The sequence below is a fragment of the Panthera onca genome, chromosome B1 (genome assembly GCF_046562875.1).
Source record: "Panthera onca isolate mPanOnc1 chromosome B1, mPanOnc1 haplotype 2, whole genome shotgun sequence".
NCBI lineage: Eukaryota > Metazoa > Chordata > Mammalia > Carnivora > Felidae > Panthera > Panthera onca.
Window position 1 is genome coordinate 207500947 of NC_138342.1, and position 124282 is coordinate 207625228.

At 40.6% G+C, this 124282-nt stretch overlaps 2 protein-coding genes across 2 annotated transcripts in view; both read right to left on the reverse strand.

Moving 5' to 3' along the window:
- Nucleotides 1-8649, reverse strand: part of LOC144614960 (putative ankyrin repeat domain-containing protein 26-like protein) — a 12836-nt gene extending 4187 nt beyond the window's left edge. Inside the window, exons 1-3 of the mRNA XM_078441395.2 lie at nt 8219-8649; nt 2884-2998; nt 2548-2721 (exon numbers count right to left, since the gene is read on the reverse strand). Of these exons, the coding sequence (XP_078297521.1) occupies nt 2548-2721; nt 2884-2998; nt 8219-8469 (540 nt within the window). The 5' untranslated portion in view covers nt 8470-8649. The remainder of the gene's footprint in view (nt 1-2547; nt 2722-2883; nt 2999-8218) is intronic.
- Nucleotides 8650-31630: 22981 nt separating this feature from the next.
- LOC132676998 (ankyrin repeat domain-containing protein 26-like) lies at nt 31631-121623 on the reverse strand (the record flags this gene model as incomplete). The annotated part of the gene is made up of 25 exons (XM_081795447.1): nt 31631-31872; nt 33240-33284; nt 39320-39548; nt 40791-41008; nt 41527-41817; nt 55636-55729; nt 56075-56127; nt 60122-60215; nt 60560-60612; nt 64723-64816; nt 65147-65217; nt 69389-69482; nt 69813-69883; nt 73826-73948; nt 76092-76253; nt 76463-76640; nt 78462-78675; nt 88122-88257; nt 88836-88869; nt 91130-91300; nt 102530-102696; nt 109103-109164; nt 109473-109602; nt 116961-117033; nt 121587-121623. Coding segments are annotated over 24 exons (2876 nt in total), but the record flags the coding sequence as incomplete, so codon positions are not given.
- Between the last annotated feature and the right edge of the window lie 2659 nt (nt 121624-124282).

Genomic DNA, 124282 nt, shown 5'->3' on the forward strand with positions numbered 1-124282 from the left:
TGAGCGAGTGGGGGAGGGGCAGAGAGAGAGACTCTCATGTGTTTCTGCACCATCAGTGCAGAGCCCAATGTGGGACTCGAACTCACAAACCATGAGATCACAACCTGAGTGGAAGTCGGACACTTAATCAACTGAACAACCTGGGTACCCCTCCATTCAGTAGTTAGCTTTTTTAAATTTTTTTTAAATGTCCACTTTTTGTGGAAGAGAGAGAAAGAGCATGAGCAGGGGAGGGGCAAAAAGAGAGGGAGACTACAGAATATGAAGCAGTCTCCAGGCTCTGTCTAAGCTGTCAGCACAGAGCCCAACACGGGGCTAGAACTTGTGAACTGTGAGATGATGACCTGAGCCTGAAGTCAGACGCTTAACCGACTGAGCCACCCACACACCCCAATAGTTCTTAACCAAGAGTTGTAGCACAGTCTCAAAAAAAATATTTCTAAATATCCATGTCTATGTATACATGTTACTAGATTTACTCAAAATCTTCAGGGGAGAGTTTAGGCTTGTTAAAAAAAAATTGGAACTTCCCCAGGGCACGGGGATTCACCACCACAATTCTAGCTGAGAGCTGGTGCAGCAATCACATCAGTCTCATCTATGTGGCCAACTCCCTCTATCATTTGAAGACTTAGCCAAAAGAATGACTTATCAAAACTGCATTTAATTTCCCTGAGCAGAGGTAGAACAGGGACTAAATGTAAAGTCAAAATGCAACTTGATTTCATTACTTTTAAACTTCTTACTTCCCATCAAGATATTCTAGATTTCAGAGCAGAGTTTAGACTCTTACCTAAGTGGGTGTTTCTGCCAGAATAGGATTATATGACAGTTAATTATTTGTTCTTTCTTCTCCTTGCCCACTTAATCAACCACCTGTTCACTGCCAATCTGATTTCCTCTGAGTCCTCCTACACTTGGTCTCTAGGCAGGTTTGCAACTCACTCTTTCCCTAAGTAACAATTATTCCCCTCAAAAATTGAAGACTCCTTGACTAAACATATAAACTGAAGGGGGAAAAAAAAAAACAATAAAACAAACAGCCTCTTCTTGTTATTTTCTCTCACTTGTCAAATTTCCAAATTGGCCTACTTAGTTCTGACTGCTCCCTCCTTTCCCCTTTTTTCTCTTAAGCCTTGGCCAATAAAAGATAAATCCCATTTTTATAAATCACTTTTTAATCAAATAGGAACTTGTCAACAGCAGCAATGTTTTTTATTGTAAAATGCATTTGTTTTCTTTGAGTTTTAATACAAATCCTAGGGCAAATTTTGCTTTCCTGTGTTGTTTTTCACTAATAAAAAAAAATTGGATGGGAAAAATATTTGAAAACAAAATAAGTTTTACCTTTAACAAATATATTGTTTTCATAAATATTTGCCATAAATACATAAAACAAAGCAGTATTCTCTGTTTCTTTAGAAGTATCCTCATTTAAAATGAAATCTTAGGGGTGCCTAGGTGGCTCAGTTGGTAGAGCATCCAACTTCGGCTCAGGTCTTAATCTCATGGCTCATGAGTTCATGCCCTGCATTGGGCTCTGTGCTGACAGCTGGGAGCCTGCTTCAGATTCTGTGTCTTCCTCTCTCTGCCCCTCTCCCCCTCTTGTTCTGTCTCTGTCTCTGTATCTCTCTCTCAAAAATAAATAAAAAATAATAAGAAGGAAGGAAGGAAGGAAGGAAGGAAGGAAGGAAGGAAGGAAGGAAGAAAGAAGGAAGAAATCTTAGATAAATAAGTTATTGCCAAATATTTTCATTCAGGGAATCCTTGAACTTCCAAATACGTAAAATTGACCCTGCCCGTGTCAACCAAGGGTGTTCCTCTAGGGGCTTCAGCAGTGAGAGGTAATGCATGTCAAAGAAAAGGAAAGTGGGCCAGCAAGTGTGGCCATCATCTACTCCCCATGTATAGCTACAACCCTGCTGAGGAGCTACACAAGGTTGAGCAGGAGCTACTCTCTGAAGTGGGACACCCCAACATGGTACATGGGTGGCCGAGTGGCTACCAACACAAGTAGATGCCTTTGCTGGATGTCAAGACATGACCTGACCCCAATGCCCTCATCTTCAGAGCACCGGGGCCTACAGTGCCCAGCACCTACAACCTGCTGCTTTCTCCTTCCGCTTGCACACATCCAAGCTCTCCCTGCTGGGTCTGGGTCTCCTTTCCTCCTCCCACCTATCCCCAGCAGCACCCCTTGCCTAAGCCCCTGCATTGCACCCAGCCTCCATCATCACCTCACTCCCCTCTAGACCTTTAGTCCTTTATGGGCTCTGAGACTACCATCCACTTGTAGGCACTAATGGAAACATTTTCTTTCTGGGGTGGAAGAGTGGCTGAGAGATACAACTTTGCCCTTTCTGTGGGCACTACCTTTTTCTAGCCCTCCCTGACTTGGCATTGGAGTTATTTCCATGATGACAGGGCCTGATGTATAGAATTCAGTGAGTGAGTGAGTGTGTGTGTGTGTGTGAAATAAAACATTTTGAGGCTAACATATTCATGTATATATATAAAATTTCAAATATTGTATAAATTGTTATTTACCTTATTTCTTGCTTCAGTATTCACATTATATAGCAGCAGCTTCTCTATTATGGATATATTATCACCAAAGGCCGCATAGTGGAGAGCAGTGTTGCCACTCACATCCCTAATATTTGGATAGGCACCATTTTCCAATAGTATGTTTACACATTTCTCTTCCTGGCACTGTACGGCCTGTCAGTGATATGCCAAGAAACAGAGTGTAAATTCTGAGAATTTAAATTAAGCATGCCAAAAGGTTTCACCACCTCGTTTTGTTTCAAGGCAATAATTTCATTTGCATTCTAAGTAATGACATCAAATCTATCTCAGGCAGACATAGCTGGTACTACATACCTTCATGAGAGCTGTCCTGTTTTCATGATCACAGAGGTTAAGATGACATTTCCTCTCTACTAGGAGGGTCACCACTTCTGGATGGCCATTGGCACAGGCCAAATGGAGAGCAGTCCTAAAAAAGTGAGAGGACTTTTTAGGAAATGATAGTGCACTCTCTCAAAACTTGCAGTTAATTCAAGAATTTGTAAACATTAAGTAGCATGTTATTCCTATGCCTCCAAAACAAAGGTTCAGTTTTCCTATGGAGAAAGTACAATGTTTAGTAGTGATTACTCATCACACTAATAAAAAGCAGCCTGTTTGAAGAGACAGAGTATGACATCGGGATTCAGCTCCACTTGGGTTTGAATCCTAGTTTAACTCTGTCACTCACTAGTTATTGCTTAGACTTATCCTCAATGTCCTCAACAAAAGGGGATAAAAATAGTAGTTGTCTCGTGTCACCTGGCTAGCTCCGTCTGAAGAGCATGTAACTCTTGATCTCAGGGTCGTGAGTTTGAAGCCACACAGTAGGTGTAGAGATCATTAAAAAAATAAAATAAAATAAAATAAAATAATTAATAATAAAATGAAATGAAATGAAATGAAATGAAATGAAATGAAATGAAATAAAATAAAATACTGAGTAGTTATCTCACAAGACCTCGTTGTGATGCTTAAATGAGGATCTATGCAAGTATTTAGAACACTTCCTAGCACAAATAACATCTCAATAGTTGTTGGATAATATAATTTTTACCATTACTACTGCTTTACATAAACAACACTTCAATTAGGTACCTTGATACAATTACACCTACTTTGCAGACATGTTTTAAGGATTAGCAAGAATACTGCATTTCAATGATTCTAACATGCTCATTTTGTCACATTTTAATATCTCTGACATTGGAATGCAATTTATAACTCAAAATGTCTTACAACTGAAAATGGCAGGACTTTAAAAAGTAATTGGTATATAAAATAGTGGGACAGCATAGAATCTTGGTGCCTTCCATTATGTGAAATGATGGTATATACAATAGGTCTATTGCAGTTCTAGTCATATGATTGGCACTTAAATAAATTTTAGTTCTGAAAAGCATTATAGGAAAAGAGGACAAAATTAACAAAAGGAAAACATTTTTAAGAACTTCTTACTTTGCTTCTCAAGAAAGTTTAAGCCACAGGAAACTCAGGATTCCAATGACTAGGAACAGCTCATTTTATTAAATATTGAGGTCTGCAGATTGTACGAAAATCAAGTATTTCCAGTGATCAATATTAGTAGTTACTACTCTCATAAATTTCAGAAGGTAAGGTAAAGGTTATCTTTTACAATTTCCTATCTTCAGAAAATTTGAAAGGAAGGAGGAAAACTTCCCATTGAGATTAAGTCCTAATAGTTCAATATAAAATTTCTCATCTTAGGGGTGCCTTGCTGGCTCAGTCAGTAGAGCATAGGACCTTGATCTCAGGGTTGTAAATTTGAGCCCCACGATGGGTATAGAGATTACTTAAAAATAAAATCTGGTGCAGAGCCTGCTTTAGATGCTCTGTCCCTCCTCTCCCTTTCCCCTTCCCCCTGCTCATGCTTTCACCCTCAACAATAAATAACACTTAAAACATAAAGTAAACAAGATAAAAGCTGGGGCACCTGGGTGGCTCAGTCTGTTAAGCGTGCAGCTCTTGATCTGGGCTCAAGTCACGATCTCATGTTCACTGGCTCAAGCCCCGTGCTGGGACTCTTTGAAAAGTGTATTGCAAAAGTTCCTGCTTTCAGCACGGGGCGTGCTTGGGATTCTCTCTGTCCTTCCATTCCCCCCACCCCCACCCCCACCCCATCCCTCTCAAAAAATAAATGATTAAACTTAAAAAAAATCTTTAGAAAATAAATAAATAAAATTCCTCCTCTTGCTCATACTGTGCAAATTGAAGTCTTTGAGAACAAAAGGATCTTGGGTAGAGTATTTCCGCTATATAATATATGTGCAGGTTCTAGGTGATAAATAAATGGATGGAAAGAGTGGATAAATACATTTGGAGAGTTCAATATTTTTAAAGAAAAGGTATATAAAGGAAAGCATACTTCTGAAACAGTAAACTTATATCTGCTAGGTCTTATTTTTTTCACAAGGACACAACTAATATATTTTATTTTCATGATTAATATAAATCATTTACCTATTACACGTAATAAAGCTACCTATAACAGAAAACATATGTATATGCTTAATATATGCATAATAAAATCTACAAGTGCAAATAAAAATACTCCCTTTACTTTTGAAGAGGCCAAAAGTTGTCCAAATATGCCAATCCTCAAAAAACATTTTAATTAACTCACTTTTCTTATTTTACATCCAAAAATATTTTTTAACACAAAGTGAGAAATTATTTTTATGTATATAAGATCAATATTCTTGCTCTTCTCCAGGATTACTTCAACGACAATAAACCCTTTCTGTTGATAATAAACTTTTAATAGGACCTTTATACACCTTTTCCTGCAGAAAGCACAGATTTTCTTTGAAGGCAAAGAAAAATGCATGTAAATACAAAGGCTCAGAAATAACAAATGTCATCACATTTTGTGCATTTTTGGGCTTAACATAAAACTGCTTGTGTGTACCTATGATCACACTGATTTTTGTTCTCACTTAATGATCAACTAAAGCACAGCTCTGCATGTCTGTGTATATCTATTATCTATGCCACTTTCAATGATCACATATCCATCTTATGGATGTAATGACATTTACTTATAAAAGCCATTATACGAGTTCTTCTTAATACATTGCTATTTTAAATAGTGCTGAGAAAAGCAAAATGTATGCCATTTATCTCTAGTGATTTCCTAAAGATATTTTAGTAGAAATAAAATTGATGGATAAAAGGAATACATATTTTTAAATGTGGTACTTACACCAAATTGTCTATTGGAAAGTCGAAAACAACTTAAACTTTAAGCGGCAGTATAAGCACCATCACTCTATTTTCACAAAGGTTGTAGACGGAAAACCGTATTTCAGTCCCTTTTTCACTTAAATTTCTTTTTTCCCAGGGACACTATATTTCCCTATGTCCACTGGTCCCTTGTAGATATGCAAAGAAATACTTTGCACGATTTCAAATTACAGGTTTTTGTTCGTTTTGATTTCAAAGACTTCTCTGTAAAACGAAGTTAGATTCTGTTGTCGGATACAAATATGTTGTAAATATTTGCAAGTGCATTGTCTTTTATTTTAATAATATTATTTTCTGATAGATGCTTTTAGTTTTTTATGTTGCTAAATCAATCTCCAGAATTCTTGATTTAAAAAAACATTTTTTAATATTTATTTATTTTTGGGAGACAGAGACACAGTGTGCAAGCAAGGGAAGGGCAGAGAGAGAGGGAGACACAGAATCTGAGCTGTCAGCACAGAGCCTGAAGCGGGGCTCGAATCCACAAAGCATGGGATCATGACCTGGGCCAAAGTCAGACCGCTTAACCAACTGAGCCACCCAGGGGCCCCAATTTTTTTTTTTGAGAGATAGAAATAGAGAGAGAGAGAGAGAAAGAGAGAGAGAGAGAGAGAGAGAGAGAGAGAAAGAGAGAGACAGAGAAGCAACACAGAATCCCAAGCATACTCCACATTGACAGCAGGGAGCCCGTTGAAGGGCTTGAACCCATGAACACCTGAGATTATGACCTGAGCCGAAATCAAGAGTCAGAGGCTTAACTGACTGAGCCACCCAGGCACCCCCCAAAAGTCTTGCTTTTCAAGTCATTCTTAGGATGGGTAAATAGGCATTTGTGGGATTTTTTTCTGTCACTTTTCTTATTTTGCATATTACAATTTTTAAATTGATATCCCATCTGGAACTTATTTTAGGGAGATAAAATTCTAACAAGTTTTCTCCAAATCGGCTGTTTCTCCACTACTTATGAATAATTCACCTTTTCTTACTAATATGAAATGTCACCAGTATCAAATTCAAAAGTCTTATGTATATTTGAGCGTTGGTCATGTTCTACTCTGCACCACTCCTTTATCGGTCTTTTCAGCTGTTTGTAAATGAATAATTTGTGGAAATTTCAGGTACATTTTGATATCTGGAAGGGCAAATCTACCTCCTATACAAAAACATAAGTTCTTAGGTTAATTCCAGTTTGTTAACATACAGTGTTCTATCACTTTCAGATGTACAAGATAGTGAGTCCAAAAATTTCCTTAATGACATCACAAGAAGAGCATGTGTAGCTCAAAATTCTTAAAACCAGGATGCTTTCATTTGCTTTACCTAACACTGACAAATACAGGAAGGGTACACATTTTGAGAAAAAGGAGTCCTCCTATTCAGAGCCATCTTCCACTTGAAAATGTCCTTCCAAGGTCCCTCAGGAAATAGCATACATACCTAAGTGTACACAGACATAAACTGGATACTGGATTTTGTCCCAAGAATTTCTAGCCCAGAAGTTGATTACAGGAATTATTTCTCCCATTATGCGCTTTTCTATGACATTATGGTGTTGCATCCACGCGACTCCTGAAACAATGCTACGGGCACCAGTGACAGTTGCAACAAAGTTTATTACAATGAGAGGCAAGGCCGACCCATTGGGACCAACACTCTTGATAAGAGTGTGGCCCGAACAGCCAGTTTACAGAGTTTTTAAAGCCGATCACATCGTTTTATCATTATCTGGGAACAGAACAGATAAACAGTTCCCAGATGAGTTAGAAACAGTTGCCAGATGAGTCAGAGACAGTTATCAAATGCGGTAATTATTTTAGACTTTTTGCCGCTAAGTTGCAACCAGTGGATCTCCTTGACCTTGTCTCTGATGCTCTTTTTGAGGTTTTGTTCCCTTCATTGGTAAAGCCTGAGCCACAAGAGTATGAAGTATGATTTACAAGAATAAAAGCAAGGTTTTATCTTTTGACCTTCAGTGTCAGAACAAAGTTGTTACTTTCAAGCTAAGCGTTAGCCCTACAGTACAATTCAGCCCTTACAATGGTATGAAAATGAGTCCATTAAAAACAACATGTTGTCAACACTTAATTTCATGTGTATAACTATTGAAATTTGGGTAAATCACATCAAACTTGAGAGTCAAGTGGTCTATTCAGGAATTAACAAGTACGTGCCAGGGCAGCTGAAGACATTGTTTTTGCCGCTCATGCTGTCGGCCTGGTGTTAGACCACGTAGGGTTCCCACGACCGAGGGGCAGCGGGATCTCAGGAGGGAAGAGAACCCAGCACCCTGAGGGAGGGCTCGGATGCACAGATAGAGCTAGGCCAGGTGTGCTCTTCTCCCAGGTCCGTCCCGCCTCCTCCCTGCCAGCCTCCAAGCCCCTATTACCTGTTCATCTTGTCTCTATCATCCACGCCATTTTCCGCGAAGAACAGAATCTGCTGCACTTGCACTGCGTTGCCCACACAGGCAGCCTTGTGGATCTTTCTGAGATCTCTGTCTTGGACATGGTAACCCAGCAGCAAGTTGTCAATTCCATTGTTCTTCTGCCCAACGCCCCTGCCCTGCCTCTGCAAGCCAGAAGCGGAGCCCAAGGGCGACATGCCCTTCTCCCTCCCGAACCCCCAAATCCTCTTCATTGTGAAGCCTGCGGGCTCCACAGAGACTTCACCCCGCCCTCCCTTTCCACTACCTCCCGAGCTCAACACTAGCGCCGGAGACAGGCCAAACCCGCCTGGCCACAACACCCCAGCAGTGAGGATCCGCGTTTGGGTAGCTGCCACTTCTCAGTAACCGGCAACAAGCAATACCACCAAACACAAGCGCGCTTGCGCACTTCAGAAGAGGCAACCACTGCGCATGCCACAGAGGCCTAACTGTCAAGGGTACTCACAGCTCCGACGCCGGCCCAGCGCGGTGCAGAGAACAGAGGGGAGGGGGCTCCGGTGGGGGGTGGGGCGGGGTCCCTGGGTCCCAAGCCACAGAACCCAGCGGGAGCCAGCACCTCTGCTCACCACGCTCGGGTCTTGCCTTGGCACCCTTCTCGCCCCACGCGCGCCTCCCGAGGGGCCCCTCCCCCGCGCCGCGGCCCAGGGTGAAGCCAGGCTGCCGTGCCTGGACCGCGGGAGGGGGTGGAGGTGGGGGCGTGAGGCGGGGATAGGGGCCGGGCCCGGGGCCGCGACTCCCGAGAAGCCAGGAGCCCGCTGCAGCCGCCTCCGGATCCCGGGATGGGACTAGAGACTGTGGCGGAAGCCAGCATCTCCCAGCCTGGGGCAGCGGGGGCCGCGGAGCCAAAGCCGCCGCCACCGCTGCCGCCTCCGCTGCTGAGACCAGGCTGGAGATGCGTGAGTTGACACTGACGTCCCGGGGGACCCGCGCCACAGCCCCTCCATCCACGCACTCCTAGCCCTCCGCCTTGAACTCCGCCCTGCCGGCACAACCCTCCCCGCCCCACGTCTTCAGGGCTCCCACAGCCCCCTCCCTCCCTGAGCATGACCCTAGGGGCGGGAGCGGGAACCCCGGGCCGGGGGTTGGGGGCTTCGAGACAGGGAGGTGGGGGCCGGATGCCAGGGAGACTATTGGGCTCCCACTCCCACGCCCAGGCCCAGCGGGGCACTGTGAACGGAGGGGAGGGGGCTCCGGTGGGTGGTGGGGCGGGGTCCGGAGCTGCCGAGCCAGGCGGGAGCGGGCACCTCTGCTCGCCGCGTTCCGGCCTGCCTTTGGCACCCCTCTCGCCCCACACGCCCCTCCTGGGGGGGCCCCTTCCCCGCGCCGCGTCCCAGGGTGCAGACTGGCCGCCATGCCTAGACCGCGGGAAGGGGTGGAGGTGGGGCCGGGACACGGGGCTATGGGCCGGGCGCGGGGCCTCGATGCCCGCGATGCCGGGCGCATGCCTCAGCCTCCGCCGGAGCCTGAGATGGGGTCAGAGGCTGCAGCAGACGCCAGCATCTCCCCGCCGGGGCCTCGAGGACCGCGCAGCCATCGCCGCCGCCGCCGCCGCCGCCGCCACCGCCGTTGCCTGCGCTGCTGAGACCAGGCTGGAGATGGGTGAGTTGACCCTGGCATCCCAGGGAACCCGCTCCACAGCCCCTCTATCCACGCCCTCCTCCTGGCCCTCCGCCTCCATCTCCGCGCTCCTGGCACAACCACCCTCCCACGGCGTCAGGGCTCTCACAGCCTCCTCCCTCCCTGAGAGTGACCCTAGGGGCATGAGCGGGAGCCCCGGGTCAGGGGTTGGGGGCGTCGAGACAGGGAGGTGGGGGCTGGATGCCAGGGAGACTATTGGGCTCCGATGTCCCCTCCAGGCCCAGCTGGGCACTGCGAAAGGAGGGGAGGGGTCTCCGGTGGGGGGTGGGGCGGGGTCCGGAGCCTCCGTGCCAGGCGGGAGCTGGCACCTCTGCTTGCCGCGCTCAGGCCTCGCCTTCGCACCCCTCTCGTCCCACACGCCCCTTCCGGGGAGACCTGCCCCCACGCTGCGTCCCAGGGTGCAGCCTGGTGGCAGTGCCTGGACCGCAGGAAAGTGTGGAGGTGGGGGCGTGAGAGGGGGATGTGGGCCGGGCGCTGGGTCGGGATGCCTGCGATGCCCTGCGCTCGCCCCAGACTCTGCAGGAGCTCAAGATGGGGTGAGAGGCTGTAGCAGACCCCAGTATCTCCCCGCTGGGGCCTCGAGGGCCACGCAGCCATCACCGATGCTGCTGCTGTTGCCTCCGCTGCTGAGACCGGGCTGGAGATGGGTGAGTTGACCCTGGCGTCCAGGGTGACCTTAGCCGCAGCCCCTCCATCCCCGCACTCCTGGCCTTCCGCCTCCATCTCTGGGCTCCAGGCGCAACCCCCACCCCGCCAAGCCTTCAGGGCTCCCACAGCCCCCTCCCTCCCTGGGCGTCACCCTATGGGCTGGAGTGGGAGCCCCAGGACCAGGGGTTGGGGGCATAGAGACAAGGATGTGGGGGCGGGATTCCAGGGAGACTACTGGGCTCTGATGCCCCCTCCCCCAACAAGCTGGCCCCAGGACCTTTCCCAGGCCCTGGAGGGCAAAGCCTCATGCCTTAGATCCCCTCCCTAGGCCTGGGCAGGGGCCTCCCCTAGGCGCGGGGCTCAAAAGGCTCTTTGTGAGCTGTGTCCCCCACTCCCCAAGCCTCCAGCGGGGTCCTGGAACAGGGCGGGTGCGGAGGCTGGGACTGTGGCTGCTTGTGAGGCGGAGGGGCGTGGGGAGAGCACCCCTAGTCCTTTCCTTGGGTTTGAGGCGGGGGGGTGGGGGAGCGGCGAGGCTCAGGTGCTTTTCATTGCACTGCCCAGGGTGGGGAAGGGAACCTGGCTGGAAGAGGGCTCTATCAATATCTGCAAATATGAGTTCTGGAAGCTGGGTTGGGGAGGGGAGCCTGGATGTAAGTCAGAATGGTGGCACCTGAGCTGGAGTGCCATGAGAAGCAGAGGTGGGTCTCAGCCAGCCCTAGTAGCTGGAGGTCAGGTGACTCTCCTGGCTCTGGAAGACTCCCTAGAAGGCCTGTGGGCAGGAATACTACCCCAGAGAGACCCCTCCATGGCCCCCCAGAACTGGCACTGCCCCATCCCCATAGCACTCCTTGCCACTCCTGGGACACCAGTCCTGACCTGCCTTGATGGGGAGTTGTGGATACTGGCGGGTCACCTCCCCGGGCAGGGCAGGTACTGAAGATCCAGGCCTCCGGGTGCTGAGGAGATAGGCACAGGGTCTTGGGAAAGTTTTGAAGAGCTTCTGCCAGTCCAGGGAGGAGAGAGAAGTTGCTGGAAGAGTTGGCTTGCTCAGCACTAAAGGGAAGGGCATTCTAGGTAGAGGGAATGGCTGGGCAGAGGATGTGAGATGTGAGCGCCTGGTCGGGGTGGAGAGTTGTGGAAGGGGGGGGTGGTCAGGCACGGGAGTGACCCACGTGAACGAAGGGAAGGAGGGCCAGGTGGAAGTGAGGTGTCAAGCCATCCCAGCGAGCTGGCACAAGCAAGCTCCCAAGGACAGCGAGGAGCTGATGGTGGGGGCAGTGCTGCCATCTGGCTCAGCAGCCCCTCTGGAGTCTGCCCAGGGTCCCTGCTGTGGTCATGGCTACTTGGCCCACATCTGCCGGTGGCTGGACCACCCCAAGCAAGTCTGCTTTCTGAGTCTCAGTGTCCACATCTGTCAAACGGGAGACTCCTCCACAGGGTTGTGGGGAGGTCTTTATGAGGTGATGAGTGTAGGGAGCCCAGCACCTGAGAAGGCCTCGGGAAATCCTTGGCCACTGTGCCAGTACATTTACCTGGAAAACGGGGGCATTGATGTCAGCTGATGGGCCAGGCTCACTTTACCCTGTGGCGATGAGGATCCTGTGAGGGCTGGATGTGACCCAGGGAAGTCAGGGCTGGGGGCACTGCAAGTCCGTGCGCTCATGCTATTCTGGAAGAAGAGAGAAGCAGTGGGCGGTGGCCGGGGTGGGGTGGTCCTCCTTGTGCCCCTATGGGCACCTTAGCCATGGCATTCAACGGACCCTGCTGTGTTCCCCAAGGCCAAAGCCTCTTTGTTCTCTATGCTGCACGATGCACCCCTTCCTCCTAGTCAGCACTAGCCCTGCACATAGGGGACCAGGGCTCCCTTCCAGAAGGTTATTCAGACACTGAGACCAACAAACACAATATCTTCCTGTGAGGGGCACTGTCATGGGCAGCCGGGTGGAGAGGACACAGACCTTAGCCCCAGGAGAATGGAATCTAGTTGGGCAGCAAAACCAGTCGGGCCTCCATGGTCTTGCGTAGCACTGTGCTGGCTGCTTAGGGGTGTGTGTGGGGGGCCGGGGTTGGGGGGATGGGGGCCTGGGCGTTGTAATAATTGCACATGGGACAGTCAAGGGCAGAAGTGAAAAGCAAGGACTCCAGATCCAGTGGCCCAGGTTCAAATCTCAACTCTGCCACTTCTTACTGTGTGAACGTGGACTGGTGACTCTGCCTCTCTGTGCCTCTGTTTCCTTGCCTCTAAAATGGGAACGAGGCACACTAGTGCTATTTGAACAGCTTGGTTCAGTTTCTAGTGAGCATTTATGCCCCCTTTTCAAGAATGGGTCTCCCAGTTCACCCCTGCGTCCTGGAAAACTACACAGCCTGCTCCAGTAGGCTATGGTCTTCCTCTTGTGTGTGAGTCCCTACAGGTGGGGGCCTGCCTTTCTGTGTCCGTTACTTGGGCAGGGGGCAATGGTGTGCTGGCAACAGGCCCTCTGGGAGAAAAAGGTAGCTGATAAACAGCGTTGGCAGGTTTCCATGGTGTAAATATTCCAGCAAGGCCCATTTGAGGCTACCAACAGCTTAACCATCTCGCAGTGGGAGGTGGTCCATGCCAGCTTTAGCACCCAGGCATTCAGTAGGTGCTTAATAAATGATGGTTGAATAAGGAGAGAAGGCTCCAGAGACTTGGAGAGCTGTCAGGCCATACTATACTGAGAAAGGGAGGCATCTGACAGGCTGAGGCCAGGACAAGAGACCACTCTGAATAAGTAACCCGTGGTGAGATGGAGGGCAGAGGGGAAGGAGGACTGGTGTCCTCCCTTCCTGGGAACCTCTGCACCTCTGACCCTGCGTCACTTCTGCTCTGGATCCTCTTGACCTTGGCCTGGTTTCGGCTGTCTGCACAGAATGACCTAACTGGATCCCAAGCATTAACCTGACAGAGCTCTGAGAAATGGTCCAGACGGGTCTCAAACGTCAGATTCTATTCCCTTGCTTATGCTGTTCCCTCTGCCTGAATGTCTGTTCCACCCACTTCTTCCTATGTGCCCTGAAACTCTGTCACCCTTTAAAAGCCTCCTCCACCCCAAATCCCACCGACCCTCCTCCCCTTCTGCTGTTTCTCTGGCCTTGCAGCCCCTCTCGTGTGCACCCTGCCTGCCCATAAAAATATTAGTAGCTGACATTGCATCTGGACAGCAACCTATGATAGAGGTACCGTGATAATCCCTTTTGCAGATGGGGGAATGGAGGCTCTGTCTTGTTAATGACCACCCATCTTTTGCCTCTCGGCTTTAGCATCCGTTCGTTGTTCAGAGAGGCTCCTTGCTGTGGGCTAGGCAGAGCACCACTTCTCTTTCTTCAGTGTGTTTGCTGTGGCGTGTTCCACTAGGCCGTGAGTTCCCTATCATATAGGAGCTTAAATGAATGAATGGAATGAATGAGTGAATGACTTTCAGCCCCAGGGAGCATCCCTGTTCTTTTACCCATTCCTCCTCCCTTTCCATCCCTGTGGGAGGAGACTGACCCTCCAGAGGGCATCCTCACACCATGGAGGGATGGTCACAGGGACCCTGCTTAGCCACACCTGCCAGAAGGGAAGGGGAAGTGAGGCTTTGGGTGGGGCTGAAAGCAGGAATGGTATAAGGGTAGTGGACCACCCTCCTGTGGTCCAGAGTGGGGCTTACATGGGCCCACAGCACTGCCTGTAACCCAGGAAGTTAACGGGGTCCCAAAATACGTTTTCTTGCACTGCCCCAAATGGAAATTCCTCTGTTGGCCCACTTATTTTCATTTTATCTAGAAAAATAAAGTTGGAAATAATCATTCACACACCCTAATTACTCCGTTGCTTTATGAATTTAGAGCCTGTTTGGCTCTAGACTTTGGCTCCTGCTGAAGGAGGAATCCCCTGGGAGGGGCAGGATGAGGTGCCAAGGCAGGAGGCCAGAGCCTGCTCTGACGCTGGGGCCTCCTCGGGGTCTGCCCTCCAGTTGCCCTCTCCTAGCAGGCTGGGAACTTCCCAGAAGCAGCAGCCCAGATGGGGGTCTGAGCAAGGGAAGGTGGCCAGTGGCAGTCTCCAGGATTCTGGTTGACCGGGGCCCATAATGGATGACTTCCCAGGCTGTTCTACCCCACCTTGACCTCTGAGTCATAATAATTTGCTGCTATTTCTTGAGCACTTACTATGTGCTGGGCGCTGGGCCAAGCACTTTGTCGGCATCATCTCAGCTATGCCTGCTAACTTCCCTTGAAGCAGGTACTATTATTCTCCCCATTTGGCAGTTTGAGGGTGCCTGGGGCCCGGGGCTCAGGGCCGGGAAGTGGTGGGGCTGGGATTGTATCCAGCCTGTATGACCCCCATAGCCAGATGGGGCCCCTTGGATAGGCCCCTCAGTCACTCAAAATGGAACGGTCTCTGAAGCCTGGACGCCCGAGACAAACACGTCACTGGTGTCCTGCACTCCAGGCCACCCTCCTTATGGCCCTTATTGCCACTCCCTTCTTCCCCATAGTCCTGGGACTCTGTCTCTGGAAGCCCCGTGTAGCCTCACCCGGGCAGCTTGGGGAAAATACAGACTTCCCAGGCCCTGCCACACCCCGCTGAGTCAGAATCCCACTACGGGAGAGGGGGCTGGAAACCCAGATTTTCAAATGTTGTCCTGGGGATACAGAGGCCTGCAGACTCCCAGAACCGCTGCCCGGACCAGTGGAGTTCAGGCTGCTTTAAGAGACTCCCTTGCCCTTAACCCAGATCCCTATGACCCTGCCCCCACTTGTGTTCTCAGCCTCTGCCCCCTGCTACCCTAACCCAGCACTGCACACATCACACCATACTCACCCCCCACGCCCCAATTTGCCTTTATCCAGGAACCTGCTGCTGCTGTTTCCTTCTGGAAACAGGTCCCAGCTGACCACAGACCCCCACAGAGCTTGTGTAATACTCTGGACCAGTCGATCATGACCCCACTCTTGCTAACCCGGGCCTGGCACCCAGCCTGGGGGAATCATGGTGGGTGAGCGATGGTGGCCTGGGAAGGCAGAACAAGGGGGGGCTGCCCATGACAGGTGGGGCTTCTAGGCTGGGCGCACAGGCACTCTCTGGGGGCCGGCACGTTGCCTAACATGCAAAAGGCATTTGATGACTGTTTCTTAACTGCTTAATGAATGGTGCTGGGTCATGTTACAGGTGAGGGCCACTTCCGGAAGCAGTGCAGATTGGCCGGTTTAGGCAAAAGATGGAGAAGGTGTCTTCCGGGCCATCTCTGAGGACCGTGAATATTAATGGTCCGAACTCATTTATGGCTCGGATGGGAGTGAGGGGCTGGTGCTTTCTTGCTTTATTTCATTTCAGTATCTCAGGAGCCCTGGGAGGGGGTGCTGATGTAATCCTTATTTCGTTCAATGGAAACTGAGCCCTAGACAGGTGACTTAGTAAGGTCACACAGCTGGGAGGGGTCCTGCAGAACGGAGCCTTGCCCATTGTGCAAAAAAATAAATAAATAAATGAGTCTGCACTCTACAGTTTATGAAGCAGTAACACATTATCTCAGTTGGTTCTAGCTGTGGCTTGGAGGTGTGGCTCTACATTTTCACCTATGCCTACATCCCAGGGTCAGAAAACCTGCATCCAGGGGCCTTCTGTGTCTCTAAGGGGCGGTGATGGGAAGAGATCCTGCCCCTGGGCTGGCGGGAGAGAGAAACAAAGAGGCAGTGTTGGGGGCTCTGGCACATAGTAGGTGTTTGGGAACCCCTGTGGTCAGTTCAGGCAGAGCCAGCTCTGGTCCCATCTGGACCTTGGAATAGCCCAGATCAGTCTCCAGTCTTTGAGCCAAGGCCTACAGGGTGTGGGTGACGGGTCCAAGGTCATATCTGCCATTAGGACTAGAGCAGAGGGTGTGAGACTCCTCCACCATGGCGGAGAGGTCCAGGGAATGGGGCAGGGGCATTCTGTCTGTGCGGGATGACCTCTGTCAGAGCCATTAAACCACAGAGCCTGGCCCCAAAGGGCCCACAGGCAAACCCCTTCTCAGGGGTGTCCAGGACTGCTGTGGGGCCTGGTGTGTTATTGCTGTCACAGAAGTTTGGGGCCATACCTGAGTAGGGGCAGTGGTCCTGCAGCCACCAGTGGGGGATGTAACAGACTCTGTGGTATGCCTCCAGGCACTGGCATGTGGGGAGGGCAAAATGCACTAGCATCCCACCCAGACTAGAATCCAGGTGCTGGCTTCCCCCACACACACCTCCCCCACCCTTGCCCCGCCCCGCCGCTGGGCCTTTGCAGATGCTATCCCTCTGTCTGCAGTGGCCTTCCCCTCCTCTCCTGGCAGGTGCTGGCTCATCCTTTAAGACCTCCAGGAAGCCCTGCCTGACTCCCACCCCAAGGGCCAGGCTGAACCACCCTGCCAGGATTTCCATCTGGCTGCTCCACAAGATGCTGAGAACCTTGAGGGCCTGGTCTGAGATGCCAGTGGAGCGGACAGGGAAAGCAGCTGTAAGGTGAAGCCCAGTTCAGGCGACTGTCCCTGCAGCCCAGAGAGGAGACCAGGCTGGGGAACCTTGAGGCCAGATAGCTAGCCAAACATGCCCATTTCACAGAGGGACCGTTGAAGGCCCGAGGTGCTTGGGACTGACCCAGAGCACCCTGGGGAGTGGTTGGTAGCCCCTTTGTGGCTTGTAAGAGGAGAGCCCAGGGCTATGTGGCCGTACCCCTCCCCCACTCCGGTCCCCAGCTGGAGCATTTGTCTGCAGGATCCAGGTCAGGTCTGAGGGGGATGGGAAGAAGCCCAGGAGAGCAAAGTCCCCAGGGCTCAGGTCTGCACTCGGTCTTCCCATGTGGAGGACAAAGCTCCTTACAGAAAATGCTTGCTGTCCAAAAGCTGGCAGGAAATCCACATCGATAGCTCATTCCAGCAAGAAGGTGTACGGGAAAAAAAGCCTGTGAGAACTTAGGCCCAAATATTAGCCCCAGGGATGGTGGGTGATATTACCCTTCTTTCGCTGTGATTTTCACATTTCCTAGGTTGTAGGTGAAACCTTTATAACCAGAAAAATGAAGTTACCGTGTAAAGGAGAGAGGTCTAAGAAAAGGTGCCCTGAGAGCAGCCAGCTCCCTATTCATGAGACTCTGGGGTCACCAAGTATCAGTGGCTTCCAGAGGGACCCTGGCCCCGGGCCCATCCCCCAGAACAGGCGCACCTGGGGCAGACAGCTTAGCCTGTGTGTCTCTCTTTCTCGGAATTTGGTTCAGAGAGAGTCCAGACCTGGGACTACTGGGATGTAGCACACCCAGAATTCCATTCAAACCTCTGCTGTCCTTTCTGTCGTGTGGGTTAGACCTCAGGGCCCTCGCCTTCCCACCTCCACCTGGAAAGACACCCCACCCCACCCCACCCCAGGCTTCCCTCTGCCCCTCCCAGCCAGAGGTGGCCCTAGGGCTATTTGCTTCACCTCCATCCGGGTGCCCAGGTGGGTGCGTAGCACTGTTGACTGCCTTCCTTACTGACTCCGGCCCCGAAGTGCCTTTCCAGGGGGTCTTCCTACAATGTAGTCAAGTTCGACCTCGTGGAAATGGTCTTTGGAATCACAGCTGAGCCTTGATCCTGGGTGAGGATTCGATCTCCATCTCCCCCTTATACCTAGTACAGAGCACCCATTCATTCAATCAGCTGTTATTCAGCCAAGTGCCAGGGCCCAGGCTAGGTGCCAGGGGCACAGATCTGCTGACTTGAGGGTGTGATGTGTCTGTGTTTTTGAGCACGTGTTTTGTGCACATCACCTGCACGCACACACAGCGTGAGCATCTCTGTCATATGTGAACTCAGGTCTTTGAGGCTGTGACAGTGTGTAATCCTGCCGGGACTCCAGGCACACCTGGTTAATTCATTCTGCAAGTGTTTAACAGACACCCACTAAGGAAGTACCAGGCTCTGACACCAAAGAAAAATGACCCAAGGTCTCTGTCCTCGGCAAGTGCCACCTTGGGGGCTGTTGCCATGCGGACTGGTGGGGGCAGAAGCCAGCAGGGCTGGGGGTGGTCAGAAACGTGGTCCTGGAGACACAGGGAAGAGTGGGGAAGAGTGTTCCTGCCCAGCTGTGAGTATGATCTCCAGTATCCCCTTCAGCCCAGTGACCTGGGGCCTGGGACAGGCCTCCCCAGCTATTTTCATGCCCTAAAGCAGCCCTGAGGGCCGACGGAACTGGAGCTTCAGGTGGTGACCTGTGGGCCCCGACTGCTGGGGGCTGGGAGAGAATACAGGGAATGAAAATGAAGCATGTGGGCTGGAGAACCTGCCTGGGCTGCAGACCTTTCTGAGAGGCGAACTTGGGGACCAGGCACCAGAACACAGCACCTGGAAAGTAGAACCCCGTGATCCAGACCAGAGAAGCGGGATCACGGAACTCAGAGGAGGAAGATGGAGCAGCAGACCTAGAATGTGGGCCTTCTAGAACCTGGAACACTCAACTCAGCCAGAAGCTGGAAGATCCAGTCTGTGCCCCCGATGGTCAGTGGGGGAAACTGAGGTCTGGCAAGAACGGGGAGGTCTTGAGCATTGGTGAGCTGCAGTGGCACGCACGTGGTCTCTGCTGAGCCAGGACCTCTCCACAGCTCGCTGCTGCCTGACCTGGTGCGAGTCCTGTCCCCTCTGCAAACCTCAGTTTCCCCCTCTGTGAAATGGTCACGTGATGGTGAGACAAGATGGAGCACTTCACCTGGTGCTCAGGCTCTCCTGGCAAGCTTAGTGGCATTGCTAAGGCCTGGACCCTGGCCACTTGACTCCTGAATGACTCTGTCCCCTTGTGGTGATGGTCTAGTCACTGCTGTTCCTTTCCCTTCTTTCTCACACTCAGTGGGACATTTGGGCACTTGCGGCCCTTTTCCGGAATGCTCTCGGGATCTAGCAGAGGGAAAAGACTAGTCAGAGGAGCAAGAGCAGACTGGCGGCTCCATATGAAGGAGCAGACCCAGGTGCCTACAGCCCTGCATGGTGCCCTGTGCCATTTGGTGAGGGCTTCTTGAGTGTCCCCCGGTGGAGACGGTCAGGTCCTGAGCCGAGGGCGCCACGGCCCCTCGAAGGCAGGGCTGGGCAGAGGTGGATTGGGAAGGGAAAAGAGAAAGGGCTCATTGTTCCAGCTCCACGGAGGCTCCCAAGGCGCACCTGCTCCAGGCCACATCTCCTGAAGGAGGTGGAAGAACTTGCTCGGGCTCCCAGAGAGCCAGAGCTGTAGGATCTGGGCCAGGAGCAGCCTGGTCACTTCCCCAGATCCCCGTGAGGCGGCGTTACCAGCCCCCGCTTTTCTGCCTCCAAGAGAGTAGGATTCCAGAGTTGGGGGTGGGGGGCAGAGCCAGGGTCCCAGCCCATCCTTTGAGCCAGCAGCAGCCGGGCATGGTGCCAGGCACTGATGGGGTGAACCAGGGGTGAACTGAGCACCCAGGGGTGAACTGAGATCCCTTCCTGTTTCCCCTCCTTCCTTGCCGGTCTCCTCTGGACCATCAGCCGTCCTGCTCAGAGCGCTTTGAAGGCTGGAGCCCTTCCCCATGTCTCCGCTCTCCACCACTTCCCTCCCATTGTGGGGGACCTGTCGAGTTCCTGTACATGAGCCACCTCATCGGGGTGTGCCTTGCCCAGGCAGGACTAGACTTTTTACAACCCCCGACCAGTTGTGAGAGCCCAGCAGCACTGACTGCAGGTGCAGGTATGTGGATTTGGGGGTGGAGGGGGGGCTGTCGTCAGCACCTCCTTTGCATCAGGGTCTGTCCTGGGGCCCCAGGAGAGTTGGTCAGCACTGTACAGTTTAGGGTGAGGAGCCCTGATGTGCAGGCCAGGGGTGAGGGAGCTCAGTCCTTCCTCAGTCTGGGGGAATTTCAGTTCAGCTGAGCCTACCTGGGCAGGGAGTGAAAGATTACACAGAAACTTAGAGCCTCCTAGAGGATTTGGACTTTATCCTGGGAGCAGGTGTTCCAAGCTGAGAGGGACAACATCAGATGTGGCTTTTGCTTGGCTCCTGGGGCTGAAGCCAGGAGGCCCTTCCCTGGCAAGGCTGCTGCTGTTGTCCAGGTGAGCGGGGATGGTGGCGCAGGCAGCGTGGGACAGTGGCACAGGGGGCTGGGTGGGACGACAAGTACCTGGGCATCAAAGAGGTGTGCCTGGCGATGGGGAGCTTGAGGTCAGCGAGAAGCCAGATTCAGGATGACTGCCGGGCTCCTGGCCTGGGAGACTGGGTGGATGGTCACATCTCTGGTTATCAGCTCAGGTTTTGGGAAACAGTATTTGAGCGAGTTCTTTGTGCCTGGTTTTGCGGCGGAGGGTCCCAGGCAGGATGGGAGCCGACTCTGAGCCCAGGCCTCTGCCCTCCAGCTTGGCCCAGACCCCGCTGGGTCTGCTCCTCTCTCTCCCTTCACCCTACAGGCACTTTAGCCTCTTGAGTGCACGGCTGCACTTCACAACTGTGCCCTGTACACATGGGCGAGCGCCACTCCACTCCTGCTGCCTGGGTACACAGGGACTGTCCTCTGCCCCAGCACGCTGACCCTGTGCATTGATGTGTCTCATCCACTCGCTGTGCAAGGGCATCTCCCCCAGGCCGCAAGGCGCAGCTCCTGGAACAAAGCCTCTCCGCACTACAGCTTGAATCTGTCACCCTCCTGGCCCTGTGCTGGAGCAGGCTCCAAGAGGACAGAAGAGGGCTGGGGCCCACCCTCCCCTCCCCTCCCCTCCCCCACCTCAGGCCTGTGGGCTAGAGATGGAGCTGAAGCTCCATGCTGAAGTGGCCCTTTGTACATTGTCCCCCTGGAGGATGGGGGAGCCTGGTGGGAGGGGCTGGCACTGCCAGACACCCTGTGCTGATCTCAGCGGCAGTGCGGATCCAGATGGGGAGTGCGGGGAGTGGGGGGTGCGGGTTCTCTGGGGCTGGGATCAAGGGAGAACACCCTGCCATGTATGGGCTCGCACTGGCCGGGCCTGCCGCCCCACACTAGATGGTACTTGTCATCACTTCTCAGGCAAGCTGTGTCCTCAGACACCAGTTGTTTAGGGAGTGTCTGCTTGGGGCCAGGCTTTGTTCTAGGGGGTGGGGCTCCACTGTGACCGGTGACCGCTGACTGAGGCTGGCAGGCTTAAGATGACCCTGTTCTGTTGACATTCTGAGCGCCAGGGTGTGGGTGGAGGAGACAGACCATGAACAGGTAAACAAGGAGACTGCTAGCTTCCGCTGTGAGTGCTGGGGAGCAGAAGACCTGGGCAGGGGACAGCCGCTGTAGCTGGAGGGCCAGGAGGGCCCCTCTGAGCAGGCAGCCACATTCCAGGCCAAGGAGCAGCCAGTGGGAGGACACTGAGACGGAAAGGTGGAGACTGTGACTGGAGCCGAGTGGACGAGGGCGGCGAGGGCAGCAAAGATTTGAGGACCAGATTGGCGGGGTCTGTGGGCCCAGAGAGGAGGTTGGATTTCATTCTGAGGGAGACTAGTGTGCGGTGGGGTCGAGGGGAGGGTCTTGTGGGAGGAGGTTGGGTGGGGTGGGGGAGGGGGGACGTGCCCTGGTGGGAACTTTGCAGTGACGAATTTGTGGGGCCCAGTGCCAAATGAAAATGTAGGCCCTGAGGGGTGCCTGGGTGTCTCAGTGGTTTAAGCATACGACTCTTGATTTCTGCTCAGGTCAGGAGTCCAGGGTTATGGGATTGAGCCCTGCGTCTGGCTCCACATTGAGCCTGGAGCTTGCTTAAGATTCTCTCTCTCTCTCTCTCTCTCTCCCTTTGCCCCCCTCCACTCTTGTGTGCTCTCTCTCTCTCTCTCTTTCTCCCAAATAAAATAAACTAGAGGCACCTGGGTGGCTCACTTGGTTGGCCACTTCAGCTCAGGTCATGATATCGAAGTTCATGAGTTTGAGCTCTGCGTCAGGCTCTGTGCTGACAGCTCAGAGCCTGGAGCCTGCTTCAAATTCCGTGTTTCCCTCTCTCTCTGCCCCTCCCCTGCTCACACTCGGTCTCTCTCTCTCTCAAAAATAAACATAAAAAAATAAAATCATGAAAAGAAAAAAAATGAATGAAATCACAACTATATTCAGTTAATCTGAGAAATGCAAAGTTGGTTTAACATGAGCAAATAATGTAATTCCACACATTAACAAATACTTTCTTTTATTTTTTTATTTTTACTTTTTTAATTTATTTTTTTATTTTTCAGAATTTACATCCCAATTAGTCAGCATAGAGTGAAACAACGATTTCAGGAGTAGATTCCTTAGTGCCCTTGCCCATTTAGCCCATCCCCCCTCCCACTACCCCTCCAGCAACCCTCAGTTTGTTCTCCATATTTGTGAGTCTCTTCTGTTTTGTCCCCCTCCCTGTTTTTATATTATGTTTGTTTCCTTTCCCTTATGTTCATCTGTTTTGTCTCTTACAGTCCTCATACGAGTGAAGTCATATGATTTTTGTCATTCTATGACTGACTAATTTCACTTAGCATAATACCCTCCAGTTCCATCCATGTAATTGCAAATGGCAAGATTTCATTCTTTTTGATTGCCGAGTAATATTCCATTGTATCTAGATACCACATCTTCTTTATCCATTCATCGATGGATGGACATTTGGGCTCCTTAGCATACTTTGGCTATTGTTGATAGTGTTGCTATAGACATGGGGTGCATGTGTCCCGTAGAAACAGCACACCTGTATCTCGTGGATAAATGCTTAGTAGTGCAATTGCTGGGTCGTAGGGTAGTTCTATTTTTAGTTTTTTGAGGAAACTCCATACTGTTTTCCAGAGTGGCTGCACAAACTTGCATTGCCTCCAACAGTGCAAAAGAGATCCTCCTCCACATCCTCGCCAACATCTGTTGTTGCCTGAGTTGTTCATGTGAGCCATTCTGACAGGCATAAGGGGGTAGCTCAGTGTGGTTTTGATCTTTATTTCCCTGATGATGAGTGATGTGGAGCATTTTTTCATGTGTCAGTTGGCCATCTGGATGTCTTCTTTGGAGAAGTGTCTATTCATGTCTTTTGCCCATTTCTTCACTGGATTATTTGTTGTTTGGGTGGTTGAGTTTGACAAGTTCTTTGTAGATTTTGGATACTAACCCTTTATCTGATATGTCATTTACAAATACCTTCTCCCATTGTGTCAGTTGCCTTTTCGTTTTGCTGATTGTTTCCTTCGCTGTGCAGAAGCCTTTTTGTCTGATGAGGTCCCATTAGTTCATTTTTGCTTTTGTTTCCCTTGCCTCCAGAGACGTATTGAATAAGAATTTGCTGCGGCCAAGATCAAAGAGGTTTTTGCCTGCTTTCTCCTTGAGGATTTTGATGGCTTCCTGTCTTGCATTGAGGTCTTCCATCCATTTTGAGTTTATTTTTGTGTAAGAAAGGTGTAAGAAAGTGGTCCAGGTTCATTCTTCTGCATGTCGCTGTCCAGTTTCCCAGCACTACTTGCTCAAGAGACTGTCTTTATGCCACTAGATATTCTTCCCTGCTCTGTGAAAGATTAGTTGGCCATATGTTTGTGGGTCCATGTCTGGGTTCTCTATTCTGTTCCATTGTTCTGACTGTCTGTTCAAGTGCCGGTACCATATTGTCTTGATGATTACAGCTTTGTAGTATAGGTGGAAGTCTGGGATTGTGATGCCTCCTGCTTTAGTTTTCTTTTTCAAGATTTCTTTGGCTCTTCGAGGCCTTTTCTGGGTCCATACACATTTTAGGATTATATGTTCTAGCTCTGTGAAGAATGCTGGTGTTACTTTGATAGGGATTGCATTGAATATGTAGATGGCTTTGGGTGGTATCGACATTTTAACGATATTTGTTCTTCATATCCAGGAGCATGGAATCTTTTTTTTCCATTTTTTTTGTGTCTTCTTCAATTTATTTCATAAGCTTTCTATGGTTTTCAGTATATACATTTTCCACCTATTTGGTTAGATGTATTCCTAGGTATTTTGTGGCTTCGTGTGCAACTGTAAGTGGGACCGATTCCTTGATTTCTCTTTCTGCTGCTTCATTGTTGGTGTATAGGAATGCAACCGATTTCTGCGCATTGATTTCATATCCTGCAACTTTGCTGAATTCAGGAATCCATTCTAGCAGTTTTTTGGTGGCATCTTTGGGGTTTTCCATATAGAGTATCGTATCATCTGCGAAGAGGGAAAGTTTGACCTCCTCCCGGCTGTTTTGGATGCCTTTTATTTCTTTGTGTTGTCTGATTGCAGAGGCTAAGACTCCCAATACTATGTTGAGTAACAGTGGCGAGAGCGGACATCCCTCTCTTGTTCCGACCTTAGAGGGGAAACTCCCATTTTTCCCCACTGAGGATGATATTAGCATTGGGTTGTTAATATATGGCTTTTATGATCTCGAGGTATGCTCCTTCTCTCCCTCCTTTCTTGAGGGTTTTTATCAAGAAAGGATGCTGTATTTTTTCAAATGCTTTCTCTGCATCTATTGAGAGGGTCATATGGTTCTTGCCCTTTCTTTTGTTGATGTGATGAATCACATTAATTGTTTTGCAGATATGGAAACAGCCCCGCATCCCAGGTATAAATCCCGCTTGGTCGTGGTGAGTAATACTTTTCATGTATTGTTGGATCCAGTTAGCTAATATCTTGTTGAGAATTTTTGCATCCATGTTCCTCAGGGAACGTTGTCTATAGTTCTCCTTTGTAGTGGGGTCTCTGACTGGTTTTGGAATCAAGGTAGTGCTGGCTTCATAGAAAGAGTTTGCAAGTTTTCCTTCCATTTCTATGTTTTGGAACAGTTTCAAGAGAATAGGTGCTAACTCTTCCTTAAATGTTTGGTAGAATACCCCCCTGGAAAGCCATCTGGCCCTGGACTCTTGTTTTTTGGCAGATTTGTGATTACTAATTCAATTTCCTTACTGGTTATTGGTCTGTTCAAATTTTCTATTTCTTCCTGTTTCAGTGTTGGTAGTGTATATGTTTCTAGGAATTTGTCCATTTCTTCCAGATTGCCCATTTCATTGGCATATGATTGCTCATACTATTCTCTTGTTATTATTTCTGCTGTGTTGGTTGTGATCTCTCCTCTTTCATTCTTGATTTTATTTATTTCGGCCCTTTCCTTTTTTCTTTTTTGACCAGACTTGCTAGTGGTTTATCAATTTTGTTAATTCTTTCAAGGCACCAGATTCTGGCTTGATTGATCTGTTCGACTGGTATTTTTCTGTTGGTTTTTTTTTTTTCTGTTTTTTTGTTTGTTTTGATAGCATTAATTTCTGCTGTAATCTTTAGTATTTCCTGTCTTCTGCTGGTTTGGGGTTTTATTTGCTGTTCTTTTTCCCGCTCCTTAAGGCGTAAGGTTAGGTTGTGTATCTAAGATCTTTCTTCCTTCTTTAGGAAGGCCTGGATTGCTATATATTTTCCTCTTATAGCCACCTTTGTTGTGTCCCAGTGGCTTTGGGTTGTGGTGTTATCCTTTTCATTGACTTCCATATACTTTTCAATTTCCTCTTTAACTGCTTGGTTGGCTCATTCATTCTTTAGTAGGATGTTCTTCAGTCTCCAAGTATGTGTTACCTTTCCCAATATTTTCTTGTGGTTGATTTTGAGTTTCATAATGTTGTGGTCTGAAAATATGCACGATATGATCTCAATCTTTTTGTACTTACTTAGGACTGATTTATGTCCCAGTATATGGTCTATTCTGGAGAATGTTCCATGTGCACTGGAGAAGAAAGTATATTCTGCTTGTTTAGGATGAAATGTTCTGAATATATCTGTTAAGTCCATCTGGTCCAGTGTGTCATTCAAAGCCATTGTTCCCTTGTTGATTTTTTTTTTTTTTTTGATTAGATGACCTGTCCATTGCTGTGAGTGGGCTGTTGAAGTCTCCTACTATTATGGTATTACTATCGATGAGTTTTTTTATGTTTGTGATTAATGGATTTACACACTTGGGTGCTGTCACATTTGGCGCATAAATGTTTACAATTGTTAGGTCTTCTTGGTGGATAGACACCTTGATTATGACATAATGCCCTTCTGCATCTCTTGATAGAGTCTTTATTTTAAAGTCTAGATTGTCTGATATAAGTATGGCTACTCTAGCTTTCTTTGGTTGACCATTAGCATGATAAATGGTTCTTCATCCCCTTATTTTCAATCTGAAGGTGTCTTTAGGTCTAAACTAGGTCTCCTGTAAAGAGCATATAGATGGACCTTGTTTTCTTATCCATTCTGTTATCCCATGCCTTTTGATTGGAGCATTGAGTCCACTGACATTTAGAGTGAGTACTGAAAGATATGAATTTATTGCCATTATGATGCTTGTACACTTTGAGTTTCTGTGGTGTTCTCTGCTCCTTTCTAATCTTTGTTCCTTTTGGTATATATATATGCATATATATGTATGTATGTATGTATATATTTTTTCAACTTTTCTTCCCTCAGAAAGTCCCCCTTAAAATTTCTTGCAGGGCTGGTTTAGTGGTCACAAATTCCTTTAATTTTTGTTTGTCTGGGAAACTTTTTCTCTCTCCTATTTTGAGTGACAGCCTTGTTGGATAAAGAATTCTTGGCTGCATTTATTTTTTTATTTTATTTGTTTAATGTTTATTTTTGCAGAGAGAGAAAGACAGAGACAGAGACAGAGCATGAGCAGAGGAGGGGCAGAGAGAGAGGGAGACACAGAATCCGAAGCAGGCTCCAGGCTCTGAGCTGTCAGCACAGATCCCTTCGCGGGGCTCGGACTCACAGACCGCGAGATCATGACCAGAGCTGAAATCGGACGCCTAACCGACTGAGCCACCCAGGTGCCCCTGCATATTTTTCTGATTCAGCACCCTGAATATATCCCGCCACTGCTTTATGGCCTGCCAAGTTTCTGTGGATAGGTCTGCTGCCAACCTGATATGTCTTCCCTTTTAGGTCAGAGAACATTTTTTTTCCCTTGCTGCTTTCATGATTCTCACCTAGCCTGAGTATTTTGTGAATTTGACTATGATAAGCCTTGTTGATGGTCGGTTTTTGTTGAATCTAATGGGGGTCCTCTATGCTTCCTGGATTTTGATGTCTGTGTCTTTCCCCAGGTTTCGTAAATGTTTTCCGCTATGATTTGCTCACATAAACCTACTACCCCTATATCTCTCTCTTCCACTTCTGGGACCCCTATGATTCTGATGTTGTTCCTTTTTAATGAGTCACTGGTTTATCTGATTAAATTGTGCTCTTTTGCCTTAAGCTCCCTCTTTTTTTCTGCTTCGTCATTCTTTATAAGTTTGTCCTCTATATCGCGGATTCTCTGTTCTGCCTTGTCCATCCTTGCCGCCACTGAATCCATCCGTGATTGCAGCTCAGTTATAGTATTTTTAATTTCATTCTGGCTATTTTTTACTTCTTTTATCTCTGCAGAAAGGGATTCTAATCTATTTTCGACCCCAGCTAATATTCTTATTATCGTGAATTTAAATTCTGGTTCAGACATCTTGCTTGTACCTGTGTTGGTTAAATCCCTGGCTGTTGTTTATTCATGCTCTTTCTTTTGGGGTAAATTCCTACTGAATTCTGTGGTTTGGGTTGTGCAGACTGTTGTGTTAGTCCTCCAATCAGTGTTCTAGGTGTGTAGGATGGTTTCGTGTTGGCCTGGCTGTATTTCATGGATGGGAGACACACACAAAACTTCCATGCTGTTCCGCCATCTTGGCCTCTCCCCCCATTCACAAATATTTTAAAAACTTATCTCAGGGTGCCTGGGTAGCTCAGTCGGTTAAGCATCCAACTTAGGCTCAGGTCATGATCTCACAGTATGTGAGTTTAAGCCCCACGTGTTGTTCGCATTGGGTTCACCACTGTCAGTGCAGAGCTTGCTTCAGATCCTTTCTCCCTCTCTCTCTGCCCCTGCCCTGCTGGCTTCCTTGGTCTCTCTTAAAAATAAACAGTTAAAAATAATTATCTCAATAGATGTGAAATAAACATCTTTTAACATTCCATATTCATTCATGACGGAACTTAGAAAACTAGTATTATAAGGGAACTTGCTTAATATACTTGTAGCAGAAAGACCCTAAGTGACCCCATAATATCTGTCCTTTAGTGTTGTCACCTTTATAATTATTTTCTCTTAAGATCTGTGACTTGACTCTAGCTATTAGAATATGGCAAATGTAAAGGAATGTTGCAGACATAATTCAGTTAATTCAGAGTCAGTCAAAAGAGGATTATGCTAGGCAAACCTGATCTAATCACGTGAACACCCTCCAAGGAGGACTGCGCCTTCTCTGAAGTGACATTCTCCTTGCTGGCCTCCGAAACTAAGCGGCTATATTGAGGAAGTCTACGTGGCCAAGAACAAGGAACAGCCTTGCTCTAGGCTGAATATTTGTGTCCCCACTCACCTGAATACATGTGTTAACTCTTAATGTTCAACGTGATAGTATTTAGAAGTGGGGGATTTGGGAAATGATGAAGTCACGAAGGTGGAGCCCTCCTGAATGGGATTAGTGCCCTTATAAAGGAGGGCTGTGAGAGCTCCCTTGGCCCTGCGCCAAGCAGGAAGACCAGAGTCCATGAACCAGGAAGCAGGCCGTCGCTGTACACTGAATCTGCCAGTGCCTTAATTTTGTACTTCCCAGCCTCCAGAAGGGTGGAAATAAAACTTTCTTTTTCATAATCCTATGGCATTTTGTTAGAGCAGCCCAAAAGGACTAAGACAAGTGTCTGGGAACCCTTGGGACCTAAGCCTCCAACTAGCCTCCAACTAGCAAAGAGCTGTGGAAATGAGTCCAGTCATACAGTCACAAGGAAATTCTCTTAAAAACAAACTCAATGGGCTTGGAAGCAGATTCTTCCCCGTTGAAGCACCCAAATGGGGAAGCGCAGTCTAGCAGACACCTTGGCTACAGCCTTGTGAGAACCTGAACAAAGGACCCAGCTAAGCCATTGCTTAGCTTCTGGCCCATAAAAATGTGAGATAAATGTGTGTGGCTTTAAGGCGCTGTGTTGATGGTGATCTGTTGTAAATGGCAAGAGCAAACTAAGAGACTAATAAGACATAAACTTTTAAAAACCCCACTATCTACATAGTTATAGGAAACTACTTTTACATGTTGCAATTTCAAGAAGACATGAACACTCACTATCCTCACATTTACTCAACATCATTCTTATAGTAGGAAACAAAAAAAAAATGAAAGCTCTAGGAATTGGAAACAAAAATGCCACTATTTATAGATTATATGTCGCTGCATGTACCAAATGCAAAGGAATCTGCAGATAAAACACTCGAGTAAGAAACAATATATTGTGGGGAATAAGCTTAGACAATTAAAAGACTAGGTGTTTGGAAAAATCAGTATAAGAAATGTCTTTCCTTACAAACTGTTGACTGATTCGATGCAATTCCAATGAGAAACAGCTTTGGAGAGCTTGCCAAGTTGATTATAAAAGACCTGTGGAGCCCTTCCTTCCTTTCTTCTTTCTCATCCCCAACACTTTAGTTCCCAGTCCTAGAAACAGAGGCATGGAGTTGGGGTCCAGAGTGAGGTGTTGGAGCTTAGAATGGGGAAGGCATTACGTGCGGTAAGGTCACCCTGAACCGTGTTGGAGCTCAAGTGACAGCATCCCTGAAAAGTGAATGGTATAGAATAATGAAGTATCACAGACTCAACAGGGTAGGGAGGCATCTGCACAGGGGAAGAATAGCCCAGTGTGGGTTTTCAGAACGTGCAGGGGGCAAATCACCTGCAGAAGAGGTGTCCTGGCACAGGGTGTCTGAGAAAGGAGATATTTACATATCTCAAAGTACTTCCCCATAAAATACTAAATAATTGGAAAGTGGAAAGTTAACATTCCAGGCGAGAAACCTGGCAGATACTACCTCCGGTGGCCAACATTAACATCACCATTATGGGGACAAATCAAAATTGTAGGTCACATGATAGGATGCAAAGAGTAGGTTGTAGTGATACTCTTGCTAAACATGTATGGTCTGAATTTTACCGTAAGGAAACCTAAGAAAAATCCACGTTGAAAGACATTCCACATTACTGGAATTTACTCGTCAAAAGGTTAAAAGTCATGAAAGTCAAGGAAAGACAAAGGAACTGTTCTAGAGTGAAAGAGACTAAGACATACAACTGAATTCAATACATGGCTCTGAACAGGACCTTCCTTGGTATAACGTATACTAGAGATAAGTGACCAAACTTAAAAAGAATTATGAGGAATAAATGATAGAATTATACTTAACCCTTGAACAAAACAGTTTTAATGGGTGCACTGACTACACATGGATTTTTTTTTTTTTCAGTACTGGAAATGTATTTTCTTTTATAATTTTCTTCATGGTATTTTTTTCTGTAGCTTTATTTTAAGAATAGAGTATGATACATATACAAAAGATTATTGGTAGTAGTAGTAGTGGTTAAGTCTTTGGGGGTCAAAATTTGTTCATGGCTTTTTGACTGTGGAGGGTGGGGTCAGAGCCCTTAACCCCATTGTTCAAGCGTCCAGTGTATTACAGTTAATGTTCTGATTGTGAAGGTTGTATGGTAGTTATGTGGAATGTACTGACTTGTAGGATTTAAATGCTACAGGAATCAGGCATCCCATTAGCAATTTACTTGCAAATGGCTTTGGGGCGGGGGGGGAGTTCTTTTTTTTTTCTCTAATTTTTACTTTCTCTAACTTTGTTTCTAAAAAGCAAATCAAAAATAAATAAATAAATAACTAGAAAAGGTGAAAAGCCTTTGGCAAATCTTATTTCTCCATGTGGAAAGAGCTACGAATCAGTGTTTACAATTAAAATCATAGATAGGTTTTATGGCACTATAAAAAAAAAATGTAATATGACAAACATTGTCAATAGCCATAGCAGGAATACATCAAAATAATGTCTAAATCTTTAGGCCCACATATAGTCATAAAAATTGGAAAATACAAAAAGCCATCCATGAACACTACTGAAGTATTAATGACAACTTGGTTGTTTGGGTGCTGTTCAAACCGCTGGTAGTGGAGCAGTCTGATGTATGTAAAACCCTCTAGTGCTGGTTTCCATGTACAAAATGTGCTTAAAAGTTAATGAGATGCCAAGAAACATAGTTTAAAATATTATAAAGATTTTCATTACACACATATGAAACAAAAACATTTTCCTTTAATCAAGACTTTGCTGTATATTGTGTTCAATTGGGAAACAATTAAAATGTTTTGAAAGCATCCAGTAAATTTTTTCTATTTATTTTTCAAATCATATAATTTTTGTTCAAAATCTGTACATATTCTCGTGATGCTTTCCATACAGGATCTTGATTTATAATTGAATCATCAGTAGATACTAAAAGATTTCTACAGGATCCTCATTCAAATTCGGTAGCAGCTGAAAAGGAAAAGAAAGAATTATTTTCTTTCTCCAAAATAATTTTCAACTACAAGTGATTAAAAAAAAAAAAGAAGAAGAAAAGAAAAAAAAAGAAAAAGAAAAAAAGAAAGTTGGGGCCTTTATGATGTTAAGAAAAATGAAAAATACCTACGTACAACTGCAATATGAAACCCAAGATTAGTATTAAATATATTTTGCTCAGGGTTGCACACTGAATGCTATTGTGGATACATATCAGAGTTTCTGGTTTTTTCATTACAAGGTGAAATTACAAGATGAGGACACAGTCCACCCTGAACAATCATAAACTATAAACTGAAAAATCAAACAGGCATTTCCAAACAGAGCCAAGTAAACAGATGTAAGTGACAGGTATGAAACACAGCACTACTGGAACATACGGACGGGACATCCCAGTTTTGTGTCAATATTGTCTGCTCTTTGGTGAAGGTGGTATGTCAGCTGATACCTGAAGGACAAGGAAAAAGTATGCTAGGTAGAGGGAAGAAGCACATACAAAGAGCTAGAAGTGAGGAAGAACACTTGTGCAATTATGAGTAATTTAGTTTGACAAGGTGCTAGAGCAAAGCAGCAGAGTAGGGCAAATAGTGAGAGACAAGGCTGAATCATCTGGCAAGAAGCAAACTGATTTGGGTGTTTTCATTACATGCTAAGGAACTTGAAGTTTTACCCAAGGGCAAAAGCAATGACAAAGTCAATGAGTGAAGATTGAAACCCGTTACCTGTCAAGTGACAGCTATATGACCTCTAATTACTTAACCAAGCATTACTAAGACGACTTTGGATTTTTGGGTCTTCTATCACTAGCAGAAACAACAATTTGATAAAGCACACCTTTTCTGAGACTTGTGCAGGTTGACAGTTCCACAGGGATGGCACCAGTGAAGGAAGATTGTCGCCAGAAATAACAGATATATAGACTTAGGGAGATTGAAAAAACTTCTTTAACGTTTATTTTTGAGAGAGAGACAAACCACAAGCGGGCAGGGGCACAGAGAGAGGGAGACACAGAATCTGAAGCAGGCTCCAGGCTCCAAGCTTTCAGCACAGAGCCCTCTGTGGGGCCTGAACCCACCTGAGCTGAAATCAGTCGCCCAACCGACTGAGCCACCTGGGTGCCCCTAGACTTGTGGGAGATTTTAAAAGAGCTATGAAACATGAGGACTAAATGAGGAAGAAGTGTGTTCTTCATTATGCTCATGCTTTTACATTTTTTATTAGATATGTACAAAAAATGTGAATGTAGTATCTATTATCCAAACAATGGAAAGGGATGCCATTTACTATTTATAGTTTAGTTCAGAAATCAATGATATCTAACTTCATACATTTTGGCAACATACCTTCTTCTAGTGCTCTGGTTATTCTTTTTCCAACTCCCGCTGCATCTGAAATAAGCCAAATATTATTTAGAATGTGTAAGGTAAACAAGACATGGTAGGAATTATATATAGCTTACGACATGTGGTCTTGAAATAATACTTGTAGAGATTAAACCAAAGTTAGGGATTGCTTAAATAGAAAAACTATCACATGAATAAAATAAATTCCTACCTATTTTATTTTAGTTTTAGATAACGGAGAACAGATACATACACACACACACACACACACACACACACACGTGTATATGTATACACGTGTATATGTATGTATAATACATATATATTATATATATGTATACATATACACGTGTGTGTGTATACATATATATAATATGCGTATATTATATATATATAATACATTATGTGTATTATACTAATATATATAATATGTGCATATTATATATATATATATATATATATATATATATATATATATATATAATACTATTTAAGTGAATCTGATAAAAAGCACAATTAATATTGATCTATTGAATGTGTATAATCTCTGAAACGTGATGTTTGGTCTTACTGGTACAAAAAAGTTTAAACAAGAATCATATTGTATACTGAATTATTACTTGGAAATGATTAGAAAAACTGCCATTTATGAAAGTTTAATCAGTTTTTTACCTTAATGAATAGTTCCTTAAAATGGGCTTTCCATTTTTTCACTTTTAGAAAAACAAAATTTGAAGGAATGCTTTTTGCTATTAATTTTTCAGGACTGACTCTTAAATACATATAAAATGAAGAAAGTGGGACTGTCTTACTGTCATGTGGAAATTCTACTGGCAAAAAATTGAGTAAAAATATTTTGCTATCTGTATTATGACTAAAACACTTATTTATTTTCATATGCACACAAAGATTTCAGAAAATCTCTTTGAAGAAAGGAAAAATAGAGGGTTACAACAGTTTTCAAAGTTAGCTTCTGATGTATAACTTTCTCCATTAGAGATAAGGAAAACAATATACAATTTTCAATTGTAGCTTTGTTTCCTTTCTCCAAATTAGGACCAAGTTTTGAAACACTTGACTTATTAAAGTTATGGTTATCCACTTACTTATGAAATGTGTACGAATATTTAAAACTATAGGTGACCCTTGAATAACACAGGGGAGGGGTACAGTCAAAAACCTGTATATAATTTTTCATCCCCCAAAACTTAATTACTAATAGCCTACTGTTGACTGGAAGCATTACCGGTAACATAAACAGCCGGTTCATACATGTTTCGTACAGTAGAATAAGCTAGGGCAAAAAATGACATTGAGAAAAATGGTAGGAAGAGGAAATACACTTACAGTACTGTACAGTATCCAAAAATAATCCATGTGTAAGTAAAGTAGACCTGCACAGTGCAAAACCATGTTGGTCAAGGGTCAACTGTATATTACAACTGTTCCTGTCTAGAATGTTCTTATTTAGATCTTTCTTAGACAAGGTAGCCTCTCCCTGAATGCCCCAAACAGGCTCCAAAATAGTGTACAGGACATAATCAACACTGTGGTGATAAGGATTCCAATGTCTTTACAAATTTAGGTGTGAGGACAAATGTTTTGGCTGACATGTTTCCCAATATTTTCAAAGACTGTTTTCCCTAATACCTTTTTTATAATTGAAGTATAGTTGACATACAATGTTACACTAGTTTTTCAGTATACAAATTCAGATTGGACAATTGTATACACTATGCTAAGCTTGCTACCGTACGTGTAGTTACCCTCTGTCACCATACAACATTAATACAATATTATTGAGGATATTCCATATGCTGTATTCTTCATTCCTGTGACTTATTTACTTTATAACTGGAATTTGTACCTCTTACTCCCCTTCACCTATTTTGCCCATACCTCTCTATCCACCTCCCCTCTAGCAACCACCAATTTGTCCTCTGTAGTTATGATTCTGTTTGTTCACTTGTTTTGTTTTTTTTTTTTTGTACTCCACATGTAAGTGAAATAAGATAGTATTTATTTGTCTCTCTCCGAATTATTTCACCTAGCATAATACCCTCTAGGTCTATCAATGTTGTCACAAATGGCAAGATCTCATTCTTTTTGATAGCTGAGCTATATTTCATTGTATACATATTACACATTGTCTTTATCCATTCATCTGTCCATGGACACTTAGGTTGCTTCCCTATTTTGGTTATCGCAAACAATGTTTCCATAAACATAGGGATGCATACAACTTTTCAAATTAGTGTTTTCATTTTCTTTGGGTAAATACGCAGCAGTGGAATTAATGAATATCTATTTTTAAGTTTTTGAGGAACCATAACACTTTTTTGACAATAGCATTATATTCAGGCCTTATAAAATGAATGGGACAACATGACTACACCAGACTTATAAAATTAATAACTCAATACCAGATGATGGGAGAAGGCTTTATTCAAACAATTTTATATTACCATTAATAAATAAGATATAAAATATAAACCTCGTTTTCTATATGACATGACTTAAGGAGCTACCAAGGTAATGTTGCATCTTTTCCCCAAAAGCTCTTTTCCTAAATATTTACTTCTGTGACCTTTATATTTTTATCTAAGTAAAAACTGTGTTTCGATGGTGAAAATAGCTTTCAAGTCCATGAATAAGAACACATGTGTACTTTTATGTATACCTTTCCATTGATCAGAAATATAAGAGGGTGAGAAAATTATACACAGAAAAACTATATATCAGCAAATTTTAATTCAAAGAACATTTTTAAAGGATTTTTAATTAGAAGGATTTTCTCATTAACTGTTAATATTCAAATATGGCCCATAGAAATCTAAGGTTCGGTTGGGGACACTGCAGGATTGAGGGACAAGGAAGTCACAGCCGTAGTCTCCATCTCTTCTTTAGTTAGACAGCTCTACTTCTCTCTGTTTTACACAATACAGTTTAATGCAAAAAACAAAAAACAAAAACAACATTCTATTCTTTGAAAAAAATTATTTTGAAGGTATAAAAGTCACTAATTTAGTCAAAATCCCGAATTTTGCGTAATAGACAAAAAGGGCTCAGAGAGAGTGTACTTTGCCTGAGGTCATGAAACCAACTAGATGCAGACCAGGAATACACTTGTGGTCTTACCAAGCCTAGAGTTCTATGCCAGTTACTTCCTCATAGGAAAAATACGTGTATTTTAAGTATAACTCAGAGAAAATGAATACATAAAACTTTGTCATGTGGTTCAGTAATGCTTAGGTATGAGGTACACAATAGTAGCTCTCTAACTAAATTACAAATTTTAAAGTCATGACTGAAAATAAAGGAACAGAAATTATGTTAACTTCTTTTAGTAGCAGTCAATTTTTAAGCACAACTTTTTCTTTAATTTTTTTTTAATGTTTATTTACTTTTGAGACAGAGAGAGACAGAGCATGAATGGGGGAGGGTCAGAGAGAGGGAGACACAGAATCTGAAACAGGCTCCAGGCTCTGAGCTGTCAGCACAGGGCCCGATGCGGGGCTCGAACTCACAGACCGCGAGATCATGACCTGAGCTGAAGTTGGCCGCTTAACCGACTGAGCCACCCAGGCGCCCCAAGCACAACTTTTTTAAACCACAGGACAGAGAACTTGAAAGAGAAAATCTTTAGGTGAAGCAAGCAAGCTGAAACTGAGGAAATTCTTCCTGAAAGCATTATTTATTCCTTCCAAAGAAAATTTGGTTTACCAAAATCAATCAACCAATGAGTGAACCCATGGTGTGGTTATTTATAGCAAAATTTAAAACCCAACACAGATTTCTTTTTCCCATCTAGCATGCTTCTGCCTAGCCTCTCATCATTCGTTGGTATGTACAAAAGACACAATACACTTTATTTATAATTTAAATCCAGTCAGAAATTATAAGTGAATCTTCACTTCTCACATGTGGACTTATCTCTCTCTCCCTCCCGACGGGAAGGGAGACTTACCTAACGGGTGAATTTGGGAGAAGGAGCTAAGCAGTGCTTATGTGTTTCTGAATCTCCTATTTGAAAAGATGTGCCTGCCCACAGTAACATGAATTTGGGTCTGCTCTCAGCTCTGTGGTAAGCACCCTGCCCCCGGGGTGGGTGTCAAGCATTTGTTTCCTCAATTTACAACTGTGTGGGGAAGTGCCCAATTTGGGAGGAAGCCCAATGTGGCTAACATAACCTAAATCATATCCTCCAATTTGTTAGTGTGTATTAGTAATAAAGCTACTAAGTTTCTCTCCATATCCCTGTCTCCTGTGTTCTGAATTTAGAAAGAAAAGAACAGGGTTACTTGCCACCTACCCAGTGTCACCTGTCACAGCTCCACCGAGAAAAATGACTAGACAACACTTACAGAAACATTCTCTTCTTCCTTGACTTCATAACTAACGTACATTGTTCAAAAGCAACGCCCACTCGAAAGAGAGAAAAAGTTGATAGGAACCATTTTAGGAACAAACATGGAAAGTCAGACAAACTGAAGACACAGAGGAGTACATTCCAAATGAAAGAACATGAGAAAACCTAAGAAAACAACTAAGTGAAACAGAGATAAGTAATGTACCTCATAAAGAGTTCAAAGTAACGGTCATAAAGATGCTCAGTGAACTTGGGAGAAGAATGAATGGATCCAGTGATAACATCAACAAAGAGACAGAAAATATAAAAAAGAACCAATCAGAGCTGAAGAATACAATAACAGAAATAACAAATACACTAGAGGGGATCAACAGCAGATAAGAAGATGCAGAAGAACAGATCAACAATTTGCAAGACAGGGTAGTAGAAATCATCCAAGCCAAAAATAAAAAAAAAAAAAAAAATTTTTAAATGAGGCTAGGTTAAGGGACCTGTGTGACAACATCCAGTGTAATAATACTTGCATTCAAGGGTTTCCAGAAAAAGAAAAGAGAAAGGGGCAAAGAACTCATTTGAAGAAAAAAAGGTTTCATTTTAAAAATTCAAATATTTGCTTGATTTAGCTCTTTATAAAATGCTCTACAATCACTCATCAAGATATTTTATAAAAATAGAAACAAAGGTGGTATAAGTCAAAAAAAAGGAAAAAGGAAAAAGAGTGCCATAAATAAGAAAGCAATTAAAGATGTATTCTCATGTAAGAAAATAGCAAAATTTTAACTTAAAAGAGAAATTAATCTTTTTAGTGGTACAAGTTGATTTAATTCATAAAAAGGACTTACCATGGATTCTTTTTTTTTTTTTTAAAGTAGCCTCCATGCTTAGCGTAGAGCCCAATGCAGGACTTGAACTCATGACCCTGAGATCAAAACCTAAGCTGAGATCAAGAGTAAGACGCTCAACTAACTGAGCCACCCAGGCACCCCCATGGATTCTTTTAAATAGTAAACATTCATGTCGTTAAGTGTTTGGAGGACGATCATTCACTGACATACAGGGGTGCAAAAACTGGATTATAACAAAACTTTCAAATGTTTATGAACCACTGCCAACTGAAAATAAGTCCAAGCATCTAAGTGTACCTATGGTTAGCAGGCAATCACATTTACTTTCTAAAATCAAATTTAAATGAAAGCTTTTCAGGAAATTTTACATGGGTCAGTTTAGTTGTATTTACTGAATACAGTTAATACTAGGTGTCTCTTGTGGTGCATCTGTGTGGCTCAGTTGTTTTTAGTGTCCAAATCTTCATTTTGACTCAGGTCATGATCTCATGGTTTTGAGACAGAGCCCCACATTCAGCTCTGTGCTGAGCATGAAACCTGCTTGGGATTCTCTTTCTTCCTCTCCTTTTGCCCCTCCCCTGCATGCACTCACTCATTCTCTCGGTAAAATAAAATAAAAATAAGTATCTCTTAGAAATGAGAGATCAAGGGACTAATATTATATATATTATATATTATATTATAATATATATTATATACATTATATTATATATATATAATTTACCTCAGTTCTTTCTTAGCACATATAATTATGACTTTTACTTCGTATGTATTAGTTACTTAAACAACTCAGAATTTCACCAAATTAAAAGTAACAATTATATCAGACATCTGAAACCCAAAGTAAAACAGATAATATAACTAACCTTCCACAAGGAAGTCTCCCAGTAGTCATATGACGGCTGTGGGTTCAAGGTAGGAATCACTAAGTTTCCTCCTGGAGTAAAGTTTCCATTGAGCACTAAATTATTTTCAAAATGTCCACAATAAGGTGGTTCCAGGCCTGGGCTCATAGTAAGGGTCCTGAGTAAAGTTTGGTGCTGCTGTCTCTCCACAAGAAGTTTTGTATTGCTCTCTGACAGTCTCTCATTAGTCCTGTGAAGATTAAAAAACACAAATACATTTTCTTTTTCCCTAAATCGTTCCTAAATGACATACATTTTTTTAAGTTTCCATAATAGTAAATAGCATTTGCCATTGAACAGTGTTTTAGTACTGAACATGTGACAGAGCACACCTACTATCTAAAATTGTACTTTTAAAATTGTTCTAAAGAAATACTTTTGTTTCCAGGGGGATTCCTAACAATTCAAATTAGGGAAGGGAAAGAAGTGGCTATCAGTGATGTACATGGCTTAACAAATAATACTTGCTGTCTTCTGGGATGGCTGTACTGACAGGATGCTTCAGGATACCATTATATATACATACTTATATTTAGTAAACATGTTTACAGATATAAAACTAAACCATCCCTCAAAGACATTTTCAAGCGTTTGCTTTCACCACTCTTGTACATTTCACTTATTATCTCAAAGAAACTGAGCATTTGACACTGACGAATCATTGAGACCAACAATCTCTAGGGGAGATAGTAGATGGCAGAGGTGTGATCAGAAAGAACTAAAACAGCTACAGAGGCAATTAGCTTATAACAGTTACCAAGGCACTGGAGGCAGAATCTGCCCTTTCTGTCTTCAGTCTTCCACATATCTCCCTCCCACCACGGTGCTCTTTTTAGCCATTTTGGGAATTATACTACCCTTCAGCCCTGTGTGAATCTTTCTGTATTTCACCTGTATGCCTTTATGTAAAGTAGAAAAAGCATAAAGGATAGTTTTTCTCAAGGCCCACTCTAGTAATCATACCAAAGATCACAATCAGGAGAATAAATGTACCAAGCTGCCAGGATGAGTAGTAGTAGTAGTACTTGACCTTTTAGGTTAAAGATGTAATCTTCCAAAAAGAAACTCATCGACATTTCTAGTTAGGGTAATTCTGACAATCAATTTTATACTAATATGCTTCTAAATGAGAAAGCTTCAAACAATGCACTTAAAGACTAGCAGATCCGATCAATGGAAAATATACAGGGCGGGGGGTGTGGGAGGGGGTGGGGGAAGAGGTCCTGTAAAACCGAAAAAAAGAGGAGGGATTGAAACTGTCCTGGACTAACATTTCAAAGGTAAGTTCACTTAAAAACATCATTTCTCAAAATGACACGATCTAGTTGGCTTTCACTTCCTACTCATCTCATGATCTTGGCTCCACAGAAATTATGCTTTAGAAGCAAATTAATAAGCTAAATTTCTTGTCTATGATTCTGTTTTGACTTACGTGTTCAGCTTATTTCTCAAGGACTTTCTAACTTTTAATTCTTCTAGGTAGAGTTGCCTGTAGGTTTCCAACTCTGTTTTAGTCAAATCTTCTTGAGAAGTCTTCATTGTAGAGACCTGAGATTCCAGATCTCTAATTCTAAGTTCCATTTGACTTCTCGTTGAAGCATGAGCATTTTCTCTTAACTGGTCCAAGTCTTCTTGAGCTGCTGCTTGTGCCTAAAGCAAATTAACAGGATAGTTTTAAAATAGCTATAAACTGAATAATTATACCTGTTTCCTTTAGTTCAGAGCCAATGATTCAGAGAGCAATTTTAAATGAAAAAAAGCTCAAATGTAAAATATTTATCATCAATGTCAACTGAATATGATTTATAAAATTAAAGTTGAATCATTCTTGTATTAGTATTCACACAATCTGATAATTCAAATAGTAGAATCAATGACAAAATTTTAAAAGTCAACAATAAACTTAAGAATAATCCAAGTACAGTGCAATTTTTAAATCATTTTTCTTTTCCTCTTCATAGTGAGACTAGTTGTTTAAATCATCATTTTTTCTTATCCTCTCGATTTAGTAGGAATAATGATGAAAACTGAAATCTTTAAAGGGGGGAACAAATGCCTCCAGAAATCTACAAATTACCATAAAGCAAGTAGAGGAAACCCCTACAATACATCTATCCAAAATGTAATTTGCAGTGAAATGAATTAAAGCACATTACAGATCAACTAACCTGTAAAAACAGGTTGACTTCGTGTAATTTTTCTTCTATGTCCAGTCGTGCTCTTTCTTCAATCTCCCGTTTATACTGTTCCATTTGACTGCGTTCTACCATATTCATTTCCATAAATTGTTTCAATTTTACTACTTCTTGCTGTAACTTCTTGTTATTGCTCTCTAGTTTTTCACGTTCTTCTTCGAAAGATTTCATTGATAATAACTCTTGTTGAAGAACTTGATTTTTTGCATCCAGGTGTAGACATTTTGAAGATGTAGTTTCCAGTTCTGTTGTAAGGACATCAGCCTGCATGAATAAAACACTATAGTTTGGAAGGGAGTGAAAAGAGTCTAACTCAAAACTACTATGAAAAAAAATTTTTTTTTCAGATTTTAAGTAATCTCTATGCCCAGTGTGATGCTTGAACTCACAATCTCAAGATCAAGAGTAACTGAGCCAGCCAGGCACTCAAATTTTTAAATAAACTCATTTGCAATAAAATGTTACCTGTCTTAGAATGTGGAACCTTAAACAACTCAGAAAATCAAGAGCCAAGTTAAAGCCATCAGGTGTTACTGAAATAGATCTTTGCTATCATTCTCTTTACTACACAACATTTGCACTCGATTCTATACTTTTATTTTTCTATGATTTTTTCATATCTTTCTTTCATAAAATAAGTCCCCTCTTAGGAGAAAGTCTCTTGGCCCTTCCCCCATCTTAACACCCCATAACTTTTAAAGAAGTTTTAGCAATATCATATTGACTTATGTATGCCCAAGTCAAAAAATACGTCCCAAGATAAGACTCTGGAAATAAGACTCTAATTCATGAATCTATAAGTAATGATTCTAACACCACGGTCTGTTTCTGAACTGCAAATGTTTTATGCTAATTTGAAGTGCATTCCCAGGAGAAATGATTCTCCAGGATGTGTTAAGAAATCACATCTCCCAGTATAAAACATTAATTGGATGATCCACATATTTTCTTGAAGCACAAAAAAATTTAATTCAATACTGTTATCTTGTAATCCGTTGTTACTTTCCAGAAAATAAGAGATCATACTAAACAAAAACAACCACAACAACAAAACTGGCTGGAGTTTCAGTGATGCTGAGTTGGGAAGGACTTCCATCCATTCTATATGATTGGTAAGACAAGGTGAATGGATGTGGTGGTTTTATAAATTCGTTGATACTTCTGTGAAAATTCCTCCCCTTAAATATATGCTGGCTTCAGTAACTGGTTTCTAGTGAACAGAATATGCAGAACTGCTGTGATTTTTTTTTAATTTTTTTTAACATTTATTTATTTTTGGGACAGAGAGAGACAGAGCATGAACGGGGGAGGGGCAGAGAGAGAGGGAGACAGAGAATCGGAAGCAGGCTCCAGGCTCTGAGCCATCAGCCCAGAGCCCGACGCGGGGCTCGAACTCGTGGACCGCGAGATCGTGACCTGAGCTGATGTCGGACGCTTAACCGACTGAGCCACCCAGGTGCCCCAACTGCTGTGATTTTTAAGGCCAGCTTAGAAAATGTGATACAGCTTCCATCTGACTTTCTTTCTCTAGGGAAGCTCACCCTTAGAACCCAGCCACCACGTTGTGAGGAATCCCAGGCTACCTAGTGAGTCTTCGTGTAGATACTCCAGCTGAGACTAGCCAACGTCCTAGCCAAAGGCCAGCCTCAACAGCCAAACACGTGCGTGAACAAGCCTTTAGATGATTCTAGTCTCCGGCTTCCAGTTATGCCAGCTGATGCCAAATGAAGAAGAAATGAGGTGCCCTACTCTGCTTTGCCTAAACTAAAATTGGTGAACAAGATAAATGCTGTTTTGAACTACTAGGTTTTGAGGTGGCTTATTATGCAGCAGTAAATTACTACCACAGATACTGATACTAAAAATGGTGTGCTGCTATTCAAAAAACCCTAAAAGTAAACTTCCTTTGAACCAAGAGTAGGTGGAAGTGGAAAGATGTAGAAAAGCGTAAGGATGAGACCCAAAAATGGCCTCCACAAGACTCTTAGTGGAACCCTGAAGGCCTGTGAAGAGGCTGACAGCAAGGGTCTCTAAGAAAGTGAAGAAAATGACACCGGAGGAAAGGGAAGTCATGCTACAAAATACCTGAAAGTAAAACGGATAGGAAAGAGAAACTAAAGAAAGACTATGCAACTGAAAGGAACCAGGACTTACAGGGTTCAAGTATCTGTTTCTCCTTTACAGCCTCTCTACATGTTGAACTGTCAAATAATGCTAAAATAAAGAAATGGCTTTTGGGTTAAGAAAAAATCCAGGGTGCTACCAGGAAAACAGAAAGATTTAAGGTATGCCTCCAATTTCTTTAAGGATCTTAAGAGTATAAGATTTTTTTTTAAGTAGGTTCCACACCCGACATGGGTGTGGAATTAGCATAAACTCAGCACCCAGAGATCAAGTGTCACATGCTCTACCAACTGAGCCAGCCAGGAGCCCCAAGAGTAGACGAATTTTAAAGGCATTGTCCTATAAGAGCTTCACAGGAAACTGAAGCGAAAAGCTTATCTCAAAAGGACTTGGGAGGGTCGCTTTGCTAAAACACGGCATGAAATCCAGTAATATTTACAGAAAACTAAAAAAGGTAAGAGATTTATAGTAGCAAACATACTATTTGCTACCTTGGACTAAAAGGGGCCAAATAGTGCAAAATGAAAAGAGGCCTTTGGGTCTTAGAAGTCCCACAGGGAGGAAGCAGGATGAAAAAACAGCTGCAAATACAAGTCATTCCTTATGAAAAGGAAGGAACCAAGAGTTTAAAGAGTAAAGAAAGGGAAGAGACATGGAGAAAGTATTCCTGTGGTTAGGACTAAGTCCTAACTTAAGAACTGACAGCATGCATCAGGCTATATTTCAAAACTCTTATGGACTAGGGTGCTTCCCATCTTCTTTTTCTGAATGGGTGAGTCTTTAGCAGTTGACTAGAATGTTCCATTTGTGAGTGGTAAATAACTGTCTCTTTCGTTCTCAAGTCCTCATATTGAGAACCCTTGCAATCAAGGGGCTATACTTGAGATACCATAACCCAGGCAGCTTATCCCCACTGCACCTGATTAAGATGGTAAGATCTTGGACTCAATCCCTGAAGCTGATGCCATGATAACTGAGACTTGCAGGAGGTATTCGAGGGGGAGGGGAGTGAATGTATTTTTCAGGTGGGAAGAATACAAACATTTGTGGCCAGCGGGTAAATTATACTACTTTTTAAAGGTGTCCATAGGTTTTAAATATTAATTCCATTTAAAAAAAGGCCATGGAACAACCTTAGTGACTTGCTCCTAATGAACAGAATATGTGACTATAATCCTGTGTGTATTCCAAGCCTAGATGACAAAAGGCGATACAGCTTCTGCCTTGCTCTGTATCTCAGGCTGCTTACTTGGAATCTAGCTCCCCATCTAGTGAGGAATCCTAGGCCACAAAGAGGGTCTAGGTGTGTCAGTTTGTTTCTGCTGCCTCCTGAAGTCCCAGGCAACAGCCAGCATCAACCACCAGACGTTAGTGAACAAATCTTCAAATGGATCCAGCCCCAAACCTTTCAGTTGCCCCACCTGAAGCTGAGCAGGGCAGAGACTACCTGTCCTGGCCACACTTTTCCTAACAGATTTGTGAACAAAAGAAATCTAACCTTTGGGGAGTTCGTTAAGAAAAAAACAAAAATGATAAATTGAAAAGTGGATGAAAAAAAAGATATAAGACACATAAACTTGTATAGGAGAAATTGGTCTCCATTAAAGTAGGATGTAATAAATGTTAAGATTAATTTATTAACAACCAATGGTGCTCATGAGAAGCAGATAACTAGAAGCAAGATCTAAGAAGTTTTTCTCTCAGTTTTTCCCCAGTTAGGATCATATTAGCTGCTCATTTTCCATATATGGCCTTTATTATGTTGAGGTATGGTTCCTCTAAGCCTACTTTGTTGAGGTTTGTATCATGAATGGATGTTATAGTTTGTCAAATTCTTTTTCTGCATCTATTGCAATGATATGACTTTATGCTTTTTTGAAAATTAATATGAGGTATCACATTCATTGATTTGCAAATATTGAACCACCCCTGCAAACCAGGGATAAATCCCATTTGGTTATAGTGAGTGATTGAATGATTTTTTTAATGTTTATTTTTGAGAAGGAGCACAAACAGGGGAGGGACAGAGAGAGAGGGAAACACAGAATCTGAAATAGGCTCCAGGGTCCAAGCTGTCAACAGAGTCTGACACTGGGCTCAAACCGATGGACCATGAGATCATAACCTGAGCTGATGTTGGATGCTTACCTGACTAAGCCACCCAGCTGCTTCTGCCCCCGGTGAATGATTTTTTAATGTATTGTTGGATTCAGTTTGCTTATTTTGTTGAAGATTTTTGCATGTTCATCAGAGATGCTGGCCTGTAATTCTCTCTGTGGCGTCTTTATCTGGTTTTGGTATCAGGGTAAAGCTGGCATAGAATGAATTTGGAAGTTTCCCTTCCTTTTATGTTTTTCTGGAACAATTTGAAAAGGACAGGTTAAACTTTTTTTTTTTTTTTTTTTTTTTGTATTAGCTCTTCTTTACATGTTAAAATTTATGTCTGAAGGCATCTGGTCCTAGACTTGTGTTTGTTGAGAGTTTTTTGATTCCTGATTCAGTTTCCTTGCTGGTTATTGATTTTTTTCAAATTTTCTATTTCTTCTTGTTTTACTTTGGTAAGTTATATATTTCCAGGAATTTATTCATTTCTTCTAAGTTGTCCAACTTGTTGGCATACATTTTTTCACAATATTCTCTCATAAATGTTTGTATTTCTGTGGTGTTGGTTCTTATTTCTACTCTCACATTTGTGGTTTTATTTTGGTCTTTTCTATTTTCTTGTTGATTACTCTGGCTAACACCTTATCAGTTTTAATTTTTACAAAGAACCAGCTCTAGGTTTCATTGATCTGTTCTAGTATTTTCTGTTTTCTGTTTGTCTATCATTCATTTCTGCTTTAATCTCTTTTTTTTTAAATTTTATTTTGAGAGACACCACACATGAGTGGGGGATGGGCAGAGAAAGAGAGAGAGAGAGAGAGAGAGTGAAAGAGACAATCCCAGACAGGTTCCATGCTGCCATCAGAGAGCCTAACACTGGGCTCAATCTCACAACTGTGAGATCATGACCTGAGCCAAAATCGAGAGTCAGACACTTAACCAGATAAGCCACCCAAGGGCCCCTGTTCTGATCATTATTACTTGCTTTCTTCTGCTGGCTTCAGGCTTCATTTGTTGTTCTTTTTCTAGCTCCTTTAGGTATAAGGTTAGGTTGGTTGAAATTTTTCTTGCTTCTTGAAGTAGGCTTATATTGCTATGTACTTCCCTCTTAGGACCACGTTTGCAGCATGTCAAAGGTTTCAGACCATTGTTTTTTTTTTTTTATTTCCATTTGTATACACGTAATTTTTTAAGTTTCTTCTTGTATCTCTTGCTTAACCCATTCCAGTGTAGTAGCACGTTATTTAACCTGCATGTATTGTTTTTAATAATTAAGGCCTGTTTTTTGTTTGTGATCCATTCTTGAGAATATTCCATGTACACTTGAAAACAACGTGTATTCTGTTTCAAGATGGAACGTTCTGAAAAAATCTCTTAAGTCCAATCTGGGCCACTCTGTCATTCAAAGCCATTGTTTCTTTTTCTTTTTTTTTTTTTTTTATTAAATATATGAAATTTATTGTCAAATTGGTTTCCATACAACACCCAGTGCTCATCTCAACAGGTGCGTTCCTCAATACCCATCACCCGCCCTCCACTCCCTCCCACCCCCCATCAGCCCTCAATTTGTTCTCAGTTTTTAAGAGTGTCTTATCCTTTGGCTCTCTTCCACTCTAACCTCTTTTTTTTTTCCTTCCCCTCCCCCATGGATTCCTGTTAAGTTTCTCAGGATCCACATAAGAGTGAACACATATGATATCTGTCTTTCTCTGTATGGCTCAAAGCCATTGTTTCTTTGGTGATTTTCTGTTAAGATGTATTTTTTGGTGATTTTTTGTTAAGATCTGTTGATGTAAATGGGGTGTTAAAGTACCCTATTACTGTCTTATTATCAATTAGTTCCTTTATGTTGGTTATTGTTTTATGTACTTGAGTGCTCTCGTGGTGGGTGCATAAATATTTACATTTGTTAGATCTTCCTATAGGATTGTACCCTTTATTATGATATAGTAGCATTCTTTGGCTATTGCTACAGTCTTTGTTTTTGGTTGTTTATTTTGAGAGAGACAGAGTTGGGGAAGGACATAGAAAGGGGGAGAGAAAATTTCAAGCAGCCTCCATGCTGTCAGCCTGGAGCCCAACATGGGGCTCAAAGCCACCAGCCATAAGATCATTACCTGAGCCAAGACCTAGTCGGTCGCTCAAATGACTGAGGCACCCAGGTGCCCCACAGTCTTTGTTTTAAGGGCTCTTTTGTCTAACAAAAGTATCGCTATTTTTTTTTTCTTTTAACGTGATAAATTTTTCTTCATCCCCTCGCTTTCATTTTTTTTTAATAGAATTTATTGTCAACTTGGCTAACATACACTGTGTATAGTGTGCTCTTGGTTTTGGGAGTAGATTCCCGTGGTTCATCACTTATAGACAACACCCAGGGCTCATCCCAACAAGTGCCCTCCTCAATGCCCACCACCCACTTTCCCTTCTTACCCACCGCCCCCATCAACCCTCTCTTTGTTCTCTGCATTCAAGAGTCTCCTATGGTTTGCACCTCTCTTGCTCTGTTTGTAACTATTTTCCCCTTCCCTTCCCCCACGGTCTTCTGTTAAGTTTCTCAAGTTCCACATAAGAGCAAAAACATATGATATCTGTCTTTCTGTGACTTATTTCATGTAGCATAATACCTTCTAGTTCCATCCATATTGCAAGAGATAGCACGATTTCACTCTTTCTCCTTGCCAGGTAGTATTTCAGTGTATATATAAACCACATCTCTTTATCCATTTATCAGTTGATGGGCATTTAGGCTCTTTCCAGAATTTGGCTATTGTTGAAAGCACTGCTATAGACATTGGAGTACATGTGCCCCTATGAATCAGCATTCCTGTATCCTTTGCATAAACTCCCAGTAGTGCTATAGAGGGGTCGTAGGGTAGTTCGATTTTCAATTGTTTTGAGGAACCTACGCACTGTTTTCCAGAGCGGCTGCACCAGTTTGCATTACCACCAACAGTGCAAGCATCCCCTCACTTTCAATCTGCAGGTGTCTTTATGTCTAAAATGAGGTTTTTATAGGCAGCATACAGATGGGTCTTGTTTTTTAATCCATCCTGTCACCCTAGGTCTTTTGGTTGGGAGTGTTTATTCCATTTATATCCAAAGTAATTATTGACAGGTATGTATTTATTGTCATTTTACTACTTGTTTTGTGGTTGTTTCTGGAGATTTTCTCAAATCCTTTATTGTTTTTCTCCCTTTGATATCTTTCTAATTTGCTTTAATGATATATTTGGATTTCTTTCTCTTTATTCTTTGCATGGTTATTAGTGTGGGTTTTGGTATATGATAAGCATTAATTTGTATATCATCTCTTCTGCGTGTAGCAGTCTATATTAAGTTGATGGTCACTTAAGTTAGAGCTCACTTTTTTTCTCCTCCCCATGTTTTGATAAGCTATTATATTGTATATCCTTTTTGGGGGCATTCCTTGATGATATTTTTTTTACAGAAATATACATTTTTACTGCTTTTACATTTCCTGCCTTTATACTGTCACTTTTGATCTCTCCTTTCCACTCAGAGTCCCCGATAATATTTCTTACAGGCTGATTTAGTGGTCACAAACTCCTTCCATTTTTGTTTGAGAAATTCTTTATCTCTCCTTCCATTATGAATGATAGCCTTACTGGATAGAGTATATTTGGCTGCAGATTTTTCTCATTCAGCACTTTGAATATATCATGCCATTTCCTTCTGCCTTGCAAAGTTTCTGTTGAAAAATCTCCTGCTAGCCTTGTGGGTTTTCCCTTGGAAGTGAATGACTTGTTTTGCTGCTTTTAAGATTTGTAGCAGTGGGGCGCCTGCGTGGCTCAGTCGGTGAAGCATGACTTGATCTTAGCTCAAGTCGTGACCTCGCAGTTTGTGGCTTTAAGCCCTCCAGTGGGCTCTGCACTGACAGCACAGAGAGTGCTTGGGAATCTCTCTCTCTCTCTCTCTCTCTCTGCCCCTCCCCTGCTTGTGTCTGCATTCTGTCACGGAAATAAAAAATAAAAAAAAACAAAAAACAAAAAACAAAACACTAAAAAAAAAAAGATGTTAGCAGTATATTTTGCAAATTTCATTACAACATGTCTTGGGTATTGATTTTGATGGTAGTTCTCTGTGCCTCCTGGATCTGGATGTCTGTTTTCTTCTCCACATTAGGGAATTTTTCAGTTATTGTGTCTTCAAATCAATTATCTGTCCCCTTCTCTCTGTCTTCTTCTTCTGGGACTCCTATCATATGAATGTTTTTACATTTGACGGAGTCACTGAGTGCCTTAAGTCTATTCTTGCATTGGATAATTCGTCTTTGTTTCTTCAGCTTCACTACGTTCCATTACTTTGTCTTCTAGGTCATTAATTTGTTCCTCTGCTTCTTCCAGCTTGTTGTTCATTTTTACTTCACTCTTCATCTCTGATTCTTCAACTCTTTTTTGTCTGTGGTAAGGGTCTCTTGGATGTCTTCCATTCTTTCCTCAAGTCCAGTGAACATCCTTATGATCATGGTTTTTAAATTCTCCATTAGGTGTGTTATTTACATCTGTCCCATTTACGTCTCTGGCCATGGCCTTATCCTGTCCTTTCATTTGGGATAAATGCCTCTGTCTTTTCATTTTATCTAAGTATCTGCCAGCTTCTGTGTGTTAGAGAAGCCAGTTATGTCACATGCTCCCGAAAGTAATGGACTTAGGAAAAAGACGTCATGTAATGCCCAGGGTCTAGCACTTCAGGGAGTGTCACCAGTGTGTGCTGCATGTGTTCTGCTGTTGTGTTCTGGCTATGCTATCCTTCAGGCCAGTCGTCTGCAGAGGCTCTCCTTGCCTGGTCTGGTGAGTGTTTGGTCCCTGGCCTGAACATAGCGAGTTTTAACTAGGAGTGCTCTGGTCTGCTTATGAAATGAGACCTGTCACCACCTCTCCTGGAACTGAGGCCAAGGGAAACTCTCTGGTTGGGAGATGTGGTGTGGGCAGGCATTTGTCCTGGTCTTCTGGGGGAGGGGTAGCTGTGCTGGAACTCAAGAAAGAGTGATTGAGAAAGGTAGTTCCACCAGAGTGCAATGCGGTGGCGTTTGGTGTAAGCAAGTTAGGTACCCAGTGTTAGCAATGCACTGCTTCTTACCGGTGGCTTTATGTTTGTGGTGAGGGGCAGGAGAAGGAGATGGTGCCAGCCAGTGGCTTTGTTCCTACAGACAGGTCTCTCTGAACTTTGCCTCTGAGGGACGTGCTCTGAGAAGAGCAAATAATCTCGCCACTGTGTGCCCCAGGCACTCTTCAGACCACTCTACCCATGCTATATGCTCCCATGTTGTTAGCCTGCCCTCTGTCCATGAGCAGTGCAGTACCTCAGGGCTCTAAACCAGCTAAACCGGATTCCCTTTAAAACTCCAGACTTTATGCACTACTGGTTGCAAGAACTCACGAAATTTTTCCAAGCCAGTGGCTATGGGGAAATGTTCTCTTTGTGCATTCCCTTGTGCGTTCCTCTCTCTCACCCTTACCCACAACCTCAACTCCCTCCCCTCTGCAGAAGCCAGGATCTGTTTCTCTTCTAGACGACATTTCTGCATCAAGGACCTTCTTTGATGTGGCCTCTTCTCTCCCTTTTGTTGTGGAGTTTGTTCTGTCAGTCTTCAGGTCAATTTCTGGGGTATTTAGGGTGAGCTGATTGTTATCTAGTTGTATTCGTGGGATGAGGCAAGCCTAGAGTCCTCCTACTCCTCTGCCTTCTTCCTATCTCTAGATCTTTTTCTAAGATTCCCTTCAATTCCAACAATTCTTACAAGTAGGAAGGAATGCCTCTTTAGAATGTTCCCTCAAGTTAAGGTAGAAGCACAGAGACATACGATTTGAAGCACAATAGTTGAAAAACTAGTCAATTTGATAACCAAAATTGGGCCTTTGATCTGATTTCAATTAAAGGAAATAGGCAGTTTTGAGTATTTTTTAAACCATTGAATGCTCAATCTTCATTCTCCTTTCCTCAGTGAGGAAATAAAGAGAATGTTATGGAATCATTTTTAATCTTTTCAGTAGCAAAACAAATGCACTGTCCTTTAGCACTACTTAAATTAACTGCATATTCTCCTTTACCTTACTCCAACCTTCTTTGTGTGGGGAGGTAAGATCACTTCATCTTTGTGTTGTCCCACAATTCTTCTCCATATCATACAAGTTGGCTTCAAAAGTTTGTTGTCATTCAAATTACCAATCTACTATTTGTCTCTGATAAATCAACTTAATACTACCTCACTTTGTACAGCTGTATTATTTGAATGATGTAATGTTTATTCCATTAATTATACACTGAGCTAAAACATATAGCTATGCATATCTTTCTATTTAACTGAAAGAAGGGGAAACAGGCTACTGTGTTTTCCAAGAATGTAGGTTCTGTGCCAAGAACAGGATTAACACCAGTGTTACACACAAGAACCAGGTCAGAAGAGGATCTCATTGTGAATTGTAAAATGATGGGTTAGCAAGATTGCTTAACAGGAAAGAGGAATAGCCCAGAGTTAATCTTTTCCTTCCTAGATGGTGAAAACTATGGATGAGTCTATGCATTATAATGAGATAATAAAATATAATGAAGTAAACGGTAGTAGACTGAGTCAAGAGATCCTATGGCCAAGATTTGATGGAAATGAAAGTGGGCAGCACTGACTGAGACACTAAAAGTTTGCACAGGCGGGGAACCTGGGTGGCTCAGTCAGTTGAGCCTCAAACTCTCAGGTCATGATCCCAGGGTCATGGGATCAAGACCCCTGTCAGCCTCCACACTAAGTGTGAAGCCTGCTAAAAATTCTCTCTCCCCTCTTCTCTCTCTGTCTCTCTCTGTCTCTCTCTCTCTCTTTCCCTACACACCCCCTCGTCCTGCTTGTGCACGCTCTAAAAAATATATAAATATAAATAAATAAATAAATAAATAAATAAATAAATAAAAGTCTGAACACACTAAAGAAAGAGCATTTTATGTTTTTGAGCCTGACTTCACATCGAGTCATGGGGTCAGCAAGGCATAGGCTGACGAAAGGGTCCTTCAAGAAACAAAAATCTCTATAGGAGCAAAGTTAAGTTCTACTACATTGACTTTTTATTATTACATAAGTGACTGGTAATTTGCAAGATAACTAGGAAAAAGTTTTCATAAAATTTGATATGGTACTGGCATAAGGACAGACATATAGATCAATGTATTAACATTGAGAATCTAAACATAAACTCTCACATTATAGTGAACTGATTTTCCACAAGGGTGCCAGACAATTAAATGGAATAAGACTAGTCTTTGTAACAAACGGTACTGGGACAAATGGATATCCACATGCAAAGCAATAAAATCAGACCTCTACCCCATAGCATACATACAAAATTAACTTAAAATCTAAGAGCTAAAATGATAAAACTCTTAGAAAAAAGCTTACGTGTATGTGTTTGTGACTGGATTTGACAATGATTTCTTAGACATGACACCAAAAGACAAAAGCAGATTAAGTTTATTTCATCAAAATTAAAAACTACTATGCTTCAAATATCACCATCAAGAAAGTGAAAAGGCAAGTGACTAAATAGGAGAAAATACCTGAAAATCCCATATCTGCTAAGGGATTTGCATGTAGGATATTTAAATAACTCTTCCAATAATGAAAAGACAATCCAATATAAAAACGGGCAAAAGAATGGATTACTTCTTTAAAGACGATACAGAAATGGATAATAATCACGTTAAAAGGGAGATGTTCGGGGTGCCTGGGTGGCTCAGTCAGTTAAGCTTCTGACTTGGGCTCAGGTCACGATCTCACAGTTCATGGGTTCGAGCCCCGCATCGGGCTCTGTGCTGACAGCTGGGAGCCTGGAGCCTGTTTCAGATTCTGTGTCTCCCTCTCTCTGACCCTCCCCTGTTCACGCTCTGTCTCCCCTGTCTCAAAAATGAGTAAAACGTTAAAAAAATTTAAAAAAAAGAAGATGTGATCTATATCTATATCTATATCTATATCTATATCTATATCTATATATTCATTCCATGGAGTATTACTCGGCAATCAAAAAGAAGGAAATCTTGCCATTTACAACTACGTGGATGGAACTGGAGCGTATTATGCTAAGTGAAATTAGTCGGAGAAAGACAAAACTCATATGACTTCCCTAGTATGAGGACTTTAAGAGACAAAACAGATGAACAAAAGGGAAGGGAAACAAAAATAATATAAAAACAGGGAGGAGGATAAACACAGGAGACTCATAAATATGGAGAAAAAACTGAGGGTTGCTGGAGGGGTTGTGGGATGGGGGATGTGCTAAATGGGCAAGGGGCATTAAGGAATCCACTCCTGAAATCACTGCTTCACTAAATGCTTACTAATTGGGATGCAAATTAAAAAAAAATAAAACTAAAGATACAACAAAAGAGTAACGCCCCCCCCCCCCCCCCCACACACACAAAAAAAATTTTTCAACCCATGAAGCCTCTGGTTGGGGATTCAGGAGATAAGGACCTTCTAGAGAAGTCAGAGCTATGGACTGAGTTGGCTGAAAGCTATCTAAGTTTTTGTTTCACAGGGAAGACCTTAAAGTGGCAGACAATTTCATGCCATAACCTTAATTCCTTTCTAAAGGGATACACAGAAAATCCCTCGTTATTCTTTAATAAGCTTCACCAGTTTCGGATATTCTTACAAATTTTAGGTTTTGAGACTTTAAAGATTTCTTTAGGACACAGTAGCAGGACAATGCCTAGCACTCTCATTCATAGAAGACTGATCAACAGAGAGTCATGTTACTCGCATGAAAAGTTCCCTATTACTATGTGACTCATTTATAAGACGTCTGGAAAAGAAAATAATTTTCAATGCCTCTTCAGTCACAAAAAGGACCAGTCAACAGAATGTTCTAATTCCCCTGACGGGTATAGCTGTCTAATGAAACTTGCATGTATATTACATAGCTTTTGCGACTGACAGAAACGAGTTGGTCAGTGTATCTACCTCATTGCTCCCACTTAGGATTTACAATGAGAATCCTACAAAGGAGGGTGAGAGTGCGAGGACAATAACTGTTCTGCTTGGAAAACAGTTGGGGTTTCACTACATATCAATAAATGAGAATCCTGAATGGCACATTAGTCTTTTCTGAGATTGAATTGTGAAATCTGTGAAAGGCTGATTAACTCAAGTGAGTGGAAAAAGATAATGAGTTTCTGAACTTGCAATGGTAGGAGCACTATGTTACTAGGTAAGGCCCTGACAGAGCAGCCATTTCTCCTTTTTCACTGGCATTTCTTTTCCTTTACAAAATCCAACAAAGAGAAAAGTCCATTCCTTTGAGAAGGACGTTTGCATAACGACCTGCTAGTCATTGTTGATGAAGAGAATAAGTTGCAAACTTGTAATTACAAATTGCAACAAATCATCATTAAAATAACCCGTTCTCAAACTCTCACTGAAGGGTTGAGACTACAAGAGAAAGTCAGAATTCAAGATGACATGATCACTCAAAGCGTGCGGAAGTTTGAAACACGCTGAAAAATATTAGCAGGGACTCTCACACATCTGTATGCCAACGTTTACAGCCGCATTATTAACAGTAGCCAAAAGGTGGACTAAACCAAACGCTCACTGTGGTATATATAAAATGTTGCTTTTTTAGACTCTCACAATGTTTTTATGAAAATGTCACTATAAACATCATTACTTTATGAGTTCAATCAGCTTCATCTCTATAGAAAAATTCCATCGCTAATAGCAAGTAGGAACAATATCAACCTAATATTTTGATCAGTGAGATTTTTCCATATGATCTAAAACATTCTTATGTACTACACCTATTGAAATAAGGATTCCTTTTCAGTAGGACAGACATCAAGAGACTGACTTACTAAACTTGTCTTTAACAAGTTGCTCGGAAGATTGTGAATTGGGGCCGCTTGCTGTTTGATGGTTCCTTCTGGCCTGGCATGTTGCACTTCTAGTCTAAAATGCAGATCTTAAGGTAATTATTCTCACAAATAAATTTACAAAAATACCATATAATTTCTGACAAATGAGGGGATTACAGAAATTCTTAAAATTGTATCAAGAGGAAGATTTGGCAATTGAGCCATTTTTCTCGTTGTCTTTTGTGGATAAGGTGCAAAATTGAGATATAATGTGCCACAATTCTGCATTTCAAAATAACTAAAACCTGGAATTTGTATCCAGTTTAACAAGGATATACTGGCATAACGAATACATTTCTCATACTACATTGCTTATCTGTTTTATAAAAATCAAGCTATTTTCTTTGAGGATTAAATTATACTTTTCCATAGATCTTACATCTTCTCAGCATATCTTATGGCCTCTGCATGTTGATCCTTTGCTTCTTGCAACTAAAATAAAGAAAACAATATAATTTTAACTACTGACAATCTAGTAGAAACAATCATCTGTTTCTGTAACTAAATGTTTTTTTTTTTACTTGAGAGAGAGAGAGAGAGAGAGAGAGAACACACACAAGTGGGGAATAGAGGCAGAGGTAGAGACAGAGAAAATCGTAGGCAGGCTCCAAGCTCAGGGTGAAGCCTGATGTGGGGCTCGGTCTCATGACCGCTCTCATGATGTGGGGTTTAGGATCATGACCTGAGTGGAAATTAAGGGTCAGGACACTCAACCACCTAGCCGCCCAAGTGCGCCTGTAATTAAATCTTATTGGACCCAGCCACGCTCTGCGCTACATGCTGATTGATGGCTACTGTTAGATTGTAACAATAAAGTTGAGCTGCTGCAACAGAGACTATGGCCTACAAAGCTGAAAATGTTTCAATACTCTTCCAGAATAATGTACCAACCTTACTCTGCTACAAAATCAGAACGTTTTTAATTTTTTTTAATTATATATGAGCAGATAAATGTACAAATGTATCTACTGGTGAAATGGAGGAAATATAGGAATTAACCTTATGGTAAACATTTCTGTTTTCATATTACAAACACTGCATCAACTATGATTTTACATATTCACATAGGTGAATGACATTTCTATTCTTGTGATGATAAAACTGAACATGCTGTATTCAGTGACAACAAGATATTTCATTGAAGAGTTTGAGAAGCAGCATCCTAGTAGGAGTCAGAAAGCCTGGGTATGAATTCCCAATTCTGCTCGTTATGAGCTGTATGACCTTGAGCACACTACCTAAAACTTCCGTGTCTCAATCTCTGCATCTGTAAAATGAAGTTAATGACAGCACCTACTGGGGCACATGGGTGGCTCAGTCGGTTGAGCGTCTGGCTCTTGATTTCGGCTCAGGACATGATCTCAGGGTCATGTGATTGAGCCCCACATCAGGCTCTGTGTGGACAGCGAGGAGACTGCTTGGGATTCTCTCTCTCTCTCTCTCTCTCTCTCTCTCTGTCCCTCTCTCTCTCTCTCCCTATCTGCCCTTCCCACAATCTCGCTCTCTCTCTCAAAATAAAGAACCTTAAAAAAGTTATCTCAAAATAAATAATAATAGTATCTACCCCACTGGGATGTTGGGAAGCTTAAATTAGGAAATAACAGGTGAAAAACTTAGAAGGGTACGTGGCACATAGTCAGCTCTAAGTGTATGCATTTAGCAAGATTACTTTTGCTGTATTTTGCATTCCAATACAATGAGATAGTTAAGGCAGGTGGCATGCCAATACAAGTGGTCCCCTATAGAAATTATACTGAAGTCATTCTTCATACCACTGCAAGTGGCAGCAAATGGGGAGCATGAGGCCCAGAATCTCTCCTCAGTACTTCACACAACTTTCGCCAATGCCACTAGCAAACAGTACTTTTTTTTTTCCCCACTTATAAAACTTTTAACTAACTCCCTCTCTATACTACTCAGTGGACAATACTCACGGACTACAGTACAAATAGCACCTCTTAGATTGAGTAATAGATGATTTACATGACCATCAGAGGCAAGGGAAAGCCACTGACATGAATATAATGAAGGCTTGCTAAACCAAAGTTCCTCAATCATTTCATGCCCATACTGTTTATGTTAGGCTGCTTTAGTGGGTACTCTGATGAGGAGATTAAGGCTTTGTGGTAACAGCATAACAGAAAAGCTGGCCCCAGAGCTTTACAGTTGGTAAAGTGCTATAAATCTGTAAATCCTAGCACTGGGTGCATAAGGAAAAAAAGATTTCAATTTCTCCTTTTCTAGTAACCATTTGCTTAACTTTTGAAGCTCTGTCCATCTATCACGCTCCTTCTCCCCTTGCAGTGGACTCGAACATTCTTTAATGTATCATCTCATCCACAGAATCAACTTTTCTTCACTTATTTCCTTCTTTTACACTAAAATCTAACTTTCACTCCTATCATTCCACTAAGACATTTTGAGGGTCATCAAGAACCTCTTTTTAAAAAAAATTTTATTAAGGTCTCTATCCTGCTTCACTTTTCAGCAGCAGCTGAGAAAAATGACCATGCCCTCCCTCTGCTCTTTTAACCACACCTTTACCTAGGCCCCTTTACCTAGGCCATGTGTACTTTTCGCTCTTCCATGTAGGTGCTCATAGACAACATCCTCAACCGCACACTCAAAAATCATTACTTGACATGGAGTACCTTTGTAGACAGCTAATCGTGTACATTTTATTTGGACTCTTTTCGGTGTTACATTGAGTGTGCTTTTCTTATTGAGTCTTAGGGAGCACCCTTACCCTTAGGATACTGACCAGCATACTTTGTCTCACTTTTCTTTATAACACGACATTTATCACAAGGGCTGGATGATCACTGGTTTGCCTTTGTTTCCTTTTGAGTAATTTCTTAGTCCATAGAGATTTCAACTTATGGAAGTCGTCTGAAGTTCCTTTCAGACGCATACTTGACTATATTGTTAGGAAGGTTAAGTTGGCTAGAGCTACCTCTTCTTCCCAATCCAGATTCTTCACCTCAAAATTGTGTGCATCAAATGCCTTCACCCAGGTAGCCCCTGGTTTGGGGATTCAGGAGATAAGGACCTTCTGGAGAAGTCAGAGCTATGGACTGAGTTGGCTGAAAGATAACTAAGTTTTTGTTTCACAGGGAAGACCTTAAAGTGGCAGACAATTTCATGCCATAATCTTAATTCCTTTCTTTACGGATCTACACTAAATCCCTCGTTATTCTTTAATAAGCTTCATCAGTTTCAGATATCCTTACAAATTTTAGTTTTTGAGACCTTAATGATTTCTTCAGGACACAGTAGCAGGACAATGCCTTGCACTCTCATTCATAGAAGACTGAAAACAGAGTCTCATGTTACTCGCATGAAAAGTTCCCTATTACTATGTGACTCATTTATAAGACGTCTAGAAAAGAAAATAATTTTCAATGCCTCTTCAGTCACAAAAAGGACCAGTCAACAGAATGTTCTAATTCCCCTGACGGGTATAGCTGTCTAATGAAACTTGCATGTATATTACATAGCTTTTGCGACTGACAGAAACGAGTTGGTCAGTGTATCTACCTCATTGCTCCCACTTAGGATTTACAATGAGAATCCTACAAAGGAGGGTGTGTGTTCGAGGACATTAACTGTTCTGCTTGGAAAACAGTTGGGGTTTCACTACATATCAATAAATGAGAATCCTGAATGGCACATTAGTCTTTTCTGAGATTGAATTGTGAAATCTGTGAAAGGCTGATTAACTCAAGTGAGTGGAAAAAGATAATGAGTTTCTGAACTTGCAATGGTAGGAGCACTATGTTACTAGGTAAGGCCCTGACAGAGCAGCCATTTCTCCTTTTTCACTGGCATTTCTTTTCCTTTACAAAATCCAACAAAGAGAAAAGTCCATTCCTTTGAGAAGGACGTTTGCATAACGACCTGCTAGTCATTGTTGATGAAGAGAATAAGTTGCAAACTTGTAATTACAAATTGCAACAAATCATCATTAAAATAACCCGTTCTCAAACTCTCACTGAAGGGTTGAGACTACAAGAGAAAGTCAGAATTCAAGATGACATGATCACTCAAAGCGTGCGGAAGTTTGAAACACGCTGAAAAATATTAGCAGGGACTCTCACACATCTGTATGCCAACGTTTACAGCCGCATTATTAACAGTAGCCAAAAGGTGGACTAAACCAAACGCTCACTGTGGTATATATAAAATGTTGCTTTTTTAGACTCTCACAAAGTTTTTATGAAAATCTCACTATAAAGGTCATTACTTTATGAGTTCAATCAACTTCATCTCTATCGAAGAATTCCATCGCTAATAGCAAATAGCAACAATATCAACCAAATATTTGGATCAGTGAGCCTTTCCATGTGATCCAAAACATTCTTATGTACTACTGCTAGTGAAATACGGATTCCTTTTCAGTAGGACAGACATTAAGAGACCGACCTACCAAACTTGTCTTTAACAAGTTGCTCTGAAGATCTTGAATTTGGGCCGCTTGATGTTTGATGGTTTCTTCCTGTCTGGCATTTTGCACTTCTAGCCTAAAATGCAGATCTTAAGATAATTATTCTCACACATAAATGTAAAACAATACCATATAATATCTGAACAAATGAGGGTCTTACAGAAATTCTTTAAATTGTATCAAGAGGAAGATTTGGGAATTGTGCCATTTTTCTCATGTTTTGTGGATAAGGTGCAAAATTGAGATATAATATCCACAATTTTGCATTTCAAAATAGCTCAAAGCTGGAATTTGTATCCAGCTTAACAATAATATACTGGCATAACAAGTATATTTCTCGTACTACACTGCTTATCTGCTGTATAAATAATCAAGGTATTTTCTGTGAGGTTTAAATTATACTTTTGCATATGATCTTACGTCTTCTCTGCATATCTTATGGCCTCTGCCTCTCGATCCTTTGCTTCTTGCAACTAGAATAAAGAAAAAAAATAATTTTAACTACTGACAATCTAGTAAAACACCATCACCTGTTTTTGTAACCAAATGTAATTTTTTTTGACTTAGTGAGGCAGAGAGAGAGAGAGAGAGAACGCCCAAATGGGGAAGGGAGTCATAGGAAGAGACAGAGATACTAGTAAGCAGGCTCCAAGCTCAGGGTGAAGCCTGATGTGGGTCTCAGTCTCATGACCGCTCTCATGATGTGGCGTTTGGGATCATGACATCAGCAGAAATTAAGAGTCAGGACGCTCAACCAACAAAGCCACCCAAGTGCCCTTGTAACTGAAATCTTATTGGACCCAGCCACACTCTCCCCTACATGCTGATTGATGGCTACTTTTAGGTCATAACAGCAGGGTGGACCTGCTACAACACAGACTGTGGCCTACAAAGCTGAAGATGTTTCAATATTCTTCCAGAATAGTTTACCAAACTTACTCTCTTACAAAAACATAACGCTGTTAATATTTATAAATTATATATGATCAGATAAACATACAAATGTATGTACTGGTCAAATGGAGGAAATATAGAAAATTACCTTATGGTAAACATTTCTGTTTTCACATTACAAGCACTGCATCAACTATGATTTTAAATATTCACATAGGTGAATGACATTTGTATTCTCGTGATTGAAACTGAACATGCTATTTTCAGTGACAACGAGATATTTCATGGAAGAGTTTGACAAGCAGTATCCTAGTAGGAGCCAGAAAGCCTGGGTCTGAATTCCCAATTCTGCTGGTTATGAGCTGTATGACCTTGAGCACACTACCTAAAACTTCCATGTCTCAGTCTCTGCATCTGTAAAATGAAGGTAATGACAGCACCTACTGGGGCACCTGAGTGGCTCAGTCGGTTCAGCGTGTTGCTCTTGATTTCTGCTCAGAACATGATCTCAGGGTCACGTGATTAAGCCCCACATCGGGCTCTGCGTGGACAGCAAGGAGCCTGCTTGGAATTCTGTCTCTCTCTCTGCCTCTCTCCCTCTTTCTCACTCTCCCTACCTTCCCTTCCCCACAGTCTGTCTCTCTCTCACTCTCTCTCTCTCTCTCTCTCTCTCTCAAATTAAGGAACCTTAAAAAAAGTGATCTCAAAATAAATAATAATAGTATCTACCTAACTGGGATCTTGGTAATATAAATTTAGGAAATAATACAGGAACAACTTAGAAGGGTACGTGGCACATAGTCAGCTCTAAGTGTATGCATTTACCATGATTACTGTTGATGTGTTTTGCATTCCAATACAATGATATAGTTTAGGCAGGTGGCATGCCAATAAAAGTGGCCCCGTCTACAAATTATACTGAAGTTATTCTTCATATCACCGCAAGTGGCAGCAAATGGGGAGGATGAGGCCCAGAATCTCTCCTCAGTACTTCACACAACTTTCGCCAATGCCACTAGCCAACAGTACTTTTTTTTTCCTCTTATAATACTTTTAACTTACATCCTCTCTATACTACTCAGTGGACAATGCTCACAGAGTACAGTACAAATAACACCGCCTAGACTGAGTAGTAGATGCTTTATATGACCATCAGAGGCAAGGGAAAGCCACTGATATGGAAATAATGAAGTCTTGCTAAACTAAAGTTCCTCAATCATTTCATGCCCATACTGTTTACATTAGGCTGCTTTAGCAGGTACTCTGGTGAAGAGATTAGGGCTTTGTGGTAACAGCATATCAGAAAAGCTGTCCCCAGAGCTTTACAGTTGGTAAAGTGCTACAAATCTGTAAATCCCAGCACTGGCTGCATAAGGAAGAGAGATTTCAATTTCTCCTTTTCTATTAACCATTTGCTTAAGTTTGAAACTTTGTCCATCTATCACGCTGCTTCTCCCCTTGCAGTGGACTCGAACATTCTTTAATGTATCATCTCATCCACAGATTCAAGTTTTCTTCACTTATTTCCTTCTTTTACACTAAAATCTAACTTTCACTCCAATCATTCCACTAAGAAAATTTGAGGGTCATATAGGACCTTTTTAAAAAAAAAAATATTAAGGTATTTATCCTGCTTCCCTTCTCAGCAGCAGCTGAGAAAAATGACCATGCCCTCCCTCTGCGCTTCTAACCCCACCTTATTTATGAAGGAGGGCAACCCCTGACATTAAATCCTTGCCCCTTGCTCTCTGTGTTTTGAATTGCTCTTAAGGCTTCACAACCAGATTCTCTAATTCACATTTCCAGCTTTGGCCCTTTTACCTAGGCCATGTGTCCTTTTCGCTCTTCCATGTAGGTGCTCATAGACAACATCCTCAACCGCACACTCAAAAATCATTACTTGACATGGAGTACCTTTGTAGACAGCTAATCGTGTACATTTTATTTGGACTCTTTTCTGTGTTACTTTGAGTGTGTTTTTCTTATTGAGTCTTAGGGGGCACCCTTACCCTTAGGATGCTGACCAGCATACTTTGTCTCGCTTTTCTTTATAACACGACATTTATCACAAGGGCTGGATGATCACTGGTTTGCCTTTGTTTCCTTTTGAGTAATTTCTTAGTCCATAGAGATTTCAACTTATGGAAGTCTTCTGAAGTTCCTTTCAGACGCATACTTGACTATATTGTTAGGAAGGTTAAGTTGGCTAGAGCTACCTCTTCTTCCCAATCCAGATTCTTCACCTCAAAATTGTGTGCATCAAATGTCTTCACCCAGGTAGCCCCTGGTTTGGGGATTCAGGAGATAAGGACCTTCTAGAGAAGTCAGAGCTATGGACTGAGTTGGCCGAATGCAATCTTAAGTTTTTGATTCGCAGAGAAGACCTTAAAGTGGCAGGTAATTTCATGCCATAACCCTAATTCCTTTCTATAGAGATGTACAGAAAATCGCTCGTTATTCTTTAATAAGCTTCATCAATTTCGGATATCCTTACAAATTTTAGTTTTTGAGACCTTAATGATTTCTTTAGGACACAGCAGCAGGACAATGCCTAGCACTCTCATTCATAGAAGACTGATCAACAGAGTGTCATATTACTCGCATGAAAAGTTCCATATTACAGTGTGACTCATTAATAAGACGTATAGAAAAGAAAGTAATTTTCAATGTCCCTTCAGTCATAAAAAGGACCAGTCAACAGAATGTTCTAGTTCCCCTGACGTATATAGCTGTCAAATGAAACTTGCATGTATATTATATAGCTTTTGTGACTGACAGAAACGAGTTGGTCAGTGTATCTCCCTCATTGCTCCCACTTAGGATTTACAATGAGAATCCTACAAAGGATGGTGAGAGTGGGATGACATTAACTGTTCCACTTGGAAAACAGTTGGGGTTTCACTACATATCTATAAATTATAATCTTGAATGGCACATTAGTCTTTTCTGAAATTGAATTGTGAAATCTCTGAAAGGCTGATTAACTCAACTGAATGGAAAAAAAAATGAGTTTCTGAACTTGCAATGGTAGGAGCACTATGTTACTAGGTAAGGCCCTGCCTGAGCAGCCATTTCTCCTTTTTCACTGGCATTTCTTTTCCTTTACAAAATCCAACAAAGAGAAAAGTCCATTCCTTTGAGAAGGACGTTTGCATAATGACCTGCTAGTCATTGTTGATGAAGAGAATATGTGGCAAATTTGTAATTTTAAATTACAACATATCATCATTAAAAGAACTCTTTCTGAAACTCTCACTAAAGGGTTGGGTTTACAACAGAAAGATAGAATGCAAGATGAAATGATCACTCAAAGACTGGGGACGTTTGAAATACGCTGGAAAATATTAGCAGGGACTCACACATCTGTATGCCAATGTTCACAGCACCTTTATATACAATAGCCAAAAGGAGGACTAAACCAAATGCTCACTGTGGTATATATAAAATGTTGCTCTTCTTAGATTCTCACAATATTTTTATTTAAATCTCACTACAAACATCATTACTTTATGAATTCAATCAACTTCACCTATATAGAAGAATTACATCACTACTGGCAAGCAGGAACAATATCAACCAAATATTTTGATCAGTGAAATTTTCCATATGATCCAAAACATTCTTATGTACTTCTACTAGTGACATAAGGATTCCTTTTCAGTAGGACAGTCATTAAGAGATCGACTTACCAAACTTGCCTTTAGCAAGTTGCTCTGAAGATCTTGAATTTGGGCCGCTTGATGTTTGATGGTTTCTTCTTGCCTGGCATTTTTAACCTTTAGCCTAAAATGCAGATCTTAAGATAATTATTCTCACACATAATTTTAAAACTGTATCGTGTAATTTCTGAACAAGTGAGGGTATTACAGAAATTCTTAAAATTGTATCAAGAGGATGATTTGGCAATTGTGCCAATTTTCTAGTTGTGTTTTGTGGTAATGGTGCAAAATTGAGAGATAAGATGCCAAAATTTTGCATTTCAAAATAGCTCAAAGCTGGAATTTGTATCCAGCTTAACAATGATATACTCGCATAACTAATACATTTCTCATAGTACACTGCTTATCTGCTTTATAAATAAACAAGTTATTTTCTAAGAGGTTTAAATTATACTTTAGCATATGATCTTTAATCTTCTCAGCATATCTTACGGCCTCTGCATGTCGTTTCTGTGCTTCTTGTAACTAAAATAAAGAAAAAATAATAATTTTAAATACTGACAATCTAGTTGAACACCATCACCTGTTTCTGTAACTAAATGTTTTTGTTTCTTGTTTTTTTGTACTTGAAAGAGAGACAGAGAGGGAGAGAGCACACACAAGTGGGAAGGGAGTCAGAGGGAGAGACAGAGAAAAAGGTAAGCAGGCTGCAAGCTCAGGGCGAAGTCTGATGTGGGGCTCGGTCTCATGACCGGTCTCATGATGTGGGGTTTGGGATCATGACCTGAGTGGAAATTAAGAGTCAGGACGCTCAACCAACTAAGCAGCCTAAGCACTCCTGTAACTAAAATCTTATTGGACCCAGCCACACTTTCCTCTACATGCTGATTGATGGCTACTTTTAGATCATAACAAAAGAGCTCAGCGTCTACAACAGAGACTATGGCCTACAAAGCCGAAAACATTTCAATACTGGTACAGAATAGTTTACCAATCTTACTCTCCTACAAAAACATAACGTTGTTAATATTTTTAAATTATATATGATCAGATAAACATACAAATGTATAATGGTCAAATGGAGGAAATATAGGAAATTACCTTATAGTAAACATTTCAGTTTTCATATTCCAAGCACCATATCAACTATGATTTTCAATATTCACATAGGTGAATGACATTGCTGTTCTCGTGATTATGAAACTGAACATGCTGTTTTCAGTGACATTGAGATATTTCGTGGAAGAGTTTGCCAAGCAGTATCCTAGTAGGAGCCAGAAAGCCTGGGTCTGAATTCCCAATTCTGCTGGTTATGAGCTGTATGACCTTAAGTACACTAGCTAAAACTTCCGTGTCTCAGTCTCTGCATCTGTAAAATGAAAGTAATAACAGCACCTACTGGGGTACCTAGGTGACTCAGTCGGGTCAGCGTCTGGCTCTTGATTTCTGCTCAGGACATGATCTCAGGGTCACGTGATTGAGCCCCACATCCAGCTCTGGGTGGGTAGTGAGGAGCCTGCTTGGCATTCTCTCTCTCTCTCTCCCTCCCTCTCTCTCTCTCCCTACCTGCTCTTCCCACAATCTCTCTCTCTCTCTCCCTCCCTCTCTCTCTCTCCCTACCTGCTCTTCCCACAATCTCTCTCTCTCTCTCTCTCTCTCTCTCTCTCTCTCTCAAAATGAAGAATCTTATAAAAGTGATCTGAAACATAAATAATAATAGGATTTACCTCACTGGGATCTTGGGAATATAAAATTAGGAAATAATACATGAACATCTTAGAAGGGTACATGGTACATAGTCAGCTCTAAGTGTATGCATTTAGCATGATTACTGTTGCTGTATTTTGCGTTCCAATACAATGAGATAGTTAAGGCAGGTGGTATGCCAATACAAGTGGTCCCCTATACAAATTATACTGAAGTCATTCTTCATACCACCGCAAGTGGGAGCAAATGGGGAGCATGAGGCCCAGAATCTCTCCTCAGTACTTCACACAACTTTCACCAATGCCACTAGCAAACAGTACTTTTTTTCCCCCCACTTATAATACTTTTAACTAACTCCCTCTCTATACTACTCAGTGGACAATACTCACACCCCACGGTACAAAAAGCACGTCTTAGATTGAGTAAGAGATGCTTTACATCACCATCAGAGACAAGGGAAAACCACTGACATGGAAATAAACGAGTCTTGCTAAACCAAAGTTCCTCAATCATTTCATGTCCATACTGTTTACATTAGGCTGCTTTAGCAGGTACTCTGATGAAGAGATTAAGGCTTTGTGGTAACAATATATCAGAAATGCTGGCCCCAGAGCTTTGCAGTTAGTAAAGTGCTACAAATCTGTAAATTCCAGCACTGGCTGCATAAGGAAGAAAGATTTCAATTTCTCCGTTTCTAGTAACCATTTGCTTAACTTTTGAAGCTCTGTCCACCTATCACGCTGCTTCTCCCCTTGCAGTGGACTCGAGCATTCTTTAATGTATCGTATCATCCACAGAATCAACTTTTCTTTACTTATTTCCTTCTTTTACTCTAAAATTTAACTTTCACTCCCATCATTCCACTAAGACATTTTGAGGGTCATCAAGAACCTCTTTTTTTTTTTATTTTATTAACGTCTCTATCCTGCTTCACTTTTCAGCAGCAGCTGAGAAAAATGACCATGCCCTCCCTCTGCGCTTCTAACCCCACCTTATTTATGAAGGAGGGCAACCCCTGACATTAAATCCTTGCCCCTTGCTCTCTGTGTTTTGAATTGCTCTTAAGGCTTCACAACCAGATTCTCTAATTCACATTTCCAGCTTTGGCCCTTTTACCTAGGCCATGTGTCCTTTTCGCTCTTCCATGTAGGTGCTCATAGACAACATCCTCAACCGCACACTCAAAAATCATTACTTGACATGGAGTACCTTTGTAGACAGCTAATCGTGTACATTTTATTTGGACTCTTTTCTGTGTTACTTTGAGTGTGTTTTTCTTATTGAGTCTTAGGGGGCACCCTTACCCTTAGGATGCTGACCAGCATACTTTGTCTCGCTTTTCTTTATAACACGACATTTATCACAAGGGCTGGATGATCACTGGTTTGCCTTTGTTTCCTTTTGAGTAATTTCTTCGTCCATAGAGATTTCAACTTATGGAAGTCTTCTGAAGTTCCTTTCAGATGCAAACTTGACTATATTGTTAGGAAGGTTAAGTTGGCTAGAGCTACCTCTTCTTCCCAATCCAGATTCTTCACCTCAAAATTGTGTGCATCAAATGTCTTCACCCAGGTACCCCCTGGTTTGGGGATTCAGGAGATAAGGACCTTCTAGAGAAGTCAGAGCTATGGACTGAGTTGGCTGAAAGCTATCTAAGTTTTTTTTTTTTTCCCCCCACAGGGAACACCTTAAAGTGGCAGGTAATTTCATGCCATAACCCTAATTCTTTCCTATAGGTATCTACACTAAATCCCTCGTTATTCTTTAATAAGCTTCATCAGTTTAGGATATTCTTACAAATTTTAGTTTTTGAGACCTTAAAGATTTCTTCAGGACACAGTAGCAGGACAATGCCTAGCACTCTCATTCATAGAAGACTGATCAACTGAGTATCATGTTACTCGCATGAAAAGTTCCCTAATACAATGTGACTCATTAATAAGACGTCTAGAAAAGGAAGTAATTTTCATGTCTCTTCAGCCACAAAAAGGACCAGTCAACAGAATGTTCTAATTCCCCTGACGGGTATAGCTGTCAAATGAAACTTGGATGTATATTATATAGCTTTTGTGACTGAGAGAAATGAGTTGGTCAGTGTATCTACCTCATTGCTCCCACTTAGGATTTACAGTGAGAATCCTACAAAGGAGGGTGAGAGTGCGAGGACATTAACTGTTCTGCTTGGAAAACAGTTGGGGTTTCACTACATATCAATAAATGAGAATCCTGAATGGCACATTAGTCTTTTCTGAGATTGAATTGTGAAATCTCTGAAAGTCTGACTAACTGAAGTGAATGGAAAAAAAAAATGAGTCTGAACTTGCAATGGTAGGAGCACTATGTTACTAGGTAAGGCCCTGACAGAGCAGCCATTTCTCCTTTTTCACTGGCATTTCTTTTCCTTTACAAAATCCAACAAGGAGAAAAGTCCATTCCTTTGAGAAGGACGTTTGCCTAATGATCTGCCGGTCATTGTTAATGAAGATAATAAATTGCAAACTTATTATTACAAATTACAACAAATCATCATTAAAATAACCCGTTCTCAAACTCTCACTGAAGGGATGAGATTACAAGAGAATGTCAGTATTCAAGATCAAATGACCACTCAAAGATTGGGGATGTTTGAATCACGCTGAAAAATATTAGCAGGGACTCACACATCTGTATGCCAACGTTCACAGCATCATTATTAACAGTAGCCAAAGGTGGACTAAAACAGATGCTCAATGTGGTATATATAAAATGTTGCTTTTTTTAGATTCTCACAATGTTTTTATGAAAATCTCACTACAAACATCATTACTTTATGAATTCAATCAACTTCATCTATATAGAAGAATTACATCACTAGTAGCAAGTAGGAACAATATCAACCAAACCTTTGCAGCAGTGAGATTTTCCATAGGATCCAAATCATTCTTATGTACTACTACTAGTGAAATACGGATTCCTTTTCAGTAGGACAGACATTAAGAGACCGACTTACCAAACTTGTCTTTATCACGTTGCTCTCAAGATCTTGAATCTGGGCCACTTGATGTTTGATGGTTGCTTCTTGCGTGGCATTTTTAACCTGTAGCCTAAAATGCAGATCTTAAGGTAATTATTCTCACACATAAATTTAAAACAACATCACATACTTTCTGAACAAATGAGGGTATTACAGAAATTCTTAAAATTTTGTCAAGAGGAAGATTTGGGAATTGTGCGATTTTTCTCATCGTGTTTTGTGGATAAGGTGCAAAATTGAGAGATAATATGCCACAATTCTGCATTTAAAAATAGCTCAAAGCTGGAATTTGTATCGAGCTTAACAATGATATACTGGCATAACTAGTACATTTCCCATACTACACTGTTCATTTGATTTATAAATAAACAAGTTATTTTCTAAGAGGTTTAAATTATACTTTTGCACATGATCTTTCATCTCCTCAGCATATCTTACGGCCTCTGCATGTCGTTCCTGTTCTTCTTGCAACTAAAATAGAGAAAAAATAATTTTAACCACTGAAAATCTAGTAGAACACTATCACCTGTTTCTTTAATTTTTTTTTTACTTGAGAGAGAAATAGAGAGAGAGAGAGAGAGAGAGAGAGAGAGAGAGAGAGAATGCAGAAGTGGGGAAAACAGACAGAGGGAGAGACAGAGAAAATGGTAAGCAGGCTGCAAGCTCAGGGCGAAGCCTGATGTGGGGCTCTGTCTCATGACTGGTCTCATGATGTGGGATTTGGGATCATGACCTGGGTGGAAATCAAGAGTCAGGACCTCATCCAACTAACCCGCCCAAGCGCCGCTGTAAGTAAAAATTTTTGGAGCCAGCCACTCTCTCCTCTACATGCTGATTGATGGCTACTTTGAGGTCATAACAAAAGCGTTCAGCTTCTACAACAGAGACTATGGCCTACAAAGATGAAATGTTTCAATACTCTTACAGAATAGTTTACCAACCTTACTCTCCTACAAAAACATAACATTGTTAATGTTTTTAAATTATATATGATCACATAAATGTACAAGTGTATCTATTGGTAAAATGGAGGAAATATAAGAATTTACCTCATGGTAAACATTTCTATTTTCATATTCCAAGCATCACATCAACTATGATTTTACATATTCACATAGGTGAATGACGTTGCTATTCTCATGATTATAAAACTGAACATGCTATTTTCAGTGACAACAAGATATTTAATGGAAGAATTTGAGAAATAATATCCTAGTAGGGGCCAGAATGCCTGGGTCTGATTTCCCAGTTCTGCTCATTATGAGCTGTATGACCTTGAGCACACTACCTAAAACTTCCATGTCTCAATCTCTGCATCTGTAAAATGAAGGTAATAATAGCACCTACTGGGGCACCTGACTGGCTCAGTCGGTTCAGTGTCTGGCTCTTGATTTCAGCTCAGGACATGATCACAGGGTCATGTAATTGAGCCCCACATCGAGCTCTGCATGGATAGTGAGGAGCCTGCTTGGGATTCTCTCTCTCTCTCTCTCTCTCTCTCTCTCTCTCTCTCTCTCTCCCTTTTTCTCTCTCTCCCTACATGCCCTTCCCCACATTCTCTCTGTCTCTCTGTCTCTCTCAAAACAAAGGACCTTAAAAAAGTGATCTCAAAATAAATAATAATAGTATCTACCCCACTGGGATATTGTGAAGATTAAATTAGGAAATAATAGATGAACAACTTAGAAGGGTACGTGGCACATAGTCAGCTCTAAGTGTCTGCATGTAGCATGATTACTGTTGCTGTAGTTTGTGTTCCAATACAATGTGATAGTTTAGGCAGGTGGCTTGCCAATACCAGTTTTCCCCTATACAAATTATACTGAAGTTATTCTTCATTCCACCGCAAGTGGTAGCAAATGGGGAGCATGAGGCCCAGAATCTCTCCTCAGTACTTCAAAAAACTTTGCCAATGCCACTAGCCAACAGTACTTTTTTCCACTTATAATCCTTTTAACTTACTTCCTCTCTATACCACTGAGTGGACAATGCTCACAGACTACGGTACAAATAGCACCTCTTTGACTCAGTAGTAGATCCTTTACATGACCATCAGAGGCAAGGGAAAGCCACTGACATGGAAATAAACGAGCCTTGTGAAACTAAAGTTCCTCCATCATTTCATGTCCATACTGTTTACGTTAGGCTGCTTTAGCATGTACTCTGATGAAGAGATTAAGGGTTTGTGGTAAAAGCATATCAGAAAAGCTGTCCCCAGATATTTGCATTGGTAAAGTGCTACAAATCTGTAAATCACAGTTCTGGCTGTGTAAGAAAGAAGGACAAATTTAGCGTGCTTTTTCATAGTGAGAGGGAAAAAAAAAACTAAACATTTGATTGAACATTTCTCCTCTATTTGATTAAGTGCTTTCATTAATAGTTTTACTTATATAAGTGTGTGTGTGTGTGTGTGTGTATAGAGATATACACACATTTTTTAACGTTTATTTTTTGATACAGAGCACGAGTCTGAGTGGCTCAGAACGTGAGGGACACAACGGATCCAATGCAGGCTCTGCTGACAGCAGAAAGCCCAATGCAGGGCTCCATCTCAAGAACATGGAGATCATGACCTGAGCCAAAGGCAGACTCTAATCGGACTGGAGCCAGCCAGGCACCCCTCAATTTAGTATTTCATTTCTTAGCATACATTTAGAATAAAAGCTTTGCTATACCAATGTTTTCAAGAAGAATTTATTGATACAGTATGAAGTAATTAATTTTATTGGAAAAACTGTTAAGTTAAAGTATTTTCAATTTATACAAGGATAAGTATCACCCGTGTCAAATATTACTATCCCTTAAATTTATACTTAGGAAGATGAAATTACCTGTCATGAAAAAAATAAAAACAATGTCAAATAAAGGACTAAATTGTTCTGCACAGGCTAGATGACAAGTGTCAAGAGAGTTAAAGCTAATGGGAGTTAGAACAGTCAGAGAAAATTCATTGGAAAGGAGACTGCGAGCCAAGTCTGAATAACATAGGTTTACTCAAGAGGAACAGAAACTAAAAAGACAGGACAGCATGAGTAACGGCTGAGAGATGGTAAAATCAACCCGATTAACTCAGAGGATAAAATCTGATGGCAGAGACATTAAAAACGGATATCCACACAAGAACTACGTAAATGTTCATAAGCAGCTGTATTAATAGGCAAGAAGTGGACACAACCCAAAGGTCCATCAACTGATGAATGAACAAGGGCCTTAGCCCACAATGGAGTACTGTTTGACAATAAAAAGAAATGAAGCACTGATATAAGCTGTAACCAACACAGATGAACCCAGAAAACATTAAGTAAAGCTAGCTAGTCCCAAGGGACCACACGTTGTGTGACTCCATTTATATGAAATATTCACAAGAGGCAACTCCATTGAGAGACCAAGTAGTAGACTGGTGGTTGCCTGAGGCTGGGGGCAACGGTAAGGGTTTCCTTTCAGGATGAGGAAAACATTCTACTTGATGGCAGTGATGGTTGCACGAGTGTACACAGAGACCGTGAACTGTGTGTGGCAAATGGGTGACTTTTATGGTATGTGTATTGTACCTCAAAATAGCTTTAAAAAAAACCCAATGGCAGGACACAGAGAATGTTCTTAATTCTCGCTTTTGGGCGTCCATACTACACATGATCAGAATATTTCCGTGCTTTGACAATATGTCTAAAAGGCAAAGAAAATGAAGGAAATGCCGAAGTTCAAGTGGTTTGTTAAGTGATCTTTCTGTACAAGTCATCCTGAAATCAATATACATTCTTCTCAAAAGTGAAGATGAAAACTAAGATAATTATCTGAATCATTCCATTAAACATTATCTTCTGATTTGATCCAGCTTGCCTCATCATGGTAATAGAGATATCATTAAAAAACATTGTTTAGTAGGGGACAAAAGTCTCTTGGGGCACCTGGGTGGCTACGTCAGTTAAGCGTCCAATTCTTGCTTTCAGCTCAGGTCATGATCTCACGGTTCATGAGACTGAGCCTCACATTGGCTCTACACTGACAGCATGGAGCCTGCTTGGGATTCTCTCTCTCTCCTCTGTCTGCCCCTCCCCTGTTAACATGCACGCTCACACTCTCTCTCACTTTCTCTCTCAAAATAAATAAATAAACTGTCAAAAAAATTTAAATTAAAGAAAGAACGAAAAAAGTCTCTCAATTTCTGTGAGGAAGGATACAAAAGCCTCAACTTTCCTAAAAGTAAGTATTATAAGAAAACAATGTATAACACAAATAGGAGAAGGAGAGGCAGAAGTTTATGAAATAAATGCATTGTAAAGATACTAAAATCATAATAAATTATAATGAAAATACCAAAGAAAGCGGTCCATGGAAATTGGTATCCTAAAACACTTTATATTATTTAACTAGCTATAAGTTAGCTGTTGACAGGTTACATTTACTACATACCTGACTTCTGATTTGACCTAATTTCTTCTTGAGATTCCGTGTTTCATCTTCCAGATGAAGATGTGACATAGACTGTTTCTTCAGAGTATCAGCCAGTTCTTGTTGAAGTTGTCTCACAACTACCTAACAAGACATTTCTGTTACTGATTTTCTAAATCATCTTATTATTAAATTATGTTAATAATAGACAACTCTCACATACGTACTTTGAGAAATATCAACACATACATCAATTCACCGTCTTTTTGTAACACATACACATTCCTGTTCACTGAATTCAGTTAAAGACACAAAAGGTGTTATCTGCCTGGCTACTTCTGATTGTTTATGGTGTCTCTTTCCAGTCTCAGCACGACAATTTTATCCTGCAACATGTGGTTTTTATGCAACCGATCTTGTGTTTTCTCATGATTATCAGAAAGCTAAGTAAAACCAAGCACATTTTCAGATAGCACTCAATAAAATGGCATTATCATGATTTTCTTTTAAATGAAAGCATAATCTATGTTTAAACAATGAAAAGGTTTCAGGGGGTGCCAGGGTGGTTCAGTTGGTTGAGTGTCTGACTCTTGATTTTGGCTCAGGGAATGATCTCACATTCTGTGGGTTTAAGCCCCGCATCAGGCTCTGTGCTGACAGTCAGGAGCCTGCTGAGGATTATCGCTCTCCCTCTCCCTCTCCCTGCCCCTCCCCTGCTTGCATTCTCTCTCTCTCTCTCTCTCTCTCTCTCTCTCTCTAATGAATAAAGAATCATAGGAAGGAAGGAAGGAAGGAAGGAAGGAAGGAAGGAAGGAAGATTACAGTAAGTGAATATCCAACTGGAAAAAAAATTAAGTTGGCTCCAAATCTCAAATTTTATACAAGCGTAAGTTCCAAAAAGTTCAGAACTTTAACTGTAGATAATGAAGGCATGAAAGTAAAAAAGAATTTGTGAGAAAAGTGTTCAGAATCTCAGAATTGGAAAAGCCTTTCTCTGATTTACAACAAACCAGAAGGCCTAAAATAAAAGATTAATAAACCTGACTACACTTAAAAATTGAGTTTACAGTAGATATCGAACACAACGACCCCACAGTAAAATCCTTAGCTCTGCATATACTCGGACAGATTAAATTTCCTAAAATTCTTCTTTCCTGAGAATATTTCATAGGTATCTACTTTGCTACCATTTCTATAGTCAGTTATAAGAATTATATCTATTGATAACTGAAAAATCTAGGCACTGTACTATAATAGAAACACTTCTACATACATCAATGAACTAATTTGGTTATCACAATTCTAGAATGGAGAGATTAAAATGGTGAGCTGTAGGACTCTCCCCAGGTCTTCTCACTCCACAAAAAGTGCTCTTGCACCAACCACTGCCACTTCTCTAGTGTAAATACACAAGTACGAAAGAAGTCTTGTATTTCAAAATACTGATAGGAAATAAGGTGAAATTTATACATCTCTTAGAATACCATGAGATTATTTACTGCTACAATAACTTGTATTTCCTCTTCATGTTGAAAACAGTAATAAATATAAAAGAGGGGAAATACACTCAACTATTTTATTAGGAATAAAATACCTATCAATAAATTATCATTAAGTATATACCACAGCATACCATTGTTATCAAAAGTTCCTTGTAATGAAATAGGATGCTTCTTGAAGTAAAACTGTTACTTTTCTCAAAAGTAGGAGACTTGATACCGAAAATATGATCAGTGAACTGGCTACACTTGCCCTCCTGTCCATTAGCGGAAGTGTTCAACTAACCTATTAATATATCAAGGCAGTGAAGTAACTGTTCAAAACCAAAACACATGTTGCTAGTAGCAATAGTTTTGAGATTAGGGAGAGCTCATCAATTCCTACAGAAAGTAATAAAAGCCTCTCCCTTGGATGAGGACATTATGAATGTCACTATTTTTTGCAGACAAATGCATTTAATCAAGACTATTATTTTATCCACTGAAGCAAAAATGCCACCATCCCCCATGACCCTCCTCAAAATATATGTGCTTTTAAAATCCTCTATAGTTTCCATGATGAACACAGTTCAGTTTCATATATACATACATATATATGTACACATATATATACACATACACACACACACACACACACACATATATATATATATATATACATATATATATATATATATATATATATATATACACATACACACACACGTAGAAAAAAGTAATAATAACTAAAAAATAGAATATATACAAATACATACACACATGTACTTCAAAATAACTAAAGAAGACACCTTAGAATTAGTTTTCTTATGAGCCATTTCTAGCTCCTTTTGCTTGCAAAAGTGATTGTTTAGACTTCCATCTTGTAAGACTCTGGCCTTCTGTTCTGGAGAAAGTTGCCACTGAGTGTCACTGCGCTCTTCTACAACCTGGAGACACATTTCATTATGATTCTGGTCTCATACCGTTAAAAAAAAAAAAAGGTCAAAAGCTGAAGTGGAGAACTTTAAAAAAATGTTCAAAAGAACATAATCCCATGTTTTAATTTATTTTAAACCTAAATAATATATCTTGAGTCAAAGGGATACTATAAAATATATATGTATAATATTACACTATGTAATATGGATGGAAATACAGTTTTTATCAAAAACTGATTTACCTGATTTTTTGTGGCCTTCAATTCCATGTTTAGCGTTCTAAGAGTGAGTTCAACTTGTTGTTTTGTTTCAACTTCTTTCTTATATTCGTCTTCTTTTCTTCTTAACTTTTCCCTAATATTTTCATATAACATATCAGCATTTCTTCTTTCTTCTTCTTCTTCTTGTTTTAAGGTACATCTGCAATTACATGTGCTTCTTTTAAAATTTGTTTTGTTAGACATAAAAAGTTCATTTTATGATCTGGTTCCACATAAGTTGGCTTATTATCCAAATGAAAAATTTCTATGTTCTCCAATTGTTTTCCTTGTACGGCTCATGTTTTTAATTTGTCACTTCAATCTCTTCCAAACCATATATACGGTTGAAAAGAAGCCAGGAGAAAGCATTATGCAACTTAGTTAGTTTTAGTCAGTAATAACTCTGGTAGATGTTGTAGGAAAGGAAGTTTGAAATTATTCAGGAAAGTTAGAGTTGAAAATTACCCCCTTTCCCACAGGTATAATTATTCCTCCATAGGACAGATAATTCAGTTTCTCATTAAAAAGAGAAGTTGCTGTTTATAAACAAGTTTATCAACTCACTGGAAATGAAATCTCCACTTGATGAAACCTTACAGGTACCTCCAAAAATGATGTGCAGTGAAAGAGAGCATCTGTGGATGTTGTTTACACAACATACATGTGCAGATTACTGTCATCCAAGACTACGCTGACTAGTCTAATATCTGTTGCCTATGCTTTTTGTTTCTTCTTCCACAACACTTGCAACTTACCTTGTTGATGCATACCTACTTTATGAATCACTTAAACATCCATTCTAGAACACAACAGGATACGTATTAATTAAGTAAACAATAAAGAGTAATATGACCTTTCAGCATACACTTTTGAATTAATTTTATCTACCTATGACAGAGATGTTGAAAAAACTTATCAGTAATCACTTTCTGTATTACTTTTTTTTAGTTTATTCGTTTTTGAGAGAGAAAGGGAGAGCCCATGCAAACAAAGGAGGGGCATAGAGAGAGAGAGGGAGGCAGAAAATCCAAAGTGGGCTTTGCACTGACAACACACAGCTCGATGTGGGGCTCAAACTCACGAACCCTGAGATCATGACCTGAGCCAAAGTCGGAAGCTTGACTGACTGAGCCACCCAGGCGCCCCCATTTTACTTTGTTTAAATTTTTTATTGAGAGAGAGATGACGCAAGTGAGCGAGGGCAGAGAGAGAGAAAGAGAGACAGAATCCCATGACGGGCAGACAGAGAGGGAGAGACAGTGAGAGAAGAGGAGCTCACCTGAAGCGGGGCTCGTGCTCACCCAAAGCCGGGCTCGAGCCCACCCAAAGCAAGGCTCAAACTCACGAGATCATCACCTGAGCCGAAGCCAGATGCTTAACCAACTGAGCCACCCAGGCACCCCCACCTTACCTTTTAAGCCCTGCATGTTAAGAAGCAAATGGAATCAATTTTGGGGAATTTTACTGTCTTGAGAAAAATGACCATTTTATACTCTGTTGGTAGGTACAGAAAGTAATATAAACTTTCCTGAGAACAATTTAAAAATATGGATCAAAGACCTTTTTTAAAATTTTTATACCTTATCCAGATAACATTATATTGAAGAATTGATTCCAAGTAAGTAACCAGACATGTAGAAACAGATTTCTATAAAAGACATTCCTGACAGCATTAATTAAAATACAGAAAGATGAAAAACAGGCAGAATTCAATCTCTTCAATAATGATGTTTCTTGGACTATGGTGGACTTTTATATGGCCATTAAAATTGTGATTTGGAATATACATTAAAGTATTAGAAGTATTCACTGTTAAGAACTTGCTGTGTTTTTTCCAAGAATCGCACACCTCACAACACTAAACAAGTATTCTTTCCAGGAAAATCCCATAAGGTAAGTCAGCAATTACAAAACTGCCTCTACACATCTGTAGTATAAAAGGAAAAAGTTGAAATATTTCCTTAAAGCCAAGATGCTATACCTCAAACTGCAGAATTCATGTTCCCATTCAACTTTTTGATGCTCTAACCGTGATATCATGTCTTTCGATTCTTGTAGCTCGTTTTGTAGTGCACTAACCATTTTTTCCATTTTTGTAATTTTTCCCATAAGAAGTTTACAGTGATTTTTGTTAAGTTTCCTTAATTTCTCATAGGAAACACGTATATCTTGGATTTTCAAGAAGCCAGCATAATCTGCATCAGAGAAGAAACAGAAATAAAATAGATGAGTACTTTTTGCATATACAGGCCTGTGCATCTTCATTTCACTCATTCAAACATTGAATAAATATATACCTTCATTGGAAGATGTTATACTCAGCTCTACGCATACAATAGAGAAGACTCCTGGCTCTCGATTAGCTTAAAGTCTAGTGAAGGAGAAAGACAACTCAAATGGTAATTCTAAATTCAGATAGTTCCTATTAGAAGACAGAGTTCTGTGATCATAACTTGATCTAGATTGGGCCCAAGGAAGATAGATGTCCCTGAGGAAGAGATAACTATACTGAGGAATGAAGGAGGAGCAGGAGGCAATTAAGCAAAGGAGGAAGACAAGCACTCTCGACAGTCTAGAGCATGTGCTGAAGTTCCACTGTAATCTGCTTCTGGACAAGATGGGGTAACACATACTGATTGATCTTCCTACCTGAAGCAAGCAAAAACAAAACAGACAAAATACAATTTTAACATGATTTTCAAGACACAGAACTTCAGAAAATGAAGGACAATAATCTCTGAAAACAAAACACGTTAGCCTAACACGTATGCCCAAACTCATTCCCTTGAGAGAGTTTTCAGGCTACGACACAGGAGACATAAATTATTTAAGTAGATTTCACCATACTCCTTGTGTCAAGGTGGCAAAACTGAGAGTGTGGTGAAGTCAAGACAGATAGAGACGACAGGTCAGCATCCAGGAGAGGAGAAAGCAGGACACAGAAAGAACCCTGGGCATCTGCACAGGGTCCCCTTTGGCTATTCAGCAGAGTAACAACCAGTGCATACATGGAAGGAAGTCATCAAGGGAAAAAAATCTGAAAAGAGTAGAAGAAACACTGCCTGGTGCTCCCACAGCACGAGGGACAGTGTCTATTCACATTAGCTAAGATAGAAAAACTCATAATTTGCCTTAGGCTGATCACCACTCTGGATTCAGCCAATAATTCGTAAGAGCAAGACTAAAGGATCCAATTGTTTGTAAGTAACTTAACTATATCTCCAAACAAAGCATGAAAAGATAACTAGAGGCATAGAAGCTATAGTTTTAAAAACCAAATAGCACTTACAGAGATGTAAATTATGTTAGCCATGAACAATACGATGGGTGGGAATAAACACATATTAGACATCACAAACAAAAGACTGAAGTTTAACATTGGAAACCTGGGAGAAAACTTCAACTGGGAAATATACAATTGCCCAAAGAGGCAGGGGAAAGGGACAGGAAAAAAATATGGCCCAAATCTTCCTAAATTTCATGAAAACTGTAATCCCACTGACCCAGGAAGGATCTGTCTAGGAAAGAAGAAATGGAAGTCAACTCTTGTAATTTGCCTAAACTATATACGATGTGGTATAACATTACTGGAAGGGAGACTGTGATGCTGAAGCCATAGACTATAAACCCTAAACCAACCACTAAAGCAGCAAAACTGAAAAGTTCTAGCTAGGAAGCCTAAATAAATAAGTGAATAAATGAATAAATGAATACGTGAATAAATAAATAAATGGATAAAACTGAATCATAAAAATTACTCGATTAAAAGAAAGCAGAAAAAGAAGAGAACGGGAACAAGGAGCAGATAAGACAAATGCAAATCAAACAGCATGATGACAGATTCAAATCAACTATCTCAAAAATCACAGTAAATGGCCCTTTGTAGCAACGTGGATGGAACTGGAGAGTGTGATGCTAAGTGAAATAAGCCATACAGAGAAAGACAGATACCATATGTTTTCACTCTTATGTGGATCCTGAGAAACTTAACAGAAACCCATGGGGGAGGGGAAGGAAAAAAGAAAAAAAGAGGTTAGAGTGGGAGAGAGCCAAAGCATAACAGACTCTTAAAAACTGAGAACAAACTGAGGCTTGATGGGGGTGGGAGGGAGGGGAGGGTGGGTGATGGGTATTGAGGAGGGCACCTTTTGGGATGAGCACTGGGTGTTGTATGGAAACTAATTTGACAATAAATTTCATATACTGAAAAAAAAATCACAGTAAATGAAAACGGTCTAAAAGCCTCAACTAAAACGCAGACTGTCAGAATGGATAAAAAAGGAAGACTCAACTATATGCCACCTATACAAAATGCACTTTAAATGTCAAGACAGAAATTTGTTCAAAAGATAGAAATATGATATGCCACACTAACACTTGACCAAAGAAGGCTGAGCTAGAGTGGCTATATGAATAGCAGACAAAACAGTTTCAAGCAAAAAAATCATTACCAGCAATAAACAACAGGTCATTATATAATCATAAAAGGGTCAATTAAGAGCAATCTTAAATGTTCATGTATCTGTTAATAGCTTCAAAGTACATGAAGTAAAAATTGATAGAACTGAAAATAGAAATAGGCAAATTCACAATTATAGTCTGATATTTCAATAGGCTCAACATCAGCAAGGGCATAGTAGACTCGGCCACCACTATTCTTCTCAAGGATCTATGGAACACTTACCAAAAAAGACTATGTTCTGGGTCAAAAATAAGCCTTAATAAAAGGAAGAAGTCAAGAGGCCTGATGTCATAATAGTGTGTTCCCTGACCACAAAATAATCAAATCAGAAAACAAGCACAAAAATATCTCTGGAAAATACTCAACTATTTGTGAACTACAGAACACTTCGAAATATCCCGAGTCAAAGAAGTAATGAAAAAAGAAAAAAAAAATAGAAAGGATTCTGAACTGAATGAAAATGAAAACATAGTAGAATTTGTAGTCCTACCCTAGTAGCACTCACATGAAGACTGATAGCACTGAATGTATACATTAAAAAAGAAGAGGGAAGTGCGGTGCTCCTTGCTGCCTTTGTGGCTCCTCCCCCAGCTTCCCGAGCGCCCCGCCCTGCCCCGCCCCACCCTGGCAGTGGCTGGAGAGCAGGTGTTTTGTTCACAGGCTCACAGCAGGCACTTGGCCTTGTGGGGGCGGGGTCCGCCACCTGCCGGGAATTGAAGGTGGGGGAGTAGCTGTAGGAGGCGAACCCCCTAGACTGAGGTGGGCATTGGCCGGGCCCCAGGCTCTGCTGGAACGGGAGCGGCGGCAGTGGCAGAGGCATGGCCTTCTGGAAGGGAAAGCCCAATGCCTGTGCACCTGTCTCTCCTCCCTTCATCTCCGCCCCTGCTATGAGTTGTGTGTTCTAGCTCCCCATCTTTTTCTCACTACCTACATCATCACCCTTCTTCCGACTTCGCTTCCCAGCTTCTTGCGACCGTTTCTCTCACTTAAGCCTCAGTTACTCAGGCTCCTTTCACCCTAGTCCTGCCGGAGACTTCATATGCCAGCAGTCTCTTTCCTGGGATGTCCCCATCCTTCCCCTCTCCCCACATCCTATTCTGGGCTGATGGCAGCCAGAAATCCTTCCTATTGCATTTACCGGCAGTTTCTACCTGGCCCTGAAGCTTGGCGCAGATCAAGTCCACCACACCCACGCTGAGAAGGACCCCTAGGAGAACCACTTGTCCCATGGTGGTATTGGACAATATGTTCTCGATTTTCCTCTGGTTGCTTATTTTAGTCTGAATATTTGTTACCTCCACCACTATACTTTACAAACGTATGTTTTGGTTGCATGACAAGGAGTTAGAAATGAGCCAGAGACCATTCGCAGGTAAGGAGAAGATTTAGACATTTAGTATTAAAGGAAGAAAGGAGAAACAGAATGTTAAGAAGGTTAGATTCCTCAAAGTATTTTGATATCCTTTGTGATCTGAGGAAGTGGAGATTACTGAGCCTACACAGATTGACATTTTGGGAGAAAATTTCATGATGCTTGATTCGCTCTTGGAGTAACGTGAACACAAGTTCTCAAACCTGCATATTCTCTCAGTTGGAACCAGCTGTATATCTGAATGTTCACTTTCATCAGAACTTGTATCAGAGAAAGAATGGGAGTCTGGTTCAATGAAAATGACTACGTCCGGGACCTGAAAAGGGTCATTCTGTTTCCTAATAGTGTATATGGCCATTTTAGTGGGCACAGATCAGGATGTTTACAGTTTACTTGGAGTATCCAGGACTGCAAGCAGTAGAGAGATAAGACAAGCTTTCACGAAGTTGGCATTGAAGCTATGTTGATAATGACCCAAAGCAATCTACACATTCAGTGCAATCCCAATCAACGTTGCACCGGCATTCTTCTCAGAGCTAGAACAAACAATCCTACAATTTGTATGTAACCACAAAAGATCCCAGATAACCAAAATAATGTTGAAAAAGAAAACCAAAGCTGGAGGCATCACAATCCCAGACGTTAGCCTCTACTACAAAGCTGCGATCATCAAGGGAGTATACTATTGGCACAAAAAGAGACACAAAGGCGAATGGAATAGAATAGAGAATCCAGAAATGGACCCACAAATGTATGGCCAACTAAACCTTGGCAAAGCAGGAAAGAGTATCCAATGGAAAAAAGATAGGCTCTTTAGCAAATGGTGCTGGGAGGGCTGGACAGCAACATGCAGAAGAATGAAACAGGACCAGTTTCTTACACCGTGCATAAACTCAAAATGGATGAAAGACCTCAATGTGAGAGAGGAAACCATCAAAACCCTAGAGAAGAACACAGGCCACAACCTCTTTGACCTTGGCTACAGCAAATTCTACTCAACACATCTCTGAAGGCAAGGGAAATAAAAGCAAAATTGGACTATTGGGACCTCATCAATGTAGAAAGCTTCTGCACTTCAAAGGAAACAATCCACAAAATTAAAAGGTACCAACGGAATGGGAGAAGATATCTGCACATGACATATCGGATAAAGGATTAGTATCCATACTCTAGAAAGAATTGGCCAAACTCAACACCCAAAAAACAAATAATCCAGGGAAGAAATGGGCAGAAGACATGAATAGACACTTTTCCAAAGAAGACATCCAGAAGGCCAACAGGCACATGAAAGGATGTTCAACGTCACTCATCATCAGGGAAATACAAATCAAAACCACATTGAGATACCACCTCACACTGGTCAGGGTAGATAAAATTAACAACACAGGAAACAACAGACATTGGTAAGGATGTGCAGAAATGGGAATTCTCTTGCACTGTCGGTGGGAATTCATGGGTGGTGCCACTGCTCCGGAAAACAGAGTGGAGGTTCCTCAAAAAGTTAAAAATAAAATTATCCAACAACCCAGAAATTGCACTACTAGGCGTATATCCAAGGGATACAGGAGTGCTGATTCATAGGGGCACATGTACCCCAACATTTATACTATCAACAATCACCAAATTATGGAAAGAACACAAATGTCCATCAACTGATTTATGGGAAAAGAAGATGTGGTTTATATATACAATGGATATTACTTGGTAATGAGAAAGAATGAAATCTTGCCATTTGCAACAACATGGATGGAACTGGAGGGTAGTATGTGAAGTGAAATAAGTCAGTCAGAGAAAAACAGATATCATATGTTTTCACTCATATGTGGATTTTGAGAAACTTAACAGAAGAACATGGGGGAATAGAAGGGGGAAAATAGTTTCAAACAGAGAGGGAAGCAAACCATAAGAAACTCTTAAATACAGAGAACAAACTGAAGGTTCATGGAGGGGTGGGGGAAAGGGGAGAATAGGTGATGGGCATTGAGGAGGGCACTTGTTGGGATGAGCACTGGGTGTGGTATGTAAGTAATGAATCATGGGAATATACTCCCAAAGCCAAGAGCACGATGTATACACTGTACGTTAGCTAACTTGACAATAAATTATATTTCATTAATTAATTAATTAAACTACAGCCATGTGTGTTTGTGTGTGGGGGATTTAACAATACGCTAAGGGATAATTTGTTATTACCAAATGGGTTTTATCCCAGAAATGCAGAGTTGGTTTAAGATTCAAAAAACGTATCTATCTCTGTACAGAAAATAAGTTCCTTGTCAAAATTCAACATCCATTCCAGATAAAAACTTTTGGCAATCCTGGAATACAAGGGAACTTCAATATGATTTAAAACAAAACAAAACAAAACAAGTCATGATAACTCTATAGCTAACATTATAAACAATGGTGAAAAACTGAATGCATTTCCTATAAGATCAGGAAGAAGACAGGAATGACATTCACTGACTTCTTCTGTTCAGCACTATACTAGCAGGTCTAGCCAATGCAATCAAACAAGATAAAGCAACAAAGGACATCCAGATAGAAAATGAAGTGAAACTGTCTCTACTAGCAAGGACATGGTCACAAAATAGAAGTTGGCAATCTCCAGCCTATGGGCCATGTTACTTGTTTTGGTAAATTAAATTTTATCAAAATACAGCCATGTCCATTAATTTATGCAGTATCTATTGGCTGCTCTTATAGTACAATGGAAAAGCTGATTAGTTGTGACAGGGAATGTATTGGCTACAAGTCTACAATATTTACCATTGTTAGTAAAATAGTAGTTAAAAATGAATTTTATGACCTTTGCTTATGTAGAAAATCTGACAGGATTAAGAAAAATGCTACTACAATTAATAAATGAATTTATTATGGCACATGGATGACTCAGTCGGTTGAGTGTCTGTCTCTTGATTTCAGCTCAGGCTATGATCCCAGAGTCATGGGATGGAGCCCTATGTCAGGCTTGCACTGAGCATGGGGACTGCTTAAGATTCTCTCTCTCTCTCTCTCTCTCTCTCTCTCTCTCTCTCTCTCTGCCCCTCTCCCCTGCTCATGTATTCTCTCTAATATTAAATATATCTATACATATAAATTTATCAAGGTTGGAGGATACAGAAGCATTACACAAAAATCAACTCTATTTCTATATATTAGCTATAAAGAATCAAAAATTAAAATTTCAGGGCATCTGGGTGGCTCAGCTGGTTAAGCACTGGGCTCAGGCTCAGGTCATGATCTCACCCTTGGTGATTTCAAGCCCCACGTCGGGCTCTGTACTGATAGCTTGGAGCCTGGAGCCTGCTTCAGATTCTGTCTACCTCTCTCTCCACCCCTCCCCAACTCATGCTCTGTCGCTCTCTCAAGAGTAAGCATTAAAAAAAAATTAAATTTAAGATGTATTATTTACAACTACACTTAAAATAAAAAAATAATCACAGTTAATATCATAAAAGACAGAAAGACCTATACATTAAACACTACAAAATATTACTGAGAAAATTTTAAAAGACCTATATCAAGGGAGAGATATATACTCTGTTCAGGGGTTAAAAGATTCAATAGAGTCAAGAAGCCAATTCTCCCCAAATAAATCTGTAGATTCAACATAATCTAAACTTAATTTCCAGAAGACCACCAGAGTTGTTTGTTTGTTTGTTTGTTTGTTTTAAGAAACAGACAAACTGATTCTAAAATTCACGTGGAAATGCAAAGGATCCAGAGTAGCGGAAGAACACCGAAAAGAACAGAGCAGGACGACAAACACTACCTGATTTCAAAAATCCTTGTAAACTGGCAGTGATTTAAACAGCATAATATTGGTACAAAGATGGACAAAGAGATCAATGAGACAGAATAGAGCCCATACATAAAGCCACACATATGTGGCCAACTGATTATGACAAAGGAACAATGGCATAAAGTGGAGAAAACACAGCCTTTTCAATAAATGGTGCTGGAACAACTAGATATCCATATGCAAAAGAATGAACTTGTATCCATACTCTGTATCACAAATAAAAAAGAATATAAAATCAGTCATAGATCTAAATGTAAGACCTAAAACTATATAACTTCTAAAAGAAAGCATGAGATAAAAGCTTTGTGACCTTGTGCTATGCAAATATTTCTTAGATATGAAAACCAAAAGCAAGAATCATACAAGAACAAATGAATGTGTAAACTGGACTTCACCAAAAAGAAAAACTGCTCTTTAAAAACACTGTTGAGACAAGGAAAAGTCACAGAGTGGGAGAAGAAAAACCTTGCAAAAAAAAGAGAGGTGAGAAAGGAACTGTACCTAGCTCTTTCCACCATCTTTCTGTGCCACCATCATGATGCTAGTGAATGTCGTGGCAGATGCTTCCCAAAGCATAACAATACTGAAAAGAGAAGCAAACGCCAGGTTCTTACTAGGCCATGCTCCAAAGACATTGTCCACTTTCTAACTGTGATGATGAAGCATGGTTACACTGGTGAATTTAAAATCATTGATGATCAAAAGAGTTGGGTAAATTGTTGTGAAACTCACAGGCAGGTTAAGCAAGCATGGAGTGACTGGCCCCAGAATTGATGGAAAATGCAAAGATCTAGAAAAATGGCAGAATAATCTGCTCAGTTTGGTTTCATTATACTGACCACCTCAGCTACAGTCATGGACCATGAAGAAGGAAGATGAAAACACACAGAAGGGGAAATCCTGGGATTCTTTTTCTAGGGATGTAATACATATGTGAAAATAAAATGCCTCAGTGGAAACAACAACAACAAAAAAAGAAAACAAAATAAGGAACTGTGTCTAGAATATACAAAGAATTCTGAAAACTCAACAAGTAAGAAAACAAACAAATTTTAAAACAACCAAAGATTTGGACAATTCAAAGAAGATACACAGATGGCAAACAAGCACATGAAAATATGCTCACCATCATCAGTTATTAGGGAAATGTATATTGAAACCATAATGAGATATATACTAAATATCCATCCGAATGGCTAGGATTTAAAAAGCTGACAATACTAAGTGTTCATGAATATGTATGTAGGAATTGGTGCTCTCACAGACTGCTGTTGGGAATGGAAAACCGTACAACTCCTTTAGAAAACAATTTGGCAGCTTCATAATAAGGGAATATGAAGAGACATGAGATTTTTAAGGGTGATGAATATGTTAGCTGTCTGGATTATGGTTATCGTTTCATACGTGTAAACATATGTCAAAACTATCAAATGACACACTTCATATATGAACTAAACTTCATATATGAACTAAAAATGTTGGAAACGAAAAGCTCTTTCACAGGAAGAAACGTCTAAAACAGTGGATAAGACACAGACGGAAAGAAGGATGTAAAACAATACAAGATGAAGCCAGAGGACTGTGGCCTCTAACCTAATAGCAATGAGAAGTACTAGCTAAGCTTTAAGCAAGGGGGTACCATGATGAAAGACATTTTTTTAAAACATATACTAATTATGGTTGCAGTGTAGACCAAGGTCTTGGGAGGTAGAACGGCAGGGAAAACAATCCTGAAGTTATTTCAGTCATCTAGGAGAAAAATAATGACCTGAACTGGGTGAAGGCACAGAAGAGAAGCAGAGTTAACAAACACATTAGATGTGCCATTCCCTCTAAGAAAGGTACAGTAGAAATGATGACTCTTTGGCTGAGAGGATACAATAGTTCTGCTTTTATTTTAATATAAAACATATTTCTGAGATGAGCAGCTCTATAATACAGCAGTGTTCTATGGTACAGTAGTAGGCAAGGTGTGCACATATTACTACAGCAATATACGTACCTTTACAATCCATGCCAAGTTGTTCAATCAGCAACATGAAATTCTTAGAGTAAGGCAACTCACAATGCTCTGAAGCTGCTTCAGATGACTGAATGAAGTCGACAAGATCATCCATAGAAGTAATTTGCTTTTTGACCTACCAATGAATAATACCATTTCAAAATGTCCCCCAAATATTTATAAAATATACTAGGTGTAGAGAAGTGGTAAATAGCCGTCTTTTTATAAAAGCAAAAACAGGGGCACCTGACTGGCTCAATCGGTTGAGCATCCGACTCCATTTTGGCTCAGGTCATGACCTCAGGGTTCCTGAGTTTGAGTCCCACGTTGACCTCCACAATGACAGCATGGAGCCTGCTTGGGATTCTCTCTCCCCCTCTCCCTCGGCCCCTCCCCTACTTGTGCGTGCTCTCTCTCAAAATACATTTTAAAAATAAGTGAATGAACATTTAAAAGCGAAACCATAGAGACTTTTTAAAAGAACGGATTTTTATCAAAAAGACACTGTTATCCATAGCTAGTATTTCTAAATAACTTTTTCACAGCAAATGTCTCTACAACAAAGGAAGATTTTCTATTTTTTCACTACATCTTTCATAAAGTAATTTTTGCCACTGAACAATATTCCTAACAAATATGTATCAAAATAATATAATAAAATAAAAATAAAATAAATAATAAATAAAATAAAATTACATTGTCTCTTTTGCTTACCTTGTTCTTTTTCTTAGAAATTTTCTTTGCAGGTCTGAAAAAAAACAATTCTTTTCAGGCAAATATTAAATACTTAAAATACAAAGCGTATCTAAACCTATTGTTTCTGATATAAAATCTCTGCATTTGAATCTAATTTTCTACAAAGGGGATTAAACAACAGAGTAACATTAAACAACATCGAAAACATACTACTGCTAATATTAACAAAGGATTAGGTGTATCCAGTTCTAGTATATGTGCTGCTGAAGCAAGCACAACAAAGTACTAAAGTTAGGTAAAAACTAACAAAAGCAAAGTAAAATCCTACTGCTACTTGCATTATTTGATAGGAATGATACCATTGTTTGTGTTGTTGTCATTTTACTAAAAATAAGCTTTTACTGGCACTAAAACCTACTTGGAAAGTGCAAGTTAAGTCCCTATATGAAAGAACCCCTTTTTAACAATCATGATATTAACGTGTTGAAGACTCACTATGCAACTACTCTCTAGGCATTACTATGAGCACTTTACATGTCTTCAAGGTATTTGAAGCCCCACAACAATCCTATGAAGTAGGTTATTATATTAGGTATTTTACACAGGAAGAAAATGAGGCACAGAAAGTCGAAGTGACTTTCCCAAGAAGCCCTAGTCGCTGGCCAAGAACAGACCCTGAATTCAAACCCAGGAATGTGCCTTCAAAGCATGTGTTTTATACTATGTGGTTAAAGTAATACTCCAGTGTTTCTAACTAATATGACAGCAAATGAATCTATATTATGATTCGATTTCTAGCTATAGTGATACATAACAATTTCTGAATCTTACACATTTTTTAAGAGACTTTATACTTGGCAAGATGGGAAATCTACTTTCAATAAACTAAAGATTTGCTTCTTCTAGAGAAGTTCCTCTAGTTCATTCTAGAGAAGAATGAACAGGCATTCATTCATTCATTCATTCCACTGTTTAATTCCACATTTAACACATACTTATTGAGCATACAATCTGTGTCAACGGCACTGTTGGTACAGGAAGCATGGTTTTGGTAATTTAGAGCTCTCTAGTCCAAAAGGAATAATCTGTTATGGATTACTAGTTTCTTTTCCAATTGTAAATAAATAAAATCTTCCCCTTTCCCCAGAACCTAAATAATATTAATTTAATAGAACCAGATACTTTAAAGTCCCTAACACAATCATAGCTATTTGTGATACTATCAAAGGCACTGGATATCTAAAATCATCAAGGAAGGATTAGTTTTATTCAGAATGGCCTCAGTGTTTGCATACATTTATGATAAGTGTGTGTGTGTGTATACAAATATATACATATAGAACTTATACACATATACTTATATATACATATATAAGAAATTATACATATAATTTGTATATTATGCATATGCATATACATATAAATATAATATGTATATTATACATATAATATACATATAATAAATATACATATACATACATATAGGAAATTATACAGCCACATATATATAAATATATATAAATATATAATTAATTAATTAATTAATTAAATTATTAAATTAAATTGATTTACTTATTTTAAATTATTTAATTATTTTATTAAATTATTTAATTTAATAAATTAAATAATTTAATTTAATATATTTTATATATACATATATACAAATATATATTTATATATATGTGTATATATATATATATATATATATATATATATATATATATACTTGCATACATACATATATATTTTTAAATCTGCACATTCAATTGTATGAGAATACCCCATTGTGGAACCAATTCAGAATAAACCAACTTCTTGCACAAAATCACATGAATAAGAGTAATAAAGACAATTACTATAATTTTTAAAAGATAATGTAATACAATCAACAAACTTCCTAATGTTTGCAAACGCAAACAAAATTAAATTAACTAACCATGTCTATATCTATTGATCATTTCCAACAGAATACATTCTCTAAAAGCTCCCATCTTAAAATAAAAAGAGAAAGAAAATGCCTTTGCAATTCACATTCTTTTTCAGTTATCATCCATTTCTCTATTACCTTTCCCTATTAAAATGCTGTAAGGAGTTGTTTACACTTACTCATCTTCCATGCTTCCATGGTGACTACTGAAACTGCTCCTTGACAAAGTCACTTACCCTCATCACAACTTTTCAAGCAGTGTGTTTGATATGTTGAGTATTTCTTGCTTTAGCTTGGACCTACCTACACTAAAGCATTTTATTTCCACAAAAGGTAATCACTGCTAAAATTCCTTCACAGGCACGTAGGAATTTATAGATTTTACCTGTTTTCATGCTGATCCTTTTCACTGAAATGGCTGCCATCATTCTTTTGTAGTGGACCACCAGTTAGGGAATCTGCCTTCTGCAACACTGGTGTGATCACAAATCCTTTTGATGTCCCTTTTTCATTTTCACCTTTCTTTAACTTCTTCATATGTAAACCAGGTTCCCTCCTTAAAAAAAAAACAAAGCCATTAAAAAGCCATAAAAAAGCCAATGTTTTCTAATAATTTTACTGATAAAGAATAAAAAGACCATTTTCATCAAGTTCTGAATTTTACCCATCTGACTTAATTTGATTAATTCAGAGAACAGTGCTGAAGTACCAACCATACACAAGGAAATACTCATCTGTTGCTTCAAACACAGATAAATATACAATTAGAATACAATGCGATTTGTAAGAATTGACATGTGAAAAGCTGTAAGTGAGGACAGAAAGGCTTTACTGAAGAGGGAAAATAAACAGCAGAGGTCACCAGGGAAAAAACAGGAGAAAACAATTTTCTTAGAGATTAGAATGTGAGCACAAAGATTACACAGATGTCATCTAGGTGCCTTGAAAGGAAAAAGTATAAGCTTTTAGAAACTTGGAAAAAAAACCATAAAATACATGGAAGCAAGTAGTAAGAGATAAGTCAGGAAAGATTCTGAAGAACCTTGAAGGTTACACTAAAAAGTTAGAGTTCATTGCCTAAAGGCAGTGACTCTTAGACATGGGAGTAATAACTAGATTTGTGCTCTATTTTTGGCTTTGCTTTTAAATATAAGAATGCTTAATTTCAACAAAGTTTTAAAGTAGCATGAGGTCCATATAACATGAAAGAAGAAATCAGGGAAATATCTTAGGGGAAAAACTACTTTTAAAATACCCATATGTCAGAGCGATATCAGTATGATAGCTGAACAAGATGTACCTTGTTGCGTCTCCCCACCTACAACAAACTGGCATCTTATCCACCCACGGGCAAAACTGCCTTTGCAGGAGCTGTGGGAATCTAGCACCATATTCCAAGGGACCAAGGAAAAGTCTTGCCTACCTGTGCATCAGGTAACAGGCAGACATACTACAGTCTAATCTGTGGACCTAGCAATAGCCCATAAAGTGCCTCCAGCCCCTCCCTCTCAGCCGCATCTGGGAGTCCCTCCCTAGAAAACACTCTCTAAGATAATCACCCGTGGATGAGAGAGCCTTTTTGGAAAACCAGGTGTCCTGCAGAGAATTTCCAGCATCCCACTGGAGCAAAAAAATCAGGTTTGGACACACTGAAGAGGTAGTCATTAAAGACTGGAGGAGGTGACTGCTACTTCAAATGCAAAGACAGCAATGCAAAACTGCAAATAATATAAAATATCAAGGAAATATTATACCATCAAAGGATCACAATCATATTCCAGTAATCAATCGGAAACACAGGGAGATCTGTAATTTATTCAAAAGAGAATTCAAAAATAGCAGTTTTAAGGAAACTCAGTGAGTTACAAGAAAAACACAAAAGCCAATTCAATAAAATCAGAATAACACTCTATGAATAAAATGAGAAGCTTAACAAAGAGCTGGAAATAGTAAAAGCTAACTAAACAAAAATCCTGGAGCTGAAGAGTATAATGAAGGAGATGAAAAAAGCAAGAGTGATCACTTACAGGAAATGGATCAAGCAAAAAAAAATGTGAATTGAAAGACAGGAACTATCAAATTATCCAGTCAGCAGAGAACAAAGTCAAAAGAATGAAAAAGAGTGAGAAAAGACTATGTGACTACAAGTGAACCCTCATAAGGCTATTAGCAATGTCTCAGCAGAAACCTTCCATGCCAGGAGGCAGTGGGATTACATATTCAAAGTGCTAAGAGAAAAAAGACTACCAATCAAGAATACTTTACTTAGCAAAATTATCCTTCAGAAATCAAATCGAATAAATACATTTGATACACCGCATTAACAGGATAAAAAAATCATATCATCATCCCAGCATGGGAGAAAAAAGCATTTGACAAAATTCAACATCTTTTCAAGATAAAAACTCTCAACAATGTGGGTACTGAATTATCACACCTGGACATAATGAAGCCCAATATGATAAGCCCATAGCCAACATCATATGCAGTGGTAAAAAACGGAAAGCTTTTACTCTAAGTTCAAGAACAAGGCAAAGTTGCCCACTTGACCACTCCTATTCAACAGGATAGAGGAAGTCCTAGCCAAAGCAGTCAGGCAAGAAAAGGAAATAAAAGGCATCCAAATCAGAAAAGAAGAAGTAAAACTGTCTTTGTTTACAGATGATATGTTCTTATATATAGAAAATCCTGAAGATACCACCAAAAAGCTGTTCCATGGATGAAGGATACCAAATCAACATAAAGATGCAGGGGTGCCCGGGTGGCTCAGTCAGTTAAGCTTCTGACTTCGGCTAAGTTCATGATCTCATGGTTTATGGTTCAAGCCCTCTATTGGGCTCTGTGCTGCCAGTTCGAAGCCTGGAGCCTGCTTTGGATTCTCTCTCTCTCTCTCTCTCCCTCTCTCTCTCTCTCTCTTTCTCTCTCTCTCCCCCTCCCCTGTTCACACTCTGTCTCTTTAGCCTCTACTACAAAGCTGTGATCATCAAGACAGTATGGTATTGGCACAAAAACAGACACACAGACCAATGGAATAGAATAGAAACCCCAGAGGTGAACCCACAAATGTATGGCCAACTAAACATTGACAAAGCAGGAAAGAGTATCCCATGGGAAAAAAAGACAGTCTCTTTCTTCTGGGAGAACTGGACAGCAACATGCAGAAGAATGAAACTAGACGACTTTTCTTATACCATACACACAAATAAACTCAAAATGGATGAAGGACCTGAATGTGAGACAGGAAACCATCAAAACCCTAGAGGAGAAAGCAGGAAAAAAAACCTCTTTGACCTCCGCCGCAGCAATTTCTTACTTGACACATCTCCCAAGGCAAGGGAATGGAAAGCAAAAATGAACTATTGGGACCTCGTCAAGATAAAAAGCTTCTGCACTGCAAAGGAATCAATCAACAAAACCGAAAGGCAACCGACAGAATGGGAGAAGATAGTTGCAAATGACATATCACATAAAGGAAGGGCTAATATCCAGAACCTGTAAAGAACTCACCAAACTCCACATCTACAAAACAAATAATCCAGGGAAGAAATGGGCAGAAGACATGAATAGACACTTTTCACAAAGAAGACATCCAGATGGACAACAGACACATGGAAAGATGCTCAACGTCACTCCTCATCGGGGAAATACAAATCTAAACCACACTGAGATACCACCTCAAGCTGGTCAGAGTGGCTAAAATGAACAAATCAGGAGACTACAGATGCTGGCAAGGATGTGGAGAAACAGGAACCCTCTTGCACTGTTGGTGGGAATGCAAACTGGTGCAGCCACTCTGGAAAACAGCGTGGAGCTTCCTAAAATAATTAAAAATAGAACAACCCTAGGACCCAGCAATAGCACTGCTGGGAATTTACCCAATGGATACAGGAGTGCTGATGCATAGGGGCACATGTACCCCAATGTATACAGTAGCACTTTCAACAATCGCCAAATTATGGAAAGAGCCTAAATGTCCATCACCCGAGGAATGGAGAAAGAAGATGTGGTTTATATATACAATGGAATACTACTTGGCAATGAGAAAGAGTGAAATATGGCCATTTGCAACAACGTGGATGGAATAGGAGGGTATTATGCAAAGTGAAATAAGTCAGGCAGAGAAAGACAGATACCATATGATTTCACCTATATGTGGATCCTGAGAAACTTGACAGGAGACCATGGGTGGGGGGGATGGGGAAAAAAAGTTACAGAGAGGGAGGGAGGCAAACAATAAGAGACTCGTAAACACTGAGAATAAACTAAGGGTTGATAGGAGGTGGGGGAGAGGGGAAAGTGGGTGATAGGCATTGAGAAGGGCACCTGTTGGGATGAGCACTGGGTGTTGTATGGAAACCAATTTGACAATAGATTATATTTAGTAAAAAAAAATTACAAAATCAGCATCAAGAGATCCGTTACATTTCTAAACAATAACAATGAAATAGCTGAAAAAGAAATATAAAGAAAAAATCCCCTTCCCCAAAGCATCAAAAAGAACAAAATACTTTGGAATAATTTTAATCAAGGATTTCTGAAAGATAGGTACAGTAAAAACTACAAGACATTGGTAAAAGAAATAGCAGAGACACAAACAAATGGGAAGATACCCCGTTGTTATGGATTCGAAAAATTAGTGTCATTAAATATCCACATTACCTGAAACCACCCACAGAGTTAATGCAATCCTTGTCAAAATTCCAATGACCTTTTTCACAGAAATAGGAAAAGCATTCCTCAAATGTGTAAGGAACAAGAAAGACCCCAAATAGCCAAAACAATCCTAAGAAAGAAGAACAAAGCTGGAAGCATCACACTTGCTGGTGTCAAACTATTACAAAGTTATGGTAATAAAAACCGTATGAAGTTGCACAAAAAAAAAAAAAAAACACAAAGATGAATGAAACAGAATCAAGAACCCATAAATAAACCCATGCATAAAGACAACTAAAAACCCATGCATAAAGTCTCTTTGTTAAGAGACCCAAGAATACTCAAAAGAAAAAAGGTAATCTCTTCAATACATGATGGTGAGAAAACTGGATATTAACATGCAAAAGAATAAAACTGTGCCTCTACCTTACACCACTCACAAAAGTCAACCCAAACGCAAATAAAGACTTCTATATAAAATCTTAAATCATAAAACTCCTAGAAGAAAACAGAGGATAAAAGCTCCTTGACATAGATCTTACGAATGATTTAGGATAGGACATCCAAAGTACAAGCAATAAAAGCAAAAACAACCAATGCAATCAACAATGTTTCTGCACAGCAAAAGAAACAAGCAACATGACGGAAAGGCAACCTATGGAAAGGATGAAAACATTTGCAAGCTACAAATATGAAAAACGTCAATATCTAAAATGTGTGAGGAATTCGTACAATTCAAAAGCTAAAAACAAATATAATTAAAAACTGGGCAAGGCACCTTAAAAGACATCTCTCCTCAAAACATATTCAAATGGCCAAGGGTACACAAGAAGGTGCTCGATATCACTATTCATCAGGGAAATGCAAATCAAAACTGCAGTATATAGATATCACTTTGACCTATTAAAAAGGCTATTGTCAAAAAGACAAGAGATATCGTTGGCAAGGATGTACAGGAAAGGAATTCCTTGTACTCCTGTAGGACTGTAAATTGGGACAGCCACTATGTAAAACAGTATGGTGGCTCCTCAACAAACTAAAAATAGAACCTCCATATGAGCCAATAATCCCATTTCTGGGTATATATCTTAAAGACATGACATCCTTATCTTGGAGAGATATCTGCAGCCCTATCTTTATTGCAGCATTATTTACAATAGTCAAGAAACATAGGGCGCCTGGGTGGCTCAGTCGGTTAAGTGGCCAACTTCGGCCCAGGTCATGATCTCGTGGCCCATGAGTTCAAGCCCCACGTCGGGCTCTGTGCTGACAGCTCAGAGCCTGGAGCCTGTTTCAGATTCTGTGTCTCCCTCTCTCTGACCCTCCCCCGTTCATGCTTTGTCTCTCTCTGTCTCAAAAATAAATAAACGCTAAAAAAAAATTAAAAAAAAATAGTCAAGAAACAACCTAAGCATCCATCAGTGGATCCATGGATTAAAAAATATGGTATACAGTTACAATGGAATATTTTCAGCCACAAACAAGAAGGAAATCCTGCCATTTGTGACAACATGAGTGAAACTTGAGGGCTTTATGCTTAGTGAAAAGAAGTCAGACACAGGAAGACAAACACTGCATGATCTGACTTATATGTGGAATTAAAAAAAAATTGCACAAGAAACAGAACAGACTGGTGGTTGCCAGGGTTAGGAGGCTGTGAGAAATGGGTAGATATTGGTCAAAGGGTACAAACTACCAGTTACAAGATTAATAAATTCTGGGGATTTAATGTGCAGGATGGTGATTACAGTGAACAATACTGTATCATATCATTTGGAAGTTGCTACAAGACTAGATCATCACAAACAAGAAATGATATTTATGTGAGATGATGGAAGTATTAACACTATTGTGGTAATCATTTGACAATATAAAAGTGTATCAAATTAATACAGGTACACCTTACAGTTAGTTACACAGATGTATGTTACTTATATCTCATAAATCTGGAAAAACTTAAAAAATTCAAAAGTACTCATATGTTATTATCTATCACTCAAAAATAACAATCATCTGATTAGTTATGCTTTTGTTTAAAAAAAAAAATGGTTTGCAGCGCCTGGATGGCTCAGTACGTTAAGTGTATGACTTTGGCTCGGTTTGTGATCTAAGGGTTTGTGGCTTCGATCCCCACATCGGACTGTGTGCTGACAGCCCAGAGTCTGGATCCTGCTTTGGAATCTTTGTCTCCCCCTCTCTCTGCCCCTCCCCAACTCTCACTTTGTCTCTCTCCAAATGAAGAAACATTTTAAACAATTAAAATAAATGATTTGGTAAATTGTGTATACTTTTAGCCTAATATCTAATCCTGATAGAAAAAAATGGGGGATTCACCAAAAAGAAAATTATAATTCTGTTTTCATGGACTAAATGCATGCAACAGAATATTATTACCATACAGCTACGTACATTTCCAAAAATAATGAAATTTCCCACAGATTATTTAAGACTTAAACATGAGCCCCGAAGAGCACCAAAAACAAAAACAAAACTAACAATTTTTTTTCAAAAACTGTTATACGGATAACTTTCTTCGTGGAAATAACATCCAAGAAAAGAAGAATCTTTCTGAAAGCAATTATCAAACAATTCCTCTCGACTCAAATTTCAAAAATGAATCTGTAATTATAGAATTTGAAATAGCTTTCATTTTGAACCCAGTCAATAGAAGCAACTTTTAAGTAGAAAACATCTGGTGAAAGCCACCTCAAACTTAGAAAAAACAAAACAAAACAAAACAAAAAGAAACCCTAACACGTAGCCATGGTAACAAGAAGCCACCAGAATCAGTTTTAAATGTGTTAATCAATGCCCACCAGCCCTATTCACCAACCAATCCATTTCAGCTCCTTCCTTCTGAAAGACAGCAAATAAAGGACAAAAATGACTCCAATACACATGCTTCAGCGTGGCAACGAATCCACAACAGTATCACCCAAATAAGCATGGTGCTTCAGATGATGACAAACCATTTAATTTTCTGAAAGTCTCCCCATCCTTAAACTCCACTCTTCCCCAAACCCTGTATAAGAATAGCAGACTGCTCTGTCAGAAACGACTATACCTAACCAGCAAAGCTCGCTCTTATTTGTAAGTGATCAATTCCAACTTCATCTTTTTATTTCAGATATTGAGGGCTCATAATCTTTGGCAAGAATTTTTAAAGTCCTATAATAATTTGCCACCATATTTTAGTTTCCTTAATAAATATAAAGGAAGTTTGCTATTCCTTTGATACATTTCACCATAATTAAAACTAACATAAATACAACTAAAAGAATAAGTAGCAAGTAAACACAATATTGGGCCCCCTAAAATCCAAAAACTGTATATAACTGGCAGGTTTACTTGTCAGAATGAACCCACGCCAAACTTTGTCAAGGTGGGGACTAGTATTATGTCCCCACTACACTATACACACAAGTTAAACTCCGTTCACTCAATAAACATTATTGAATAAGTACTATATAGACTAGAACATTTTCTAGGCACTGAGGACATGGCAATGAACAGATAACAATCCTACTCATGAGTGAAGTAAACATACAATAACAATAAGCTACACAGGCAAGATATATAGTATTAGAGGAGAAAAACTAAAGCAGATAAATCACATTTTGATGTGTTATAGGGAAAAGCGTAGTTGAAGTACTAGTCAGGATGGCCAAGAAAGGCCTTGCTGAGAAAGTGACTTTTAAGCAAAAACCTGAAAGGAAAAACAAACAAAAAAGGAAAAAGCAAGCCATGAGGTATCTGAGGGAAAGCATTCCAGATAGAGTCAACAGCAAATACAGAAGTATGTCTGAAGTACTTAAAGAGTAGTGAGAAATCAGTATGGCTGGACAGAATGAAAGGGGTAGAAAAGAGTTCAAATCAGAGAGAGAGAAGGAGACACCTGATCATATACAGGCCTTGTCGGCATTAGGAAGAGTTTTGTCATGTACTCTGAGTGAAATGGGAGGCAATTAAGCTTTGAGCAGAGGAAGGACACAATCCGACTTACGTTTTACTAGATCCAATGTGTTTAGAATTAACGGAAACAGAGGAAAAACAAAAGAAGAAACAAACAAACAAGAAGACCATTTAGTTACCTATTACACCAATATAAACAACAGATGATAGTCTATTGGTCATGGAAGATGTGTTTGGATTCTCGATATATTCGAAGGAAGACATGACAAGATTTGCTGACAGATGAGATGTGATGTGTATGAAAAAGAAAACGAAAAGAGAAAGAAAAAGTGAAAGAAAAAGAAAAGAAAGACAGGAGTCAAAGATGACACCAAGTTTTTTAGCAGAGCAACTCATAGAACTGTTATTAACTCAATTATGAAAGACATGAAAGGCAAATATTAAGAAAGAATATCAGGAGTTCAATTTGGGACATGTTAAGTTTGCAATAGCTATCCAGAAAGAGATATCAAGTAGGCAGTTTGATAGGCGGGCCTGGAATTATGGAGAGAGATCCGGGCTGGAGAAGTAAACTTGAGGATCATTAGAATATACAAGATAGTAAAAGTCAAGAGAAGGAAAATCAAAGGCAAATTCCTGGAAGACATCAATGGGTTAAAAGGTGGGGGACGAGAAGAAACAAGCAAATCAGGCTGAGGTGTACAGACTAGAAAGGCAGAGGGAAAATCAGGTGAGTGAGTGACAGCCTACAAGCAACATGGAGACAGAATTTTGGAGGAGAGAGTTTTCCATTGGGTCAAATATCGCTGAAAGGTTAAGTAAAATGAGATGTATGAAATTGTTTAGATTTATTAAAGTGAAAATCGGTGGTAACCTTGAAAAAACAATTCTGGAGGAATGAGAGGGAAAATTGCTACAATGAATTCAAGAGTGGATGGGAGGGAGGGAAATCAGGATCAAAGAGTGAAGAAGGCTGTTGATGGATTTCATAGCTAAGTGGAATGGTCATGGTTGATTTAATTTTCTATTATTGCTGCAGTTTTCAATTGTTACATAATGATTAGGTAGTATTTTTGTAATATTTGGAAGTCTTAAAAATTGCATATATGTAACACTAGTTTTTTTTTTTTTTTTTGCTTTTTTAAAATGCCAGACCAAGGTACAAAATAACTCACAAAATTATACACTGAGAAGACTCCTTAAATTTTTTCTAGATATATAATATTATATAAGCTGATTACCATTTTTCTCATGCTTAGAAAGACCACAGAAAAACTAAGTTTCAAGGGCAGTATTTCGTGCTTGATAAAAATTATTGAACTCTAAGGGCACCTGGGTGGCCCAGTCCACGAAGCATCCAACTCTTGATTTCGGCTCAGGACATGATCTCTAGGTTCTCTAGCATTGAGCTCTGCACTGACTGCATGGAGCCTCCTTGGGATTCTCTCTCTCCCTCTCTCTTTGCTCCTCCCCCACTCATGTGTGCATGCTCTCTCTCTCTCTCAAAATAAACAAACATTTTTAAAACGTCACCCAACTCTAGGATATTTTATACTATCCAAAGTAATGAGTCATACTAAAATTTTATACACAGAAGTAAAAGGGGTTGGGAATGCAGAAAATAGTCCTACTTTGTAAACTGAATTGTCACAAATTGTATAACATGAAGGCACTGTTGAAAAATTTGTTGTGGTTCATGTTGAATTATATTCTCTAAAAAGGCAGGATAATGGCATGCAAGCAAGGTACCTTTATAAAAACGATTCATTGCATTACCAGCATCTTGGCTTATAGCACAGGGGCCATGAAATGTTTATATAGAATATGAGACATGTTGCCACGTGAATCCTCTTGGCAATAATCAGATTAAGTTGAGGGTCCAACATTGGAGCACTCATGCACTGGGAAACAAAACCAAAAATCTAATAACTAGCAATTTTGTTGGTAGACTGCCAGTGTAGCAGGGAACTTCCGTTTGCAATTCAGTAGATATTAAAAGTATTCTAACAAAATGTGCATAAGACATGACGTCAAACCAAACCATATGCTTTAAATATACTTTGTTAAACCATCAGTACACATAGACCTAAATTCATTTTTTAAAATAGTCACATACTCCATTACTTTATAGAAGTGAAACTTTACTTCCTTATTAATGAATGGATATTTAGCCTATCTCTGGGGCCCATAGGTGGCTCAGTCTGGTGAGCATCTGACTGTTGATGTTGGCTCAGCTCATGATCTTGTGGTCGTGAGATCGAGCCCTGTGTTGGCCTCTGCACTGTTAACGTGGAGTCTGCTTGGGATTCTCTCTCTCTCCCTCTCTGTCTCTTCTCCCCCTCAATGCTTGGGCTCCCGAGTGTGCACATTCTCTGTCTGTCTCTCAAAATAAGTCAATAAACATTTAGACTATCTCCAAATGTTTGATATGGGAATGCTATAATAAATATCCTTCACATATACATGTAATATATTTATATAAGTAACCTTAATATATCTGTCCTATTTTGTATATGTAATAATATATAATAAATGCCCTTATAGTGTGTGTGTGTGTGTGTGTGTGTGTGTGTGTGTGTGTTTGCATGTGCAGGCACACGCGCTTGCTTATAGAAGTCACATATTTCAGAAGGACCCAGTCCTGGCAATGACACCATTGGAATAAAGAGATGACCTACCTGAAATATTTTTCTCACGTTATATTATTTATTTTTGACAGTGACAAAGACAGAGCACAAGCAGGGGAGGGGCAGAGAAAGAGGGAGACACAGAATCTGAAGCAGGCTCCAGGCTCTGAGCTGTTAGCACAGAGCCTGACACAAGGCTCAAGCTCGTGAAGTGCAAGATCATGACCTGAGCCAAAGTTGGATGCTTACCCAGCTGTGCCACCCAGGTGCCCCGACATATTTGAAATTTTGAAATACACTGCTAAATCACCTTTCAGAAAGGAGTTACCAATTTCATCCAGCCGCAGTGTCTAAGAATGTCATTTTCCTCACATTTCCTAACTTTGGTTATTTTTCTAAATAAAATATTTATCACTATGACTGCAAAAAATGGTATCTCATTGGTATTTACATTTTTCTCATTAGCACGTAGGATGAAATATCTCCACAAAAAATACGAAATTTGTTCATCATGAACATTAGCTCAAACTAGAAAAGATTGTTGCATAGGAAAATAACAATTATCTACTATTTAAATATTGCTATAGGCTTACATATCAGAATCTTTATTTTCTGTAATAGGCAATTGATGGTTATCAGTTTTTCCATTCTGTCTTTGTGGAATTAATCCAGCAGCCGCAACATCATGTATGTTTTCTGATACTTCCATGTCACTTCCTCTGTGCTTCTTTTTTTCTTCAACTTTTAATGGAACTTGATACTAAAGGTAATTGTTACTTTAGTCAATAAAAAGAAGATTTTTTTCATTAACTTTATCAGTTGACACTTAGTTTGTCATAAATTCAATGGAGGAAAATATTTTGTGTTTACTTTATCATTACAATAATTGTTATTTTTATAAACTCTGCTTCATTTCTGTTGAAAATAAAAAAAGGCAGAAGTTACCAAAATTTCTAAAAGGGCTTTCTTAATTTTGTACTCTTATTCATATCCACACTTTGCTACTGAGAATTCCCCACCCACCCCCACCCCATCTGACCAAGAGATACAAAGAAATAAAAAGACAAGAGACAAAATTTGTCCTTTTCTATCCTTACCACCTGGGTTTAACACAACATCCAGATTTAAAACATGTGACATGGAGGTGCTCCAGTAACAAAACCAGGAAGCTTTCCTCTTTCTGCACGAAGCTATTCTTTCCCTGACTGCCTTTTACAATTCTTTTTCTTTTGGATCCTAAGATTCTCAAAAAAAAGTGACAGTGTCCCCTAAAATTTATGAACCAAAGTTTGCCACAACACAAAAGGAACAAAGTGAAACAGATGTTAGGGTGGAATTCTGGGAAATTAGTAATGCTCTCCGAATCTCACATTCAATAACCATAAAACTTTATAGGGAGAGGGTATAAAAGTAATGATCACCTTTAATCCCATTTGCTACTGATAATGCGAGTAAAACTCAAAAAGGTTAAATGATTTGTCCCAAGTTCTTAAAGTGGCATTCCCTAGCATTTTATGGCACCAAAAGAGACGATACAATTCTTGAATGCTGAATCAGTGAAATGACCACAAATTCATTAAATTAGTCAGATGCATGAAAAGTGTGACTTTGGCACAGTAAATTAATACCTTGATAGGGGACGAGGAGATTAGCTACTTATTCTTTTAAAGGAGGGTATCTCTAGATTTTGTCTATTTCTAAAGTCCACACATCTCAAAACTCAGTTTTCTCCCTTGGAGTTAAATACTGAAGGTTTGCTGAAGGTTTATGCTACCTACATGGTAAAAATCATACAGGCCAAAAGGTATCATACTTTAGTGAAGGTTTGACTCAACAGAAACATCTGAGAATGAGATTAAAAAAATGTGAAAAAAGGGGTGATAATACAAATAGCTGTTATTAAGCCTATCTCAAAGGGGTCATGTTGAAATTCTAAGTTCCAAGATTGTGAATAAAGCAGACAAGACTGCCTATTTTTGTGGGGAATAAGCTTAGGAATTCCCTGAGCCTGCACTGATGGGTTAACCAGGCATAGAAAATTACAAAGCCATAGGATGCTCACACCCAAGTTTGGGTAAACAATATTAGGTATCTAGGTATAGAGAGGGTGGGGCAAAGGCTCCAAGACCAAGGTGTGAGAGGTAAACAAGATTAGATATTCAGGAGGACACGCTCCCCAATTTAGTACTATGGCAGAAAGCTGCTTTCACAGGAAGGAAGGACCAAATTAAGTAAACAGGTAAATAGGGCTATAGGCTGTAGGCTGCAGGGTGAAGATGCCCAGAGGGGTGCTAATTAGCAAAAGAAAGGTGCCTTGTGGATCCTGGGGTAGCATCTGTCTTCTCCCCTAGACTAGCTAAGATAAACAGAGAAGCTGCCTCAGGTCAGTTGTTAACAACCATCTGCCAGGCGCCAGGATTTTGTTTTACATTGACCCTAACCCCTAACACCCTGTATCTTGAAACCCCCTTTCCTTCATGCCCATGAGGTCATGTTCACAGATTGTCTCTTTGTGCACGTCCATCACCATGTTTGGAAGCCTTCTGATCCTATTAAAAACAGAGCAAGGACACTGAATCCGGGCTCGTGTGTTCTCCGGGACATTAGCTGTCTCTCCCATTGTAACCCTGCATCCCACTGCTGTCTTGCTAGACAAGCAAGAACCCTAGACCCAGAGTCTACAGACACATACTGAAGCAATACATAGATTGCTTTAGCTGGAAACATGTGTTTATATTCCTTCTCTTAGTTATTGCTTCTTTCTCATTTTATTGTTCATGGAAATGCAATTTATATTTAAGCCAATATATTTTAAAAAAACAACCTGGAGATTATTATGTTTTTTAAGAGGTTTCTTTATGGTTATTCTGGTTCATGAGGTCACATGGTACTTATATAGTTAAGTTAATTTCCCAGTTCATATACTACTTGGAAGACTGACACAGAAACTTTAAGGAAAACAAATCACAAGAATATTTCCCTGAACTCCTATTTGTTAGATAGCAGAAATAATCTATTTCCAGACACAATTACTTATTTAGACAATTCCATTGTATGCACACTCTTGTTCTCTTGAGTGGAAAATCAGAATGGATCAGATAATTGCTAAAGAGAAAAAACAAGAGTAATATCAAGGCGGACCTCCTTCTCTTTTGGAGGTTGAACTTTCTCTCTTTCCAAAGACAGGAACTCTACTTGTGACATGCCTATCTCATTCTTAAACCTTTGCATATCTTGATGTAATTCTTCACTTAGATGTACTTCAGATGCTGGAAACTAGATGCTGAAGAAGAACTCACAATTTCTAATTCAGAATCAATACTTTTATAGTTATGAGTACTGTCATTATCTGCATATAATGGCTTCTGGAAAAAAGTCTTGTACTGGTTTTGTTTTCTCGTAAGTGTTTGTGACAGCAGAAATATCATGCTTTTTTGTTTGAACCATGTGTTTCATCACATCGCAGCAGGCAAGCCACAAATCAAAAAGGCTCTATGAATCACTAGACTGAGGTCTAATTTATAATCGGTGGTCGTGCTCGTTTCGGCAGCACATATACAATCGGTGGTATTTTGGTCCATATTTTTTGCCATTTGCATGTCAAACTCTCTTGGCCTTCTTTCACTTTAAATGTAACTAGTGGGTTCTTTACTTTTTTATTTTCTATATCATTTTAAAAATCCTCATTGTTGTTAAAAAGATGCTCAATATCTGGTTTGTTCTCATTTTCATAGTCTGATTTACTTTCTTTCTTTAATTTGAAATTTATTGTCAAATTGGTTTCCATACAACACCCAGTGTTCATCCCAACAGGTGCCCTCCTCAATGCCCATCACCCAGCCTCCCCTCCCTCCCATCCCCCATCAATCCTCAATTTATTCTCAGTTTGTAAGAGTCTCTTATGGTTTGCCTCTCTCCCTCTCGAAGGTTTTTTTGTTTTTTTGTTTTTTTTTTTTTCATTTCGCCTCCCCCATGGTCTTCTGCTAAGTTTCTCAGGATCCACAAAAGAGTGAAAACATATGGTATCTGTCTTTCTCTGTATGACTTATTTCACTTAGCATCACACTCTCCTGTTCCATCCACGTTGCTACAAAAGGCCATATTTCATTCTTTCTCATGGCCAAGTAGCATTCCATTGTGTAAAGCACAATTTCTTTATCCATTCGTCGGGTGATGGACATTTAGACTCTTTCCATAAATTTGGCAATTGTTGAAAGTGCTGCTATAAACATTGGGGTACAAGTGCCCCTACGCATCAGCACTCCTGTATCCCTTGGGTAAATTCCTAGCAGTGCTACTGCTGGGTCATAGGGTAGATCTATTTTTCATTTTTGAGGAACCTCCACACTGTTTTCCAGAGTGGCTGCACCAGTTTGCATTCCCACCAAGAGTGCAAGAGGGTTCTTGTTTCTCCACATCCTCCCCAGCATCCAGAGTCTCCTGGTTTGGTCATTTAGCCACTCTTGACTGGTGTGAGGTGGTATCTCAGTGTGGTTTTGATTTATATGTCCCGGATGATTTGCTTTCATTTAAAGAAAGCTTAGAAGATCACTGGCAAGCATATTCTGGGGACCCAGAGTATGAATGAGAGAGAATGACATTTTCAAGACTAGGCTCTTTTTAGCCTAAATGTCCATCAACTGATGAATGGATAAAGAAATTGTGGTTTATATACACAATGGAATACTACGTGGCAATGAGAAAGAATGAAATATGGCCATTTGTAGCAACGTGGATGGAACTGGAGAGTGTGATGCTAAGTGAAATAAGCCATACAGAGAAAGACAGATACCATATGGTTTCACTCTTATGTGGATCCTGAGAAACTTAACAGAAACCCATGGGGGAGGGGAAGGAAAAAAAAAAGAGGTTAGAGTGGGAGAGAGCCAAAGCATAAGAGACTGTTAAGAAGTGAGAACAAACTGAGGGTTGATGGGGGGTGGGAGGGGGAGGAGGGTGGGTGATGGGCATTGAGGAGGGCACCTTTTCGGATGATCACTGGGTGTTGTATGGAAACCAATTTGACAATAAATTTCATATATTGGAAAAAAAAGAAAGAAATGTGTGTGTGTGTGTGTGTGTGTGTGTGTGTGTGTGTGTGTGAGAGAGAGTGTGTGTCTGTGCATCTTAAAGATGTTTAGGTCAAAATTTCATTTCTAGCTCCTAAACTTATTACAACATTCTTCTTTAAGAAGAGAATTTTTTTCATCTGCCCTTTTCCCCACGACCTGCTTAGATTCTGCGGTTCATAATTTCAATAAATATCCTACCAATATTCTAAAAAAAAAAAAAAAAAAAAAAGACTAGGCTCTTTTTGTTCAGGAAATGCCTGAAATACTACCAAGACAGACACTCCAAATGCATCTTCTTCCTCACAGTCAAGTACAGTATTTGTCCAATTCAAAGGTATTTCCTTTCAGTTGGTTCCTCCTTAGAGTGACCCCGTGGTGGTTCTTCTTCAAGATGAGTAGGAATGCTGTATTGTTAACAAATTTCACCAAACTTCAGCTTTCACTCACTGGTGATGAGTTTAAGCTATTTTTCCAGTCTAATTTGCCTTATTTGATCCACATTTCCTCAAGGTTTTGCATAGAAGCATGTCTTAAATATAGAGATATATCATGCTCCCTATCACATTCCTTATTCATTGCTGGTCCTTGAGTAATTTTTTGCAGTTGCAAAAACGGATGGTTAATTTCCTTGTTTTGATTTTCACATGTCTTTTCTGCCAGGATACATGTTTGTAAAAACACCTTGTCCTTAAGTAATCAAGTACGGACAAAGAAAAATGAGAAAATAATTACAATTGTACTGTTAACTTTCTTCATCTATGTTTAGCTGTTCCCAAGTCACTGGATTGTAACTTCCTGTAAGAAGTGAAAACTAACTTGCCGTAGCCAAAGACAGAAGAAAAATATGAACTCATAAAATTAAGCTTGTCAGTTTTTGGAACTAAGCAATTCATTACATGTTAAATCGACCAAAAAATAAGTTAGATGATTTTTAATGTTACAAACCTTAAAAACTATTTAGCTTACCATCCCTTATAATGAGCACTAAAGTGCATTTGAGTACTTTTTAAGGATTAATAACTAGAGAATTAGAAATCTTTAAATTATTAGCAGCCAAATCAATTAATATCAAAGAGAAAGAAATATGCTGGCAGTGTGAATCGGCTTAAGATTCTCTCTCTCACCCTGCCCTCACCTACCCACGTACTCTGTACTCACTCTCTCTCTCAAAAGAAAGAATTAATAGAAAAAGAAACCATAAGGAACAGAAAATACATTTACACTATGGTACTCTATTTATTGAAAAATATCTGTGTGTAAGTGGACTCCCACAGTACAAACCCACCTGGTTCAAGGGTCAACTGTATACCTATATGATATCTCCCCTAAGAGATTACCGGAACTTAACATAGTGCCAAATTAGAAAATCAAAAACCCATTCCTAATTTCCCATTCTTTTCTGGACCCTACGACCATTTTATTGGCCTTCAGACATCTTCACATTTAAAACAAATATTCTTGGGGGGCCTGGGTGACTTAGTTGATTAAGCGCCCAACTTTGGCTCAGCTCATGTTCTCACAGTTCATGAGTTCAAATCCTGCATTGGGCTCCTTGCTCTCAGTGCAGAGCCTGCTTCGGATCTTCTCTCCCCCACCCCACTCTCAACAATAAACAAACATTCACCAAACAAAGTATCCTCAATATTTAGTAAGTCACTAAAAGCCACTGTGATCATTTTGTCTTCTGTTTCTATAGCACCCTTTACAGGTTACAAAACATTGCCACATTTGTTCATTATGCATAACCAAGAGGTGGGTATTGGTGCCATTTTTAGGAACGAGGTCATTGACCTTGAGGCAAGTTTTTCCAAGATCCCACAGCTAGGAAGTGACGGAACCAAGATGCTAGCATGTCTTTGATTTCAAATACAGCACTTGTAGCATTATGCAGCAGCTGCCTGGGCCTAAGAGATCAGGACTTTTTTACCTCCTTCCCTAGTTGTCACCTTAGAATACGTCATCATTACTTTACTTATATTACTACAAATATGACTGCGATGTTATTTTAGTCATTCAAAAGTCAAAGTCAACGCATCTCTTGGATGTTTTAACATCACTCCATGCCTATACTCAAAAATAAGAAGAAGAAAGTACCTCAGGAAGAGAAGGTGATTCTACATCTTCCTCTTTTCCTAATTTTATTGCTGACATGATATCTACAGAATAGGGTCACAGATAAATTAATGAAAATATGTGTTACTATGAATTTTAAACACATACCCAAGTCTATCTCCATTCATGAATATTTCAATAAAATAAAAGCAATAGCAGAAAAATGTTCAGGGGGTTCACGATTTTCCGCAAGTAAAAGGGGGTAGTACTTGGGATACTTCTAAAGAAAGATAGCAACAGAAAAATACCTTCACGAAAAAAGGATAATATATTTGGATCTACATACTTCCAGAGTTTTTTCATACTAGCATTTAATCATAGGAAAACAACTCACAGATATTCACTAGCTTACCGCTTCTGTAATTTTTATGCACTCCACCAGCAGAAGTCAAACTGTCATTAACTGCTTGCTCTGGTGGCACATTTTCAATAATACCAACACCATCTTCTTTTGCTTCCATTGCTGACTTTGATGTTCCTTCCTAGAAAAACAGCACAAAACAAAAACCCAACTTCAGAAAAATATCACATTGATTCATTTGGTCATTCACTCACCCACTCAAAAAGACAAGCACATACTGTATCTGTCAAGTCATAGCCACGATCTGGGGAAGACCTGGAAATATAAATAAAAGACAGAGTCTGTTCTATATGCTAGTAGCAGTAGAGATTCATGAAAACAGGTAAGGACAGAAAAATAACATCCACTAGTTCTGCAAGGGAAGTGAATAACATACAGTGAACGCACAAAGGAGAAAAGACTTACATTTGGGAAGCTCAGGAAATGCTGGGAAGATAGGGCTGTATCTTAAAAGATAGACAAAGTGCACAGGGAGGGTGTGAAGGGCATTCTATAATGGCAAAAGAATCAAGTATGAAATAATATAGTAAGTGACAACACCTATGCAATATGGCAAAACTGGAACAGAGTTATTGGGAATGGGATAGATAGAGAGATATTACTAGAACATCAGGACGAAACAAACAAAAAAAAAAAGAGCAGTGTTATGATAGAACATGAATTTTCACCTTCAGGTAATGGGGATCCATTGAATAAGCAGAGGAGTGACATCGTCACAAGTATATTTTAGAAAGGTCACTCTGGCAGCCATGTAGGACAAACGTAAAGGAAGCAAAACCAGAAGAGTACTGCAAAATTATAGGTGAGTGAGTGAATTACAGGAATAACATATGAAAAATGGTAAGCAGGTACAAAATATCGAATGTGGTGACTGACTGGATACGGTGATTTCAGGGAAGTTCGGAGTCCAGGACATTTCCTGTTCCAGGGCTGCTATTTATTAGGTTAGGGAACACAAATGACAGAGCAGATTACAAAGAGTCAGGGAAGAGGAAAGGGAATGGGTCAAAAACAATGTCTTTAAACTAAGGCATATTAAATTAAAAGTACCCGGGGACTTCCAAAGAAAATGTTAGGGCCGCCTGAATGCCTCATTCAGTTAGCACCTGACTCTTGATTTTGGCTCAGGTCATGATCTTGCAGTTCATGGGTTCAAGCCCCCCATCTGGTTTTGCGCTTACAGTGCAGGGTCTACTTGGGATTTTCTCTCTCTCCCTCTGTCCCTTTTCGCCTCCCCACTTATGCTCTCTCTGTCTCTCTCTACAATTAATAAATGAATAAACTTTAAAAAAAGGAAAAGAGAGAAAATTCAGATCAATACACTTCCTGTAATAAAAGCCCATCGTAAATATCTATAAAACATATTAAACTGATATAATAATGCAAACCTACACAGAAGTGTGAAATTGTGAAAAGGAAAATAAAAGGAGGCAGGAGGAGGAAAGATGGCAGAGGAGAGTGATCAGAATTTCCCTTGACCCTCAAACACAGCAGTATTGAGGTCACAACACTTGGAATACCAGGAATACAGGCTGCAGAGGGACAGAAAAATCTCCACAGGTGCAAAGACACAGCTTGGCGGGACAGAAGGGTGTGTATGCGGATTGGGAGAAATAAAATGGTACGCATAGGCATGGAGTAGGGGAAACCCTTTGGTGGAGAAACGAAAGGAAGGTAGAGAGAGAGGCTGTGGGAAGTGTATTTGGATATGAGAAAACCTGTCCGGACCACAGACCAAGGAGAGGTCCAGAGAGCCAGTTTCTACTTTGCAAAACAGCCTTAGAGGCTAAAAAACAGAATTTTCAAGGTTGCCAGACTTTCTCTAGAAAAGAGCTGCAACCTCCCATGCCTGGTGGGGAGGGAGCCGCCCCTAGGCTCTCAGTGAAACACTGGGAGAGAACACCTTGAGTATGGTGTAAAGGGGAGGTATTGCCCTGCCCAAGGGAAAAAGACTCTGCAGGCATGAGCCAGAGACCCTTTGTCAACTGGGCAGAGTGGTCCTACTCCAAAACCAGGTCTGAGTAAAGCGGGATCCTATAGGGTTTTGAATCCCAGCTCAGTGCTCAGGGAGCACAGAAGAATTTGCAGCAAGAGGAGCCAGGCCCCCAGGATATTCTGTGAGGATGGCCTAAACAGTGAGCTTTGAGACACCTCGTGTGGTCAGGAGAGATTGGGGTGTCGCCATTTCTCTCTCCATGACCAACATCGTGGGGCTTCAGGAAACGGACAGTGAGATTCACTGGAGGCAGGCCAATTACACAAAACCCTGCCTCTTTGTGCCTCATAACTGCTCTCTGTGGGAGTTAGACTGACACTGATGGGACCAGACAGCCCCTCCTCTAGACCAGCACAGCCACCAGTACCAGGTACCAATAGACAATTCTCCTCTGGTTTTCTACCTTTGTTTGTCTGTTCTCATTTGAATTATTATTCTTTTTATCTTTTTATTCTCTGTCTTAATGTTTATTTCTTTATTTTGAGAGAGAAAGTGAGTGATCAAGCAGGAGAGGTACAGAGAAAGGGAGAGAGAAAGAATCCGATCAAGATCCATGCTCTCACTGCAGAGCCTGATGGGGGTTAAGAACCTACGTACAGCGAAACATGACGTGAGCCAAATTCAAGAGTCGGACGCTTCACCAACTGAGCCACCCAGGCGCCCATCATTTCTTTAGTTTGCTTTCCCTTTCTTCTCTTTCCCCTTTTTTCTCTTTCTACTCTCCTCTTTCCTATTCTCCCTTCGGAAACAGCCTAGTAGTCTCGAGTTGATGTGGGGCAAAGCTAACTGTATATTATATATATATATATATATATATATATATATATATATATATATATATATATAATTTCCTTTCTTGCTGTGTTCTGGTTTTTGGTTTGTTTGTGCAATTTCTCTATACTTTTCTAGATCTCCTTCTTAATTTTCCTCCCTCACTTCCTGGATGAACTCTAGCTCCTTTGAGGCACTTCCTGGTCTTTTTTTCCACTCCAGTCATTTCTCTTTCTGTTTGGGCTAAGGATTCTTCACCACATTCTTCTCCTTTTTTCCAGGATTACTTCAACAAACAAATCAAAGCACACCTGGTGGAAGGCCCAAACCACCATTCCAAGTAGCGAGAACAGCAGCCAAAGACGCACCGAAAGAGTACACACAACATACTCCAAAAATATTTGTTCAACTGCCAGGCCCTGGACACAGTAGGAGCTCTTTTTAATATAGTAGTACTCGCAGGTGTGGGACACAGAACAAGCTATTAAAACACATAAAGGGCAGGAATCTAGCCAGAACAACGAAATCGAAGACTTCTCCTCAAAAAAAATTCCGGAAAGAAAGGACTTCCAGAGAAAGGCTCAAAAGAGACAGAAACCATATATGTGAGCACATTTTTGGAATGACACTCATAAGATGCATAGTTACGCTTGAAACCACGCATAGAAGACAGCAGACAATCTACTGCTTCAGAGATCAAGGACCTAAAGAATCATCACGATGAATGCTGAAAATGGTGTAAAGGAGATACAAAGTAACCTAGATGCAGTGACAGCAAGGATGGGAGAAGCAGCAGACAGCATCGGTGAAACAGAAGATACAATTGTGGACAAAGATGAAGCAGGGAAAGGAAAGAAAGGAAATTATAGACCACGAGTCAGGTACTAGAGACCTATGTGATTCGGTGAGATGAAATATTAGCCAGATCCTAGGAGTCCCAGAAGAAGAAGAGTGAGAGAAAGGGGCAGAAGGGTTTTTTTGAACAACTTATAGCTGAGAGCTTCCCTCATCAGCGGAAGGAAACGGGCATCCGAGTCCTGGTGGCACAGAGAATTCCCTTCCAAGTCAACAAAACCAGGCCAACACCACGACATGTCATAACAAAACCGGAAGAATACAAAGATAAGGAGAGAATTCTGAAAGCAGCTAGGGACAAACGGGTCTTAATCGACAAGGGAAGACACATAAGGGTAGCAGCAGACCTGTCCAAAGAAACTTGGCAGGGCAGAAGGGAGGGGTAGGAAACGGTCAATGTGCTGAATGGGAACATCTGCGGCGAAGAATCCCTTCCCAGGCAAGGCTGACATTTAGAACAGAAAGAGAGAGAAAGGCTTTCCCAGACAAACAAAACCTAATGGAGTTCATGACCACTAAACCAGCCCTGCGGGAGATCCTAACGGGCGACTCTGTGAGTGGAAAGCAGCAGAGACTACAAAGGACCAGAGGCCTCACCAAAAGCATGAAACCTTCAGATAACACAATGACACTAAATCCATATCTTTAACTAATCACTCTGAATGGGAATGGACTCAATGCCGCAATCAAAAGACACAGGGAATCAGAATGGGTAAAACACAAAACAAAACCAAACAACAAGATCCATCTATATGTTGTCAACAAGACACTGATTTTAGACCCCAGGACACCTCCAGGTTCAAAGTGAAGGTATGGGGAACCACCTATCATGCTACTAGAAGTCAAAAGAAAGCTGGAGTCGCCACACTTCCACCAGACAGACTAGATTTTAAACCAGAGACTGTAGTAACAGATTCAGAAGGGCATTGGATCATAATTAAGGGGTCTATCCATCAAGAGGAGCTAACAATTGCAAGTGTTTATGCCCCCAAAGTGAAACGCCCACACATATGAATCGATTACTCACAAACATGATTAAATGTATACATACAAATACCATGATTGTAGACGACTTTAAGACTCCACTCATGGCAAAAGGCGGATCGTCAAGGCAGAAAATCAGTAAGGAAACACAGATCCAATGTGTCATTGGACCAGATGTATTCAGATATACATAGATATATATTGGCCTCATATATATACATTTATATACATGGATATCAACACCGATATATTAAGATCTTTTCATCCAACAGCAGTAGAACGCACATTCTTCTTAAGTGCACATAGAACATTCTCCAATGTCTCCAAGTGACATCCTGGGTCACAAAACAGCCCTCCACAAATATAAAAGGACTGAGATCATACCTTGCATATTGTCAGATCACAACAACGAGCACTTGCTCATTCTTTCTCTCTCTCCCTCCCTTTCCAAGAGAAATGCAAACATTTCAAAAACATTTATCTCAGCCCCTTCCAAGAAAGAGAAAAACAAGAATAATAAACCTTGTGGGGCAACGAGCCCTGGATGGAAACCACACACAGACAGTAGAATTCCATAACCAATATGTTGACAATGGAGTTGACAGACAGTGATGTACTAAAAGAACAGACACTAAAGAAATAGTTTCTGCAAGGACAAATTAGGGTAGGGGTAAACCATTAAAAACGAGCCCGGTGCGGGGAACACATATGTGGCACAGTCAGTTCAGCATCCACCTTCAGCTCATGAGTCATGATCTCACGGTTTGTGGTTATCAGCCCCACGTTGAGCTCTGTGTTGACAGCTCGGAGCCTGCAGCCTGCTTTGGATTCTGTGTGTCTCTCTGTCTCTGCCCCTACCCCGCTTGCACTCTGTGTCTCTCTCTGTCTCAAAAATAAATAAACTTTGAAAAAAAATTAAAAATACCGTAATAAGCATGGGTTGAGAAGAGGGAAAAAGGAAAAAACAAAACAAAACAAAACAAAACAAATGACCAATCAATCAAGCATGAGCTTAAGACAAAAAAGAAAAGGAAAAATGTGAGCCAAAGAAGGTAAGTGGAAACAACATACATTTTTCAACAGGTACATAAGTAGGATTGGGAATATACTATGAAAAATAGTCCCTTTTAAACCTTTTAAAGATATATGTCTTTATATATGTGTGATATACATATATATATATATATATATATATATATATATATATATATGTGTGTGTGTGTGTGTGTACGTATAGGTGTACATAAATATGTATACATATAAGTGTGTATTTATATATAAGTGTAAATATATGTGTATATATGTGTATATTATATATATCTCTACCTATATCTATCTATATCTATCTATCTATCTATCTATCTATCTATCTATATCCATATCCATCTATGTATCTATGTATATAATATTTATGTAAAAGAGAGGCTTTGATTCACAGTATATCCCTAATAATACTGACTCTTATCACTCTACAGTTATCTGGTTATAAATACTGTAATAAAGAATTTAATTTTTTTCACTATAAATAAATTGTTCAATTCCTGGCATCTATCGCTTCCGAAAAGCTAGAAATTATTACTAGACTAACAAAAGAACAGAAAAAGAGAGGTTCCTAACACGTCAACATTCACTATGGAGAAAGAATTGGGAATGAGAATTCTAGGAAGAAATGGGAACATTTAAAGGATGTAGGTAATGGGACACAGATGGGGTTCAACCAACAAAGGCTGACGACTTTTTCCCTGCACTTCTAAGCTCACAATGGGAGGATACTAAAAATATACTGTAACCTTCTTTCTTATGTAACTCCTGATTGCCTCAATAGGATTCATTTGCGTGTATACATGTTAAACACTAAAACGGAATATAAACTGAAGCCTGACTTTTTAAATTCACATATTTAATTGTGATATATCATGCGTATTTTGTTACTTTTCAAACTCCATTCTACGGAATTCCATTTCCCTACTCATGTGTTCACATTCAAAAACCATGACATTGCTTCTTCCAAGCAAGACTTTATTTTAGGAGCTCCAGGAGTCAAACCAGTGCGTTTCCTAACCTCCAGGAGCTTATCATGATTTAGGGGCTTTGAAATGAATACTGAAATAAATATCAGATGTCTGAAACTTTAAATTTTAGAATCTGACACAAGGACTAGGAGGAGATAGTGTTCAAAGCTAGAATGGGCAAGATTTCTGAAATTAGAAATTTGACACCTTGGCTATGAAGAGCCTCTGCCCATAGAGCTACTCTTTTCAGCAAAATACGTATTCTTCGGGGAGATGCACAATTTTAACTTACTCTTCATGGAGTTATTTCAAAACTACAGGGGAACACCTTTGTAAGGTAAATGTTGAGAAATAATGTAAACATCTAAATTTCTACATTTTCTAATATGGTTTTATTCTAAATGTAGAACAAAGGATAGAGCCAAAGGAAAATCCTGTATCTCACCAAAATAAAACTTGCCCGGGGCGGGGGGCAACCTACAATAGATACTTGGACCCAATCACGTTTCATTTAGGCGTGAGTATTATCAGTCATGTTACGATCACAGTAAGAATCCTTATCCTTAAGCAAACGTCATATTGCCTCCATTGTGGGAAAGCTTGTCCCAATATAATTTGACGGTCATTATATATTTTCCAGCCCATTCTTTTATCAGCCTCCACCTGTAGGATTTACCAAAGTACAACAAAACAAAACAAAACATTCAACGCGTCATGTATCTGTAAAGTGGTTTGTTCTTGCCAACTTTCCATGACACACATAAAATGATGATACACAGGCTCCTCTTAAATTTTCAGAGTGAATAAGGGAGAAAACTCAATTCAGAGCAGGAAAGTGAGTTTCACAGGAGGGTACTTTACCTTGGTACCAAAATCTAAGTCTTGGCTAGATGAGGTAGACCATGAATCGTCAGGACCAGGTTTGTCGGAAAGCCTTTAGAGCAAAAAAATACAACAAACACATGTTCATTCATTTAAAAACAAAATTTAAAAAAGTTAAGGGAAAGGTCACCTATCTGTTTATTCCACGAAGTTTCTTGGTATAATGAAAAGTTGGCCTCTGGTTTTGTCATTAAGTTTTATTTTAATTCCGGTAATAGGAACATCCAGAGTTATAGTAGTTTAAGTTGTACAAAATAGTGATTCACCAACTCCATACTCACCCCGTGCTCATCATGACAAGGGCACTCCTTCATCCCCATCATCTCTTTCACCCCTCCCACCACTCACCTCCTCTCCACAACCATCCGTTTCTTCTCTGCAGGTAAGAGCCTATTTCTTGGTTTGTCTCCCCTTTTGTTTCCTCCCTTTGCTCGTTTGTTGCTTCTTAAGGGCTACATGAGTAAAATCATATGGTATTTGTCTTTCCCTGACTTTGCTTACCATACTACCCTCAGGCTCCATCCAGGTGATTGCAAATGGCAAGATTGCATTGTTTTATGGTTGAGTAATATTACAGTGTGTGTGTGTGTGCATGTGTGTGTGCGTGTGTGTGTGTGTGTGTGTGTGTGTGTGTGTGTGATATACATATACACACACACATACATTCATATAGGGCTTCTTCTTCGTTCACTCAGCTGTCAATGGACGCTTGCGCTGGCTGTTGGAAATAATGCCGCAATAAACACAGGAGTGCGTGTGTCCCGTGGAATTCTTGTTTTTGTATTCTCTTGGGTAGTATCCAGTAGTGCAATTACTGGATCATAGGAGAGTTCTGTTTTTAATTTTTTGAGGAACCTGCATACTGTTTTCCACAGGGGCCGCACCCATTTGCATTTCCACCAACGGTGCAAGAGGTTTCCTTAGTCTCCACATCCTCGCAAACACTTGCTTCTTGTGTCTTGGAGTGTAGCCATTCTGACAGGTGTGACGTGGTATCTCGTTGTAGTTTGGGGGAGCATCTTTTCATGTGTCTGTTGACCATCTGTATGTTGTCATTGGAAAAGTGTCTGGTTATGTGTACTGCTCATTTGTAAACTGGGCTTTTTTGGAGGGGGGTGATGTTGACATGAATCAAGTTTTTAGACATTGTGAACACTAACCCTTTACTGGATTTGCCAAATATTTCCAAATTTGTTCTCCCATTCCAGAGGTTGCCTTTCAGTTTTGACTCTTTCCTTTACTGTGCAAAAGCTTTGTAGGTTGAAGTAGTCCTCAAACTTTATTCTTGTTTTATTTCCCTTGGCTCAAGAGACATAAATAGTAAAATGTTGCTACAGCCAAAGTTACAGAAATGACGGCCTGTGCTCTCTTCAAGGATTTTTTTTTTTTTTTATGGTTTCAAGCCTCACACTTAGGTCTTTAATTCATTTTGAGTTTATTTGTGTGTATGGTACAGAAATTGGTCCAGGTTCATTCTTTGGCATGTGGCTTGTCCAGTTGTCCCAACACCATTTGGCGAAGAGACTGCCTTTTCCCCACTGGATAGTCTTTCCTGTTTGTGGAAGATGAACTGACCATACAGTGGTGGATTGATGCCTGGGTTTGCGGTTCTATTCCACTGAGCAATGAGGCTATTTTGTACGCCAGTACCCACAATACTGTTTGGATACCACACACACACAAACACACACGCAGACACACACACACAATGAAATATTACGCAGCTCTAAATGAGAATGAGATCCTGCTACCTGCAACATCATGGATGTACCTAGATGGCATGAGGATAAGTGAAATAAGTCAGACAGAGAAAGACAAATCCTCTATGATTTCACTTCTGTGTAGAATGTAAAAAGGGGAATCAATGAACAAACAGAGCAAAAGCAGAAACACACCCATAAATGCAGAGATTTGACTCTTGCCAGAAGGGAGGGGAGGTGGGGGGATGGACAAAATGGGGGAAGGGGAGAGGGAAGTTCAGGGTTCCAGTTATAGAATGAATAAATCACAAGGCTCAAAGGTACAGCATAGGGAATCTAGCCTGTGGTATCGTAATAGCCTCATACATTAACAGATGGGAGCTACGCTTATGGCGATCACGGTGAAACATCCAGAGTTGTTGCATCACATATTACATTGTGTGTCACGTAGACCTCCGTTTAAGTAAACGTATCGAAGTTTAGGTTTCTATGTTATGAGTGGTAGTACTAACTAGAGATTGAAAGACTCAAAGTTCCCAAGGCCAACTTTGTTCCCACACTGGTCTTGCCTTACTTAGGTCCATAATAACTAGCAAGACACTCCAAGCCTTCAGGGGCATTCAGCTACCCAAGGAGGGAGACTGTGATCAAAATGGTCCTGGTAGTTGTGCCTCTATTTCTCTATACGCTGCCTGAATATTTTCTTCCCTATGAGCTCCCACTCCTACATCACTCTTCAGCACGGTTCTGTGGCATTCCCCAACCTTTCAATCTGTAGCCTATGAAGCCATACACTCCTACAACAAGGATGGGCTCCAATGACCGAGGGTAGGGACCATGTCCTGCTCCTGGAGAACAAGCGAATTGGGAGCCTCACTCATCCACACAGTCACCTCAACATAGGCATGTTATCACCGATCCAGATGAAGCTCCCTTGCTGATTTCACAAGTCAGACCTACCCCTGCCCAGCCCTACAAGTACATGGGAAGGGCATCACAGATTTAGGAAAAGAGGTGGAGTGAGGAGACAGCTTGCCTTGGGCCATACATCTCTGATGTTCGGAATCTTCACCCCCACCCCCAATTCCTTGAGAGGATCTAAGCTATCCTCCCTCAGTTGGGGTGGAAGTAGGGGATATCATATTTCTATCTGCTGTAAACAGACTCTTCCCAGAAGCTCAAATGATTTTTAATCTCTCTCATCAGAAAATCTGAGGTATGCTCGCACCTTTAATGAAACCAACACACACAAAAGCAGAAAACTGATCACGACCCTCTTGAACTCTCTATTTGAATATGCCTTTCTAAACAACTCCCCTAATCCTGGGTCCTTCATTCCTGTCATTCACCTTTATCTCACTTGGCATAACCCCCCAAATTCTGACATCTTTTCTCAAACTCGTATTCCTAACCAACTCAGTGTTGTTCTCCTTGAAACCTGGTCTCCTCTGCTAATTCGATTCTTACCCTCCTTCACTCTATTCATTAGACCCACTCCCCAGCCTTCTATTATTAAAACAGTTGCGTGCAAGATCAAGACAAAAAAGAAGGAAGGAAAGAAAGAAAGAAAACCAGAATTTAAATCGCATTTCTGTCACTTATCATATCCAAATAGGTCACTTCAATCTCTTTTGAGTTTCCAATTCTCCAGGGAAACAACCATTGGGCAAGGAGGTGAAACATAGGTTGACGGACCAGAGGGTGTTTTGAGGAATTAATCTCTGAGGTTCCCTAAATCTGGAGACTCTAAGTGCTTTTGATTTGGCCTCTGGAATAATGGAGAGTCCTTAAATGGCAGAAGTAGGGAAATTATTGGAAAAAAAAAAGAAGAAATACCAAGGAAAAAAGAGAAGAAAGTCAAAAGGCAAAAACACAGAACAAAAAGTCATTGGAAAAAAAAAAAATCCAAAAAAACCCGAAAAGATTCCTAGAACTAGACAAGGATACTAGCCCAAAGGGAAACCAGCCTGGGAACTTAGGCAACAGAGAATCATATAGCAATATCCTCGAAATAGAGAGTGAGTTTAGTTAATGTAACATGGTCTACAACTAAATATCCTTCCCTTACAGAAAACTCATTTGTCTCAAGAAGAGGGGATATCACTACATGTAAGGAGTTGCCTGATGACATCTTGCTTTTTATGGAAAAGCCTTGACACCATGGCCATAGCTGACAACCACCCTAAAATCTCGGATGGTAAAAACAAGGGACTAGTTACCACTGCACTAATGACTTTGGTTGGCACTAGTGGTCAAATATATGAGGCCAAATGCTTGGACTAACCTGGGTTCTTAAGCAAACCCTAAATTAGTGTTCCGACATCATTACCTTTGACATTCTGAGTTGATCTGCCCTAGGATCTGTATCCTCATCTCAGTGCTGCTGAGGAACCAGGGAATGGATGTGGAAGCTTCACGGGCTGATGGGCAAAGCCCCTCAGCTACCCGTTAACTATGGAATCATGGTCGAGTCGTCAACCTCCCTGAACCACAGTTGCCAAAGTAATAAAATGTAGGCTACAACAGCACAGCTACTTGGCAAAGCTATACAATGACTATATAACTGAACAGATGTTACCCATAGGATATAGTGTCTGGTCCAGTGTAGAACACGCAACAACTGCTTTTGTTCTCTGCGTTCCCTTAGGAGACACATAATTTTCAGTTCATTCATTCCCTTCCCTTTCCTTTCATTATCCGTTTCATTTCATTTCATTCCTTTATACTTTAAGAGTGAGTGCCCACAGAAGTCGGGAAAGATATCCTAAGGAGGCTGTGAGCGCAAAACCCGACGGGGGGCTTGAACTCACAAACCTGAGTTGAAATCAAGAGTCACACCCTTAACCGACTGAGCCACCCGGGTGCCCCAGCAAATGTCATTTTTACAAATCCATAAATATCCTACCTGGCTATAGAATCTTCCTCAGCATTCTTATCTGCTCCTAAAGATGAAAGCAAAATACATGTTAAATCAACAATCGAAAAATAGAGGAAAATTACAAGTGTACGGCTTATGATTTGTTAAAAAGTATTGCTTTGGGACCACACCTGGAAACCACACTACACTGAATGGTAATTATACCATTCGTAGGCTTAAAGCACTAAGAAATCTTACTTTCTCCTCTATATTGACCAAGAGCAAGAATGGGTTTTATCAGAATTTGACACCTACAGGGGGACTGATGTTTACAATGGCCATCACTGACCGACACTGTGACACTGGAGGAAACTGGTATCGTTAGGAGAATGATTATCATGAGCTGACAATGTCAGACTGAAACTAGCATGATTTTTCTGGACTTTCAGTACTAGAGGAGTTGAAAGAGAGTATCTTTGTTTTGCTGTAACACGGCAGAACCTCCCCAGCTCTTCAACAGACACTCTTCAGTTTTAGGAGGAAACACCCCCTCACAAAGTGTGCTCTATAGCTATTGTACTTTGCAGCATGGCCAAACCATAGCAAACAGACTCTCCCTCGTCTTATTTCCAATGGCAACGTAAGAAGGAAAGATTTGGCATTCCACTTTGATATAGTTCTAACCTCTTGAGGCTGTCTCCTTCCATTGCTAGAGAGTCTATCTAGACCCACCGCACATCACAGAGGAGGATGATCCCAATGTGAGTGCTCTGTAGTGGTTCATGAGGTCATTTTTCTCAACCCTCCCCATTAGGTGACACACATCTAGAGAAATCATACTTTTTGTCATGGAAGGCAGAGGTCATCAGATCCTCTACTGATGAGCAACTAAACAAAACAAAGGGCAAAGAATATCTTGAATGCCTACATTCAATTACCAGGATATTTTCACTTTCTAAACATTCAAAGACATCCACTCTATGATTCTAACTACATGACACCTGGAAAGAGCAAGGCTATGGAGCTAAGGGTTGGGGTGAATGTAGGGAGAAACGGGCACAGCACAGAGGACTTTTCAGGCAGTGGAACTCTTTCACACGGTACCACAAAGGTGGATTCACATCATTACACCTTTGTTAAGACTCATAGAATGTATAACACCAAGGCTGAACACTAATGCAAATTAGAGACTTGGCCTCCAAATGAAGAGTTCGTGTCCAGAGAAAATGCACCACTGTTGTCAGGGTGCCTGGGTGGCTCAGTTGGTTCAGCGTCCAACTCTGGATCTGAGCTCAGGTCATGATCTCACAGTTCATGGGATCAAGTCCTGCATCAGGCTCTGGGCTGACAGCACAGGATTCTTTCCCCCCTCTCCCTCTGCCCCTTGGCTGCTCACACGCATGCATGCTCTCTCGCTCAAAACTCAACCAAGGAACTGAAAAAAAAAAATTCCTACTCAAAATGGACCACTGTCGTGCAAGATGTTAACAACAGGGGAGGCTAGGCGTGTACGGGAGCATGGTATGGTATATGGAGACTCTGTACTTCCTATTATATTTTGCTGTGAACTTAAAACTGATGTAAAACATCAGGCTTACTAAATGTATGAAACAACAAAAACAACAAAATATGGTTTCCATTGAAGCTACTCTTAGCATATACTAACTCATGATACAGTCACCTTGAACATTAAAATAGAGATCAAAGTAACACAATAGGGGTACTGTCTCCCATTTGGAAGTGTATGAAAATGCATAAACAAAACACAAAAATACAACAGTTATTTGTATACTTAGGCAACAAAACAATTGATGAATATGATCCAAAATCTTATACCTATAAACAGGGGTTCAGCACCATAGGAATCAAACCTGGGTTTTCCATATAATTACGAGATTTTCATTCTAATTTTAAATCAAAAATCATTATGTTGATCATACCTCAGAATCATAATGAAAGCTTAATCACATAAAAAAAAGAGATTATAATGACCTCATATTGCCCTAGTAATTTTTATACAAATACCTACTTCATATGGATGATGAAACTGAAACCAGTACCATGGTAACCATCATGTTACTTGCTAGTAAAACAAAATTTGAAGACACCACCAAAAATGACGTCAGGGCTATAATTCCTATGCAGAACAGATTTCATCCAGCAGGCCAAAGATGGCTACCCTCAGAACATCCTACTTGAATGACTGGCCCTTGGTTGTTCCCTGGGATCTTGGATTTAAGGAGGGTTCCCACCATTCCCTAGCTGGTTAAGAGTGGTTCACTGTGCCTAAGTGCTGGTACAAGCAATGTCCTTAAGGCTGTACACTTGATTTCCTTGGTGGAAACCTGGAATTTTGGGACATGCTAAGGAGAAGATGCCTATGTGATTAGCATTTGATGAAAACCTCGGGCACTGAGTATCCATAAGCCTCGTACTGGCAGACAACATTTCACTTGTGCTGTCCTAATTTCATGATGGAGGAATTTAGCACATCCTGCTAACTCCATAGAGAAAGGATTGCTGGAAGCCTGCGCTTGGTTTCCTCTGGCCTTCACCCCATGCACCATTGCTCGGTGCTCATTGGCCTTTCTAGCCTGTCCCCATACCAAGCCACACGCATGACTACAACTATATGCTGAGTCCTGTGAGCTCTTCTAGTGAATAATCAAATCTGGGTGTCATTGGGATGCCTCTAACACAACTGCATTATATGGAATTTTATTGTTTCGGTTGATGTCTTTCAC